The 118,311-nt window shown below is 42.8% G+C and overlaps 7 protein-coding genes across 19 annotated transcripts; 1 reads left to right on the top strand and 6 right to left on the bottom strand.

The window, feature by feature from the left end:
- Positions 1-6,520: 6,520 nt before the first annotated feature.
- LOC139537100 (potassium channel subfamily K member 4-like) lies at positions 6,521-13,089 on the bottom strand. 5 transcript variants are annotated; one of them, XM_071337998.1, is made up of 8 exons: positions 12,850-13,089; positions 10,401-10,495; positions 9,797-10,061; positions 9,565-9,682; positions 9,308-9,468; positions 8,998-9,184; positions 8,181-8,323; positions 6,521-7,969 (listed from the first exon to the last, which is right to left on the bottom strand). In XM_071337998.1, exons 3-8 carry the CDS (start codon positions 9,983-9,985, stop codon positions 7,337-7,339), a joined length of 1,431 nt encoding a protein of 476 aa, XP_071194099.1. In that variant the 5' UTR covers positions 9,986-10,061; positions 10,401-10,495; positions 12,850-13,089; the 3' UTR covers positions 6,521-7,336. The 5 variants fall into 5 exon arrangements, with proteins under 5 accessions (XP_071194099.1, XP_071194098.1, XP_071194097.1 ...); XM_071337997.1 differs by lacking the exon at positions 12,850-13,089 and adding an exon at positions 12,452-12,716 and having other exon boundaries at positions 10,271-10,495; XM_071337996.1 differs by lacking the exon at positions 12,850-13,089 and adding an exon at positions 12,452-12,716.
- A 13,772-nt stretch (positions 13,090-26,861) lies between these two features.
- On the bottom strand, positions 26,862-50,896 carry LOC139537098 (putative syntaxin-5). 8 transcript variants are annotated; one of them, XR_011667463.1, is made up of 9 exons: positions 50,028-50,378; positions 41,483-41,717; positions 39,331-39,401; positions 37,520-37,636; positions 35,574-35,655; positions 35,285-35,406; positions 30,435-30,557; positions 28,959-29,133; positions 26,862-27,754 (listed from the first exon to the last, which is right to left on the bottom strand). XR_011667463.1 is itself a non-coding variant. In XM_071337995.1 (9 exons), exons 7-9 carry the CDS (start codon positions 35,374-35,376, stop codon positions 27,979-27,981), a joined length of 345 nt encoding a protein of 114 aa, XP_071194096.1. In that variant the 5' UTR covers positions 35,377-35,406; positions 35,574-35,655; positions 37,378-37,420; positions 37,520-37,636; positions 39,331-39,401; positions 41,483-41,717; positions 50,028-50,378; the 3' UTR covers positions 26,862-27,978. The 8 variants fall into 8 exon arrangements, 6 of the variants coding, with proteins under 6 accessions (XP_071194096.1, XP_071194092.1, XP_071194091.1 ...); XM_071337995.1 differs by lacking the exon at positions 28,959-29,133 and adding an exon at positions 37,378-37,420 and having other exon boundaries at positions 26,862-28,108; XR_011667462.1 differs by lacking the exon at positions 26,862-27,754 and adding an exon at positions 27,969-28,108.
- A 3,988-nt stretch (positions 50,897-54,884) lies between these two features.
- On the bottom strand, positions 54,885-60,654 carry LOC139537097 (adenylosuccinate synthetase isozyme 2-like). Its single transcript, XM_071337989.1, has 13 exons — positions 60,328-60,654; positions 59,611-59,713; positions 59,445-59,513; positions 59,290-59,340; positions 59,126-59,192; positions 57,760-57,867; positions 57,573-57,654; positions 57,172-57,298; positions 56,917-57,071; positions 56,633-56,757; positions 56,375-56,472; positions 56,099-56,248; positions 54,885-55,996 (listed from the first exon to the last, which is right to left on the bottom strand). The coding sequence occupies exons 1-13, from the start codon at positions 60,616-60,618 to the stop codon at positions 55,944-55,946; spliced, it is 1,479 nt and encodes a 492-aa protein (XP_071194090.1). The 5' UTR covers positions 60,619-60,654; the 3' UTR covers positions 54,885-55,943.
- A 61-nt stretch (positions 60,655-60,715) lies between these two features.
- Positions 60,716-80,165, bottom strand: LOC139537096 (EH domain-containing protein 1-like). Its single transcript, XM_071337988.1, has 5 exons — positions 79,486-80,165; positions 69,476-69,573; positions 63,227-63,639; positions 62,930-63,094; positions 60,716-62,540 (listed from the first exon to the last, which is right to left on the bottom strand). Exons 1-5 carry the CDS (start codon positions 79,872-79,874, stop codon positions 62,019-62,021), a joined length of 1,587 nt encoding a protein of 528 aa, XP_071194089.1. The 5' UTR covers positions 79,875-80,165; the 3' UTR covers positions 60,716-62,018.
- Positions 80,166-96,355: 16,190 nt separating this feature from the next.
- Positions 96,356-99,248, bottom strand: LOC139537095 (prothymosin alpha-like). The gene is made up of 2 exons (XM_071337987.1): positions 98,283-99,248; positions 96,356-98,217 (listed from the first exon to the last, which is right to left on the bottom strand). Exons 1-2 carry the CDS (start codon positions 98,526-98,528, stop codon positions 98,110-98,112), a joined length of 354 nt encoding a protein of 117 aa, XP_071194088.1. The 5' UTR covers positions 98,529-99,248; the 3' UTR covers positions 96,356-98,109.
- A 2,594-nt stretch (positions 99,249-101,842) lies between these two features.
- LOC139537094 (WD repeat-containing protein 74-like) lies at positions 101,843-104,881 on the bottom strand. 2 transcript variants are annotated; one of them, XM_071337986.1, is made up of 6 exons: positions 104,728-104,874; positions 104,400-104,506; positions 104,176-104,241; positions 103,359-103,502; positions 103,153-103,254; positions 101,843-101,980 (listed from the first exon to the last, which is right to left on the bottom strand). In XM_071337986.1, the coding sequence occupies exons 1-6, from the start codon at positions 104,786-104,788 to the stop codon at positions 101,975-101,977; spliced, it is 486 nt and encodes a 161-aa protein (XP_071194087.1). In that variant the 5' UTR covers positions 104,789-104,874; the 3' UTR covers positions 101,843-101,974. The 2 variants fall into 2 exon arrangements, with proteins under 2 accessions (XP_071194087.1, XP_071194086.1); XM_071337985.1 differs by lacking the exon at positions 101,843-101,980 and having other exon boundaries at positions 102,070-103,254; positions 104,728-104,881.
- Positions 104,882-105,539: 658 nt separating this feature from the next.
- Positions 105,540-116,120, top strand: LOC139537093 (protein cornichon homolog 2). Its single transcript, XM_071337984.1, has 7 exons — positions 105,540-106,437; positions 106,919-107,544; positions 110,139-110,207; positions 110,587-110,634; positions 113,658-113,770; positions 113,854-113,997; positions 114,187-116,120. The coding sequence occupies exons 2-7, from the start codon at positions 107,494-107,496 to the stop codon at positions 114,212-114,214; spliced, it is 453 nt and encodes a 150-aa protein (XP_071194085.1). The 5' UTR covers positions 105,540-106,437; positions 106,919-107,493; the 3' UTR covers positions 114,215-116,120.
- The last annotated feature ends 2,191 nt before the right edge of the window (positions 116,121-118,311 follow it).

Below are 118,311 nucleotides of genomic sequence, written 5' to 3'. Positions count from 1 at the left end.
TCATGTGTTAGAAGCACTACGGTAGCCTATATGGTATGTTTAGACGAGATTTTGTTAACCAACCTATAGACACTGCAGAAAGATTTAGGATGATAGCAACAGTGTTCCCATGTCATTGAAAAAACCACTGACCTTGGATTCAAGGTCATACATGGACTCCTCATGTGCTACATTGGAAAAGGGCTGCATGATGTTTAAGTCAACCTCATGTATCTTATTACTGTAGCCCAGTCATCCAATTGTTTTAAATACTTTTAATCCCCCCCACCCCCTACACTTGTAGAAAAAAAGGTGCTATCTAGAACCTAATAGAATAACATGTAGGACCCTTACCACAGAGGATTCTACATGGAACCCAAAATGATTATATGTGGAACTAAAAAGGGTTCTCCCAGGAACCAAACAGTGTTCTCCTATGGCGACAGCCGAAGAAGCCTTTTGGAACCCTTTTTTCTAAGAGTGTATAGCCACGGGAGAAGTTTGTGGGACAGTGTTGGGGGTCTGCTGCTAAATGGTTATAGGCCAGTGCAGAGATATAAAGGAGTTTCATTATTTACTGATTTAATTGTCCGTCTAAGATTAAATAACCAAGAGTGAACTGAACAAATGGGGAAACGGGTCATAGTTTAAATGGGGAAACGGGTGAAAGAGAGAGACCCTCAAAGTGATCGAGTTGTTTTGAAAAAGGCCTTGTCGCCTGAGGAAATGTTCAATTGGAAAGCAGAACATTACAATCCTAGGATTCCCATTCTTCCATGCCATTGCGTCTCTGAAGACAGAAAACCTCTCTATAGGAGACAACCCTGTCCTGTCGGGATGGAGAAAGAATCATCTTCATTTTACTCGTCCAATAGCCAAACACACATAACTGTTACATGGCATGTCACATGACATGTCTTAGTTATTATTGGATCATTGTGGAATAAGACACCTGCTGTCACCTGTCACCATTGCACAATTTACAGTCAGCATTGATTTTGAGTGCCAACAATTTTAACTACATCAATAGTATATATTTAGAAAGAAGACCGACATATTTGATCATTTATTTTTAGATTTTCAATGTCAGGGGAATCTGAATTTCCGCATTTATTAGTTGTAGTATTTATTAGTTGTAGTCACTTTAATAACTCTACCTACATGTACATATTACCTCGACTGATCGATGCCCCCGCAGATTGACTCTGTACCAGTACCCCCCTGTAAATAGTCTCGCTATTGTTATTTTACTGCTGCTCCTTAATTACTTGTTACTTTTAGTTCTTATTCGTATTATTATATTTTTTTTTACTGCATTGTTGGTTAGGGGCTCATAAGTAAGCATTTCACTGTAAGGTCTATTCGGCGCATGTGGCTAATACAATTTGATTTGATTTGATTCGATTTGATTAATATTGTAGCGCTCTCTGGTGGTATCTTGATTACATTGCCAGTATATGTGCCAGCCTGTCTGAGGTGACGTCTACGTTCGTGTTGTCGAGCGCAAGGTCACAGACTTTACTGCGCATGCAGGCTCAACCGTTTATCAGAGCCACCACGAAGTCCGAGAGTTCATCAGTCATTTTAGTGTAGCCTAATATCCCACACGTCGGCAACCTTTAGACCATAATAGCGAATAGATTCGGATAGCAGCTAATTCATTCTGGTGCAGGTCAGGGCAAAGTTTTAATTTAGCTCATTAGCCTATAAAATAAGGTTGGTTCAACATTTCTAAAGGGACTTTTGATATGATAAAAACAAAGGCCATTTACTATATTAGTAAATGGCCTTTGTAAATGGTAAATGGCCTTTGTAAATGGCCTTTGTTTTTATCATATCAAAAGTCCCTTTAGAAATGTTGAACCAACCTTATTTTATAGGCTAATGAGCTAAATTAAAACTTTGCCCTGACCTGCACCAGAATGAATTAGCTGCTATCCGAATCTATTCGCTATTATGGTCTAAAGGTTGCCGACGTGTGGGATATTAGGCTACACTAAAATGACTGATGAACTCTCGGACTTCGTGGTGGCTCTGATAAACGGTTGAGCCTGCATGCGCAGTAAAGTCTGTGACCTTGCGCTCGACAACACGAACGTAGACGTTCGTGTTGATATTAGGACATTATTTACGAAACAGTGGGGCTTGTGCTTTTTATCATCACTTTGGGTCTACAGTACACCCAGTGTGTCAGATGCATGATAAGGCTATAGAAATGGGATTTTCAACACATTATTTACAACTCTTTTCTATACGAAGACTGTAGGTTGTGGCTAAATCTCTTACAATAAACGGGTTGTTAACTATAATAAACTAGATATTATCTATAGTTTATTATTTTACATTTACATTTAAGTCATTTAGCAGACGCTCTTATCCAGAGCGACTTACAAATTGGTGCATTCACCTTATGACATCCAGTGGAACAACCACTTTACAATAGTGCATCTAAATCGTTTAAGGGGGGGGGGGGGTCAGAAGGATTACTTTATCCAGCTATTATCTATAAACTAATAATGTAATATTCATAAACAACTTTATATACTCTTTATAACCGGTACCATAAATGTAAAGTGGTACTGTTAAAAGAAGGAATTGTTTATTTAGGGAGGGTGTTACAGTACATCCACAATGTACTCCCTTGCTGAAAACTGAACCGTTTGGACCATTAACCCATTACAGTCTAAGCCCTATCTAAGACAGGAGGTTCTACTAAGCTGTATGGAATTGTTTTAAGAAAGTCATACAAAGGATCATTTTGCTATTTGATTTGTAATTTTAGACCCCTTGAAGTAGCCTATCAAAAATATATAAAACAATTATTTGTCTCATGCTCTGACAAACACCCTCTAGCTCTGTTATCTTTCACCACAGATGTGAAAGTGCTCCATCGGCAGATGCGGTGGATTGAGACACATCCAATGCAAATGAACAGATATCTCTAGCGTAAATTGACGGATTCTTATGGGGATTTGTATTATTATGCTAATGCAGTGAAAGGTGACAGAGCTAGAGCTGTGTTTGTCAGACCATGAGACATCCTGAAAATCAGTCTTCTCACAAAATCGTCTGTAGAACGGTTTGGCCTACAAATAATTATTACAAACAAATATCACCCCTCTATGGAAAGATGACTCTCACCAACACTAACATTACAATCCTAGACTCTAGGGTGTTTTAATCAGTAAAGTGCTGCTTTACAGTTCAGATTTATGGTAATGTGTTAAATGCGCGTAATTCTGGTAAAATATTCAGCACTTAATTCATTTACTAATGGATTCTACACATTAGCTGTGTCTTCTTTAAGTAATATTTTAATGTCTGAATGAAAGCTTAGCCAACACCCTACTCCTAAATGTCCAACTTTACTTAGAAATTGTAGTTCCCCGGTGTTTGTAATCTGATGAATTACATCTAAGACTATTCAAGAAAAACATAGCTATCACAACTCTACAACCTGTCCTTGTAGAACTATATATCCTAAAGCAGTGTTTCCCAAGTTGGTGTCCTTGAGTACCCCCAACAGCAGCAGCCCTGGACAGGCACACCTGATTCAACTTGTCAACTAATCATCAGGCACTCAATGAGTTGAATCAGGTGTGCTTGTCCGGGGCTACAACAAAAATGTGTGATGTTAGGGGTACACGAGGACTGGAGTTGGGAAACACTGTCCTACAGTATCCTGAGTCAGTGACTGAATGGATAAGTGAGGTTACTGCAGTTATCCCTCTACTGAAAGGCTTGTTTTAGGCCCAAAGTGTTGACATAAGGCCTAGGCCCACACCCTGTGTGTTTGTATAAAATCCATCGTCTATCTCACACACCTGCTTACACCTGATCCTCTCTGAGCATCTCCACACACTGAGGGAACATGGACCAGAGCCTCGTCTTCACCATCTCGACCCTGCTGCTGCTGGGCCTCTCCCAGACACACTCTCCCCTGGTAAGAGCTGTAACCTTCATCACTGCTGAGCTCCTATCTTAACTCTCAACTCACTCTTGTGTTCAGAATCCCTCACTCACTTTGAGATTGTCTCCTCTCCAGGAATGGCACGTTGAGGAAGTCTTCACTTCCTAAATGTACCATACTGTTCGGTGCTATATAACAATCAAGTCTACTGTATGTTGAACATTTACATATGATTGGTCCAAATTACAAACACTAGACGCAATGCTGAACTAGCACGAAAGATTGAAATACTGCAGTGAGACAGCTGCCATATATAACCATATACTCCTGTTCAGATGTCACGACTGAAAAATGAAACACATTAGTCATCACTACAAAGATCCTTGAGGCAAACGAATATGATTTACTCAGAAGCTAACAAGTCAGTATCTGATTAAGATAGCATCTACAACCCATATCTTCGTTATGTCATCTTCTCAACTCTTTGCACCAAGGGATGAGCCACATGCTAATAGGGGGATGGACCAGAAACGTGATGAAGTTTTGGGACAACGGCAACTACTTCTGATGGAGCAAATCCTCATCTGGACTGGAGGAGGTGCCATATATCATAGACTAGAGATAGGAAACCCTGTTCCTGGAGTGCTGCAGGTACTACAGGATTTTGTTCCAACTAGGCACCACACCTGACTAACTGAGCTAACTGATCAGTTCAGTGAATGCCTAAATTCAACACACCTCTTCCAGGTCGGTTAAAGCAAAAAAAATGAATCCCCTGCGGCATTCCAGGACCAGGGTTGCCTACCCCTGTCATAGACTATTACTTCTGTAAGGGAAAATCATTATTTAATTGTTTTTATAAAGTGTGTTATTAAGCCATGAACACATATAACCTGAAGTGATGAGGTAATAACATAAGTGAGACAGATGTTCTTCATCGCACATGACTCTGAAAAGGCTATTATTGATGGCCATGAAATCATTTCACACTAGAACCTGCATTCGCTGCGTTCCCTGGAGTGGCCAGTCAGGCTACATCGACATTCAAAGTAAAACTGGGTGAGTTGCGAGCCACTTGTGCAGGTCAAAACCCAGCTGTGCACTGATGTAAAAACCCTTCAGTCTAAGGCTCGACTGCAGCATGCTATTGAGCTCCAAAGTGGATCTCGCTCCCCTTGTAGACGCTGGTCTCTGCTGGGGAGAAATGGAGCATAACAGGAGCTTTGTCTGGATGTGTACCGCTGTGTCTACCACGGCATCATTCCGCATGAGCTCCTCCATGCACTGGGCTTCTACCACGAACACGCCAGGAGCGACAGAGACCAGTTTATCAAGATCAATTGGGAATATATTCCTCAAGGTGACAAGTTTATTGCCACACCACACAGGACAGACACACACAACAGTGCAAGAAGGAAATTGAAGGTGAATAGTGGTTTTATGGTCAGTGATGCACTAACACCAGTTGGGAAGTCCAGAGTGGTGGACAGAAGGGTCCATGGGTGAGAGGTCCGGTTGTGAGTTGTAGTGGAGAACAGGAGTTTACAGAGACCCCAACCTGCCCTCTTGTGAACAACTAAAGCACAGTCAAAGTGGGGGTTCTGCTGCTCGCTGGTAGAGCCTTTAATTAGCTGATCAAGGTCAGATGACCCAGGCCTGGAGAGAGTTCCAGAAAGACCCCTAGCACAGAGGTGGGAACTGTCCTCTATCCCTGGACAGTAAGGTCAGGCTGAGGTCGGGGGTTACCTCAGCTGTAAGTCTGAGCCAGGGAGAGGATTTGAATGGTTAATGTCTGAAGGTTTTTTTCAACTTTGTCTCTCTTCTATTTTAGGACTGCCTTCTCAATTGAGAAAGGGGGGGAAAAAACACCCTTCCCATTCCTGACTCCTCTGTGAACATAGGACAGAGGCAGGATATGTCTGACATCCAGAGGATCAACAACCTACAGTATATCAGTGAGTATGAACTACATGGAGTAATAAATGATGTATATCTTCTTTACAATTTACTTCTCAATTTGAATTTCCTGTTGCATACATTTTTGGACATAGAAATTAATGATATGTACCCATTGATTCTTGAAGAATATACTTATAAATGCCTCATGACCCTCATTCAACTGTCATACCACATCATAATCCGAAATATAAGCTTAAACATAGTATAGCCTCAAAACATGCTGAAAACTAGAATTTTTATATTTCGGATGGTCAGTCCTTGCATTCTTAGCTCTGTCTATACATTTGAGAGTGCTCACATTTCTCCAGGCCCATCCCTCAGCTTTTTGCCAAAAACAGGCGGGAAGGTCCCCTTGGCTATTGTTTCAACTACAGATTGCCCCTTTAAGTGTTCATGAGTGCAAATGGTTGCTAAGACATAATATATGTGTTTCTCATTTCACGTATGTAGCTAGTTAATTGAGGAACTAAGAGAAGATGGATGTCTGCAATATCATTCTCAATGACTGTTGTTATTCCTGCTCATTGTGTCCCTGCGTATACATTGTTCTTAATTTACTGACAGTCATGTTTATGAATGTATTAAACTTGATAAAACCTTCCCAATAAAACAAATCACTCTGAAGTTTGTTTTTCATCTTCCCCTGTATGCATACACAAAATAGTATTAGGATTTTGTTTTTAAAGGTTTATTTTACATGACAGTTTTGTGCAATACATTTGAAGAATAATACTCAGAACAATTTATACAATGGCATATGCTGTACACAGTGCACACATGAATAAAGTCAGTACTGTAATACTTAGGCTAGGTCATGCAAGACCTGATGTGGTTATTGGCAGAGACAGGAATTACTCCTGCCTTGAATTTTCCTATTATAGACCAAAAGCTTTGTTTACTAAAGTTTGGTCTCCAGACATTTGGGGCAAATTCATCATGGTAGAGTTATTGTCGTAAGGCCTTTTTTCCCGTAAAGACAAAAGCAATAGGGATTGATTCAGAGTTAGAAACCCTTTGTGTTGGTGTGCTTCACTGCTGATTCTATCCAGAGGAAACAGGGCTGTGCAATTCCATGATTGCCCAGTAGGGAGCGCTCAAACAAACATGGGTGAGAGGGGCACGTTAAAACATTATTAAAACCCTACCAAGGCAACCTCAGGTCAGTGCAGTGACGGTGATTAAGTTTTGTTAGGATTATTTGAATAAGTCACTCTACTATTACATCAAGGCCCACTCCATATTAGAATCAGGCATATTACGACATACACGCACTCAAACTATGTTTAGAAAACATGAACAGTGCAGTGAATAAAACATCGATTAGGTTCAGTTCTTCTTTTTCTTCCCTTCCATCCACTTTCAACATGCTCTGGAAACAACCCCCCGTTTAGTCAGGTCGTTAAGCTCTCCCAAGGGGAGAATTTGGCTGCTACCAGTAGAGTTCCTGTTCATTTACCTGACATACAAACTCACCCTTGAGCATTTGGTTCATCCATCCTTTGGTGGAGGGGGCGGGGGATTTTCAGGGGGTATGTCTCCATTTGGCTCTTTCTTCTCAGGTTTGGTAGGGCTGATTTTGGGGATCTTCTCTGGGGGTGGTCTTCTGGGCCGTCTCCTCTTGGGCTTCCGTGAGCGTGCAGAGACGGGCTGTGCTGGATCCAATAGGGGATCCAAATGTAATTTCCCACTCACTGCGTCTGAGGACTCATCAATGTATGCCAGGTTCTCTCCAAAGTAGTCCAGAGGCTGGGAATACAGGGCTTCTGGGAAGGCGTTCTCCTTATCGACATCCTTCTCTTTACCCTCTACTACCCGCTCCGACTGCGTGGCCTCTGACCCTGTCTCAGACCCTGACCCCGACTCGGAATCGTTGGAGGAGTAAGAGTATGAGGACGATCCCGTTTCTGATTGGCTGTTCAGCTGGCCATTACCAGTCACCCTGTCCCCCTCCCCAGGGGCCCTGGTCCCAGACACATGACCCGCCCCATGGCCCCGGCTGCGAGGACCATGGCGATGCTTTCGCCTGCGTCGTTTGAAGGGGTCGTCTGGCATGCGGAAGTCCACGGACATGTTCTGGATATTCTGACCCCAGTCAGTGGTACGGGCTCTGAGCTCCTCCATCTGGGAAGAGAGAGAGGAAAGAGATCAAATCAAGTCACAATTTATTTAAAGTGCATTTAATAAAAGTCACAACAGAAAAAAAGAGAGTTGATGAGAGAGGAGGATCATAGAAGGGAGGATCATAGAAGAAAACAGGTGGCTGTAGGTGACATCAAATGTATGGTGCAGCCCATTTGCTTTAAGGTTGCACTCTCCCATTCCGGCCCCCCACCTCAGCCCTGGTCTTCTTGGACAGGACCCGAAGCCAGTTTGCAATCATGGACAGGATAGAGGCAAAGTAGGCCAGACCCAGCAGGATCCAGAACCACACCAGAGGCTTGTACCAGTGGTCTTTACCACCATCTCCGCTATCACCTGACAGAGATAAGCAAGAGGATAGGGATAGATAGGGATTTATAAGTGTAGACATTGGAGAATCAGCAACTTTACACGTCTACAGGTTAGTTTACATGTGAAAGACGTGCTGTTAATCTCACAAGAATGAACATTACAGACTGCGCTGCCTGAAAACTCTAGGGGCAATGAAACCACACACATGAGCCAATTAATAATTCAACTGTCGTAGGACGATTGTGAATAATTTAATAAAGGAAGTGGCCAGTTTGATGACTGACTGTATTTTATCACTCCTGACTGGACTGTTTAGTGCTCTAACACTGACTTGCCTAGTTAAATAAAGGTTAAATAAAAATAAAAACACAGTGGGAACTACATCTGGAGAAGCAGACATGTATGTGTCTGTGAAATGAAAAGAGTTTCAACAATGAAAAGAGAGTTTCAACAATGAAAGATAGTTTCAACAATGAAAGAGAGTTTCAACAATGAAAAGAGAGTTTCAACAATGAAAAGAGAGTTTCAACAATGAAAGAGAGTTTCAACAATGAAAAGAGAGTTTCAACAATGATAGAGAGTTTCAACAATGAAAAGAGAGTTTCAACTATGAAAGAAAGTTTCAACAATGAAAAGAGAGTTTTGACCTTTTGAGACAGATTCCTTGACCCAATCCCAAAATGCAGTGGTGAAAGTACCTGCAACATAGTCTCCAAAGCCCACTGTAGTCAGGGTGATGACAACAAAGTAGGAAGCCTCCAGGAGAGTCCATTTCTCCACCTCCTGAAACACCAGCGTTGGCACAGCAACAAAAATGGCTACCCCCAACAGGATGGAGAGGACAGCTGAGATGACACGAACAATAGTAGGACTCACCTTCCATTTCTGAGGGAGAGAGAGGAAAACATGAAAAAGAAGAATGAAAGAAATGAAGAGACTGAAATACTGATAGACTGAAAAAGACAGAGGAAACACGTTCAGCCAAACAGCTACTGTTGAGTGTCTCACCGCTAAGATGAACTCTATTTTGAGGATGGCCTTCCTCAGCCCAGTCCCCAGATGGTCTCCAACTCCAGCCAGCAGGATACCAAACAGAGGGATCCCCACCAGGGCATAGAAGATACAGAACAGCTGCCCCCATTCCGTCTTCGGGGAGATGTTCCCAAAACCTGAGGATGATGGGTTGTAGAGCTTTAGGATTTGGATAGGTAGAGTCAGTGTGTCACAATTGAGTAAACATAGGGGAGATCAGGCTGCTGACCTACCGATGGTGGTGATGATGGTCCCAGAGAAGAAGAAGGCACTAGCCAAGTCCCATTGGCTGGTGAAAGTAGAGGAGTTGCTGCTAGGATCCACCCCCGCTCCCACGGCATCTGCCACTTCCTGGGATGGGAGACATAGTCAGGTCAGGAAGTGAGTTAAAGTGAGAGGGAATGACAACCTAAAAGCCTGATATCCCCGTCATATGTATCTGTTTGTTCTCTTAATGTAGTGTACCTCTATGAGAGCCTGCAGGATGTCTGGGCTGACGCAGGTGTAGTTCTCCAGGAACGATCTGCGTGTGTCCTGCAGCTGCGTGTGCTGGTCCTGCTCGCGAGGAGCCTCCAGAGCCTGGAACACCACGGCCCCCAGCACTAGGTACAGCAGCACCCCTGCCAGGATACACAGGAGGGTAGAGCAGCGCATGCTCGCACCTTCATTCAGCCCCAGAGAAGAACGCTTCTTCCCCCCGTTGCCAGTGCTGGTGTGCTCTGGAGCCCAGCTGCAGAACAAACAGACAACACAGCGACCTCATGGAAACAGATCCACATTAGCTTAACTGCAAGGTAATTAACCGGGAAACGAAACATAATGCAGACTGATTCCCCTAACATATTACTGACCGGAAACCTATAAACATGTTGCTAATGGTTACACTACATGTATAGGCTACTGTATACTGTCTGATAAGCAGGAAGGAACCTGACAAACCTAGTGTTGTTCTGGTGGCGTCAGGGTTGTAGTATACATTCAAACCAGGAATGGACATGAACTCTACCAGAGATGTGTCTGCGTAAATGATCATTACTATCCACCCCATTCCTCTTCACCAGTCGGTTACCTCTCTCTCTATTTGTCTTTCTCCCTCTTCCAGCTGCGCCTGATGATGGAGTCTTTGAACCCGTAGCTGCTGGGGGTGGCCGTCAAACTCAGAGCCTGGTGTCGAACAAAATAAACATGATGTAACTGGACTGACAGGCACCGAAGAGATTCCTAATTCATCCATGACAACATTACAAAGATCATATTAAAGGTTAGATCATCTAACTGCAAACACAACAATTGCCTGTTCAGAATAGTTCATTGTATGTTCTCCATTGATGAAAGAGATTCCCTACATGACTGTTTGCCAATGAAAACATGGGCTTCCACTGGTACATTGTGCTCTTCGCTGTGAACATAATGTTACCGACGACAGACAATGAGCTGCAACAAGACACCCGTGTAGGTGCTTGCTGTCAACCAAAACCCTGTATGAAAGATGCATCTGTTGTATGCTCTATCTCTAATGGATCACATTGAGGAGAGAAAGGAACATCAAGACGATATAAGGGTGGATGGGGAAGATACACAAATGTACAAAATGCACATTCAATAAACATTAAAAAGACAAATAGAGGTGTGCGTCAGCAGGGTGGGGTAGAGCATGAAGTAGGTGTGTGTGTGTGTGTGGGAGCTATGTCTGTCCATTAACACAGGGGAGAAATATTGTTCTCTACCAGGCATGCCACACTATTAGCAGACTGTGTGAAGAAGGAATACCCCATGACTCTTAGGACCCTGACGTGACAGAGCTGATTTAGTGTAATGTCCTTCCCAAGAGCACATTGGTATTTATTGTCATGAATCCTGCCCTGGAGGCGGCTCTGCAGAGTGGTCACTAGCTGGCACAGCCACAAAGTCATAAAATCTGATTTTAAACAGAACCCTAACCCTGACCTAAATTAAGATCAAAAAGCACATTTTTGTTTTCATTCATTTTTACAATATAGCTGATTTTGAATTTGTAGCTGAGCCATCTGGCGGAAAACACTCAGTTCTGTTTCCAGGGCAAGATTCATGACAATAAACGTCAACCTGATTCCCAAGCCGCCTCTAATGCTGAATGGTTGAGTCAATTAGTCGTTGAAATTAGTCATTTAGATTTCTAGTCAGCACAGGTTAAAGACCCCAGGGGCACACGAATACTGTACAGTTAGTTCCATGTAGGTGTCATTTAGTCCCAATATTTTTCTTCTGTCTGATTTTCTTTACTGAAATTGTGCAGTAGTAGGCCTTTACTACAGTACGTATTGTATTTGTGTGTTTGTAATATATTACATCTGTGCTGTCTCTCCTTCTCATTTTAGATGTAACATTGCTTTTGCAGTCAGCAGCTCCTCTGGTCCTGATTCAACCTGAGACCAATAGGCTGTCACCCACACAATGAAATGTACACTACCCAGCCAAACAAATTCAGCAGCTGCTCAGGATACACAAACAAATGCACAGACAGACAAGCCTGCATCCTTACGTGCAGCTATTTTGCACGTGTACACAGATCAAAATAACTGCCCTTCAACCCTTTGGCCATGTGCATTAGCTGACATCTTCCTTATTAGGGTGACAGTCACATTTTTGACACTATTACCAAAGTTGTCGAAAGGCCTTTTCAGTGCCACCAAACAATAATTTGAAACTTTTAACAAGGTTTACTTTGAATTGTTCTTAATTACAATCTCTCCATTTTAACATAACCGTAAATGAACATATGTAGTACCTTACTCTCGTGTGAACATGTCATCCTTGAGATACGGAAGTTAAGTGGCTTTAATGCTCAACGTGATACCAAGCCATGGCCCTTGTAAGGTATAGATACTTCACACACAATACAGTCAGAATGCCTGAGAATACATTCTTAAATCACACAGATTGCAGTTAAAATGGGGTAAATTATCTGTTCCAATGAAACAATTGCAACCAATAGCAATTACAATGCTTAACACATATAGACAGCAAGTCCCCATCGGCCCACAAGATCTATCAAACAATAAAACATTAATTATCTCACCCAATGAACGCAGGATTCTGGGGTCTCTAACAAACGGGGTGAAGCCTGTGGTCATCTCTTACCTCAAAATGAACGATCTTAAAAATCCAGGGTATCAGCAGCTATAGGCAGGGTCTCTTTCACACACTCACACTAGACACAAAACACAAAACACTAGACACTAGACACTAGGATAGTAAGTGTGCATAAGCGTGTGGGATAGGCTGTTGCTGAGAACCAAAGAAATGAAAAGATACTCCATCAAACTGACGCCAAGAAAAGAGAGGGAGAGAGGTGAATTAAGAGGGAGAAGTGGAATGAGTGGGAGAAAGGGAGTGAGAGAGATGAAGGGAGGGGTCAATGCAGATACACTGAGCTAGAATGGGAAAATTTTGTGTTTTGTTTCCTCCACCCTGATCTCCAAGGTAATAAGCATAGAGTAAAAAAAGGATATAGAATATGCTAAGCAGCACCCACTAACCTGATTACCACATTGTGGTCCACATCATGTGAGTGTGGTAGTAAGCATTTCCACTACTCAGACTTACAGTGTAACACTTATTCCTACTTGTGCAATATACTGTAGTAGTGTAGCTCTGTGACTCCATGTGCATGAGCAGTTATCAGTATCAGTGTCTCAGTCTGACAGTGCCAGGATGAATTCCTCTCGTGGAGTTTACAAGAGGTCTGCTAGCGGTACACTGCCGACTCTGCAATGGGCAGCAAGCTCCCCCTCTGCTACCCTCAGCAGACCCCCTCCAAAGAATCCAGCCACTCCCTGGAACTGCTGCTGCTGTGTTTGATATATGCGGTGTGCGTGCGTGTGTTTGTGTGTGTGTGTGGGTTTGTGTGTGTGTGTGGTGTGTGTGCAGCAGCAGGGTTGTGGTTATGCTTCCCAGGGGTATCCCGCTGATGGGACTGAGCTCCCAGAATTCCCCAATCAAATATTTCATTCTTACCCCTCTCCTATCTTTCCTGTATATCTTTCTTCCTCCATACCACTGCTTTCCCCCTCCCTGTCCTGCCCCTCCTCTTTATCTTCCTCTGAAGCCCAATTGGAGGAGTGCCAGTCTATTTCTGCATCCACACCATTAATGAAACCTTTGAAATACGTTTATGAGGTATGCATTTTGTACTACAGTTGGACTATCTACATACGCAGGTGCCAGGTGGCACATTAAGTAGACTAGATTACCTTTTTATAGTTGTCTTATTTTTTTCTCAGTGCTCTATCAAATAGATTTTATTGGCATTGCACTACCACACAGAATGCTGAGCAAAAATAATGGGTGAAATTTAATGGAATTTTCCAAACACAAGGAGGGGTGAAGCATCAGGAATGGGACTGACACAATTTACCAAACCTACGCTTGATCAACATTAAACACCAAATATGTGATTACTATGCATCAATGCTGTTTCATTATTCATGAGAAAATCAGACTGCGGTGATAGAAAACACATCAACAATGACAAGCACTATAATCACCAGTAGCTCTCTCTCTCTCTCTCTCTCTCTCTCTCTCTCTCTCTCTCTCTCTCTCTCTCTCTCTCTCTCTCTCTCTCTCTCTCTCTCTCTCTCTCTCTCTCTCTCTCTCTCTCTCTCTCTGTCCCTCTCTCTCTCTCTCTCTCTCTCTCTCTCTCTCTCTCTCTCTCTCTCTCTCTCTCTCTCTCTCTCTCTCTCTCTCTCTCTCTCTCTCTCTCTCTCTCTTTCTGTCTCTCTCGCTCTCTCTCTCTTTCTGTCTCTCTCTCTGTCTCTCTCTCTCTCTCTCTCTCTCTCTCTCTCTCTCTCTCTCTCTCTCTTTCTCTGTCTCTCTCTCTCTCTCTTTCTCTGTCTCTCAATTAAATTCTCTCTCTCTGTCTCTGTCTCTCTCTCTCTCTCTCTCTCTTTCTCTCTCTCTTATTGTACGTCTCTCTCTCTTTCTATTATCTTTCTCTCTCTTTCTCTTTTGTCTCTCTCTCTTTCTCTCATGTCTCCCTCTCTCTCTCGCTCTCTCTCTTTCTCTTATGTCTCTCAATTCAATTCAATTCAAGGGGCCTTATTGGCATGTGAAACATATGTTAACATTACCAATGCAATTGTAGATAATATACAAAAGTAGATAACAATAAAAATGAACAGTAAACATCACACTCACAGATGTTCCAAAATACAGTTTTTCTCAGTCGCTTTGGTGCATTTTTCACATCATCCCTAACATGTGCAAAATAATAAGTGCATTTCTCAGAACAATTTGTACAAACTGCAATATACAATAGATATGTTTCTAAAGCTAGTCAGTCACTAAAAATCCTTAGTACATCTCTCAAAAGTAAATATTCATGCCAATGATCATGTCAGTGTCATCAGAATGATAAGTCATTGAGTCATTGTTCACGAACAAGGTCGTCAAAATGTTTAGGCATGTTGTCAATGTAACTGTGTACTTTGACAGTATTACCTGATGTAAACTTAGGCTACAGTTTGGATGAAAGTTACTGTATTGAAAATGCACAAGGCTGCACTTCTATGGCATCTATCAATTTCAACAGTACTATTTACATATTACTGTATGTGGGTTATTGATTGAAAGAGACTGGACAACCCAAGGGGCACAAAGGAAAAAAAACGAAATTAGAAAGAAACACAGGAAACCACCCGTAAGGCACAACTTTGCCCGCAGCACTGTTGTGCTGTCTCTACACATCCAGACGTTCCTGTCTGTCGGCCCACATATTCTCATCCACATCACACCGGATATTTTCCCTTCCAATGCAACGTGGAAAGAATCTTTTGGAATGCCTTATCCATCCTCTGCAGGCGTCTACTGTGATGTCCTCACATGCTGCATCCATTGCAGCCAGCAGGGTCATCTGTGTGTGGCTGACGATCGTACACCTTCCACCTCCATGCTGAAAAGAACTCCTCAATTGGGTTAAGGCATGGTGAATAAGGTGGGAGGAATTCTATGAGCATCCTCGGGTGGGTCACAAACCATTGCCTTATGATGTTTGATCGATGGAAACTCACATTATCACAAATGACCACATACTTTGGCAAATCCTCTCTAAACAGACCCCTCTCATCATCAGGGATGAGAGCCCTGTAGAGAGTCTCTAAAAAGTTGAGTAGATGCTGGGTGTTGTATGGCCCTATAAGGGGGATATGGGTTAGGACACCATGCTCCGAAATAGCAGCACACCTGCTGATATTTCTTCCCCGTTGTCCACAGTAGCTCTGTGACCGATGATATTCCGACCCCCCGCCTTCTGCATTTGGTCAGGTTGAAGCCAGCCTCATCCACATATACAAAGTTGTGAGAGGGTTCACTTGATTCCAACTCCATTATACGCTATATCCCAGAACACACAGTTGAATTTGTTTTGGTAAGGAAGGGTGACATAAAATGTACATATATTGCATGTTCCTTCCACAGCAATGGAAATGTGTGCAGTTTATGCTTACTGTACTATGTATCACTATAAAATGTTGCTGTAAAGTAGTTACATAGATATATGTTTTACCTGTACATACTGGTACCGTAGCTCCTTAACTCTGTCCTCATTCCTTTGGAATGGTACACGGTACAGCTGTTTCATACTCATCTGGTTTCTATGCAGCACCCTGTCGATGGTTGAGATGCTAACCGTATGGATGTGTTGTGGTCTGTCTATATATGCTTGCCAATTGATTCTTCATGAGATGTACCTTTGAGCAATTTAGACAACTGGTTGATTGTTGGTTGAACTAACACTTTACATTCCTTCATGAGTGAGGGTCAATTTCACCTGTACGATTCATCAATTCACATTTTTGTACAAAAGGTCTAATAGAAATGTGTAAAACTATGCTTGACAGTTTATGACAAATAGTTCAACAATTTTGCATGTAATGGCTTATGCAAGGAACTAATGCCTAGATGTTTTGAGGGGTAAGACTATTCAACAGAGAACCATCTACTATATTTTGATCAACATGGCATGAGCAATTGATAATGTGGAAAAAAGCTGACAGTTGTACATTACCAATTGCAATTTGTTCAAAGGAATAAGAAATTGCTTTAATGATGTGCACAAGTGACTAGATGATTTGGAATTTGTACAAGTAGTATCAAGAATTGCACCTTTGATCTAAGAAATGCACCAAAGCGACTGAGAAAAACTGTAATAAAGACATTGCAAATGTCATATTATGTATATATACAGTGTTGTAACGATGTACAAATGGTTAAAGTACAAAAGGGAAAATAAATAAGCATAAATATGGATTGTATTTACAATGGTATTTGTGCTTCACTGGTTGTGACCTTTTCTTGCGGCAACAGGTCACAAATCTTGCTGCTGTGATGGCACACTGTGGTATTTCACCCAGTAGATATGGGAGTTTATCAAAATCGGGTTTGTTTTCAAATTCTTTGTGGATCTGTGTAATCTGAGGGAAATACGTGTCTCTAATATGGTCATACATTGGGCAGGAGGTTAGGAAGTGCAGCTTAGTTTCCACCTAATTTTGTGTGCACATAGCCTCTCTTCTCTTGAGAGCCAGGTCTGCCTACGGCGGCCTTTCTCAATAGCAAGGCTATGCTCACTGAGTCTGTACATAGTCAAAGCTTTCCTTAAGTTTGGGTCAGTCACAGTGGTGAGGTATTCTACCACTGTGTACTCTCTGTTTAGGGTCAAATAGCATTCTAATTTGCTCAGTTTATTTGTAAATTCTTTCCAATGTGTCAAGTAATTATCTTTTTGTTTTCTCATAATTTTGTTGGGTCTAATTGTGTTGCTGTCCTGGGGCTTTGTAGGGTGTGTTTGTGAACAGATCCCCAGGACCAGCTTGCTTAGGGTACTCTTCTCCAGGTTAATCTCCCTGTAGCTGATAGCTTTGTTATGGAAGGTTTGGGAATCGCTTCCTTTTAGGTGGTTGTAGAATTTAACAGCTCTTTTCTGGATTTTGATAATTAGCGGATATCGGCCTAATTCTGCTCTGCATGCATTATTTGGTGTTCTACGTTGTACACTGAGGATATTTTCGCAGAATTCTGCATGCAGAGTCTCAATTTGGTGTTTGTCCCATTTTGTGAATTCTTGGTTGGTGAGCGGACCCCAGACCTCACAACCATAAAGGGCAATGGGTTCTATCACTGATTCAAGTATTTTTAGCCAGATCCTAATTGGTATTTCGAATTTTATGTTCCTTTTGATGACATAGAATGCCTTTCTTGCCTTGTCTCTCAGATCGTTCATAGCTTTGTGGAAGTTACCTGTGGCGCTGATGTTAAGGCCAAAGTATGTATAGTTTTTTGTGTGCTCTAGGGCAACGGTGTCTAGATGGAATTTGTATTTGTGGTCCTGGCAACTGGACCTTTTTTGGAACACCATTATTTTGGTCTTACTGAGATTTACTGTCATGGCCCAGGTCTGGCAGAATCTGTGCAGAAGATCTAGGTGCTGCTGTAGGCCCTTCTTGGTTGGTGACAGAAGCACCAGATCATCAGCAAACATTAGACATTTGACTTTAGATGCTAGTAGGGTGAGGCCGAGTGCTGCAGACTTTTCTGGTGCCCTCGCCAATTTGTTGATATATATGTTGAAGAGGATGGGGCTAAAGCTGCATCCCTGTCTCACCCCATGGCCCTGTGGGAAGAAATGTGTGTGTTTTCTGCCTATTTTAACCGCACACTTGTTGCTTGTGTTTTAATGTCGTATGTTTTTCCCCCAACACCACTTTCCATCAATTTGTATAGCAGACCCTCATGCCAAATTGAGTCAAAGGCTTTTTTTTAAATCAAAAAAGCATGAGAAGACTTTGCCTTTGTTTTGGTTTGTTTGTTTGTCAATTAGGGTGTGCATGGTGAATATGTGGTCTGTCGTACGATAATTTGTTAAAAAGCCAATTTGACATTTGCTCAGTACATTGTTTCCACTGAGGAAATGTACAAGTCTGCTGTTAATGATCATGCAGAGGATTTTCCCAAGGTTGCTGTTGACGCATATCCCACAGGTGTTATTGGGGTCAAATTTGTCTCCACTTTTGTGGATTGGGGTGATCAGTCCTTGGTTCCAAATATTGGGGAAGATGCCAGAGCTAAGGATGATGTTAAAGAGTTTTAGTATAGCCAATTGGAATTTGTCGTCTGTATATTTGATAATTTCATTGAGGATACCATCAATACCACAGGCCTTTTTGGGTTGGAGGGTTTTTATTTTGTCCTGTAGTTCATTCAAGGTAATTGGAGAATCCAGTGGGTTCTGGTAGTCTTCAATAGTTGATTCTAAGATTTGTATTTGATCATGCATATGTTTTTGCTGTTTGTTCTTTGTTATAAAGCCAAAAAGATTGGAGAAGTGGTTTACCCATACATCTCAATTTTGGATAGATAATTCTACATGTTGTTGTTTGTTTAGTGTTTTCCAATTTTTCTAGAAGTGGTTAGTCTATGGATTCTTCAATTACATTGAAATGATTTCTGACGTGCTGTTCCTTCTTTTTTCGTAGTGTATTTCTGTATTGTTTTAGTGATTCACCATAGTGAAGGCGTAGACTCAGGTTTTCTGGGTCTCTATGTTTTTGGTTGGACAGGTTTCTCAATTTCTTTCTTAGATTTTTGCATTCTCCATCAAACCATTTGTCATTGTTGTTCATTTTCTTCGGTTTACTATTTGAGATTTTTAGATTTGATAGGGAAGCTGAGAGGTCAAATATTCTGTTAAGATTTTCTACTGCCAAGTTTACACCTTCACAATTACAGTGGAACATTTTGTCCAGGAAGTTAAAAGGGATTGAATTTGGGCCTCCCGGGTGGCGCAGTGGTCTAGAGCACTGCATCGCAGTGCTAGCTGCACCACCAGAGTCTCTGGGTTCGCGCCCAGGCTCTGTCGCAGCCGGCCGCGACCGGGAGGTCCGTGGGGCGACGCACAATTGGCATAGCGTCGTCCGGGTTAGGGAGGGTTTGGCCGGTAGGGATATCCTTGTCTCATCGCGCTCCAGCGACTCCTGTGGCGGGCCGGGTGCAGTGCGCGCTAACCGAGGGGGCGAGTGCACAGTGTTTCCTCCGACACATTGGTGCGGCTGGCTTCCGGGTTGGAGGCGCGCTGTGTTAAGAAGCAGTGCGGCTTGGTTGGGTTGTGCTTCGGAGGACGCATGGCTTTCGACCTTCGTCTCTCCCGAGCCCGTACGGGAGTTGTAGCGATGAGACAAGATAGTAATTACTAGCGATTGGATACCATGAAAATTGGGGAGAAAAGGGGATAAAATTAAAGGTTGATGTCCTCAGTGGATTTTATTTTATTTATTTCACCTTTCTTTAACCAGGTAGGCCAATTGAGAACAAGTTCTCATTTACAACTGCGACCTGGCCTAGATAAAGCAAAGCAGTGCGACACAAACAACACAGAGTTACACATGGAATAAACAAACGTACAGTCAATAACACGATAGAAAAAAATCTATATACAGTGTGTGTAAATGAGATAAGATTAGGGAAGTAAGGCAATAAATAGGCCGTAGTGGTGAAGTGGTAATTACAGTGGTAATTACAATTTAGCAATTAAACACTGGAGTGATAGATGTCCAGAAGATGAATGTGTAGAGATGAATGTGTAAAGTAGAGATACTGGGTGCAAAGGAGCAAAAAAAACAAAAACAATATGGGAATGAGGTAGTTGGATGGGCTATTTACAGATGTGCTATGTACAGGTGCAATGATCGGTAAGCTGCTCTGACAGCTGATGCTTATAGTTAGTGAGGGAGATATGAGTCTCCAGCTTCAGTGATTTTTGCAATTCGTTCCAGTCATTGGCAGTAGAGAACTGGAAGGAAAGGTGGCCAAAGGAGGAAGGCTTTGGGGGTGACCAGAGAAATATACCTGCTGGAGCGCATGCTACAAGTGGGTGCTGCTTTGGTGACCAGTGAGCTAAGATAAGGCGGGGCTTTACCTAGCAAAGACTTATAGATGACCTGGAGCCAGTGGGTTTGGCGACTAATATGAAGCGAGGGCTAGCCCACGAAAGCATACAGGTCGCAGTGGTGGGTAGTATATGGGGCTTTGGTGACAAAACGGATGGCACTGTGAAAGACTGAATCCAATTTGCTGAGTAGAGTGTTGGAGGCTATTTGGGAAATGACATCGCCAAAGTCAAGGATCGGTAGGATAGTCAGTTTTACGAGGGTATGTTTGACAGCATGAGTTTTATTTTACCTTTATTTAACTAGGCAAGTCAGTTAAGAACAAATTCTTATTTTCAATGACGTCCTAGGAACAGTGGGTTAACTGCCTTGTTCAGGGGCAGAGCAACAGATTTTTACCTTGTCAGCTCGGGGATTCAATCTTGCAAGCTTTCGGTTACTAGTCCAACGCTCTAACCACTAGGCTACCTGCCGCCCCTAACTTAATGTGAGTCTGGAAGTAGAGTTTACAGTCTAACCAGACACCTAGGTATTTGTAATTGTCCACATATTCTAAGTCAGAACGGCGAGCAGTTGCGGGCAGCGATCGGTTGAAGAGCATGCATTTAGTTTTACTTGGAGGCAGTTGGAGGCCACGGAAGGAGAGTTGTATGGCATTGAAGCTCGTCTGGAGTTTAATTAACATAGGGTCCAAAGAAGGGCCAGAAGTATACAGAATGGTGTCATCTGCGTAGAGTTGGATCAGAGAATCACCAGCAGCAAGAACAACATCATTGATGTATACAGAGAAAAGAGTCGGCCCGAGAATTGAACCCTGTGGCACCCCCATAGAGACTACCAGAGGTCCGGACAACAGGCCCTCCGATTTGACACACTGAACTCTGTCTAAGAAGTAGTTGGTGAACTAGGCGAGGCAGTCATTTGAGAAACCAAGGCTGTTGAGTCTGCCGATAAGAATGTGGTGATTGACAGAGTCGAAAGCCTTTGCCAGGTCGATGAATACGGCTGCACAGTATTGTCTTTTATCGATGGTGGTTATGATATTGTTTAGGACCTTGAGCGTGACTGAGGTGCACCAATGACCAGCTTGGAAACCAGATTGCATAGCGGAGAAGGTACGGTGGGATTCGAAATGGTCGGTGATCTCTTTGTTAACTTGGCTTTTGAAGACCATAGAAAGGCAGGGTAGGATAGATATAGGTCTGTAGCAGTTTGGGTCTAGAGTGTCTCCCCCTTTGAAGAGGGGGATGACCGCGGCAGATTTCCAATCTTTGGGGATCTCAGACGATACAAAAGAGAGGTTGAACAGGCTAGTAATAGGGGTTGCAACAATTGCGGCGGATAATTTTAGAAAGAGAGGGTTCAGATTGTCTAGCCCAGCTGATTTTTAGGGTTCCAGATTTTGCAACTCTTTCAGAACATCAGCTATCTGGATTTGGGTGAAGGAGAAATGGGGGAGGTTTGGGCAAGTTGCTGTGTAGGGCTGTTGACCGGGGTAGGGGTAGCCAGGTGGAAAGCATGGCCAGCCGTAGAAAAATGCTTATTGAAATTCTCAATTATCGTGGATTTATCGGTGGTGACAGTGTTTCCTAGCCTCAGTGCAGTGGGCAGCTGGGAGGAGGTGCTCTTATTCTCCATGGACTTTACAGTGTCCCAGAACTTTTTGGAGTTTGTGCTACAGGATGCAAATTTCTGTTTGAAAAAGCTAGCCTTTGCTTTCCTAACTGCCTGTGTATATTCGTTCCTAACTTTCCTGAAAAGTTGCATATCGCGGGGGCTGTTCGATGCTAATGCAGTACGCCACAGGATGTTTTTGTGCTGGTCAAGGGGAGCCAGGTCTGGAGTGAACCAAGGGCTATATCCGTTCCTGGTTCTACATTTTTTGAATGGGGAATGCTTATTTAAGATGTGAGGAAAGCACTTTTAAAGAATAACCAGGCATCCTCTACTGACGGAATGAGGTCAATATCCTTCCAGGATACCCGGGCCAGGTCGATTAGAAAGGCCTGCTCGCTGAAGTGTTTTAGGGAGCGTTTGAAAGTGATGAGGGGTGGTCGTTTGACCGCAGACCCATTACGGACGCAGGCAATGAGGCAGTGATTCCTGAGATCCTGGTTGAAGACAGCATAGGTGTATTTAGAGGGCAGGTTGGTGATTATGATATCTATGAGGGTTCCCGTGTTTACGGATTTGTGGTTGTACCTGGTAAATTCATTGATAATTTGTGAGAGATTGAGGGAATCTAGCATAGATTGTAGGACGGCCGGGGTGTTAAGCATGTCCCAGTTTAGGTCACCTAGCAGTACGAGCTCTGAAGATAGATGGGGGGCAATCAATTCACATATGGTGTCCAGGGCACAGCTGGGGGCTGAAGGTGGTCTATAACAAGCGGCAACGGTGGGAGACTTGTTTCTGGTGTTCGGTTCTTATTTTTCAGAGTAAATAACCCACGGACACTAGAGAAGCTTTAACCAAGTTTATTCTTCCCAAGGATTCTGTACAGCTGAAATCAGACAGCAAAAACATTTCAGACATCACAGTTTATATGCATCCTACTTAAGACACTCCTCCTCCTTACAGTTTATGGCTCCACAGGAAATAAGGTAACCAGATACCAACCCTGATTACTCCCTGAAGGGGAACTGACCTCACCCCTCACCTCCTAATCCACAGATATTCATCTGTCTTCCTTATATCAACACATCGCTCTCCTCTCCTCCATCAAACACATTCCAAAGCCTTCTGGCTTTTTACAAACTCTTTCTTTTCAAGGCCTTGTCTCTATCATTTATTTAATATCTCAATGTTCAAAGTAAAGCTGATTCCAACACTGGAAAGGTGGATTTTTAGAAGTAGAAGCTCGAATTATTTGGGCACAGACCTGGATAGTATGACAGAACTCTGCAGGCTATCTCTGCGGTAGATTGCAACTCCGCCTCCTTTGGCAGTTCTATCTTGTCAGAAAATGTTTTAGGTAGGGATGGAAATTTCAGGATTTTTGGTGGCCTTCTTAAGCCATGATTCAGACACGGCTAGGACATCTGGGTTGGCAGAGTGTGCTAAAGCGGTGAGTAAAACAAACTTAGGGAGGAGGCTTTTAATAATAACATGCATGAAACCAAGGCTTTTACGGTTACAGAAGTCAACAAATGAGAGCGCCTGGACAGTGGGAGTGGAGCTAGGTGCTGCAGGGCCTGGATAAACCTCTACATCACCAGAGGAACAGAGGAGGAGTAGGATAAGTGTACGGCTAAAGGCTATAAGAACTGGTCACCTAGTGCATTCGGAACAGAGAGTAAAAGGAGCAGGTTTCTGGGCGCGGAAGAATAAATTCAAGGCATAATGTGCAGACAAGGGTATGGTAGGATGTGAATACAGTGGAGACTAACCTAGGCATTGAGTGACGATGAGAGAGGTTTTGTCTCTAGAGACATCATCGAGACCAGGTGAGGTCATCGCATGTGTGGGAGGTGAAACAAAAGGGCTAGCTAAGGCATGTTGAGCAGGGCTGGAGGCTCTACAGTGAAATAAGACAGTAATCAGTAACCAAAACAGCAATGGACAAGACATATTGACATTAGGGAGAGGCATGAGTAGCCGAGTGATCATAGGGACCAGTGGATAGCTAGGCGAGCTGGAGACACGGCGATTCAGACAGCTAGCGGGCCTGGGCTAGCAGGATAGCAGAAGGGCCTTGGGGGATGTCGCGACGGAAGAAGTCTGTTGTAGCCCCCTCGGACGGTTATGTCGGCAGACCAGTCGTGTTGGATCGGCAGGGCTCCGTGTAGGCAGTAAAAGGGTCCAGGCCAATTGGCAAAATAGTATTGTAGCCCAAGAAATTGGCTGATGGTCCTCTTCAGCTAACAGTCCGATATGCTCTAGACAGCTAGCGGGCCGCGGCCAGCAGGCTAGCGGATGGGCCTTCAGGGGACGTCGCGACGGAGAAGGCTGTTGAAACCCCTCAGGCAGATTACGTTGGTAGACCAGTTGTGATGGATTCGGCGGGGCTCCGTGTCGGCAGCAAAAGGGCTCCAGGCCATTTGGCAAATATGTATTGTAGCCCAAGGAGTGGCTGATGGACCTCTTCAGCTAACCAGGAGATGGGCAGTTCCAGGCTCACTGGTGCTTGCTTCGGGACAGAGACGTTAGCCAGGGCGTAGCCACTCGGATAGCAGCTAGCTAGCTGTGATGATCCAGGTGAAAAGGTTCAGAGCTTATGGTAGGAAACTAGACATGTGGAGAAAAAGCAGTCCGGTATGTGCTGAGTTGAATCGTGCTTTGCAGACTGGCAGGAGTTGACCGGGCTGAGGTTAGCTGATGACCGCTAGCAGTGGCTAACTGACTAGTAGCTAGTTAGCTGGCTAGCTTCTGTTGGGGGTTCCGGTTCTAAAGTATAGAAAATAGCAGATCCATACCACATTGGGAGAGGCGGGTTGCAGGAGAGTATGTTGAAACTGAGGTAAAAAATATAAAAAATATATACGAAGGAAAAAAAAGATATATACACGGGACACGACAAGACAAAGGCAAAGACGTCTGAACTGCTACGCCATCTTGGATTAGAAAAAGATGTGTGGGTGGTTGTCAAGAGGGCTATCGGGGGAGCTGACATGAGGACTGTTAGGAGGGGGTGGGGTCTGTTTGGTTGGTGGGTCCTATGTTGTCTGTCCCATTGTAGTGTTGAGGTTGTGGACTGGGTCTGGGTCTGGATCTGAGGTGGGCTGTTCTGCTGGCTTGTCTCGGGGAGTGTCCTGCTCTCTGTCACACAGCTTTCTGACCTCGTCCTTCAGTGCCACGTGTGCCTCTCTAAGTTCTCTCCCCTCAGTCCGTAGAGCAGCCAGCTCTCTCAGACAGCCGTCCATCTCCACCTTCTGCCCATCTCCACCTTCTGCCCTTTGGGTCTTGTTGGGGGGGTGTTGTTGTGCTGGTCTGTTTTGTGTGGACTAGCTCTCTGAGCTCCACCATGTCTCTCTCCAGCTCTGTGAATGTATCCCTCTCAATGATGGAGGAGCTGTGCAGTTGTTGGACCTGGGTGTGTTCAGTGCTGGGGGGGGGGTGACTATCCTCGTCTGCAGGACAGTTTGAAGAGTTGTGATCAGACTCACTCAGGATGGGGGAGTCATCACAGAGAGAGAGCTTTTCCTGCTGTGCTCTCTCTTTGATCCTGTAAAAGTCCCGCTGGAACTGCATGCACCATTACTGTCCCAGACTTGTAGAGGTTGACAGAGGTTGTTTCAATTTCCTCAATGTCTATTATTCTGAGTTTCCACCCTATGCCAATACCCTCTCTATTGGCATAGGGGTAGTATGCTCTTATAGCACTGGGATGGTCTGTGTGGAAAATTAAGTTGTTGGTGTCTCTGGATTGTCCTTGATGAGCTTGTTTTTGTACTTATTCCTTGCAGGGTTATTTTTAATCAACTGTATTGTAATGGACTCTGGACAGCGATACGCCATTGGGGCTTCAAAGACCTCTGCATTTGGGTGGGGGTGGGGGCTGTGAAACTCTCCTGCCATTGTTGGGCTCAAGAGTTTTCACACATCAGTGCTAATTGAAGGTGCCACCAGGTCTGTTCTGTCCTAGCAGCTTGGTAGCTAGTATACTTATAGTATAGTATATACTTATAGTATACTTATTTACTTGGCTTTATATAACAAAATTACCTACAGATTGTCTTTTAATTTTGGGCTTCAGAAGTAGCTTCAGAATATTACTCACTCAGTTTTGTGTTGGATGGTATTTACAGGTTCCTCTGAGTTGCTTCTGCAGGTTTTGGCTTGTTAGAAATCTTTCCTTGATAGTCCTTGGTTGAATAGTCTATTCAGGTAAATTTTGTCCCAAATCAAGGTTTTAGGTATGGAATTTTGATTTTGGATTAAAGGTTTTAATGTTGAGGTTAGTATCCTGTATAAGTTTTTGCAGAAAATAAATTGAGTTTATCTACATTTATCCAGCTCTAATTCTATATTTTTTGCAGAAGAACTCAGGAGCCATGTCTCTCTCTCTCTCTCTCTCAATGTCAGTGACCTGATGATTGAATAAACTAAATAAATGTTAGTAATGATATGTATAAGCATTGAATTTGTATAAATCTTTTGAGGGGAGGAGAATTCTGTACTGTGTTCTCATAGGATTCAAATCCTCCATTCTCTAATAGACTCTTAGCTAGGTCTCACTAACCAAAAACACCACTTTGTTGAACCCTGGATAAAGCATGAGACACCTTCAGAGACTGTGGACCGTGTCCCCCAGAGTGGCCCTGGTTGTCGGAGGAGTCTCTAAGATTAAAAAGTCAAATTTGCAATTAACTGATGTACCTCCATGTTGTTAACTCTGGGCCCATTGCCATCAATGTCAGTGAGTATGAAATATATTAGTCGCTTACTCAGTTAAACAAGGCTTTGACAGCAAAACACAAACTTTCTCCCTCTATCTCTCACTGGCCAGATCATCTTCCCAGGGCGGTCTCTCCCTTTGTCACTGCATATACTGTAGTCATCAATGTACGCTATGTTAAAATGCAACCCAGTTTTAAGCAGAATAAGCACAAATATAATGCTTGCATGCAAATGGTAAGACTTTTTATCAAGAAAATGCTTGGAAGTTATACCAATCTTGAGAAGCACTTTATTCTATACTGTACTGCTGGTATGGTACACTGGCAGACAATGAGAATTTGATTAATTACAGTACAAATACCCACCAAAGTAACTTTAATGCACATTTAGCTTCGTCAATTCAATCTGTGAGAGCTTGCAGATCCCCTTTGCTCACCAAAAAAACTGAACTGAGTCCAACTGCTATGAAACAGGAGTCTTATTACTCAGAGGGCTGGGAGCCTGTAAATCAGGGCCAAGCACAGACAGAGGCATAGAGGAGATATACTGCATATACTGACAATCTTGAAGTAAACATAAAAGAGAAACTGATTATTCAGAGAAAGAACAGGAATATACAATAATCCATATACCGCTGACAAGAATCAGACTATCTGGTCTGAGTGGAGACTGGACATTTGAATATAAAAGTACAGAAGAGGGAAGGAGGGAAATAAAAGTGCAGTGGTATGCCTTGAGCCAATCAGGGACCAGTTGACCACCCAATCAAAACACCCTACCCTGTATTAAACTCTAGATATTTGATGGGGTAAAATAGTGATGTATTTCTGACAGAATATCAAGGGTCAAAGATTTCAGTTCAATCTGTTGGATTTGGAACAGCCCCTGATTAATTTCAAGAGATCAGCATGACAATCAGAACTGAATTGGAAGAGAAAACCATTTTATTAAAAGAAACTGAAATATCATGTCAATACTGTCAAACACGGTTGTTGTAATGTCATCAAGACCATCGCAACGTATCTTATCATTTTTACAAGGACAATATAAGAACATGTAAGAGTCCTTCCTTCTGTTCCCTCAGAGATGACTGCAGTACTCAGATTCCCAGTTACTCTTCTCCTAGTTGGTATCTTAGTATTCTCTGTCTCTGCAAGATGTTTACCTAAACAAAGAGAAGCGAGACAAAGCAGAGAGAGTTGAAGAGAGAGAGGGGCAGATTTACAAGGGATGGGCAATAGATGGAGTGAAAAACTTGACCAGCAATTACATGTGAAAAGGAGAGAGTGGGTGGTGGTGATGGGAGAAAAGGAGGAAAGGGAGGGGGTATAAGAGAAGTAAAGAAGAGGTGGGTGATGACTTGACTTCCATCATGAGCACTGTTTTCAATTAGGGCCTTTTTGCATCTAAGCCTCCTTTATCCCATTTCTGATGATGCATGGACTTCTGGGTCTGGAAATGGATTTGTTTGCAAACGTCTGCAATTTTGTCCCATTTGGTCGAAGATGAGCTTGCCACACTGAAAACCAGAAGTGAAATATAACCACAGATAGAACAATGAGACAGATATTTCACCCGGATGTATAAATGTGAAGCATCCCCTTGGTGTTTCCGCTCACTACCAAATATGGTACTGAGAGGAAGTCCAGTGGCCGGCAGTGATAAGGGAATGAGAAGGAGGGAGAGAGAAGATGGAATGAGATGTATTTTGGCCAACTTTCTGATAATTTAGTCATCGATTAAACATTTCATCTCAATATAAATTTATGTTCCCAAAACTACAATCTGTTACGAATAGAGTGGACAAAGTTTTGTAAGACTTTACCCTTTGCCAAAGTTTTAAAAAATTGCCTTGTTTAGAAGGCATGCAAAGGCGAATTGAGTTTTTGCACATATCACAGAGCAGGTGTTCCCCAACAGAAATATGCAAATTAATTCTAGAACGCACCAATAGGATCTCGCTAGCTCCTGCTTGGCTCTGCCCACTATGGATCATGTGTTCCTATTTTAAGCTACAGGCTGTGGTCTCTCTTGGTTTAGTTATAAAAATCGTTCATATTATTTAAAGGCAGCTTAGTAAAAAAGGAACAGAGTAACTGTAACGTTGGTTGGTAGCCTCTTTGTTAATGAAGTAGCCTGTGATAATGTGGTTACAATTATAAACTCAGACTTCATTTCACCATTTCTATCAAATGAAGCTTGCCAAATGGCAAACATTTATTCAGTATCAACTACATTTCAGAATGTTTTTTCTCAAACTACTCCAATCTGTCAAGTGTTCAGTGCATGGCCTAATGAAATTGTGGCTGAACTGAGTTCTGTTGTTATCAGTGCACATTTACCATTTAATCAGGTTAAAGGTTTTTTACCAGGTTTCGTGGGGTCCAGCATGCCAGTCAACCTGCTGTCTGGCAATCAAAGGAATGTCTGGTGTGATTGGTGGAGACGCGGGGGGCTAGGCACAGTAGCTTCTGTAATATGACCATGCTGTTTATTGTTCTGCCTCTTTACATCCTGAAAAAGTGAGCGTCGGAATACAGTAGCCTGTGTGAGAATAAACAGTTTAATTTCGAGAACTCAATCCTCTGTTCTGGACATCCTTTCATGTATTACTTACTTAGGTAATTACAATACTAACCATTTTTATTCACAGTAATTATTTCTGTAAAACCGTAATTGGATTAAAGTAGTCACAGAAAGAGGTGCATCCCCATATGAGAGATGTAGTACTCAGGAGGATATATTGTTTGGTAGTGACAGCAGTCAGAGCCTATGTAGTAACCATCTGGCTTTAACCATATGCACCTACTGTTTTGGCTACTTTAACATTCATTCTTTCTACTCTAAAATCCCCCTAATAAATAGACTGGAGATGGCGACCGTGATTCTGCTCAGATGACGGCAGTTATTTCCAATCTAAATCAAGGCATGTTAACCTGTCACTGGCTGGGGAAATGCTGGTCCAATCAATAAGGGTCTCACACAGACTTGTATTAATAGCAGATTAGAATTTAGACATCCGCCTTTCTACTCACTTGGCACAGAAGCTATTACAGGGAAAAATAATGTACATTGTTTCGCATTGGATCTTTCATTGTAATTACTAGATTCCTAATTATTCATGATGTATTATGTTCATTGGATATTTTTAAGATAAGAACTCTCCCTTTAATTGACACTGTAGTGGTTTTCCAACAGCAAGGCTCAGATAAACATGGCAGTTGCGATTGTTTATAAAAGTTTTTCTTTATAAATGTCGAAATAAACTGTTTATACCCCCATATGATACACTTCCAAACTGAAAACATAATGTGTGTAAAATTAATTGGTTAATAGAGAGCGGTCCTAAATATCACCTTCATTTGTATCCCCTGTAGCTTTAGAATCACAGCAAAGTTGGTTCCTGTTTCAAATGTCTTTGTCCATGTTTGCGTGGGCTAAAACCCCCACTAATGATTGGTTGACGTACAGTGCCTCCCACAATGCAGGTGATGGCTGCATGGTGCAGTTGGTGAGAAGTAACTGCAGCATGACTTTTGATCACATGATTTTTGTAAAGTTCATGCAGTCGACATGCAGTCTCAAGTCGGACAAATGTTCTACCCATAACGCAACACACTGAAAGGCGATGGTCACCAATGATGGTCACCGACTTGACAATACTGATCCGCTCGAACGCGCCCATACACTCTCACCCCTGGGGAACTAATGGAGCTCCAGGACGTTTGTGCCAAAATCCCTTCCTACAAGTGTGGCCCTGTCATACTGAGGTAGCAGGAGGTTCTAAACAGTCCTGACAGACAATGTCAGTTCAAGTCATCACAGCCATGAACTATAAAACTCACCATTCTCTCTCTCTTTCTCCATACATAATCTTTGTCATGTCTAGGACAAGGAAGCTGGTGACAGAGTTGGAGCCGAAGGTGGGCGAGGTGTCTCGTATCTTCCGCTCAGTGCTGTGTGACTGCCTGGACAAGGTAGAGGGAGACAAGGACATGAGAGTTAGGGGCCGCCCGCTGGAGTCTGAAACGCAGCAGGTCCTCTCCTCCATCACCTTCCAGACCTGCATCAACCCCAAGTGGAGCAGGACAGCAGGCCAGGGGAACACAGGACAGGAAGGGTGGTCCAGAGATGAGAGAGAAGAGGCAGCCATAGAGGTCAAGAGGAGGTCTAGGAGCATGCCTGAGAAACCTGGACTCAGGGGTAGACATAACATAGTAAAGGTAAATCTGGTTCCCTCCAATTAGTTTGATATGTTATGTTTCGTATTGGTATGTATTAATTTGTGGATGTCCATCATCTATTTTGTATGATATGTTACAAATTACAATTTGTTACAAATTACAAAATGTTGCACATTTTCAGATTGTATGATATCTTCCGAATTCCAATTTGTTGTGGTTAACATTAGCTGGGTGGCTAAAGTTAGCTAGGCTAGGGGTTAGGGTTTAAGGTTAGGAGTATGGTAAAAGGGTTAATGTTATGGGAAGGGTTAGCTAACATGCTATGTACTGTAGTTGCAAAGTAGCTATAAAAAAAAAGGTAAGTTGCAAAATTGGTAATGAACTAAAATGCTAAAGTTGTCCGTGATGGGATTCGAACATGAACCTTTCAGTTGCTAGATGTTCGCGTTATATGCCCTACCAAACACATTACTTAATTTTTTCCCCCTTAACCCTTAAGTAACCTTCTATCTTTTGTAACCATACCAAACGTAACATATCATACTAATTTGAGTGTCCCGAGGTTTACATTTACTATGTTACGTCTAGTTTATGAGACCAGGCTGGCATGAGATATGTCCTGTGGAGATGGGCGAAAGCTAGGGAGGGACAGATGGAGAAATAACATGAAAGAAGAAAATAAGTCAAACTGGGAGCAAACCTCATTATCAGAGCTACAAGACACATTTCACTCAACTTATAATAGTGCCAATATACAACAGTTACATATTCTGTTTCCTAATGGTATATTTCATTATTCTGAAATAGATGCCTATGCAAATAAATCAGAAATGTAAATAAACTATTCAGCTTTCAACTTTATTGGAGAGATGTGACACCATTTTTCCACGAGAAATTCCATAATTTTGTGTTTTGTTGATGGTGTCAGAAAACGCTGTCTCAGGCACCACTCCAGAATCTCCATAAGTGTTCAATTGGGGTGAGATCTGGTGACTTAGATGGCCATGGCATATGGCTTACATAGTTTTTATGCTCATCAAACCATTCAGTGACCACTTGTGCCCTGTGGATGGAGGTATTGTCATCCTATTGGTCATAGCCATAGTAGCCAGAATAATGGCCTGCCCAGCATTCTTATACATGAACCTAAGCATGATGGGATGTTCATTGCTTAATTAACTCAGGAACCAAACCTGTCTGGAAGCACCTGCTTTCAAAATACTTTGTATCCATCATTTAATCAAGTGTTTCCATTATTTTGGCAGTTACCATTGACAATGAAAAAAAAATAACTTTAAAATAGTTACTTTTTATTTGCACTTTTACATTACTCATTATTTGCAACAAAAGCATCAGACAAAATACAGAAATGAGGGGTATCAATAACATTTGCTATGACCTACAATACTTCCTCCAAGATGTCCAAAGACAGAGCAAATGGGTAAAACAGTAACTGAAATGTGGTACAATGAGTGCAGGCTAAATACATTGGGTGGGAAAAATCCAGAAAATTTCCATTCCAACATTTCTTGGCTCCAGAATTTGAGCTAAGCAGATGAGTTTGTATATTAGAATATTTTTTTTCATTGTCTTTCTGAGTCATTGCCTTGAACAAAAAGGACTCTAGAGCAGTGGAGGCTGGTGGGAGGCTATAGGAGGACGGGCTCATTGTAATGTCTGGAATGGAATGTGACTTCCATATGTTTGATACTGTTCCATTTTTTCCTATTCCATTACAATGAGCCGGTCCTCCTATAGCTCCTCCCACCAGCATCCTCTGCTCTGGAAACATAACAAATCAGAATTTTTTCAAGCGTTTCAACAATTAATTTCATTTTACAGATACCTCAGGGGCACAGATACAACCAAGATTTAAAAACGTTCATGTGAAAGTTTGTTTACTGAACATCTATAAATAATGGATATATTTTTTCTCTTTAAGAGATGTGCGGGAGGGGTAGAAAATGGAGAACATGGTCTGTAAAATATCCCTCATCAGGTGTTATGTGCAGACCATGATTTAACATCATTTAAATAACCGGTAGAGCTGCAACGGTCATGGAATTTTGGATGACGTTATTGGTCAGCCAAATGACCGAGGTCACCGTTCAAACCGTTTTATTTTTTATTTTTTAAAAGACACATTTTCTCCTCTCCTAACTGCATGTTCTGCACATACAGAATCTGACTAGAGAAAATAAAAGCATCGTCAGAAATACTGGCAATGCTTCAATTACACAGTACATTCATTTATCTCAGGTCAACCACGTCAAGATGACTGTCATGATGGATGTCCTTTTATGTGCATGATAGCATTGTGCAACACAACGCATGTACAGTTTAAGTTATGTGTTGCCAAAACATTTCCCATCAGCTTTTCTAACCATCAAAGAAAAGGGCATTCACATGGCCTTGCCAATCAGCCCTAAACTCCTAGAGTAGGTATTACTGTCCGGACCACTGGCAGTCTCTATGGGGGTGCCACAGGGTTCAATTCTTGGGCCGACTCTTTTCCCTGTATATATCAATGATATCACTCTTGCTGCTGGTGATTCTCTGATCCACCTCGATGCAGATGACACCATCCTGTATACATCTGGCCCTTCTGGACACCTTGCTAATAAACCTCCAAACGAGCTTCAATGCCATACAACACTCCTTCCGAGGCCTCCAACTGCAAGTAAAACTAAGTGCATGCTCTTCAACCGATTGCTGCCCCGCACCCTTCCGCCCGACTAGCATCCCTACTCTGGACGATTCTGACTTAGAATATGTGGACAACTACAAATACCTAGGTGTCTGGTTAGACTGTAATCTCTCCTTCCAGACTCACATTAAGCATCTCCAATCCAAAATTAAATCTAGAATCGGCTTCCTATTTCTCAACAAAGCCTCCTTCACTCATGCTGCCAAACATATCCTCGTAAAACTGACTATCCTACCAATCCTTGACTTTGGCAATGTCATTTACAAAATAGCCTCCAACACTCTACTCAGCCAACTGGATGCAGTCTATAACATTTGTTTTGTCACCAAAGCCCCTTATACTACCCACCACTGCGACCTGTATGCTGTTGTTTGCTGGCCCTCACTACATATTTGTCGCCAAACCCACTGGCTCCAGGTCATCTACAAGTCTATCTTAGGTAAAGCCCCGCCTTACCTCAGCTCACTGGTCACCATAGCAACACCCACCCGTAGCACACGCTCCAGCAAGTATATTTCACTGGTCACCACCAAAGCCAACACTTCCTTTGGCCACCTTTCCTTCCAGTTCTCTACTGCCAATGACTGGAACGAATTGCAAAAATCACTGAAGCTGGAGTCTTAGATCTCCCTCTCTAACTTTAAGCATCAGCTGTCAGAGCAGCTTACCGATCACTGTACCTGTACACAGCCAATCTGTAAATAGCACACCCAACTACCTCATCCCCATATTGTTATTTATCTTCTTGCTCTTTTGCACCCCAGTATCTCTACTTGCACATCTATCACTCCAGAGTTAATGCTAAATTGTAATTATTTTGCCTCTATGGCCTATTTATTGCCTTACCTCCCTACTCTTCTACATTTGCACACACTGTACATAGATTTTTCTATTGTAATATTGACTGTAAGTTTGTTTATGTGTAACTCTGTGTTGTTTTTTTTGTCGCATTGCTTTGCTTTATCTTGGCCAGGTTGCAGTTGTAAATGAGAACTTGTTCTCAACGGGCCTACCTGGTTAAATAAATGGTGAAATAAAAATAAAATACATTTTGGATTTTGATTTGAAAACAAAAAGAGTTTTAATCCAACTGCAATAGTCTTCTTTCCTCCCATCATCATCATCATCTTCATCTATTTACTCCATACAATGGAGGATAATAATAATATTTTCATCTCCTTTCTACCTACCATACAGCTATTATTAATATAACTGCATCCTGACACACATATAATTGTTTGTTAGTAGTGGTCTTTTCTTTAAACCACAAGAAGAGGAAGTCTGAAAAACAAAGAGGGAACACACCACCCATCCAGCTACTCCTCTGTTCCCAACACATCCTCTCTATTTAATCTCTTTCCTCCCCACTCTACTCTCCTCCAGCACAATTCCTCCCTTTCTCATCCTCCTTCCTATCATTCTTAGCCAAGTGCCTCCTGGTCCTCAGGCAAAGAAGACCACAAAGATGATGAAGAATACTATGGAGGATGAGGAAGATTTTGACCATGAGCCAGCGGTTGGATGAGACAGACTGAAAGTACATGAGGATCTCTGAATGTGCCATATCTACGTTGAGCTGGCTGTCCCCCACGTGGGCATCAATTCTGCAGGAAATAGGATGGCAAAAGGGGAGGACAATGAGTGTCAGAGGTTCCACTAGCCTGCTTACCACTGCACGCCCCGTCTGATCACAGTTAAGATATGTAATCTCAACAAAACACTGGAACAACTATGTCATACCAGGGACAAAGCATCTCTACCAGCAGCTTGATAATCTCTGTCTATCTTTCCATTTCTCCCTCACCTCTGCACAGTCTCTTCCTGCTCCTTCACCATGTGGGCCAGCTGCTGGAAGATAGAGCCCAGCTCTACGATGGTGCTCTCTATGTTCTGCATGGTGTCCGCGCGGCTCTGGATGTACGACTCCTGTACAACACACGCCACAAGAGTTAGACCACTTAGCATGAATGCCAATTATTTAGAAACAACCAGTAGTATTGATTCACACATGAATCCAGAAACAAGTCAAAAGCGTTTGTATTTAAAGAGGACAGTGTGTCAAGCTTCAAATGTAATTGTTATTTTTTCCTCACTGAAGTTGCTGGCGTGGAGATGGGAGGAGGAAGCTGGAGCTTGAGAAAACTGATCTCTTCTAGTTTTCTGCTCTTTGAGGTTCTACAAAGGGAAGAGTGTGGGGGCGAGAAGAAAATCAATGTTTAAACCGTTTATGAACCAACAAATATACTGTGGGGTCCAAAAGTATTGACATCCTTGATAAAACAAGCTGTTTAACAACTAATGTGTTTTCTCAAAAAGGTAGGGGTTTTCATTTCAATGTCAAATCCACCGCTGGTGTACGTGGCCAAACAGCTCTATTTTCATGTCATCTGACCAAAGCACCAGTTCCAATCCATGTGCCGTTTAAGGAATACCTAGGATAGGATAAAGTAATCCTTCTAACCCCCCCCCCCCCCTTAAAAGAGTTAGATGCACTATTGTAAAGTGGTTGTTCCACTGGATATCATAAGGTGAATGCACCAATTTGTAAGTCGCTCTGGATAAGAGCGTCTGCTAAATGACTTAAATGTAAATGTTTAGAAAACTCCAGACATTTACATTTGTTGGATGACATGAAAATAGAGCTGTTTGGCGTGGGGTTATTATTCTCCATTTTCTGCTCATGCATTCTCATTTAAACGCCAAATAACCCCATATCTACTGTGAGATATGGTGGGGGAGCTTTGATGTTATGGGGCTATTTTATTTCCACTGGTCCTGGGGCCTTTGTTAAGGTCAACGGCATCATGAACTTTACCCAGTACCAGGACATTTTAGTCAGAAACCTGGTTGCCTCTGTTAGGAGGCTGAAACTTGGCTGCAAGTGGATCTTCCAGCAAGACAATGACCCCAAGCACACATCAAAATCTACATTTTGCAATGGCCATCTCAGTCGCCGAACTTGAACCCCATTGAAAACCTGTGGATTGAATTGATGAGGGTAGTCCATATGAGCAGACGAAGGAGATCAAGGATCTGGAAAGAATCTGTATGGAGGAACGGTCTAAAATCCCTCCCAATGTGATCTCCAATCTCATAAAACATTTAAGAAAAAGTGTCAGTGCCATTATCCTCGCAAGGTGAGGTATTGAAAGGTATTGAAAACAGGGGTGTCAATCATTTTGACCCCTTCCTTTTTGAGATAAAAATTCTTACTTCTTTCTCTGAGCAATTGTATTAGTTTACAATAATATAATTCCCCCTTTTTTTTTTTGCTTACAAAATACAGGTAACTGCGAAAACTAAAGTAAACTCCAACATTGTGTCTTAATAGGGCGTTGGGCCACCACGAGCCAGAACAGCTTCAATGCACCCAGGCATAAATTCTACAAGTGTCTGGAACTCTATAGGAGGGAGGCGCCATAAATTCCATCATTTGGTGTTTTGTGATGGTGTTGTAAAATGCTGTCTCAGGCATTTCACCAGAATCTCCCATAAGTGTTTAATTGGGTTGAAACCTGGCTACTGAGATGACTACAGAATATGGTGTACATTGTTTTCATGCTCAGCAAACCATTCAGTGACCACTCATGCCCTGTGGATGGGTCATTGTCATCCTATGGGGGCATAGCCATAGTAGTCAAAATAATGGCCTGCCCAGCATTATTATACACGACCCTAAGCATGATGGCATGTTAATTGCTTAATTAACTTAACACCTGTGTGTTTCCTTTATTTTGGCAGTTACCTGTAGCTCAGTATTTTATACAGTCATTTTCACTGATCTTTCTCAAGGGTATAAATCATTTCGTACCCCACTGTAAATGGAACAAAAAAATCGAAACTAGTCTGGTCAAAAGATTTACTGTGAAAAGAGGTGTGTGTGTCAGCATGCCTTACCTCAGTCGGACTTAAAGTCGTTTGACATTGATGTCAGTTTTGACTAGAACAGAAAAAGGCTGTTATAAAATGAACGCAACATGTAAATGTCTACATTGGATAAAACTAGTGGCCTATCAGAATGCCAGAGCATGGAAGTTACCTGGAGGGAGACAACGATGGTGTTGGAATGTGTCTGTAGATGTTTGCCATTCTGACTTTGTCTGGAGCGCACAAGGCCCTGCAGCTGTGCTATCTGTTTATTCAAACTGTGTATGTCCTGCACAAAGAAAACAAAAAAAGACAGTTTACTTTTACATCTCAAAAGGCATCTAATAAAGTGTGCCTGAAGTGTGCGTGAATAGCATTCTGTAAATACAGTGCCTTCGGGAAGTATTCAGACCCCTTGATTTTTCCACATTTTGTTACATTACAGCCTTATACTAAAATGGATTAAATGAAAAAAAATCCTCATCAATCTACACACAATACCCAATAATGACAAAGCGAAAATAGGTTTTTAGAAATGTAACCAAATGTATTGAACATAAAAACAGAAACACCTTATTTACATAAGTATTCAGTACCTTTGCTATGAGACTCGAAATTGAGCTCAGGTGCATCCTGTTTCCATCCTTGAGATGTTTATACAACTTGATTGGAGTCCACATGTGGTAAATTCAATTGATTAGACAAGAATTGGAAAGGCAAAAACCTGTCTATATAAGGTCCCACAGTTTACAGTGCATGTCAGAGCAAAAACCAAGACGTGAGGTCGAAGGAATTGTCCATAGAGCTTCGAGACAGGATTGTGTCGAAGCACAGATCTGGGGAAGAGTACCAAAAAATGTCTGCAGCATTGAAGGTCCCCAAGAACACAGTGGCCTCCATCATTATTAAATTGAAGAAGTTTGGAACCACCAAGACTCTTCCTATAGCCCGGCGAAACTGAACAATCGGGGGGAGAAGGGCCTTGGTCAGAGAGGTGACCAAGAACCCGATGGTCACTGACAGAGCTCCAGAGTTCCTCTGTGGAGATGGGAGAGCCAGAAGGACAACCATCTCTGCAGCTCTCCACCAATCAGGCCTTTATGGTAGAGTGGCCTGACAGAAGCCACTCCTCAGTAAAACATGACAGCCAGCTTGGAGTGTGCCAAAAGACACCTAAAGGACTCTCAGACCATGAGAAACAAGATTCTCTGGTCTGATGAAACCAAGACTAAACTCTTTGGCACCATCCCTACCGTGAAGCATGGTGGTGGCAGCATCATGCTGTGGGGATGTTTTTCAGCAGCAGGAACTGGCAGACTAGTCAGGATTGATGGGAAAGATGAACGGAGCAAAGTACAGAAAGATCCTTGATGAAAACCAGCTCCAAAGCACTCATGACCTCAGACTGGGGCGAAGTTTCACCTCGCAACAGGATGACGACCCTAAGCACACACCCCAGACAACACAGGAGTGGCTTCGGGACAAGTCTCTGAATGTCCTTGAGTGGTGCAGCCAGAGCCCGGACTTGAACCCGATCGAACATCTCTGGAGAGACCTGAAAATAGCTGTGCAGCGACACTCTCCATCAAACCTGACAGACATGAGAGGATCTGCAGAGAAGAATGGGAGAAACTCTCCAAATACAGGTGTGCCAAGCTTGTAGCGTCATACCCAAGAAGACTCGAGGCTGTAATCACTGTCAAAGGTGCTTCGACAAAGTACTGAGTAAAGGGTCTTAATACTTATGATAAAGTTTTTTATTTATAATACATTTTCAAAAATGTCAATCTGTTTTTGCTTTGTCATTATGGGGTATCGTGTGTAGATTGATGAGGGGAAAAAAACAATTAAATACATTTTAGAATAAGGCTGTAACGTAACAAAATGTGGAAAAAGTGAAGGGGTCTGAATACTTTCTGAATGCACTGTATAAACACTGTAGCATAACGACGGAATCTAATACAGGCCTATGTCTCCCCTCACCTGTTTAACGATGTAGGTTAACTCCTCAATCTCCACAGCTTTGTCATCAAAGAGGGATTTCCTTTTGGCAACTAGGAAAGATAAGAATCAGCAAGTTACATATCCATTACCATATTGTGGACACTAATTACATTCAACAACAAAAAAAATCCCTTCAAAAAGATTGATTCCTTATGTATTGTGAGTTTTTCTAGTTTGGCAAAAGTGTTACTCAAGTCCTTCCCAATCCTCCTGTTAAATATAAATAAAGAAACAGTTGAGTAGGCTATATGGATTCTGATAGAGGGGCTATATATAAAAAGATGTATCTGTTCTCATAATTAATGAGTGTTTATAACACAGTGTAATGCTACTAGCTTTGCCATGAGGGTAAAGTCACTGTGTTGTCTGATTGCCCTGAGGGCAGGCTTACTGGAATAGACCCCATCCTGGAGAAAAAGGAACCTCAATCAACATTGATCAGTGAAATTAAACTGGGTGGTATGCAATTGTAAAGTACATCCCCACCCATTGTAGGGAAGCTAGAGAATATTTTGATTCTCGACATTTGATAGTAGTTCCGAACGACATACAGTCGTGGCCAAAAGTTTTGAGAATGACACATGTTAATTTTCACAAAGTCTGCTGCCTCAGTTTGTTTGATGGCAATTTGCATATACTCGAGAATGTTATGAAGAGTGATAAGATGAATTGCATTTAATTGCAAAGTCCCTCTTTGCCATGCAAATGAACTGAATCCCCAAAAAACATTTCCACTGCATTTCAGCCCTGCCACAAAAGGACCAGCTGACATGTCAATGATTCTCTCGTTGACACAGGTGTGTGTTCACGAGGACAAGGCTGGAGATCACTCTGTCATTCTGATCGAATTCGAATAACAGACTGGAAGCTTCAAAAGGAGAGTGGTGCTTGGAATCATTGTTCTTCCACGGTCAACCATGGTTACCTGCGAGGAAACACGTGCCGTCATCATTGCTTTGCACAAAAAGGGCTTCACAGGCAAGGATATTGCTGCCAGTAAGATTGCACCTAAATCAACCATTTATCGGATCATAAAGAACTTCAAGAAGAGCGGTTCAATTGTTGTGAAGAAGGCTTCAGGGCGCCCAAGAAAGTCCAGCAAGCGCCAGGACATCTCCTAAAGTTGATTCAGCTGCGGGATCGGGGCACCACCAGTACAGAGCTTGCTCAGGAATGGAAGGAGGCAGGTGTGAGTGCATCTGCACGCACAGTGAGGCGAAGACTTTTGGAGGATGGCCTAGTGTCAAGGGCAGCAAAGAAGCCACTTCTCTCCAGGAAAAACATCAGGGACAGACTGATATTCTGCAAAAGGTACAGGGATTGGACTGCTGAGGACTGGGGTAAAGTCATTTTCTCTGATGAATCCCCTTTCCGATTGTTTGGGGCATCCTGAAAAAAGCTTGTCCGGAGAAGACAAGGTGAGCGCTACCATCAGTCCCGTGTCATGCCAACAGTAAAGCATCCTGAGACCATTCATGTGTGGGTTTGCTTCTCAGCCAAGGGAGTGGGCTCACTCACAATTTTGCCTAAGAACACAGCCATGAATAAAGGATGGTACCAACACATCCTCTGAGAGTAACTTTTCCCAACCATCCAGGAACAGTTTGGTGACGAACAATGCCTTTTCCAGCATGATGGAGCACCTTGCCATAAGGCAAAGGTGATAACTAAGTGGCTAGGGGAACAAAACATTGATATTTTGGGTCCATGGCCAGGAAACTCCCCAGACCTTAATCCCATTGAGAACTTGTGGTCAATCCTCAAGAGGCGGATGGACAAACAAAACCCCACAAATTCTGACAAACTCCAAGCATTGATTATGCAAGAATGGGCTGCCATAAGTCAGGATGTGGCCCAGAAGTTAATTGACAGCATGCCAGGGCGGATTGCAGAGGTCTTGAAAAAGAAGGGTCAACACTGCAAATATTGACTCTTTGCATCAACTTCATGTAATTGTCAATAAAAGCCTTTGACACTTATGAAATGCTTGTAATTATACTTCAGTATTCCATAGTAACATCTGACAAAAATATCTAAAGACACTGAAGCAGCAAACTCTGTGAAAATTAATATTCTCAAAACTTTTGGCCATGACTGTACATGGCCTTTCTATGTTGCTCATTTGACTCACCTGTCTCCCCTGTAGTGACCTGCAGACTAACTGGAACTCATTGGTGCGGTCCCTGCCAGACATGTTGCTTATGTCCACCATGGGTCAGGTGGAGGTGGACTGGGCGCTGTGAGTTGTGGGTCCTGTGGCTGGATCAGCAGTGACTGGGTCTGGGCAAGCCCTAGGTATACCTCTTCCTGGCTGTTCCTAGGATCGTGGCAACGACGCGTGTTCATGGATGCTCAGATACAATCACCTTTTGGAGAAAACACAGAGTCCCACTTTGACATCAGTACATCACCCGGGCCGAACTCCCTGCCATCCAGAACCTCTATATCAGATGGGGTCAGAGAAAGGCCCTAAAAATTGTCAATGACTCCAGCCACCCAAGTCATAGACTTTTCTATCTGCTACCTCACAACAAGCGGTACCGGAGCGCCAAGTCTGTGACCAAAAGGCTCCTGAACAGTTAATCAAATGGCTACCCGGACTATTTACATTGACCACCTTTATTATTTATTTATTTTAATGGTTTTGCACTGACTCTCTTGCAATGGGTCTATACACACCCACTAGACTCTACCCAAACCCTCACACATACTAAACTGACTCCAACACACACACACACCGCTGGTGCCACTCTATTTATTATATATCCTGACTGCCTACTCACTTTTACCCCTAGCCATAGGTACATACTGTATTACCTCAACTTCCTTGTACCCATGAACATCGACTCTGTACTGGTACTCTTTGTATATAGCCTCATTGTTTTGTGTTACCATTTCCTTTTTTATTTAGCAAATATGTCTTCATTTTTAACTCTACACTGTTATAAATGGGCCTGTGAGTAAGCATTTCAGTGTACTTCAAGTCAACATCTGTTGTATTTGACGCACGTGATCGATACAATTTTATTTTGGTTTGATTCACCTGACTCCAGTAAGAATTGTGTTAAACGTTTCCATCAAAAAGACTTGTAGAACCAAGATGACAAGTACATCAAACTGTCCCAGGAAGCACTGCATCTGAAATGAGACAGTAGCTGCTAGCTAGGCTATCAACAAGTCACTTGTCAACTAATCACCAAGCCCTCAATGAGTTGAATGAGGTGTGTTTGTCAAGGGCTACTAAGATACTGTGTACTGTTGGGTGTACTCAAGGACCAGGGTTGGGCAACACTGGTCTGTCTACAAGACTATTCTCAAAGAGTGACTTATTTCCCCTTGCTTACTAAAAGATAAAAGAACAGAGTAGTCAATGGAAAAGTGAGAACCAATGTGTGAGGTAAGTGACCGTTAGGTAAAATAGTTTTCCAGGCCCCCACCAAATCCTGATTTCCAGAATAAGGATACAGTTCTGTTACATAATGTGCCTGACATGCAAATAGCTTGAATGTCCCATAGCTTTATATAATCATTAGGGTCAGGGTTATTAACCAAGTCAACCAAGAATGGAAACCACATACAGTGGGGAGAACAAGTATTTGATACACTGCCGATTTTGCAGGTTTTCCTACTTACAAAGCATGTAGAGGTCTGTAATTTTTATCATAGGTACACTTCAACTGTGAGAGACGGAATCTAAAACAAAAATCCAGAAAATCACATTGTATGATTTTTAAGTAATTCATTTGCATTTTATTGCATGACATAAGTATTTGATCACCTACCAACCAGTAAGAATTCCGGCTCTCACAGACCTGTTAGTTTTTCTTTAAGAAGCCCTCCTGTTCTCCACTCATTACCTGTATTAACTGCACCTGTTTGAACTCGTTACCTGTATAAAAGACACCTGTCCACACACTCAATCAAACAGACTCCAACCTCTCCACAATGGCCAAGACCAGAGAGCTGTGTAAGGACATCAGGGATAAAATTGTAGACCTGCACAAGGCTGGGATGGGCTACAGGACAATAGGCAAGCAGCTTGGTGAGAAGGCAACAACTGTTGGCGCAATTATTAGAAAATAGAAGAAAATAGAAGAAGTTCAAGATGATGGTCAATCACCCTCGGTCTGGGGCTCCATGCAAGATCTCACCTCGTGGGGCATCAATGATCATGAGGAAGGTGAGGGATCAGCCCAGAACTACACGGCAGGACCTGGTCAATGACCTGAAGAGAGCTGGGACCACAGTCTCAAAGAAAACCATTAGTAACACACTACGCCGTCATGGATTAAAATCCTGCAGCGCACACAAGGTCCCCCTGCTCAAGCAGGCGCATGTCCAGGCCCGTCTGAAGTTTGCCAATGACCATCTGGATGATCCAGAGGAGGAATGGGAGAAGGTCATGTGGTCTGATGATTCAAAAATAGAGCTTTTTGGTCTAAACTCCACTCGCCGTGTTTGGAGGAAGAAGAAGGATGAGTACAACCCCAAGAACACCATCCCAACCGTGAAGCATGGAGGTGGAAACATCATTCTTTGGGGATGCTTTTCTGCAAAGGGGACAGGACAACTGCACCGTATTGAGGGGAGGATGGATGGGGCCATGTATTGCGAGATCTTAGCCAACAACCTCCTTCCCTCAGTAAGAGCATTGATGATGGGTCGTGGCTGGGTCTTCCAGCATGACAACGACCCGAAACACACAGCCAGGGCAACTAAGGAGTGGCTCCGTAAGAAGTATCTCAAGGTCCTGGAGTGGCCTAGCCAGTCTCCAGACCTGAACCCAATAGAAAATCTTTGGAGGGAGCTGAAAGTCCGTATTGCCCAGCGACAGCCCCGAAACCTGAAGGATCTGGAGAAGGTCTGTATGGAGGAGTGGGCCAAAATCCCTGCTGCAGTGTGTGCAAACCTGGTCAAGAACTACAGGAAACGTATGATCTCTGTAATTGCAAACAAAGGATTCTGTACCAAATATTAAGTTCTGCTTTTCTGATGTATCAAATACTTATGTCATGCAATAAAATGCTAATTAATTACTTAAAAATCATACAATGTGATTTTCGGGATTTTTGTTTTAGACTCCGTCTCTCACAGTTGAAGTGTACCTATGATAAAAATTACAGACCTCTACATGCTTTTTAAGTAGGAAAATCGGCAAAATCGGCAGTGTATCAAATACTTGTTCTCCCCACTGTATCCTGAGGCTGCATTCATTGTAGCTGGGGATTTTAACAAGGCCAATCTGAAAACAAGACTCCCTAAATTCTATCAGCATATCGATTGTGCAACCAGGGCTGGTAAAACCCTAGATCATTGTTATTCTAACTTCCGCGACGCATATAAGGCCCTCCCTTCGGAAAAGTTGACCACGACTCCATTTAGTTGCTTCCAGCCTATAGACAGAAACTAAAACAGGAAGCTCCCGCGCTCAGGTCTGTTCAACGCTGGTCCGACCAATCTAATTCCACGCTTCAAGATTGCTTCGATCACGTGGACTGGGATATGCTCCGCATTGCGTCAAACAACAACATTGACGAATACGCTGATTCGGTGAGCGAGTTTATTAGCAAGTGCATCGGCGATGTCGTATCCACAGCAACTATTAAAACATTCCCAAACCAGAAACCGTGGATTGATGGCAGCATTCGCGCGAACCACTGCTTTTAATCAGGGCAAGGTGACCGGAAACATGACCGAATACAAACAGTGTAGCTATTCCCTCCGCAAGGCAATCAAACAAGCTAAGCGTCAGTATAGAGACAAAGTAGAGTCGCAATTCAAGATGTATGTGGCAGGGTCTACAGTCAATCACAGATTACAAAAAGAAAACCAGCCCCGTCGTGGACCAGGATGTCTTGCTTCCAGACAGACTAAACAACTTCTTTGCCCGCTTTGAGGACCACTGACACAGCCCGCTACCAAAACCTGCGGACTCTCCTTCACTGCAGCCAACGTGAGTAAAACATTTAAACGTGTTAACCCTCGCAAGGCTGCAGGCCCAGACGGCATCCCCAGCCGCGTCCTCAGAGCATGCGCAGACCAGCTGGCTGGTGTGTTTACGGACATATTCTTTTATTTTATTTTCCCCAAAAATTTTACCCCCTTTTCTCCCCAATTTTCGTGGTATCCAATCGCTAGTAATTACTATCTTGTCTCATCGCTACAACTCCCGTACGGGCTCGGGAGAGACGAAGGTCGAAAGCCATGCGTCCTCCGAAGCACAACCCAACCAAGCCGCACTGCTTCTTAACACAGCGCGCCTCCAACCCGGAAGCCAGCCGCACCAATGTGTCGGAGGAAACACCGTGCACCTGGCCCCCTCGGTTAGCGCGCACTGTGCCCGGCCCGCCACAGGAGTCGCTGGAGCGCAATGAGACAAGGATATCCCTACCGGCCAAACCCTCCCTAACCCGGACGACGCTAGGCCAATTGTGCGTCGCCCCACGGACCTCCCGGTCGCGGCCGGCTGCGACAGAGCCTGGGCGTGAACCCAGAGTTTACGGACATATTTAATCAATCCTTATCCCAGTCTGCTGTCCCCACATGCTTCAAGAGGGCCACCATTGTTCCTGTTCCCAAGAAAGTTAAGGTAACTTAGCTAAACGACTACCGCCCCGTAGCACTCACTTCCGTCATCATGAAGTGTTTTGAGAGACTAGTCAAGGACCATATCACCTCCACCCTACCTGACACCCTAGACCCACTCCAATTTGCTTACCGCCCCAATAGGTCCACAGACGACGCAATCGCAACCACACTGCACACTGCACACTGCCCTAACCCATCTAGACTTGAGGAATACCTATGAGAGAATCCTGTTCATTGACTACAGCTCAGCATTTAACACCATAGTACCCTCCAAACTCATCATCAAGCGGGAGACCCTGGGTCTCGACCCCGCGCTGTGCAACTGGGTACTGGACTTCCCGACGGGCCGCCCTCAGGTGGTGAGGGTAGGTAACAACATCTCCACTCCACTGATCCTCAACACTGGGGCCCCACAAGGGTGCGTTCTGAGCCCTCTCCTGTACTCCCTGTTCACCCATGACTGCGTGGCCATGCACGCCTCCAACTGAATCATCAAGTTTGCAGATGACACTACAGTGGTAGGCTTGATTACCAACAACGACGAAATGGCCTACAGGGAGGAGGTGAGGGCCCTCGGAGTGTGGTGTCAGGAAAATAACCTCACACTCAACGTCAACAAAACAAAGGAGATGATCGTGGACTTCAGGAAACAGCAGAGGGAGCTCCCACCTATCCACATCGACAGTAGTGGAGAGGGTAGTAAGTTAAGTTCCTCGGCATACACATCACGGACAAACTGAAATGGTCCACCCACATAGACAGCATGGTGAAGAAGGCGCAACAGTGCCTCTCAACAGTGCCTCAGGAGGCTGAAGAAATTTGGCTTGTCACCAAAAGCACTCACAAACTTTTACAGATGCACAATCGAGAGCATCCTGTCGGGCTGTATCACCGCCTGGTACGGCAACTGCTCCGCCCACAACTGTAAGGCTCTCCAGAGGGTAGTGAGGTCTGCACAACGCATCACCGGGGGCGAACTACCTGCCCTCCAGGACACCTACACCACCCGATGTCACAGGAAGGCCATAAAGATCATCAAGGACAACAACCACCCGAGCCACTGCCTTTTCACCCCGCTATCATCCAGAAGGCGAGGTCAGTACAGGTGCATCAAAGCAGGGACCGAGAGACTGAAAAACAGCTTCTATCTCAAGGCCATCAGACTGTTAAACAGCCACCACTAACATTGAGTGGCTGCTGCCAACATACTGACTCAACTCCAGCCACTTTAACAATGTAAAAATGTATGAAAAAAATGTATCACTAGTCACTTTAAACAATGCCACTTCATATAATTTTTACATGCCTTACATTACTCATCTCATATGTACAGTGGGGAGAAGAAGTATTTGATACACTGCCGATTTTGCAGGTTTTCCTACTTACAAAGCATGTAGAGGTCTGTAATTTTTATCATAGGTACACTTCAACTGTGAGAGACGGAATCTAAAAAAAAAAAATCCAGAAAATCACATTGTATGATTTTTAAGTAATTAATTAGCATGACATAAGTATTTGATACATCAGAAAAGCAAAACTTAATATTTGGTACAGAAACCTTTGTTTGCAATTACAGAGATCATACGTTTCCTGTAGTTCTTGACCAGGTTTGCACACACTGCAGCAGGGATTTTGGCCCACTCCTCCATACAGACCATCTCCAGATCCTTCAGGTTTCGGGGCTGTCGCTGGGCAATACGGACTTTCAGCTCCCTCCAAAGATTTTCTATTGGGTTCAGGTCTGGAGACTGGCTAGGCCACTCCAGGACCTTGAGATGCTTCTTACGGAGCCACTCCTTAGTTGCCCTGGCTGTGTGTTTCGGGTCGTTGTCATGCTGGAAGACCCAGCCACGACCCATCTTCAATGCTCTTACTGAGGGAAGGAGGTTGTTGGCCAAGATCTCTCGATACATGGCACCATCCATCCTCCCCTCAATACGGTGCAGTCGTCCTGTCCCCTTTGCAGAAAAGCATCCCCAAAGAATGATGTTTCCACCTCCATGCTTCACGGTTGGGATGGTGTTCTTGGGGTTGTACTCATCCTTCTTCTTCCTCCAAACACGGCGAGTGGAGTTTAGACCAAAAAGCTATATTTTTGTCTCATCAGACCACATGACCTTCTCCCATTCCTCCTCTGGATCATCCAGATGGTCATTGGCAAACTTCAGACAGGCCTGGACATGCGCTGGCTTGAGCAGGGGGACCTTGCGTGCGCTGCAGGACTTTAATCCATGACGGTGTAGTGTGTTACTAATGGTTTTCTTTGAGACTGTGGTCCCAGCTCTCTTCAGGTCATTGACCAGGTCCTGCCGTGTAGTTCTGCCGTGTAGTTCTGAGGTGAGATCTTGCATGGAGCCCCAGACCGAGGGTGATTGACCGTCATTTTGAACTTCTTCAATTTTCTAATAATTGCGCCAACAGTTGTTGCCTTCTCACCAAGCTGCTTGCCTATTGTCCTGTAGCCCATCCCAGCCTTGTGCAGGTCTACAATTTTATCCCTGATGTCCTTACACAGCTCTCTGGTCTTGGCCATTGTGGAGAGGTTGGAGTCTGTTTGATTGAGTGTGTGGACAGGTGTCTTTTATACAGGTAACGAGTTCAAACAGGTGCAGTTAATACAGGTAATGAGTGGAGAACAGGAGGGCCTCTTAAAGAAAAACTAACAGGTCTGTGAGAGCCGGAATTCTTACTGGTTGGTAGGTGATCAAATACTTATGTCATGCAATAAAATGCAAATTAATTACTTAAAAATCATACAATGTGATTTTCTGGATTTTTGTTTTAGATTCCGTCTCTCACAGTTGAAGTGTACCTATGATAAAAATTACAGACCTCTACATGCTTTGTAAGTAGGAAAACCTGCAAAATCGGCAGTGTATCAAATACTTGTTCTCCCCTCTGTATATACTGTACTCTATACCATCTACTGCATCTTGCCATAATACCTGTATCACTAGCCACTTTAAACAATGCCACTTTTATATGTTTACATACCCTACATTACTCATCTCATATGTATATACTGTACTCGATACCATCTACTGCATCTTGCCTATGACGTTCTGTACCATCACTCATTCATATATTTTTATGTACACATTCTTCATTCCTTTACACTTGTGTGTATAAGGTAAGTTGTTGTGAAATTGTTAGGTTAGATTACTCGTTGGTTATTACTGCATTGTCGGAACTAGAAGCACAAGCATTTCGCTACACTCGCATTAACATCTGCTAACCATGTGTATGTGACAAATACAATTTGATTTGAATCTGCTGTTAAAAATATGTCTAAAAATATCTACAAAGCACAGTAATGAAAAACAGAACAATCCAATGATGTAAAATCCAGATTACAATTTGTTGATTGACCTAATATTAGTTGAGGTACTAGCGGTCTATCCATTGAAGGCAGAGCACATGCTTGTTAGTTCATATAATGATTGGGGGCGTCAAGTAACCAAGAGCGTTGGACTAGTACCCGAAAAGTTGCTAGATCGAATCCCCGAGCTGACAAGGTACAAATCTGTCATTCTGCCCCTGAACAAGGCTGTTAACCCACTGTTCCTAGGCCGTCATTGTAAATAAGATGACCTAGTTAAATAAAAAATTAATTGGCCTAACAGTAAAATTATGGTCAGAACAGCAAACAAGTATTAAGAAGCTACTTTGTTCGTTAACTTTAGCTGGCTAGCTAGGTACTTCATTACACACAGCCGGGCGGCTAATATTAACTCTCAGAATCGACAAAGTATAATCTAGGACCAACGGCATCAATATTCATAAATGTTATATTCTCCTAGATGTATCTAGCTAACAGAAGATGGAATGACTGTGTGTGGTGAGTGAATGGCAATATTCTCAAAACAAGCCTGCTGCTAGTTAGCATTCTGGTTACCAAAACTGAATTAGCCTAGCTAGCTGGCTAGCTACTACTAGGTTAGGTAACAATTTAACGTTAGCTACTGTAGTAGGTAGCGTTACAGTAAAAACATTGGCACAACAAAAACAGTCTGGATACATAACTAAGCATGTGTTATAAGGGTATCTTTTCGACCCATAGTGAGGTTTCAATACCAACAATATCTTACCGGTAAGTATATGGCTCGCTACTTATTTATCATTTTTATTTGATCACTCCACCAAATACAGTATAATACGAAGATAGGCTAAAACTGCTTCTCCAATATAATACCACGTTCAAAACAAATGGGAACTCGGAAATCTCCGACTTCAGTGCGTTCAAAACAACTGGAAACTGCGAAAAGAAACTATCTCCGACTGGGAAAATCGATTTGAACCGTCATCCAACTCGGAATCCCAACTCAGGAACTCTATCTAGAGCTCCGACCTGAAGATCACTGATGTCATGATTTTACCTCGTATCTTTCCGAGTACCCAGTTGTTTTGAAGGCGGCATTTTACCACAGATGGCACAACGAGACAGATATTTCACCGGATGTATAAATGTGAAGCATCCGCTTGGCGTTGCAACTCACAATCAAATATGGCAGTGAGAGGAAGCCCAGTGGGAGAAGATGGAACGAGATGGATTTTGGCCGACATTCTGCACATTTTCTCATCGATGAAACATTTGCTCTCAATACAGTTCTGTTCTTAAAACTAAAATATGTTATTAACAGAGTGGATTAGGTTTTGTAAACTTTACTCTTTGCCAAAGTTGTAAAAAATCGCGTAGTTTAGAAGGATTGCAAAGGCGAAGTTAGGTAATGCATACGCGCACTTGAGTAGGCGTTCCTTAACGGAAACATGCAAATACTTGCTAGAATATGCCAATCTTAGATCTTGCTAGCTCGTGTTTGGCTCTGCCCACTGTGACTAATTTGTTCCCATTGGAAACGACAGGCTAAAATTTGTCTTGGATTAGTTATAAAAATATTTGTCATTACTAAGGCTATGGGTTCTTCATCTATACCCCGAGTTCAGCGTCACGTCGACTTTATTACATTACGGGGTACGGAAACCCAGTAGGACCAATTCCGACCTGTCCATTCATGCATGGTTTCTGTAGAGCCCAAACACAGTGCAGAGAATAGTCATGTGAATTCAGCCTAAATATATACAAGGGATCAAATAATCTGTTCTGGATATTTTTTCACATTGTCAAATGGTGGATCTAACCAGGACAGTGCAAGCAAAAACAATTCTAAGACTGTCAAAGACTGCACATGGTGCACATGTAAAGTGTTGGTCCCATGTTTTATGAGCTGAAATCAAAGATCCCAGTAATGTTCCATATGCAGAAGCTTATTTCTCTCAAATGTTGTGCACAAATGTGTTTACATCCCTGTTTGTGAGCATTTCTCCATTGCCAAGATAATGCATATCTAGAAGCTGATTAAACAGCATGATCTTTACACAGGTGCACCTTGTGCTGGGGACAATAAAAGGCCACTAAAATATGCAGTTTTGTCACACAACAATGCCACAGATGTCAAGTTGAGGGAGCATGGAATTGGCATGCTGACTGCAGGAATGTCCACCAGAATCGTTGCCAGAGAATTGAATGTTAATTTCTCTACCATAAGCCGCCTCCAACGTTATTTTAGAGGCGTGCATATTCACCAGACATGTCCTCCATTGAGCATGTTTGGGATGCTCTGGATTGACGTGTACGACAGCGTGATCCAGTTCCCTACCTTTACACAGCCATTGAAGAGTGGGAAAACATTCCACAGGCCACAATCAACAGCCTGTTCAACTCTGTGAAGGAGATGTGTCACGATGCATGAGGCAAACGGTCACACCAGATACTGACTGTTTTTCTGATCCACGCCACTACTTATTTTTCCCAAGGTATCTGTGACCAACAATTACATATCTGTATTCCCAGTCATGTGAAATCCATAGATTAGGGCCTAATGAATTCATTTCAGTGAACTGATTTTCTTATATGAACTGTAGCTCAGTTAAATCTTTGAAGTTGTTGCATGTTCCGTTTATAGTTTTGTTCAGTGTAGTTAACCAAATAGCTACCCGAACTATCTGCATTGATCCTTTTTGCACAAACTCTAACTTTAACACATATGCTGCTGCTAGTTTATTAGCGTTCCTGTTGACTAGTCACATGTACAGTGGGGAGAACAAGTATTTGATACACTGCCGATTTTGCAGGTTTTCCTACTTACAAAGCATGTAGAGGTCTGTAATTTTTATCATAGGTACACTTCAACTATGAGAGACGGAATCTAAAACCAAAATCCAGAAAATCACATTGTATGATTTTTAAGTAATTAATTTGCATTTTATTGCATGACATAAGTATTTGATACATCAGAAAAGCAGAACTTAATATTTGGTACAGAAACCTTTGTTTGCAATTACAGAGATCATACGTTTCCTGTAGTTCTTGACTAGGTTTGCACACACTGCAGCAGGGATTTTGGCCCACTCCTCCCTACAGATCTTCTCCAGATCCTTCAGGTTTCGGGGCTGTCGCTGGGCAATACGGACTTTCAGCTCCCTCCAAAGATTTTCTATTGGGTTCAGGTCTGGAGACTGGCTAGGCCACTCCAGGACCTTGAGATGCTTCTTACGGAGCCACTCCTTAGTTGCCATGGCTGTGTGTTTCGTGTCGTTGTCATGCTGGAAGACCCAGCCACGACCCATCTTCAATGCTCTTACTGAGGGAAGGAGGTTGTTGGCCAAGATCTCGCGATACATGGCCCCATCCATCCTCCCCTCAATACGGTGCAGTCGTCCTGTCCCCTTTGCAGAAAAGCATCCCCAAAGAATGATGTTTCCACCTCCATGCTTCACGGTTGGGATGGTGTTCTTGGGGTTGTACTCATCCTTCTTCTTCCTCCAAACACGGCGAGTGGAGTTTAGACCAAAAAGCTCTATTTTTGAATCATCAGACCACATGACCTTCTCCCATTCCTCCTCTGGATCATCCAGATGGTCATTGGCAAACTTCAGACGGGCCTGGACATGCGCTGGCTTGAGCAGGGGGACCTTGCGTGCGCTGCAGGATTTTAATCCATGACGGCGTAGTCTGTTACTAATGGTTTTCTTTGAGACTGTGGTCCCAGCTCTCTTCAGGTCATTGACCAGGTCCTGCCGTGTAGTTCTGGGCTGATCCCTCACCTTCCTCATGATCATTGATGCCCCACGAGGTGAAATCTTGCATGGAGCCCCAGACCGAGGGTGATTGACCGTCATCTTGAACTTCTTCCATTTTCTAATAATTGCGCCAACAGTTGTTTCCTTCTCACCAAGCTGCTTGCCTATTGTCCTGTAGCCCATCCCAGCCTTGTGCAGGTCTACAATTTTATCCCTGATGTCCTTACACAGCTCTCTGGTCTTGGCCATTGTGGAGAGGTTGGAATCTGTTTGAATGAGTGTGTGGACAGGTGTCTTTTATACAAGTAACGAGTTCAAACAGGTGCAGTTAATACAGGTAATGAGTGGAGAACAGGAGGGCTTCTTAAAGAAAAACTAACAGGTCTGTGAGAGCCGGAATTCTTACTGGTTGGTAGGTGATCAAATACTTATGTCATGCAATAAAATGCAAATTAATTATTTAAAAATCATACAATGTGATTTTCTGGATTTTTTTCGATTCCGTCTCTCACAGTTGAAGTGTACCTATGATAAAAATTACAGACCTCTACATGCTTTGTAAGTAGGAAAACCTGCAAAATCGGCAGTGTATCAAATACTTGTTCTCCCCACTGTACATATCTACCTCAATTACCCGTACCCATGCACATTGACTCAGTATTGGTACCCCATGAATATAGCCAAGTTATTGTTACTCATTGTGTATTTATTATTACTTTTATTATTATTCCATTTTCTTTCTCTGCATTGTTGGTAAGTAAGCGTTTCACTGTTAATCTACACCTGTTGTTTACGAAGCAAGTGACAAATAAAATGACATTTGAAGCTTGAATGGCTCAGCTTAGTAGTGCGATATGTCAGTGTATGGACTGGTCACGGATCGTAGTGGTGTTTACCACCAGAGAAAAGGTATAGAAATAGTGCTTGTTCAACATTGCAGCCGACTGACTGATCTACAATTCACCTTGCATCATAATGAACTACTCATTATTATTTGTAGTCAGTCACCATTAATTCAAAGTGCATCATGGATTTAATGTTGAACAAGCCCTATTTCTGTACCTTTTCTCTGGTGGTAATCACCTCTACGATCCGTGACCAGTTAGGCATGGGTCCTCAGATCCTCAAAAGGGTTTACAGCTGCACCATCGAGAGTATCCTGGACGGGTTGCATCACTGCCTGGTATGGCAACTGCTCGGCCTCCGACCGCAAGGCACTACGGAGGGTAGTGCGTATGGCCCAGTACATCACCAGGGCCAAGCTTCCTGCCATCCAGGACCTCTATACCAGGTGGTGTCAGAGGAAGGCCCTAAAAATGGTCAGACTCCAGCCACCCTAGTCATAGACTGTTCTCTCTGCTACCGCACAGCACCAAGTCTAGGTCCAAGAGGCTTCTAAACAGCTTCTACCCCCAAGCCATAAGACTCCTGAACAGGTAATCAAATGGCTACCCAGACTATTTACATTCCCCCCTCTACGCTGCTGCTACTCTTATTATCTATGCATAGTCACTTTAACTCTACCTACATGTGCATATTACCTCAACACCAATACCCCCTGTATATAGCCCCGCTATTGTTATTTACTGCTGCTCTTTAATTATTTGTTATTCTTATAACTGCATTGTTGGTTAAGGGCTTGTAAGTGTTTCACTGTAAGGTCTACACCCGTTGTATTCAACGCATGTGACAAATAAAATGTGATTTGAATGCTATGGAACACAGCCATAGTCTTGAAAATGTACTTATTTATAAAGATAGAAGCATATCATTGACTTGGATAGCAGACCAATTACTCCACATACATTGAAAAGTAAACAAATACACATGATAGATACTATCAATAACAAAAAACTCAAACAGAATAGCAATGACACTTATTTTATTGATAATTTTAGGGTTGTAACAGGTGAGAAGAAGCATACCGTTTCCTTTTTGAATTATACTGAATGAAATGTTATGGAAAATATTTGTAGTTTGTATATACATTATTAATGTGGAGTTCCATGGTTTTCTACATTTTCTAAATACCAACCAGTGTGTTCGAGTGCAATCCCAAGTTCTTGATCTTAATGATTAATATGAAACTAAGGCTTTCAGACAGCATCTCTTTTGCATCTCAAATCATGTCTATAATTAATTTATACAACATGCCAGCTCATGGAAAGACCTAATTACGAGGCCTCTAAACATTGGTCTAGTATCAAGACCCTTAAAAGGGATACTTAGGGATTTTGGCAATGAGGCCCGTTATCTACTTCCCCAGAGTCAAATGAAGCAGATACCCATAGACGTCCTGTCATTGCGCTAATGCTAGTTAGCATTGGCTCGTGAAACTACCTCTAACTTCCTTCATACCGGACACAGAGACATACAAATGGTATCCACTAGTTCATCGGACTCTGGGAAACTAGATAAAGGAGTATAACTTCAGAAGTATAACTTTAAGCAAAGATTGTGCAAAACATTTACTACAAGGTGGGGTCATTTTAAAATTGAAAAGAAACTGAAAAATATATATTACGAACCCCTACAGGGTTGTAAAAATGTGTATTACTACAATAGTTCAATGAAATGGAATGAAAAGGTTGATGGAAGCCTGGGATGGTTACTAGCTACGGAGGATAAACACCATAATACACCAATAATGTCTTTCATATCAGAACTAAAGAAAGCTATGGAATGCAAGTTATGTATTACTGTTCAGAAGTGTCGATGTGAAAGTGAACCTCAAAAGGTTACTTCAAGTTTCACTAACAACGTTGCTGGTGATGTTTTTATTTTCTGCAGAACAGACTTTGGGACTTTAACCCAAGGTTTATAGTCATCTAAGTATTCATCAACAAAACATCATTATGGTCCAAAGCAGCTATTGTGCTGGCGAGAAACCCAAATGGACCATCAGTTACCAAACCCCCAACTGATCAGAACAGCTTGATCATACTCTCTCTGGATTTCCCAACTCCAACCCATTTCACTGAAAAGTGAAACAAAATTCACAGTGAATATATTATCAATTATGAAAATAAGACTGTTTTAGTAAGGCTGCTTAATCCCCATACTTGTTTTCTTGACTAACCTGGCACTTGCAAGAAGTCCTCGATGAAGCGGATGTAGCTTTGTGCCTGAGGGGGCAGCTCCTCAAAGCACCTCACATCCTCAGTGCTGCAGCACCATCCAGGTAACGTCTCATACTTCACGGACACCCGTGTCAGCACGTCCATATTGGCTACAGAGGGAGAGAGAGAATGAGATGGGAGTCTACCCAGCACAGGTCAAGCCAAATCAAGTGTATCTAATGGTAAAGTGAAAGGAACAAGATAAGATTAGTCCTCCCAGACAGGGAGAAATTTACCAGGAAAACTGGGAAGAGGCTCATCATCAACAGAGTAGGCTACACCGACTTTGATCTCTGGCAGCGTGTCCAGGATGTCAAGCTTGGTCAGAGCGATGCTGTGGGAGAGGAACAGTCGTGTCAAACATGATTATGGAATATGTGGACAGCAAATGAACATAGTGGAGGGTGAACACTGTGCTCCAATAATTACAATGCATACAGTATGGAACACATCCAGAAAGAAGAACACAAGCAGGAGGCGAGACTGAGCCTTACGCAGTGAAGCCGTTGACCATGTGGGCGTATCGGACCAGAATCAGGTCCAGCCAGCCACAGCGGCGCTGCCGGTCCGTCGTCACACCAAACTCCCTCCCTCTGGACTGCAACAAGTTGCCAACCTCCTGGACCACAACAACAGCAGTCAGATCTGGGATTCACTATAAAAAACTGAATGCAAATATGAAGTACTGGAAGAGACAGTATGTTTATGCAACAACAAATTCATACTGCAAGACTTAGCACACAACATTGATTCTGCACAACAAATTCTATCCACTCACATTGTCCTGCTCAGTGGGGAAAGCTCCTACGCCTACCCGGGTGGTATAGGCCTTGACCACACCATACACCCGCCCCACATAGGACGGGGGCACACCCAGGCCAGTGCACACTCCCCCAACAGTGCAGTTAGAGGACGTCACAAATGGGTAGGTACCTGACAAATACAAATTATTCCACTTCCTTCAAATTATATTCCAATGGCAAACAGCAGAGTAGCATAATAATTTTACCCTCTCAACCCCTTCTGTTCTCACCAAAGTCAATATCCAGGAGGGCTGCATTGGCTCCCTCCACCAGGATCTTCTTACTGGGCCCAGTGAGGGCCTTGTGCATGAAGTACACCCCATCTGTTACAAGTGGACGCAACCTCTCAGCATACTCCTGGAAAAGAAAGAAAATCAGTGACTAAACACATAATGGAGCACAGAGAAGCCTCTCAGCATCTTTTGACATTTTCTGTTCACTCCTGGAAGACTAACAAGAGCTGTGCTGCAAGGAATCAGCTCAATTGAGACGGTACCAACCTGCATAAAGAGACCCCTCAAAAACAAGACATAACTGGACTAGCATCCCTGACTGCATCCTGGGCAGGTGATGGATAAGTCCAACGTTTTATTTAAGTAAAGATATGTCATTCAAGCAATATTCTTTTTACCTTCAGTTGCTGCAGCTCATTGTCAATGTCAACATTGAGGTTGGGGTACATAGTCAGGAAATGCTCTGCCAACACACGGAACCTGTGGAAGAAAAGGACATCCACTACCAATCAACATCAATGACTTAAATACAGTTAAGGCTTGAAAGTATCACCATGCATTCTTAAAAACAATTTTTGTACTGACTTCTCCTCAAAGACGGTAAAATCAGACACAAGGTCACAGACTCTCAGTCCATTACGAGCAGCTTTGGAAGAATAGGCAGGTCCAATGCCCTTCTTGGTGGTTCCCAAACTGGAAAACAAACAAAAACAGACAGTGGACGTTCAGGAGTGCCACAGAAGGAATATACAACACTGCCTTGGCAGTAGCCCAGAAAGGCTACCATGACTTCATTTTTTAATAGCTGCAATCACGGACCATATTTATTTATTTGACATTTTGTAGGATCTCGTTTTCAAGTGTCCAAATGAAAAATAAACAATACTTTGTAACAAGAAAAACATACATTAACAGCATAAAACATTTGCTGGACATCTACTAATAGGCCTACAACTAATAAAAATGACCTACTTCTACAACTAATAAAGTACGCACCTTCAAACGAGTGGATTTGGCTATTTCAGTCACACCCGTTGCTGACAGGTGTATAAATCGAGCACACAGCCATGCAATCTCCATAGACAAACATTGGCAGTAGAATGGCCTTACTGAAGAGCTCAGTGACTTTCAACATGGCACCATCATAGGATGCCACATTTCCAAGTCAGTTTGAGATACCCCAGTCAACTGTAAGTGCTGTTATTGTGAAGTGGAAACATCTAGGAGCAAAAATGGCTCAGCCGTGAAGTGGTAGACCACACAAGCTCAATGAACAGGACCACAGAGTACTGAAGCCGAGCAGCCGCACACAAGCCTAAGATCACCATGCGCAATGCCAAGCGTCAGCTGGAGTGGTGTAAAGCTTGACGCCATTGGTCTCTGGAAACGCGTTCACTGGAGTGATGAATCACGCTTCACCATTTGGCAGTGCGACAGACAAATCAGGGTTTGGCGGATTCCAGGAGAACGCTACCTGCCCCAATGCATAGTGCTGACTGTAAAGTTTGGTGGAGGAGAAATAATGGTTTGGGCTAGGCCCCTTAGTTCCAGTGAAGGGAAATCTTAACACTACAGCATATGACATTCTAGATGATTCTGTGCTTCCAACTTTGTGACAACAGTTTGGGGAATGTCCTTTCCTGTTTCAGCCCAACAATGCCGCGTGCACAAAGCGAGGTCCATGGAGGCTGTTATAGCAGCAAAGGAGGGAGGGGGGCAGCTCCATATTAATGCCCATGATTTTGGAATGAGATGTTTGATGAGCGGGTGTTTTGGTTATGTAGTGTATTTAAAAATCTCTCCACATGGTGATGTTTTTAATAGTATAGTAAAATTAAGAGGGCTCGTCTTCACAAAAAGTCTCATAGATCAGCACTCATACTCGGACATGCTTTATTAATATGAGCCCAGATACTCATTATCACTTTCTCATACAGTAAAACCCACGCACTTCTTTCCCGCCTGTAGCTGTCTCTGTTGTTCCTGGATCCCATCAACAGCTTGGTGGAAGTTGAACACTATGAACAGATGAGGCAAAGAAAGAATAAATTAATGGAATTGCAAAACACTAAACCATAGGTTTGCAAAACATACAACCGAGTCATACAGACTTACCAATGTGTGCACGGTCAGAAATCTTTAACCGCTCCTCCCATCCTTCCAGTCCTGGACAAAGACAACAAATTGCAGGTCTTGTTCCACTTCATTCATCCATCACCCTTTCAACCCTCTCATCGTTCCTGCAAGCCTCTTATTTTGCAAATACTTACCTTTGCCTTTCTGCAGGTTATTTTCAGCCTCCTCAAAGAGCCCAGGCAGGTGTATCACAACCCCGTTCCCTGTGAATAACCAGTTCAGTTAGGGATGACTTGAATAGCAATCCAAATAAGTGAAAGCAGCTTGGAGGCTGAAGTGCCAGTGAGAGGGTCAACCCACCAATAAATGAGACAGCCGTCTTGTTGAGCACTCCACTGGGCAGCAGGTGAAAGTCATACTCCACAGAGTCCACCACCACTGTGTGGCCTGCGTTGTTGCCTCCCTGGACGAGACAATATTTACATGAAAACGAAGAGACGAAAAGCAGTTCTGTTGATAATTAGCAGCCAACTGGTAGGGCATTATTTGAACGGCAACTAAACGGAAATGTAGTACAACATATGGACACGTTGCACACTAGCACGGGACATCCAACACATTCTAATGCCTTGGGCTTCTCTGTGTTGCAGCAGCCAGTGCCATTATCTATCTTGACTGCAAATAGGGCACTGATCACAAGGTCAAAGTTAGTCAAATGAAACAAATGTAGGTAGTGTTTTAACACGGAAACCGAGAAGGATATCTCGATAACTCCAGTTCGTAACTACTATAGCTAGTAATCTCTAGATAACACATTTGTTGGGGGTCGTTATCAGCTACCACACTAGATAGCAAGTTTAGCTATAGCGATCCACGGTACGGTTAGTTTGTAGACTTGCATGATAATAGTGGCTAATAAGTAGATTACTAAATATTGTTATACACTAGTTCGTATTGGTTTTGTTTAGGCCTTGCTAACGCAGCCTAACGACTTCCGTATTTTTGCGACGTTCAAATGCCTTGTGTTTGCTGGGTTAGCGAACATTAGGTTGCTAGTCAGAATAGCTAGCTACGTACCTGACACCTGCATACTAGGTCTGCGTCCATTGCTAGCAGGTCAACCACTTTCCCCTTTCCCTCGTCTCCCCATTGCGCACCGAGGACCACGGTTACTTTATTCCGAGGTTCCTTCGGAGTCCGCAGGGACTCGACCTGTCCATTCTCCCGAGGTCGCTTGAAAGCAGGCTCTCCGTTCAAGGAGGCCGTTTCTTGGCCATTAGGCATTGTGCTGTCTGCTGCCATGCTGCTCTGTGCGTTCCCGGAAGATGAAATTAGCGGGTTTCTCCTAAAGGAAGTGTGCTTTTTCATACTGATCTTACTTCAGTTGAAGCAGAAAGCTACTGAACTACGAATTTGGGCTTTTACTCGGGAATGTTTGATCCAGTCTTATCAGAGCAGACAAATGTATTTGAATAAACATTTTATTTCGAAAGAGACAAAAAACAAAATGTACATATTAACATTTGAGGGCTAGAGCCACTTCTACATACAATACTTAAGCGACTTTGGCATTGAAGGCTAGATGTGACTGCCAGGGATCAAACAGGATTTTTAAACTGGTACTGTCCCCCAAATCGTTAATTGATTTTCCATAAATACATTTGATCAGATATCTTGACAACGCATACTGTATGCCCAGCCCACCACATTCCCTGGTACCAGTGAGTGGAAAGACAATATTTTGTTGTTGCAATCAAAAGCCCTATACTGGAAAGCCTCTGCGTATGGGCTGGAAAACTGAGGTAAAAAAAAAAAAAAATGCACAAAGTTTAGCTTAAGCTAGATCACATGCATGTCATTTTTTTTTTTTTTTTACATAATGCATGGTTTACTGGAGCGTTTTCAGACAGATGTTCAAAAAGACACCAGGTAGTAGCTAGTCAAGGTCGTCCAAGACACTAGTTTGTCAGTGTTAAATCCGTGACAATATGATTGCATCTATATTCCCCCTTCAAAAACTCTTGTTTTCAGACTAAGAATACTTTGCTTTACAATGGCGTTAGGAAAATATAAAGATACAAATGGTTGATTAGAAATTATATCATGATTATAAATCTGTAAGTAGAATAAACAATTGACTACACTGACACAAATCGAACTTAATGGAAGACTAGGTTTAAATAGAATATTTATGAGTTACCCTTATTTCTTTGTAATCGTTTGATTTGTTGAGTGACCTGTGACATGAGAAAAAAATGAAAAGGAATGGCCAGACAATAAATTGAAGCACAATAAATTCAGCAGGTCCCAAAGTGGAGATTGAACTTGATAACTACAACAAAGGCCTTTTGATAAAGATAATGGTAAGACAAATAAGTACTAAGGAAGATAAGTGATTCAGGTGAAGAAGTTAGAGAATTTTTTAAATATTTTTTACTTTGAATGGACTATGCTAACTATCATATAGTCAGTCTAACATTAATTTCACCCCAACACCATTCTCATAGCCCTACCTAGATCTCCACCCCCTCCTTCATTGTCTCACATCAGATGAAATCATTGTAACACGACATGCAGTTATGCAGACGGCTGTTGCGCCATTTGACGTAAGACAACACCCTAACCAGAATGATTCTTCTCAACACTCACCAACTGTCACATTTACTTTGGCCAAAAATACTACACCTTTCCCTTTTAACTCATCCCACTCACTCCGAAAAACCTCTATTTATTCAGGCCCATCCCATATATATGAAAGATTTACAATTCTACAGTCCCCTTTTGGAGGGAGGGATAAGGTGTTCTGGCAGATCAGTGGGAAGCTCGTGCCCCTCAAGCTTCACCTTGATCAAGTGATTGGCAAGGGCAAACTCTTCATCGTCCAGGTATCCGTCCTTGTCTACATCGGCTAGCTTCCAGATCTTTCCCAGCACTGTGTTGGGCAGCTTGGATTTTACCATTTCCTTCTTGGCCAAGGCGCCTGACACTTTGCCGTTGACAGGAGACAGGGAGTAGAAGATCTCGTCGTAGGTGGGTTTGTCTCGTGCCACCACCCACTCCAGCTCATCAATGCCCTCGCCTGCACCCTCGCCATAGCCATGGCCGAAAGGCCCGTTCATGGTGCCCTCAAAGGCGCCACCCTGGACTGACTGGCTGGGTATGGCTGCCTCCTCCTGGCGGACGAGGGTCATGAGTTTGGCGATGTCATTGGCTAGCATGTCCTCAACAGCCTCCAGCAGCTTGGGCTTCACCGCCTGGAACTTACTGAAGTCCTGGTTAGCCAAGATATCCTGTGTGTTTATAAAGGTGAAATGAGGTCAGGGGAGTTCTAGTCAAGGAAAGGTATCTGCAATGCTCATCACCACAACTACTGATATCACTACTTCGATGGCTACTTTGGTTAAAGGGATACTTCGAGATTGAACTCATGGACATTTTTATGCCTCTGCATCCAATATGAAGGAAGTTAGAGGAAGTTTTGCAAGCCAAAGCTAACTAGCATTGGTGCAATGACTAAGTCTACGGTATCTACTAGCAGTTACCATAGACTTCCAGTCATTGCACTAACACTAGTAAGCAACTTCTTTCAAACTGCACGCAGAGACATGAAAAAAAAAAAGGTATCCACGAGTTCAGCTTCCGCTGAAGTTCTCCTTTAACATAATTACTATTTGTGTACCTGCATCTTAGCTAGTTTGGGGAAGTCTCCGGGTGAGATCTGGTGCTCTTTCTCAATCCTCGTGTAGATCTCCCCCAGGTTAGCAATCAGCTCTTTCTTCTTATTCTCCTTCCCAAACATGTTGGGCATCTCCTTCTTTAGAGAACTGATAATGTAGGCGTGGACCTGGAGGGAGGAAGACTAAATTAATCATATCTGGACCTAAACACATTTTTGGCACAATGAGGGTTATACAATACAGTAATTGTTTCCAGAGATAAATATTAATAAACCCAACATTTAAGACCCAGGTCTCACCTTGGCGAGGCGAGCCCGCTTGATGAGGTCATTGAGCTTCCTCAGAGCAGCATTCCGAGGTAGCCCCTGGATGTCCTTGAAAAGGTCCTGTTCCTCTGCCTCAAAAAGCTTACGGTTGTCTGCGACCAGGAGTGGCTCAGCCCAAAAAGAACCAATGTACACCCGGATCACCTCTGGCGTACCGACAATTTTACCAAGAGACCACATGAGGGCGCCATAGACCCTCATCAGTTGCTGTGTGCCAATCTGATCAGCCTTGTTCAGAACCACACGCATCTTGTCCTCATGGTTCTTCAGGGAGCGGATCACCTCAGAGAACTCATCCGAGATGTCTAGCTTGTGGGCGTCGAAGAGCAGAATGATGCGGTCAACACGCTCTGCAAACCACTCCAGCACTGCAGCAAAGTCATAGCCTGACGAGAAGAGGAAAATGGTTTGTTTGTTTTGTCATAAGGGGTATGAAATCTTCAAAATATCCATAGGAATTAAACCCTTTTATCAGAAGTTTAACATTTAAATCAAATGAAAATGGTACGAGATGTGGTCAACAAATTACAGTCCAACAAGTTTATTGGATCTGTGATTATGTAAGGAGTGAAAACATGCAGATAAATCCACACCAACTTGATTTAGAATGTGTGAGTCGCTCCTAGTAAGAGTATGTTTGTTTCTCTATGCATATCAATCAGCTCAGAATCCAGTGCCACTCCAGCTTATCCGGTCTCTATGGTCCCGCTCCACACAGCAACAGACACACAGACCCAGCTAGATACCAAAACAGGTATATTTCACAATGAGAGACAAAATGTGTTATTCCTCTGCCAGGAAAACCTTGACTTCCTTCTCCTCACAGTGTGTCACCAACAATGCCCAGAGCAGAGCTTTGCTCTTTACCAATGACCGACAGAACATAGAAATGGATAAAGTGGAGTCCATTTCATGTCACCTGACACGCCTAGTAAAGCCTTATGAAATGGATGTGATGATGCAAGCAAGTTTAGGCCTCAAATTTCATCCTCATGTTCTAAAAAGATAAGCGTCGGGACTGATTCATAGTTGTTTTCTGGAGCACAATTTGCTGAATTACACAATTAGCTTATATTTCAGTTCAGAATAGTACAGGATTCATGTTTTCAAGCATGCAAAAGAAAATCAAGACTGAATGAGATCAAATGCTTTATGCATGACATTTGTCCCATCAAACAAGACATTCAGTAATGTTTTAAATGTATTAGGCTGGGTCCATTCTAGCCATTCTATTTCTAGAGGATGTCTTCTACCCACCTCCACATGTGGACATATCCCCCCTGAATGACAAACAGGAAGGAGCCTTTCGAGCATAAATTGTGCAGTGGAGACACTGGGACCACAAAGAGACCTCTTCCTCACCTTAGAACAGTGATTTGTTCATTCTGAATTGTACTAGAGGGCAGCAGGGCACCACTCTGCCTTGGCAAGTTGTGCTGGAGGTGGAGACAAAACACTGATACTAGTCATACTGAAGTAGTTGTGGCCAATCCCTTTATTAGAAACTACAACGGCCAGTTAAAAAAATAAAAAAAATAAATGGGATGTACAAGGCAGAGAAGAGTCTGACTCAGCATTTTATTTAAACAGCGAGAAACAAAAATGTCCATCTCACCGGCTCTTCCCCTCTCACACATACATTAGAGCTCCATTGGGAATATTGCAGAGCTATTCCTTTATATGCAATACCTAAGTTAGGTGTACCAACTCATTGATTTATGATCTAACTTCTGCTGATTAAACCAGAAGAGAAGCCCTATAAAGCCATCCACCTGTGTGTGTAAAACCTGACCTTCCTCCTTTTTCCTGTCTGTCCCAGGATTAGTGCTCAACTAATCATTAGCAACTGGGGAAAGTCCAGAGACAAGATTCAACAATGAGTGTCAATTAAACAGTACAGTAGTTGGTTAGAATCATGTTATTCACAAGGATAATAAGCACAGAGTGTCCTAATATGTTGGCTGTAGTTTAGTTTATTAGGATCCCCATTAGCTACTGCAAATGCAGCAGCTGCTCTAACTGGGGTCCACATAAAACGTACAAATACGTGACAAAGCACAGAACAGTTATAGACAAGAACTAGTAGTGAATCTAATCCCAGTGAAAGACTGAAAAGGTATTCTTCCATCAGTCTGGTTTTTGTGTCGATGTTGGCAGGATGTGTGATCTCTGCACCGATCCAATGAGGGCGTGACCTGGCAAAGTCAAGAGTCCACGAGAACAGCTCCTCATTATCTCTACTCACTTTAAAAGAGGTATATGCTGGTAATAAAGAGGTAATAAAAGACCGGGATATCAAATCTACATGGAGGCGAGAAAAAACAGCACTGCCTGTCACAATTCCTCCCATTTCATCTGAAGGTTAATTGTTACCACACCATATTTTAACCTAGTAACCAATCTCTGGTGAAATAAAGGGTAACTTGACTTAAAAAGGTGAGCGCAATCACAAGGGGGATGAAGGGACATACCACCCAATCAACTGTGTCAGGCTTGTCAGGCCTACCCAAAACAAAAAAGGCATTATCTATCATCTTAGTCAGTGATCCACCTGATACAGACAAGGTCAAGGGTCAATGCTGTTTCAAGTCAAAGGGATTCATAAAATGTATTCTCTTCTACTCCACTTCTCTCTCACAGCTTCCATGAACTAAAGAGTGGAATTGCCCCCAACCCTGATGGAAGCTAATTGGTTGAGGTGAAAGTGCATCTAAATGGAAGGTATTTTTCAGTTTCTCGGCACAGCATACCTTCTTCCTTCACTTTTCCAAAAAGAAAATATCCGCTATGAACGCACGCATGGAATTGACAATGGACACCAAACCTACAAAGATGATTTCTAATTTCAATGTAATGATAGAAAAATGGGGAAGTACCTAGGGTGAGAATGAACACTGCATGCTGATCTGGCAGAGAATGTCAGTGTTATACTCAGGCGCCTATGAAGCATACAGCAGAATATGAATTTGAGACCATCCTTGCAGGGCTCAGAAATAAGACATGCTTGGCTGCCTGTCCGAAAGCAACAGGCCTGTTTGTATGCATCTGTGCACGTACACGGTAAGACATCAGGCACTGTTTTCAAAGACTGACAGTGAGGGGGTGGTTCACTGTCATCACCTCCTACAATGTGGTCCTCTTCCTGATTTATACTAGTTGGTCAGAGGTCATGAACCCTACTGCCTGGCCTTGTTTCATGAGAGTTACATTACTGGTTCTTTTGGTACATGGTAGTGCCACAAACTCAACTCTTTCCCCCCTGCCACTAGGGAGAAACATTTGTAATGTCCTGGTTGATCGAACTGGAGCCTGGGCAGTATGACACACGTCTCAAAACTATCTCCTCTGTATCACTATGGGAAATAGTCAGCTTTCCACACGGTATCCCCTCTCCAGTTAATGGAAAGGCTTAGAACAGAGGAAGGATCTAGGAATATGTTCACGGAATGGGCATTTGAATTCCACAATTCAATGGTTAATGACCTATTTGTTTGCAAAGGGCCTGCTTTTGCAACATTTTGGAATCCTATATGGCCTCAGGTTAAACGGTTCATTGTGTGTATGTACGTACGTGTAAACTAAACTTTATACGTTTCTGAAATAAAAACAGGCATAAAGCGCCAATGACATGACCACTCCTTCTCCTTTAAGGTTAAGGAACCAGCCACGTTGCATAAGCTGTCTTTTATCACCGGTTAACCACATGGGTTCAAATCTCTTCCAGCTCACTTGCTGACAGCAGACACAGCAACCCCTTTAATTACCAGCCTTAAATTTGCCAAGAATTGTCTGAGTGTGAGGGAATGCTATTGACACCCGACACCCGGGAGAAAGCTTGGAGTCACCGAGGACCTTCAGCATGTATACAGTAAATAATGAACGATCTGTCTAACTGAACCTTGCAAGATACGCTAGAGTGACAAGGACATCGCCTCATTCACCTGCCTTCCCTTCACAGATGAAGTAGTAGCCTCGATTCACTGCTGTAAATCCCTGGGGGAAAACAGCAGTGTCCTTATAAGGAAAAGTCCAACAAACACCCCAAAAGTAAGGCAGCTAAATAGCGTACTTTCCCCCCCATATTGTGAAACAGGCCACAGTATTATGATTAACAGAAATGTAAAGCAACCGTGGAGCAGACAGATAGAGTCAGAAGACTTGACATTATTAACCACCCTTGCAAGGTCTGAGCCAGGGCAAATGGAGACAAGTATCACTTTGAGGCTGATAAAACACTACGATGGCCAACAAAGACATTCTGTTGACAGACACTATTAGATTAATTCATAAATGAAAAAAAAAATAGTGGGAAATGAAGGGGAAGTTTGGAGTGGGATGAGAGAATTTGTGATCCAGTCACAGGGACAATGGGGAAGTATATTGCAGTGACCCTACATTGACTCTGGTGTGGGTTTCCTGTGTGTGAGTGTGTGTGCACTCCCTCGTGTGTGTGTGTGTGCGCGCACGTGTCTTTGTGTGTAGTAGTGGTAGTACGTGTGTTCTAGAGAGATAACTCAGTTTGGGTTAACGACAACCAACCACCTCATTTTCCATCATTGAGTAACGACTGTAGCAGGGCTTCCCCTTTGTAATAAACGGCACTGAATTCTGACCACAATAAGTACTCTACAAAATGTTGTAACCTCAGTACTGCATCTGTATCATGGTTCAATATACTGTGTAGGAATGTCAATTCAAATCTTCCCCATTTCAGTGGTCATGTGAGCATGCATGTGATTTACTATAGCCCACAGTGGGTTATGAGAAGTGTTCAATCCTCTCCAGTAAGTGCATGAAAGCCCAGCGTAACGTCCCAGTCCCTGACTCCCATCTACAGTTAAGTGCTTTGTAAGTACGGTACAGCACACCATCTTTCGATTCTCATTAATTCCCCTGGACTTCAAACACTAATTTGATATCCTGCCTTCAGCACTCAAACATCAAAGAGTTCTAAACATGCCAAGTCTACTTTCATTTCGCCACGGTTGTAGTAAAAAAAAAAACTAAAAAAAACACTAAGTTCTCACTTTCTCCCTACCATCATCTCTCTTATGTTCCCAGGAAGTGTTTTTTCACCCTGAGGTGACCCAGTGGCAGTTGGGCGAGCCTAACCATTCACCCAGGACGCTCGCACCAGGGTAAAACAAATGAAGCGTAAACGCCTATGATTATTGTAAATAACAACCCCTGTTTTGTTCTTCAGCTAACGCCATTGTCTGGCTTGCTGTGGCTCATCTTTATAGACACTGCGCAGCTGATGGTCAGAGGCACACACACATCCCATCACGCTCTCTCTCATTCACAACCACACTGGGGTGAAGGGTAGAGGGCAAAGAGTAAGACTCTCACTGACTTCAAAAAGTTTTTCAAACCTTGCCCTAGAGCTCAATGTATGCTTCAGATGAATTCAAAGGTTCCAGGCTCAACATTGAGTTGAACTAGCAACCCTTCCCTAATGGGCAGCCACACTGCTGCACAGGAGTCAGCGGTTTTTTTCTTACCCTCCATCTTCCACCCCTGTCCCTCTCCGAGGCCCCCACCGTTTCCTGGCGGCCTTCCTCTCTGTCAGGTCATTTCTCTCAGAGTGGGACGGCACTCACACCCATTCTGTCGTTATGGTGTATGGCAGGGGGAGGTTCTGACATTCTCTCTTCACAGTACTCGCCAATACACTTGCTCTAGAACCATGCATGAGAGGCAGTGGTCTGACGCAGATCACGCAGGAATTCAGAATGTCAGAGGCAGTTCAGCAGTAATATAAAACAGGACGGCTATAAACACAGGCCTTGTAATGCAGATCATTCACTGCCATTCCCCTGCTTCACTAGGATGTGTCAAACACAGGCCTTGTAATGCAGATCATTCACTGCCATTCCCCTGCTTCACTAGGATATGTCAAACACAGGCCTTGTAATGCAGATCATTCACTGCTTCACTAGGATGTACCAAATGTCTACAGCATTTATCTGCATTCTCAGGGACACAAAAACGTGCTAAATGAAATTGACCACATTACATGATCATTGGATCGGCCAACCTTAAAGTAGAACTGTAGTCCTTTTTTCAGTAAAAAATAATAATCATGAGACAGAATCAAGGATCAAGATGGAGGAAGAGGGCAAAAGAGGGGAGGGGAAAGAAGGATGCAGAAAGAGAAGAAAGAGATGGGGAAGTCAATAGAACCTTAAATGGTACGATGAATATAGGCTGTTAACTACCAACCTCTGCTGATCCTCTGCTTCTCTCCAGACAGGATTCCTGGGGTGTCAATGATACTGATGCTCTCCAATACAGCGTTGGGCATCTGAGCACACACAAACCTGGGAGAAAGATACAGTGATGATGATGATGCCCAACTACACAATTACCACAGTAATTAACCACAAAAGTGCCTTCAGAAAGTATTCATACCCCTTGACTTATTCCACATTGTTACAGCCTGAATTCAAAAGTTGGATAAGGGAAAGTCGATTTTAATACATCTACACACAATTCCCCATAATGACAAAGTGAAAACCTGTTTAGATATTTTTGTAAATTCACACCCCTGAGTCAATACATGTTAGAATCACATTTGGCAGTGATTACAGCTGTGAATCTTTCTTGGTAGGTCTCGAAGAGCTTTAAAAACCTGGATTGTACAATATTTGCACATAATTCTTATTCAAATTCTTCAAGCGCTATTAAGTTGGTTGTTGATCATTGCTAGACAGCCATTTAAGTCTTGCCATAGATTTTAAAGTCGATTTAAGTCAAAACTAACTAGGCCACTCAGGAACATTCAATGTCGTCTTGGTAAGCAACTCCAGTGTATATTTGGCCTTGTGTTTTCGGTTATTGTCCTGCTGAAAGGTGAATGTCTCCCAGCTGTCTGTTGGAAAGCAGACTGCCAGGTTTTCCTCTAGGATTTTGCCGGTGCTTAGCTTAGTTTGTATCCTAAAAAACTCCCTAGTCCTTGCAGATGATAAGCATACCCATAACATGATGCAGCCACCACCGTGCTTGAGAATATGAAGTGGTACTCTGTGATATAATGGATTTGGCCCTAACATAACACTTTGTATTCAGGGCTAAAGTTAATTTCTTTGCCACATTTTCTGCAGTTTAACTTCAGTGCCTTATTGCAAACAGGATGCATGTTTTGGAATATTTTTATTCTGTACAAGCTTCCTTTTCACTCAGTTATTCTGCACTCTGGCACACAGATGAGAGTGCTCTGAAATTGGAATCGATAGCCAGAGTGAATTTATGAACGCACCCCTAATGACTGCAATGTGTGACTGCGGCCCGCATCGAGGCATTCCTGCATATGGGTATTCCTGCATCTGCATGAAAGCTCCATCCCCACTCTCTACCTGACAGCTGATAGGAAAATATATGTTTCTTATCAAGTACACTGAAACTCCTTTGACTGGTAATATCACAGATTCTTGCATTCACATTTACTACAACCTTGAGCGAATGAAATGGAAGCAGTATGGCCTAAAATATGGAAGGTATATAATGACAAACGGTGAATTAATTCATGAAACGTTTCCTCCCCCCCAAAAATGTTGGGAATTATTTAGGCTAATTTGAAGTGTTTCCAAAGATAATGTGTATGTGTTCTTATTATCCACCCACCACTTAGTTTAGTTATTGTGTGCCTCACATAGTATACTTCATGAAGAAAGGTGACTGACTGAGGTCCAAATATTGACATTGTTGACAGAGTGAAACTATACGTTTGATGTGGAAAATATATTTATTATCAAGTACACTGAAACTCTGACTGGTAATATCACTGATATTCCTGCAATGAAAAGGAGGGGGCTGATTCATGAAGGTGACTCCCGTGGTCCCGTGTGGCTCAGTTGGTAGAGCATGGCGCTTGCAACGCCAGGGTTGTGGGTTCATTCCCCACGGGGTACCAGGATGAATATGTATGAACTTTCCAATTTGTAAGTCGCTCTGGATAAGAGCGTCTGCTAAATGACTTAAATGTAATGTAAATGACTCATCCAGGGACTGGATTGTGAAAATGAAAGTAAGTTCATTGAGTTCTTGGGTGTTTTCCTGGTACACCAGGAATTTCTTATAAACCGTAGGAAAATTAGTGGAACTAAGACATTGGATAAGAGTGGGTAAAGGGGTGTGTGAGGGGGAGAGTCTAAGTAAATCTGGGACTCTTTTTGCATTCACATTTTAATAGCCCCTCCCTGGCAGGTTTATGTTGAAACACCTCCACCCTGTGGTAGCACTCAATAAATACTAAGCTTTTACCAGACTAGACACCCTGTCTGTAAAATTCTTGAATTTATGGTTGATTTTCTCACTAACAGTCATCATTATTTCAATAGATTTTTCCCCTTACCCATCTACACACAATTCCCCAAATTGACAAAGTGAAAACCTGTTCAGATAGTTTTGCTAATTTATTGAAAATGAAATACAGGAATATCACATTTACATATGTAGTGACACCCCTGAGTCAATATACACTACCGGTCAAAAGTTTGGGGTTACTTAGAAATTCCCTTGTTTTTGAAAGAAAAGCACATTTGTCCATTAAAATATCATAAAATTGATCAGTAATACAGCGTAGACATGGTTAATGTTGTAAAGGACTATTGTAGCTGGAAACGGCTGATTTTTAATGGAATATCTATATAGGCCCGTTATCAGCAATCACTCCTGTGTTCCAATGGCACGTTGTGTTAGAATCCAAGTTTATCATTTTAAAAAGGCTAATTGATCATTAGAGAACCCTTCTGCAATTATGTTAGCATAGCTGAAAACAGCTGTGCTGATTTAAAGAAGCAATAAAACTGGACTTCTTTAGACTAGTTGAGTATCTGGAGCATCAGCATTTGTGGGTTCGATTACAGACTAAAAATGTCCAGAAACAAATACCTTTCTTCTGAAACTCGTCAGTTTATTATTTTTCTGAGAAATGAAGGCTATTCCATGCGAGTAATTGCCAAAAGACTGAAGATCTAGTACAACGCTGTGTACTACTCCCTTCACAGAACAGCACAAACTGGCTATAACCAGAATAGAAAGAGGAGTGGGAGGCCCCGGTGCACAACTGAGCAAGAGGACAAGTACATTAGTGTGTAGTTTGAGAAACAGACACCTCACAAGTCCTCAACTGGCAGCTTAATTAAATAGTACCCGCAAAACACCAGCCTCAACGTCAACAGTGAAGAGGCGACTCCGAGATGCTGGCCTTCTAGGCAGAATTGCAAAGAAAAAGCCCTCAGACTGGCCAATAAAAAGGAAAAAAAAAAGATAAAGAGGGGCAAAAGAACAGACACTGGACAGAGGAACTCTGCCTAGAAGGCCAGCATCCCGGAGTCGCCTCTTCACTGTTGATGTTGAGACTAGATGTCGACCGATTAATCAGGGCCGATTTCAAGTTTATTACAATCGGAAATTTGTATATATTTTTTTTTTACACTTTTATTTAATCTTTATTTAACTAGGCAAGTCAGTTAAGAACACATTCTTATTTTCAATGACGGCCTAGGAACGGTGGGTTAACTGCCTCGTTCAGAGGCAGAACGACAGATTTTTACCTTGTCAGCTCGGGGGATTCAATCTTGCAACCTTACAGTTAACTAGTCCAACGCTCTAACCACCTGATTACATTGCACTCCACGAGGAGCCTGCCTGTTACGCGAATGCAGTAAGCCAAGGTAAGTTGCTAGCTAGCATTAAACTTATCTTATAAAAAACAATCAATCATAATCACTAGTTAACTACACATGGTTGATGATATTACTAGTTTATCTAGCGTGTCCTGCATTGCGTATAATCGATGCGGTGCGTATCGTTGCTCCAATGTGTACCTAACCATAAACATCAATGCCTTTCTTAAAATCAATACACAGAAGTATATATTTTTAAACCTGCATATTTGCCCTCCAGGACACCTACACCACCCGATGTCACAGGAAGGCCATAAAGATCATCAAGGACAACAACCACCCGAGCCACTGCCTGTTCACCCCGCTATCATCCAGAAGGCGAGGTCAGTACAGGTGCATCAAAGCAGGGACCGAGAGACTGAAAAACAGCTTCTATCTCAAGGCCATCAGACTGTTAAACAGCCACCACTAACATTTAGTGGCCGCTGCCAACATACTGACTCAACTCCAGCCACTTTAATAATGGGAATTGATGGAAATTATGTAAAAATGTACCACTAGCCACTTTAAACAATGCCACTTAATATAATGTTTACATACCCTACATTCCTTAAAGAGGTGGGGTTTCAGGTGTCTCCGGAAGGTGGTGATTGACTCCGCTGACCTGGCGTCGTGAGGGAGTTTGTTCCACCATTGGGGTGCCAGAGCAGCGAACAGTTTTGACTGGGCTGAGCGGGAACTGTACTTCCTCAGAGGTAGGGAGGCGAGCAGGCCAGAGGTGGATGAACGCAGTGCCCTTGTTTGGGTGTAGGGCCTAAACAAGGGCACTGCGTTCATCCACCTCTGGCCTGCTCGCCTCCCTACCTCTGAGGAAGTACAGTATTCCCAGTCATGTGAAATCCATAGATCAGGGTCTAATGAATTTATTTAAATTGACTGATTTCCTCATAATTATTATTATATTTTTTAAATCTATGAAATGGTTGCACGTTGCATTTATATCTTTGTTCAGTATAGAATTGTTTATATATATTTTCGGTTTGGAAGACAAGTAATTACTGGAAGCTTTGACGCAAACCTACATTCTCCAACACCATACGTCTTGCAAGAATAAGTAGTAAGTATGTGATCTTTCCAGCTCCTCTAGAAATAGACTGTTTTTGGAGACCCTCCAATCGAGGAACAAAACCATATGCTACACTCAAGACAACGAGCATACCCAAATCATTTCTGTCCACTCTGTAAGCTAGAAAACAATTTAGAGAGCTCAAAATCACATGTAGAAATGTTGGGCAGTTAACTAGTCCTTAACACCAGACGCTGAACACATGATTCCTCTATGAACACCAGCATGTACTTGAACATGCTTTCATTTTCCCCTCCACCCTCAGTACACTTGGTAGAGACATTGGTCGAGACCGACTTACAGATCTGCTGTCAGGCAATGAAAACGTAGCTGTCTTGTGTGAAGGGCCTTCAGTGGAGTGATATAATACAACTGTACATGATCTCACCACTCCGTTTTTCTTAGATTCAAATTAAGCGAATGGAAAAAGGCAGAGCATGATGGGAATCTCTTTTTTCCTTTCCTCTGTTCAATTTGTTTTTCCTTCCCTCTCCCCTCAATGTGACTGAGGGGCAGGAATGTCCTTATTTTTTGGCAGAGCTCTTATCTTTCTAAATCCTTAACTCACCTTTCCCATGATCTGATTCCCTCAGCGTATCTGGATGCATGTGCATAACTCATGACTAAACCACTCCGTGTCACTCACACAGCTATCATTCCCCAATCCTGAAACATACTTGCCAGTTGCAGTCATACAAAAACACATTAACACCGCAATTTCAAACCGCCACATATCACACAGCCAGAGGCACACCCTGCTTGGATGTTTCCCTCCGATTCTCCCCAGCCCCATCTATGTTTAGTCTCATCTGAGTCTACACTCTTTTTACCACATTTACTCTCACCCAGAATTCCTGGCATTCCCTTGGTCCGATTGCCAATGTGTTCTGTTTGTCAACGCGTTCTGATTGTGTGAGCTGCAAACTCAAAACTGAGAAATGGCCTCGAGTAGGCACAGACATACAGTAGCATACACCACCCTGAAAGGTTCATCATGCATCTGGAGTAATGTTAGGAGGTTAAAGGTTAGAGAGATGCAGAGCGGGGCTGGATAAAATGGCAAGGTTATGGATGACAAGTGCATGATTGCCAAGAGTGAAAGGAAACACGTTATGGTCACAATGAGCTGCCTGCTGTTTGAAGGAAAAAGGGAGAAACAGCTGAGTCAGTATGAGTTCTTTCTGCCAAGGCAGAGTTGGAGTAAAGAACTGACTCAGGTCTTTCCGCTCTGAAAGCCTGACCAGTCGACCCACCTCACACAAAAATGGCAGGGATTTTTATGCCTTTGTAATCTTTGGGTAAATATATTTTCATGATGGAAAAATGCTTTAGGTGTAGATTTAAAACAACTGAAACCAGATAAAAAGTGTGTAGAAAAGATAATGGACCTTCATTTTTAAATATAATCTGAGAATTAAACATCAGCCAAATAATAGCTAGACATTCAGGAAGAATTTAAAATTCCAAAAACCATGAATTTAGCATTATTGACTTCATGTTTGAGCAAAAGATCATTAGCCATGGCAAAAGGCATAGAATTGCAGGAAATTCGTTTTAAAATTGCAATATTTTCTCTCAGCTGCATGCCAATCTGTAGAATTACAAGACATTTGCTTTAAAAACTGCAAAAATGTCTCAGCTCAATGGAGAAATTTGTAGAATTTCAGGAAATTGGATTTTAAAAAAGCAACAAAAAAAAGTCTCTACACTGCCAAGATTCGGGACTCAAATTCTCTAAAATGTAGCCGTGCCAACAGGCTGACCGCGTCAATTTTTATTTAACTAGGTAAGTCAGTTAAGAAAAAAGTTATTATTTACAATGACGACCTATCCCATCCAAACCCTAACCCAGACAACGCTGGGCTAATTGTGTGCCGCCCTATGGGACTCCCGATCACGGCCAGTTGTGATAGAGTCTGGAAACTAACCAAGGTCTGTAGTGACGCCTCTAGCCCTAAGGCAGTGCCTTAGACCGCTGCGCCACTCGGGAGCCAACTTGCCACGACCTCTGCAACGCCCCCTACCACACCCTTTTGATCCAGGAAAAAACCCTGAAACACTATTGGTTAACCAGTCAGCACAATCTACCACAAACACACATTTATACATTACAACTTACTGTGTATTGGCAAGACAATATTTACTGGGTATTGTCCTAACTTTTCATTTTCATGATTTAGAAAACAAATCTGGACAGCCCAAAAGCAGCGAGTTAGCCTATACACTGAAATTGTGAATTAATCGGGTGAAATGTTTCAGGCAGGATGGTAACAGCCTCACACAGCCAAGTATAAACACAGCTGGTCAGAACTATTGTAGCCTTTCATCATTGCTTCCCCAGGAGAGCATTACCACTCCCTCCACACTAAGTCAGTCATGATGGATGACATTCAATACAGAGGATCCCATTCCTGGAGTGGCTGTCAAATTGACCCCTTCAAAAAGGCAGGCTAGTGTCAGCTTAGTTCACACCAAAGGGAAACGCACAACTGATTGAAAATAGGTGTGCAGAACAGTGCTACAAATGCGGGTGTGACACACCCACAATTTTGAGCAGAAAAGTCATACTATTTCACACAAGATCAGCATTATAACATATACAGCATCTGCTTTTCATCTGACACCCAAACACTTTATTTTCCATATGCACTACTGGAATGCAGGATAAAGTGATTGCACACAGTCTGAGTAGTCACAAAATGTAGCTACAATAGCACAGCTCAATGTTTAACTAGTTTTACTTGTTCAAAGTGTAGGAAATAAATCCTGAACGGTTACTATAAAACAGCTTGGTGTGGTGTTTGTCAGAGCAGTGGAGAAGGCTGGAATTTAATACTGAACATTGCACTGTCAAACTGTAGATTGCTGCAAGTAAAATGATTCAGCAGAGCAATGGTTATGATCAAGCATAGTTTTGGTGAAGCAAAGGTTCACACCACAGACAACCACTACATATTTATGAGTGTATGTTTCTGGCATCAGTTAAACATGATATAAACCCCAATAGTTGGTCAGGAAACACTGTAGAATCGCTGTCCAGGTATTCTCCATTAATGTGGGAATCAATGTAGCTATGAGAGCAATGTCAGTTAATAATTGATTGAACCAGACAGCCGCTTCTGCAGTTTGTACCAGGAGAGAGGATGCACTGCTCCTTCGTTTCTATGGGACCTCTGAGGGGAGGTGACATTCTACAATAAAAGTACTTACATACAGTGTAATGAATAGATTACATATTTTCTGAGGGTCAGCGCAAGGTTCAGGCTAGACTGTTCTTTCATACATAGGTCTGTATGGGAGCATTATAAAAGCATAGGCGATAGAAGTGTGTTTGTTCATGCAGTAAACTTGTTAGCTTGACCAGTCTCAGTCAAAGAACATGGGCAGACCAAAGTTCAACACAAAATGAAAGCCACTCCCCTCCCATACTGTCACACACTGAACATCTGATCCAAAGACAAACAATTAATAAAAAAGACAAATATGAATATACTGAGAAAAAAACAACAAGAGTTGATGGATCACTGATGATCCTCCGACAAATAAGATATGATTATCCTTGGACTAGGGATGTGCACAATTGTTCTTAACGTTTAAACTGCCATTTGTTATCTTTTAGCGATAAAAATTAAATGACATGAATTCACAGTTCAGATATGTTCTGGCGTATAACCGCTAGGGGGCAGTGCAGTTCAATTTACCAAAGTCCTGGCTACTTTTCAGTCAGCGCTCACCTTACTGCTGTCCCCCACCCACTCAGCAACGATGGTAGTTAATGCCATTTTAGGTTCTCTGCGGTGTCCCTCTCCATGTTCTCAGTACATGGGACATCATGTCCCACCTCTCATCAATGTGATGGCTTAGTGCAGTGATGCATGACAGCGTGTTGATACATTCAACAATCTGTTAACGCGTTGTACTCGCAAAACAATCATTGTACAATTTCTCCATCCAGGCGTCACGTTTGAATTTTTTTTCCGACATGGCATCTTGTAGTCTGGTTCTAGATATGCCATCAGGGCAGTGAAGACATCAGGGTTGGAAATTAACGCCGGCCAAATGCGGGTAGATTTTGTCATTGGCGGGTCAGAATGTATATACTGTTTTTTAAATAATTTTTTTAATCCAAAGTCCACATGTAGAAGTTGGTTGAATTGACAAGAAAGGCTAACAGTGTGACTGTCCTCATATTTCTTGGCCAGTTACATCGTTTTGTTCACATGCTAGGTTGTGCTTCAATGTTTGGTTGCAGAAAACTCAACTTCTGCTGCTAGGAAGACATCCACAATCAGAGATGGTTTTCATCACAGAAAAGGGAGTGCCCAGTTACCCCGGTAACAGCCCATTCTTTAAAGGGCCAGCTGAAAATGTGTGACTCTCCTAGGGTGTGTTCATTCACTGTGGGTGAGGGCTCTGGGCGTTAGTAAATTCTGAACGTTGTCAGATTGTCTTTTCATAAATTTAGAGCGTTTCACTCTTGGAGCATTCAGAGAGCACACTGGGAGCTCTGGCCAGGTGTAGGGTTGATCCAAGTGTTCTGACCTCACAACAGCAGTCAAGCACCCAAGCTAACTGGCTAAAGTTGGCTAACTTGTTGGCTACTTCCAGACATAAATGAGAGAATACCTCACTGACTGTTTAACTTGACCTAGCAGAGCTGGTTAGGCTGTTTACGTTATCTAACGCGTTGCTGACTAACTGTGCTGATGGCAACAATTTACTTACTTTTTTTTTTTGCAGATGTTTACTGACACCGGTCATATTCAACGGGAGTTGCCCGTTCGTAAATTCATCAGTTATTTCAGCACTCTGGCACACTCAGACGAGAGTGCTCTGAAAATCGGAATAGATAGCCAGAATGAATTTATATACACCCCCCTAATGATTGCAATAATGTGTGATTGCGGCTCGCAATTCGGGGCGTTCCTGCATGTGGGTATTCCTACATCTGCATGAGCAAACCTCCTTGAGCATCCCATTGATTCCTGCATGGACGCCCCACCCGCACTACCATTTTTCCAACTGTAAACAAGGATGACGTGCGGAGCGCTTTATATCCGTGGAAAATCATTTGAAAGATGCAGATCTCCTCATACTAACGTTAAAACATTGTTGCATTAGGTACTTGTTTAACTTTATTTTTCCTTTTATGATGACCAGTTAGTGGTAGTTGTGATAAAATGACAGTGCAGTTAATTTTGTTAAAATATTATTAATTTAATTGATTATTAATTAATTAAATATTGTTTTTAACAGAGTTATTGATTCCAATGTTGTTCACACCTCTACTTGACCTTCATTACAGAGGAGCTTGCTAACTAAGATAGCTAGCTATCCTCTAACAGTGCTAGCTCAGTAGCGACAATGAATGGTTAACAGCCCATCCTTTTAATTCCCTGGGGGATTCATTAAAACATTCCCAGTTATCCTAGTTAGATAGCTTGCCATCTAGCTGGTTACACGGGACTGGGACTCACCTGTTAAGAAAGGCGTTGCCAAAAGCGTTGAGTTTTCTGAAGGGTTTCTTGGGGTCAACTACTAGAGCGTTGCCTGGGATCTGCCCCTCCTGCTCTCCATGCATGACCGCTATGAAGGAGTCGGTGGTCGGTTCGGGCCCTATCCGCATGCCGGGAAAATCTTGCTCCATAAGATGCCGGATAAATGTGGTTTTACCCGTGGAGTATTGGCCAACCAAGAGCACCATAGGCTTGTTGTCGAAGTCGGCATCTTCCAAAGCCGGTGAATGGAAATCGTGGAAGTGGTAGGTATCTTCCAAGGGAAAGAGTTTGGTCTTATACAGTTTTTTCAGCCCCTCCGACACATTTTGGATTAGTTCTGGGTCCTTCTTGCCATTCCGTTTGAACATGGTGCACGAATTCACAACTATTGTAGATTTACTTGTCGTTTCAATGTAGTTGTTCAATGTAGTAAAGTTGATGATATCGCTGGCTAACGACTCCGTGGCTGTCCCGGGTGCGGTAATAAGTTTGAATGAGTAAATTTGTTAGCCAGGCAAGTTAGCGTTCTACCCTTGTTTAGCTAACTAACACTCGAACTGAAACTTCAAGGCTGGCTAGCAGCAGACCAAGAAACTCCCTTGTCAGACACCCTCTCCTCTGTGCTTCTACAATCACAAATTCGGTGTCGAGCATTCCTAGTGGAACGTCAGAAGGCTAGTAAATTTATGGGGGAAATGCAAAAGGGGGTGGTTTCAAATTAAAAGCCCCCTCTCTACAAGTCTGATGAGCACATGCTTTATGAATTCGAAAGGGAAACCCCAACCATTCTGGTCTGACCTGTTAGTGACAGTTGATAAACTGTTATCGTTCACATTTATTACACCCTTGATTTTGAGTAAATTACAATTACATTGAAGCAATGTATTCCCGAAAAAAAATTTTCCTGATGGGAAAAACGGCTATGGATTTTTTTTGTGTTACATCTTCACAAGGAGAATGTGTATTTTTTGCATTACCCACTTATGTTCTTGTGTGTATCCATTCTCAGTCAGTCATCTTTCTTCATGAAGTTTACTGTTGAGGTCAAAATATTGACATTGTTCACACACACACACACACACACACACACACACACACACACACACACACACACACACACACACACACACACACACACACACACACACTAGCAGACAGTGATAAACTATTAAGTTTGAGGTGGAAAATCTGACAGCTGATATGAAAATATATGTTGCTTATCAAGTACACTGTGAAACTCCTCTGACTGGTAATATCACTGATATTCCTGCAATGAAAAGGAGGGGGCTGATTCATGAAGGTGACTCATCCAGGGACTGGATTGACTCATCAGGGACTGGATTGTGAAAATGAAAGTAAGTTAATTGAGTTCTTGGGTGTTTTCCTGGTACACCAGGAATTTCTTATAAACCGTAGGAAAATTAGTGGAACTAAGACATTGGATAAGAGTGGGTAAAGGGGTGTGTGAGGGGGAGAGTCTAATGATAGTAAATCTGGGACTCTTTTTGCATTCACATCTTAATAGCGCCTCCCAGGCAGGTTTATGTTGAAACACCTCCACCCTGTGGTAGCACTCAAAATACTAAGCTTTTACCAGACTAGACACCCTGTCTAAAATCCTTGAATTTATAGTTGATTTTTCCCCACTAACAGTCATGCACTTATAACAGGTATCATATTATTTCAATAATTAGATAGTGATGTTTTCAATATTTATTTCCAAGGTTTGCAACAAACAAAAACGTATTGGCTTCAAATAACTTACACATGTATTCTATACAGGATATTATCAGTGGTCTCATAAATACATAATAGTTTTCTGATAATTTATCAAACATATCAATGAGCAAATTTTCTCTATCTTAACCTGTGTGTGCTCAGTAGGACAGACACGGCAGTGGCCTACATAACTGACAGGCAGTCGTGTTGCAAACACTGGCTGTCAATTCATAGGTCATCACCATGCGTCCCATTCTTCTCTTAGCCTGACTCTGCATTCTAACCAACGTTTGGAGTGCATAAATACCTTCACCTGATGTTGTTATAGAGAACAAGGAGCTGATATCTGTCGAATGATCTAGAGACTGTTCTTAACAATAAATCTCATTACAAAATGCATCACAATGTGGGTAGAGTAAATGTAAATTAGTTCAACCAAAAGAGGAGAAACATCATAACGGGAATGAAATGGCCATTAACAAGGACAGTGATATTCTTCACATTGATTTTATGTCAGAGCTGGATGGGGGTAACTCTCTGCAGGCAACAGCATCTCCACTGGAACACAGGCAACTTCCACATGGAGTTGCTGTTACAGCCAGCAAGCACCAGTTTTGTCCACAAGCTGTCCGTAGCACACTGCCTCCTACAGGATAGAGATAATACTTCATTGCTACAAAGATAATGTAGCTAGGCCCATAGATTGAGGTCGCACCTTCAGTTGTTTCTGGTTTGTGTATGATGACTCACTTGGAAACACCTGAAACAGAAGTACATATAAGGTAAATGACAGGGAATGGTGTGGTTAAGTTACATGTGAGGAGTCTTCGATAGCAACTGACTTTAACCCCCCCATGTTTATGACCGGCTATACACGCCATCATAGCACACAATGCTCTAATAGACCTTGGCCCTTTGGCCATTCTGTCTAGATAACAGGGTTTTTATGGTGGCTCTCAATATAAGGGTGGATTGTGGATTGTGAACACAAGCTGAGCATAACGGGTGTCTGCCTTCTCAACTATGTTCTCTTTTTCTCATATTATTTCACCATAAAATGTATCTAGTGTTTGGTATACTGGTAATTTATCCCCGATGAAAGATTGTTACTCATTTCTTTATTTTATTTCTGACCCCTATCATGCTTAGCAGTCCCTCTCCTCCTTTGATATCTCTGTAGACTTTGCCTCGCAGTAAACCTCTATCTTGGGAAAAACAAAACAATAAAGCAATTAAAAATGGGTGGCACTGACCCTGTTGCCCCGTGTCTGACACAGTTGCCCTTGTTGTCAGGCACACTCTCAAACACTGCCTTTTTCATATTTTCTATCTGATCAATTTAATTGTTTTGTGTTGGCTGTGTGACTCAGTTGGTAGAACATGGTGCTTACAATGCCAAAGGTCATGGGTTTGATTCTCTCTGAGGACACTCACGTAAAATGTATGCACGCATGACCCTGGGTCACTTTGGATAAAAGTGTCTGATAAACGGTGTATTATTATTTCATATTAACAACTTTGGCAGGTAGTCTTCATGTTTTAACTCTGGCCACTATGAAACAGCAGACTGTATAAACAGTGACAAACACAATGGGCCTGTTCTTGTTATGCTAAATAATACAAGTTTCCCTAATAATGAATTATTTAAATGATATGTGAAGGTTTGCAAAGTACCCAAGCACGCTTATTTGAATTCAAACACTGCTCATCTACTTTTTTTCACCTTGGTTAACAAAAACTCTGAGCAAAAGCCAAACATGCTTGAGTTAGGGTTAGTTCAAATTCTTTGAAATACATCATTTAGAATGTATTGCATGCCATTCTCCTGCCCTCTGTCACACACACACATACAGACATTGAATGATGGAAATGTAATTAAATCTGTTAAATATTTGTCTCAAAATACTATCTTTGTATGGAGCGGATTTTAAGCCGTATGTGTTCCCTAAAACGCTGATCTACTCCAGCTGTCACTGCATATAACAGTGGAATGTCAAATCATTTTGATTATGTTTGTAGGCTTATGTGGCGAAACTTGTCCCCTTATTTAAACAGCCTCTTGTTAGGACAGCAGTTGAAACATGCCTTTGAAATTGGAACCAGAAAAGTCAAGTACTGAGGTTTGTAAGATAATGTTATGTTTTCCCTTTTAAAGCAAAGCGATAGTCTTCCCCACTGATGCTCAGAGTTTATCTCAGGAACAATGGTTGACATGGCATGGGACTAATGGATCGCCACCTTACATGCTTTTGTGCATGGAAACGTGAGATTCTCAGTTTCATGTTTTTAAGATTATTCTCCCTAAATAACAGGTCTTATGAATGTACAGCGTAGGAAGTTTGTCTTGAATATGCGCTAACACATTCAGACAGACAAACATACCACAGAGCAGTAGAGGAGAGTGAGTAAATTGAGCCAAAGGGGTAAGTTGAGGCAACCTTGTTTCTATGAAACACAAAATGTATAATTTCAGTAAATATTTAGGAAGAAGTCATCATAAGTTGAGCCAATGGCAAGTTGAGCAAATGTTTTCTTCCCAAGGCATTACCGCTGGAATATGAGGTAACAACAGGGCCTGGCCTATGTTAAAAGTGTTGTTTTTTTTAAGTACAAATTGTTTGTTAGGTGTTAAGCTTGTGTTAAAAGATGCTTCAAATGATTAAAATACAAAAAAGTGTTTGGGGAATAAAGATAGAAATGGTTTTAATAAGGTAGTGGTTGTATTTCATTCAGTACAGACATTTGTAGGCGGGTTAACTTACCCTGTCCCGGGCTCTACTTACCGCATACCGTATTGTTTACATGAAATCTGATTATTTCCAGGGCTACACCTGAAATATATGTAGATATCTTTGATAGAGAGAATACTATATTTCCCTTGACATAGTGATGCTGAATGTAATAAAGTTCTCAACTTACCCCATTCTCGCCTACTCACCTGCAGCCAACCCAGTGGCCTTCACAGGACAAGGCCGAAGGTTTGGGAGCGGAAGGTTTTGGGGGGTGCGAGGATAGAAAGACAGAAATAATGGAAGACCAGTCAGATGTAGCAGAAAAGTCTGAAAAGTTAGAAGACAGAACAGCGATGAGCGAAGACAAAGGCAGACTCACTCAGTGAGAGGAGACTAACAAAGGAGAAGGAGTTTTTAAGGGTGCATTTGTCAGCAATGCAATGGCAGAGAGAGTGCCCAGTTTAATAAAGATCAGGAGTTGGAGCCAGGTTAATTATTACACTCCCAGTCAATATTTAACAGGCTTGACGTCCTGCCCCTCAATCCAACATCCTGATTCCACAGACTCACACTCAAGGTAGGGCTATAGTGAAACACGCTCTTAATTCTCCTTTGTTCCACTCACAAACACACAGTCAACACACACCAACAGCTGAAAGTGACAATGGCAGCATAGCACACATTGTAAAATGCATTTGTAAATCCACCACTCCATTTTTCATCACCACTAATTGTATGATGATTTTACCTCAACATGACTTCCCATGAATGCACTTGACCTCATTGGCTCATCAGTGTGATCTCCATGTTATGTGGCAGCACTGATGTAGGTCATACTAGCAAATATAGTGAGTAGGTGCTGCACCTTTATCCATATCAGATTTCTCTACCAACTGAAACATTGCTCTAAGTGAAAGTATTCATGTTTAAATGAAAACCACTGGTATAGTTGGCTAACGTTGGCGGGGATTGTGTGGTTGGATTGGGCACATAGACTGGATAAAAATATACATTTTTCTTTCGTTTTTTAACATGGAATCACTAGACTGGAGTACAAAAAACATCACAAACTACATAGTGGGTGACAGCCGGTGGCCTTTTTGACAGATAATTGATGCATACTGTGAAAGAAAGGCAAAGGGGGTGAAACAAATTCATACACACACACATGTTCGTTTTACTATCCTTGTGGGGACCACCAACTGATTCCCATTGAAAATCATATTTTCCCTAACCCTTAACCTCAAAGCCTAATCCTAACCTTTAAGCCTAAAGTAGCCTTTTTCCGTGTGGTGAGCTGAGAAATATCCTCACTTGTCCGAATTTTCCTTGTTTTAATATCCTTGTGAGGACTTCATGTCCCCACAAAGATAGTAAAACCAAACAAACACACACACACACATGCATTTGAGTCATTTAGCAGACGCTCTTATCCATAACAACTTACAGTTAGTGCATTCATCTGAAGATAGCTAGTTGAGACAATCACATCTCAATCATAGTAAGTACATTTCCTCAATAAAGTAGATATCAGCAAAGTCAGTGCTAGTAGTAAAAAAATACACACACACACACACACACTATCAGTCACTGGCTCTTGATTACTGGAAAAGGAAAGATGAAACTCAATGAGATTATGAGGTGCAGGAGCAAGCACAAGACTCTGGACTCTAAACACTGACCTAGGGAAACAGAATAATAAAAAAAAGGCATGATACAAATGCCTTTGAAGAGTGTGTTAATGATTGATTAAAAACAGGGTTAAAGGGTACATGTTTTAATCAGTGTGGCGATATAAAACATATCTCAAGTGAAGAATATATATAATTTCCTTTCTAAGAGCATAGAAAATGTCAGGAAAACAATGCACTCACTTCAGTAGGTCAGAAGTCCTTGTGTTGTGATTCTGGATGGTCAAATAGCTAGCAACAATGACAAGAAGCTACCATGTGGGGAATGGTATGTGGCTCAACTGTAACAATGTATTTGAGACACAACAAGTGCTCATTGTGCAAATGTATTTATGTTTTCAATAACATTGGAGACGAAATATACAGTGCCTTCAGAAAGTATTCACAACCCTTGACTTTTTCCACATTCTGTAGTGTTACAGCCTGAATTTAAAATGGATTCAATTAAGATGTCGTGTCACTGGCCTACACACAATACCCCATGATGTCAGAGTGGAATTATGTTTTTAGAAATGTTTACAAATTAATCAAATAATAAAAAGCTGAAATGTCTTGAGAGTCAATTAGTATTCAACCCCTTTGTTATGGCAAGCCTAACAAGTCACATAATAAGATGCATGGACTAAATAAGTCCAATGGTGTCACGATCGTCTTCGTGAGAGAGAGAGGACCAAGGCGCAGCGCGTGAAAAATACATATTCTTTAATGAAGGAAAAAACAACCAATTACAAAATGAACAAAATAAACGATCGTGAAGCTAAACAGAACTAAGTGCATACATGCAACATAGAACATAGACATAGACAACACCCCACAAAAGCCTACTGCCTATGGCTGCCTTAAATATGGCTCCCAATCAGAGACAAATGAATGACAGCTGTCTCTGATTGAGAACCAATCCAGGCAGCCATAGACATAACTAGACAACATCACTCTTCTCTACCCCATACACATACAACACCCCTAGACTAGACCAAACACACAAAGACAACCCACCCCAACTCACGCCCTGACCAACTAAATAAATAAAAGAAAAAGGAACAATAGGTCAGGAACGTGACGAACTCCGGGCGCACCAGCATAAAGTCTAGGGGAGGGTCTGGGTGGGCGTCTGTCCACGGTGGCGGCTCTGGCGCTGGTCGTGGTCCCCACCCCACCATAGTCAATCCCCGCTTTCGTATCCCCCTCTCAATGACCACCCTCCAAATAAACCCACCTAAATTAAGGGGCATCACCAGGATAAGGGGCATCACCAGGATAAGGGGCATCACCAGGATAAGGGGCAGCTCCGGACTGATGGACGGCAGCTCCGGACTGATGGACGGCAGCTCCGGACTGATGGACGGCAGCTCCGGACTGATGGACGGCAGCTCCGGACTGATGGACGGCAGCTCCGGACTGAGGGACGGCAGCTCCGGACTGAGGGGCGGCAGCTCCGGACTGAGGGGCGGCAGCTCCGGACTGAGGGGCGGCAGCTCCGGACTGAGGGGCGGCAGCTCCGGACTGAGGGGCGGCAGCTCCGGACTGAGGGGCGGCAGCTCCGGACTGAGGGACGACAGCTCCGTACTGAGGGACGACAGCTCCGGACTGAGGGACGACAGCTCCGGACTGGCTGACGGCTCTGGCTGGTCATGGCTCGCTGACGGCTCTGGCTGGTCATGGCTCGCTGACGGCTCTGGCTGGTCATGGCTCGCTGACGGCTCTGGCTGGTCATGGCTCGCGGACGGCTCTAGCGGCTCCTGTCTGGCGGACGGCTCTGTAGGCTCATGGCAGACGGGCGGCTTTGAAGGCTCAATACAGACGGGCAGTTCATGCAGCGCTTGGCAGACGGACAGTTCAGACGGCGTTGGGCAGACGGGCAGTTCAGGCGCCGCTTGGCAGACGGGCAGTTCAGGCGCCGCTTGGCAGACGGGCAGTTCAGGCGCCGTTGGGCAGACGGGCAGTTCAGGCGCCGTTGGGCAGACGGCAGACTCTGGCCGGCTGAGACGCACTGTAGGCCTGGTGCGTGGTGCCGGAACTGGAGGTACCGGGCTAAGGACACGCACCTTCAGGCTAGTGCGGGGAACAACAACAGGGCACACTGGACTCTCAAAGCGTACTATAGGCCTGGTGCGTGGTACCGGCACTGGTGGTAGCGGGCTGAGGGCACGCACATCAGGGCGAGTACGGGGAGAAGGAACAGTGCGTACAGGGCTCTGGAGACGCACAGGTGGCTTAGTGCGTGGTGCCGGGACTGGAGGCACTGGGCTGGATCCACGCACCACAGGGAGAGTGCGTGGAGGAGGAACAGGGCTCTGGAGACGCACTGGAAGCCTGGTGCGTGGTGTAGGCACTGGTGGTACTGGGCTGGAGCGGGGAGGTGGCGCCGGAAATACCGGACCGTGCAGGCGTACTGGCTCCCTTGAGCACTGAGCCTGCCCAACCTTACCTGGTTGTATATTCCCCGTCGCCAGACCAGTGCGGGGAGGTGGAATAACCCGCACCGGGCTATGTAGGCGAACCGGGGACACCATGCGTAAGGCTGGTGCCATGTAAGCCTGCCCGAGGAGACGCACTGGTGGCCAGATGCGTTGGGCCGGCTTCATGACATCCGGCTCAACGCTCAATCTAGCCCGGCCGATACGAGGAGCTGGTATGTACCGCACCGGGCTATGCACACGTACAGGAGACACCCTGCGCTCTACTGCGTAACACGGTGTCTGCCCGTACTCTCGCTCTCCACGGTAAGTACAGGGAGTAGGCGCAGGTCTCCTACCTGACTTCGCCACTCTCCCTTCTAGCCTCCCCCCAAGAAATTTTTGGGGTTTACTCACAGGCTTCCTTGCTAGTCGCGTACCCTCATAACTCCGGTTCCTCTCTCCGGTTGCCTCTGCTCTCCTAATCGCCTCCAGCTGTTCCCATGGGAGGCGATCTCTTCCAGCTCGGATCTCCTCCCATGTGTAGCAACCCTTGCCGTCCAATACATCCTCCCATGTCCACGAGTCCTGGTTACTTTGCCGCTGTTGTTGGTTCCGCTCACGCTGCTTGATCCATGGTTGGTGGGGTGTTCTGTCACGATCGTCTTCGTGAGAGAGAGAGGACCAAGGCGCAGCGCGTGAAAAATACATATTCTTTAATGAAGGAAAAAACAACCAATTACAAAATGAACAAAATAAACGATCGTGAAGCTAAACAGAACTAAGTGCATACATGCAACATAGAACATAGACATAGACAACACCCCACAAAAGCCTACTGCCTATGGCTGCCTTAAATATGGCTCCCAATCAGAGACAAATGAATGACAGCTGTCTCTGATTGAGAACCAATCCAGGCAGCCATAGACATAACTAGACAACATCACTCTTCTCTACCCCATACACATACAACACCCCTAGACTAGACCAAACACACAAAGACAACCCACCCCAACTCACGCCCTGACCAACTAAATAAATAAAAGAAAAAGGAACAATAGGTCAGGAACGTGACAAATGGTGACTTTAAAACAGTTACCGAGTTTATTAATGGCTTTGATAGAAGAAACTGAGTATGGATCAACATTGTAGTTACTCCGTAATACTAACCTAAATGACAGAGTGAAAAGAAGGAAGCCTGTACAGAATACAAATATTCCGAAACATGCATCTTGTTTGCAATAAGGCACTAAAGTACAGCTGCAAAAAATGTGGCAAAGAAATTAACTTTACGTCCTGAATACAAAAGTGTTAATGTTTGGCGCAAATCCAACCCATCGCTGAGTACAACTCTTCATATGAGACCCCCTCCAATAGGTTTTGCCAAACTAAAACATTCCTTCCTCCACCCTATGAGGTCTCATAGTCAAGTACTGTACATCAGTTGGAACAATGTTTTCCCTTTTGTGCCCTTTGCGCCTAAACTCTTTACCCTTTCTTATTTTTCCTCATTGCCGTCTATCAACAATCAGGTGACAAACGTCGTCATTCACGTTTTATTAGACACTTGACATGTTACAAAAGCCTGTGTTATTTCACTGGGCTTTATCCCTGAATGTAGTTTTTGAGCTAAAAGTAAACACTGAGCAGCAATGGGACTTTCAGTTTGCAACTCACAAATAAAGAGAACTCATCTTTCTTTAAAGTTTTTTTCCCGACTTGTCTTATCTTATCTAGAGCTCAAGGAATGGGTGTGTCTGTGTGGAGAGTCCAGTCTCAGAAGGAACCGAGCACAGGTATATCTATGACACACACTGCTCTCCATGAAACTAAACTTGGAGCTGTCTTCAATACAACCACAATGCTTAAATATCAGAAGGTCAATTTGATGACATAAAACAGCATTAAACACACCAAGGAAATTTGCAGTGAAATAAATGTACATTGTCAACCACAGTGAAAGGTGCACATGTGATTGTGCAATCATGGTGATTCCTGCAATTCTACACATTTTGCCATGGTGCGTAGAGAAAATGTTGCCGTTTTAAAGGCAGTTTTGTGGTGGAGAGAATATTTAGCAATTTTATAAATAACTTCATGCTATTCTAGTAATTTTGCCATGGGGTGGAAAGAGAAAGAATAGCAATTTTACTGCAAATTACCTGCAATTTTACACGTTTTGCCATGACTCATGCCATGTTAATATGATATCTGAGTGAGTGACTAACGGTTTGTAATTTGGCCAGGATTACTACAAGGTTTAGATAGCTGGCTAGACCAATTTACCAATCTAAATTTTTTTATCTGACATGGGCTAATTGAGTGACTGTCAGTGACTGACATAACAAGAAACAAACTGCTGCTGCAAATTTTGAAAATGCACCTAGTGTATTCTATTTGACTAACTCTCAAGTGTAAGTTCAGATCCCCACTCCGCGAATTACAACAATGAAATTATATATATATATATCTATACAGTACCAGTCAAAAGTTTGGACACACCTATTCATTCCAGGGATTTTCTTTATGTTTACTATTTTCTACATTGTAGTGAAGACATCTAAACTATGAAATAACACATTTGGAATCTTGTAGTATCCAAAAAAGTGTTAAACAAATAAAAATATATTTTATATTTATATCTTCAAAGTAGCCTTTGCCTTGATGACAGCTTTGCACACTCTTGGCATTCTCTCAAACAGCATCACCTGGAATGCTTTTCCAACAGTCTGGAAGGAGTTCCCACATATGCTCAGCACTTGTTGGCTGCTTTTCCTTCAATCTGCGGTGCAACTCATCCCAAACCATCTCAATTGGGTTGAGGTCGGGTGATTGTGGAGGCCAGGTCATCCGATGCAGCTCTCCATCACTCTCCTTCTTGGTCAAATAGCCCTTACACAGCCTAGATGTGTGTTGGGTCATTGTCCTGTTGAAAAACAAATGATAGTCCCACTAAGTGCAAACCACATTGGATGGCATATCGCTGCAGAATGCTGTGGTAGCCATGCTGGTTAAGTGTGCCTTGAATTCTAAATAAATCACTAACAGTGTCACCAGCAAAGCAGCCCCACACCATCACACCTCTTCCTCCGTGCTTCACAGTGGGAAGCACACATGCAGAGATCATCCGTTCACCTACTCTGCGTCTCACATAGACACGGCGGTTGGAACCAGAAATCTCAAATTTGGACTCGTCAAACGAAAGGACAGATTTCCACCTGTCTAATGTCCATTACAGTGTTTCTTGGCCCACGCAAGTCTCTTCTTATTATTGGTGTCCTTTAGAAGTAGTTTCTTTGTAGAAATTCGACCAAGTAGACTTGATTCACGCAGTCTCCTCTGAACAGTTGATGTTGAGATGTGTCTGTTACTTGAACTCTGAAGCATTTATTTGGGCTGCAATTTCTGAGGCTGGTAACTCTAATGAACTTATCCTCTGCAGCAGAGGAAACTCTGGGTCTACCTTTCCTGTGGCGGTCCTCATGAGAGCCAGTTTCATCATAGCGCTTGATGGTTTTTGCGACTGCACTTTCAAAGTTCTTGAAACTTTCCGGATTGACTGACCTTCATCTCTTAAAGTAATGATGTTGTTTCTCTTTGCTTATTTGAGCTGTTCTTGCCATAATATGGACTTGGTCTTTTACCAAATAGGGCTATCTTCTGTATACCACCCCTACCTTGTCACAAACAACTGATTGGCTCAAACGCATTAAGGAAAGAAATTCCACAAATTAACTTTTAACAAGGCACAACTGTTAATTGAAATGCATTCTAGGTGACTACCGCATGAAGCTGGTTGAGAGAATGCCAAGAGTGTTCAAAGCTGTCATCAAGGCAAAGGGTCTACTTAGAAGAATCTGAAATATAAAATACATTTGGTTACTACATGATTCCATATGTGTTATTTCATAGTTTTGATGTCTTCACTATTATTCTACAATGTAGAAAATAGTACAAATAAAGAAAAACCCTGGAATGAGTAGGTGTGTCCAAACTTTTGACTGGTACTGTACACTAAACATAAATATAAACACAACATGCAACAATTTCAAAGATTTTACTGAGTAACAGTTTATATAAGAAAATCTGTAAATTTAAATAAATAAATTAGGCCCTAATCTATGGATTTCACATGACTGGGAATATAGATATGCATCTGTTGGTCACAGATACCTTAAAAAAAAGAAGGTATGGGCGTGGGTCAGAAAACCAGTCAGTATCTGGTGTGACCACCATTTCCCTCATGCTGCACGACACATAGAGTTGATCAGGCTGTTGATTGTGGCCTGTGGAATGTTGTCCCACTCTTCTTCAATGGCTGTGCAAAGTTGCTGGATATTGGCTTGAACTGTAACACGCTGTCGTACACATCGATACAGAGCATCCCAAACATACTCAATGGGTGACATGTCTGGTGAGTATTCAGGCCATGGAAGAACTGGGACATTTTCAGCTTCCAGGAATTGTGTACAGATCCTTGCGACATGGGGCTGTGTATTATCATGCTGAAACATGAGGTGATGGTGGCGGATGAATGGCACGACAATGGGCCTCAGGATCTCGTTACAATATCTCTGTGCATTCAAATTGCCATCGATAAAATGCATTTGTGTTCGTTGTCCATAGCTAATGCCTGCCCATTCCATAACCCCACCGCCACCATGAGGCACTCTGTTCACAACGTTGACATCAGCAAACCGCTCACTCACACAACGCCATACACGCTGTCTGCCACCTGCCCGGTACAGTTGAAACCGGGATTCATCCGTGAAGTGCACACTCCAGCGTGCCAGTGGCCTATCGAAGGTGAGCATTTGCCCACTGAAGTCGGTTACGAACTGCAGAAAGATCAAGACCCTGGTGAGGACAATGAGCAGGCAGATGAGCTTCCCTGAGATGGTTTCTGACCATTTGTGGAGAAATTCTTCAGTTGTGCAAACACAGTTTCATCAGCTGTCTGGTGGCTGGTCTCAGATGATCCTACAGGTGAAGAACCCGGATATGGAGGTCCTGGGCTGGTGTGGTCACACGGGGTCTGCGGTTGTGAGGCTACCGCTAAATTCTCTAAAATGACTTTGGAGGCGGCTTATGGTAGAGAAATTAACATTAATTTATCTGGCAACAACTCTGGTGGACAGTCCTGCAGTCAGAATGCCAATTGCATGCTCCCTCAAAACTTGAGAAATCTGTGGCATTGTGTTGTGTGACACAACTGCACATTTTAGTGTCATTTTATTGTCCCCAGCACAAGGTGCACCTGTGTAATGATCAAGCTGTTTAATCAGCTTCTTGATATGCCACACCTGTCAGGTGAATGGATTATCTTGGCAAAGGAGAAATGCTCACTAACAGTGATGTAAACACATTTGTGATTTTTTGGGGGGAGAAATAATGTCTAGGATCTTTTATTTCAGCTCATGAAACATAGGACCAGCACTTTACATGTTGCACTTATATTTTTGGTTAGTGTATATTATTTGTTTTTCGGCCGTGGCTGCGGATCTATCGGTAACCGCCCCGTTTCTTTACACACGCATTGTTGTGGTCACCCTCCCTTCCCATCCTCTTTGTTATGTACAGTGTTTTGAATTATGCAGGTTAGAGTGAGCAAATGTTTGAGCTGTGTTTTGTTTCAATCAAAGCACATATTTTCCCCAGTGGCGTGCTGTTGAGTTGTGGAAGTATGCACAATCATCCTAAAATCTCATAAGATATTGTGTTTGACTTACAGTAACGTTATGCTATTATATTGGGTTCTGTTATGTACAATACTATCATTATGTGATCTTGCAGACATTGATTCAGCTTTGATCTAACTTTATTAGACGAGCAGCATTCACCAGAGTAGCCTGTTCTCTATGAGTAGAGCACAGACTCTCACAGACTGTGCGTAAGTAGAGAATCCCACACATGCACAAAAGATTTGGGACCTTAAGACCCCAGGAAGAAAGGTCCAGAAAAGTCAGATCCGCAGCCATTCTGTTTTTTTGGGGTCGGGTGCCCCCTAGCAGCCCTAAACCGGCCACTTATGCCCAGGGCCAGCCCCGCCCTAGGCTTACAAACATAAATTTCCACAAAACACACCACTGTTACTGAATTCACAATAATGAACAGAGACATTTACTCAAACTGACAAACACAAATCACAAAACAAGTCCATGCTAAGTACACAACTTGAAAGTCATCCATCATGTTGAGTGATTTTCATAATCAGTACCCTCTAGTCCCTTACAGCAGAGGACACAAAAACACAAGTAAGCCAACCAATGGTGCCAGATGCCACCTGTCTGTTTATTAGGGACGTTGCATTCTTTCTCTCTCTCTCTCTCTCACACACACACACACACGTTCAGAGTTCATATGAGAAATTGTTATAGCCCTGGGATATTGTACATTTAATATATATTTTATAGTTGTTGCCAAAATTTCAATTTGTACATGTTTAATGTTGGCTACATTTCAATGAAGTTGATACAGCAAGGCATGCACACAACACCAGTGGTTATGGTTTTAATGGGAGACTTTGGCTAATGCATTTCCAGTACAGACTCAATGGGAAAACAATCAGTACAACCACAACACAGGCTTTGGCAGACCTCTAGACCTGCTGCGTTCCTCATAAAGAGAACAGTCTTTTCCTTAAGCTCTCCACTACATTTTTGTTTTTAAGACAAGACTGATTTATTTAATCATCAAGAACCAGAATATACAAAGCAGTGGTTGAAGCAGCCAAATAGCAATCATGAAATATAACTGCACAAGAAGAGACTAAGAACACCAGGGTGGGAATGTTGATAAAGACCATTGTCGACACAATTTCTGAGTCACCCAGACATAACATAACCTAAAATAAAAACTAAAAAACAAACAGTATCTTGGGTACAAATGGTACAAACTTGTGTGAAATGCATACGGAACATTACCAAAGCCTTAAGATTTAAGAGGGGGTAATTAACATTGCAGAAGCCAGCCCCCCAAATGGGGTCAAGCGTCTTTAATCATGGAGGCGTTGGAGGCGTTTTATCATGAAGGCCATCTGTTGTGTATGGTAGCAAAATGACAAAATTATGTTATAATACTGTTTATGCACCCGAATGGTTGTTTTATGCAATAGAGTAAGGTTCTTCGAACTCTCTCTCCCTTTCTGAGTGAACTGAGAGGAGTCTTTGAAGCTTGGGCTGGCATCTGATTAAGTGATGGCTATAAAACCAACAGCCACATTCCATTCTGATTAGTGGTGCAGGAGAGGGAGATGTCTCCGGCCTGACTGAGCCTGCATTCCAAAGATAAGATGTGGTGGTTGTCTTGCGATAGAGATAGCCTGGAGGAGTAGAGCAAACATTTTATTGTGTTAACAGTTCAGCCTGGCAAAGGATTAACTACTAGCAGCAGTAAACAAAAAGGATTTAAAAAAGACCAAATTAATAATGCTAACAATAGTCCATTAGCCCTGCTTAAAACTTATCTTTGGTCTTCATTGAGTCTGAGATGTCACCCTGAACATGTGGAGAAGGGTAGATCTGTCTGCCTCTGAATCAGCTGGTCAGCAGTTAACTATGTAGAGAATGTGCTCAACTCATACGGATACAAAATAACAAAACTGATCAAAATAGCACAGATTCTATTTGCAAAGGTTTACATTTTTTATTTTGCGTAAGAAACCAATAAATAACAGTTTATAAAAAGAGAGGACAGGCCTCTATGTTTTAGGACTCTGGTTCAATGTAATATCTTGGGGACAAACAAAATCAAATCAAATTTTATTTGAGCGATGGTAGGCACCAGCACACTCGTAAGCATTCATTCAAACAGCACTTTCGTGCATTTTGCCAGCAGCTCTTCGCTGTGCTTCAAGCCTTCAGCTGTTTATGACTTCAAGCCTATCAACTCCCGAGATTAGGCTGGTGTAACGGATGTGAAATGGCTAGGTAGATAGCGGGGTGCGCGCTAATAGCGTTTCAAACGTCACTCGCTCTGAGACTTGGGGTAGTTGTTCCCCTTGCTCTGCAGGGGTAACGCTGCTTCGAGGGTGGTTGTCGTCGATGTGTTCCTGGTTCGAGCCCAGGTAGGGGCGAGGAGAGGGACGGAAGCTATACTGTTACACTGGCAATACTAAAGTGCCTAGAAGAACATAGGCAAAGGTATATGACATACAAATCGTAGAGATAAATAGTCCTATAATTCCTATAATAACTACAACCTAAAACTTCTTACCTGGGAATATTGAAGACTCATGTTAAAAGGAACCACCAGCTTTCATATGTTCTCATGTTCTGAGCAAGGAACTTAAACGTTAGCTTTTTTACATGGCACATGGCACATGGCACTTCTCCAACACTTTGTTTTTGCATTATTTAAACCAAATTTAACATGTTTCATTATTTTTTGAGGCTAAATTGATTTTATTGATGTATTATATTAAATTAAAATAAGTGTTCATTCAGTATTGTTGTAATTGTCATTATTACAAATAAAAAAAAATATTTATTTATTTAATTTAAAATCGGCATCGGCTTTTTTTGGTCCTCCAATAATCGGTATCGGCGTTGAAAAATCATAATCAGTCGACCTCTAGTTGTGTCATCAGCAAACTTAAATGAGGGTGTTGGAGTCGTGTTTGGCCACGCAGTCGTGGGTGAACAGGGAGTACAGGAGGGAACGAAGCACGCACCCCGAGGGGCCCCAGTGTTGAGGATCAGCAGTCTTGCTCACATGTGCTACCGAGAGTGTGATCACACAGTCGTCCGGAATGGCTGGCGATCTAATGCATGCTACAGTGTTGCTTGCCTCGAAGTGAGTATTAAAAGGCATTTAGCTCGTCTGGTAGGCTCGCGTCACTGGGCAGCTCGTGGCTGGGTTTCCTTTTGTAGTTTGTAATAGTTTTCAAGCCCTGTCACATCCGACGAGCATCAGAGCCGGTGTAGTAGGATTCAATCTTAGTCCTGTATTGACACTGCCTGTTTGATGGTTCTTCTGAGGGCGTAGCGGGATTTCTTATAAGCGTCCGGATTAGTGTCCCGATCCTTGAAAGCGGCAGCTCTAGCCTTTAGCTATCCATGGCTTCTGGTTGGGACATGTACGTACGGTCACTGTGGGGACGATGTCATCGATGCACTTATTGATGAAGCGGTATACTCCTCAATGCCATTGGATGAATCCCGGAACATGTTCCAGTCTGTGCTAGCAAAACAGTCCTGTAGTGTAGCATCCGTGTCATCTGACCACTTCCATATTGAGCGAGTCACTGGTACTTCTTGCTTTAGTTTTTGCTTGTAAGCAGAAATCAGGAGGATAGAATTATGGTCAGATTTGCAAAATCGACGGTGAGGGAGAGCTTTGTATGTATCCCTCTGGTTGCACATGTGACATGCTGGTCAAAATGAGGTCAAACAGATTTAAGTTTGCCTGCATTTAAAGTCCCCGGCCACTACGAGCGGCGCTTCTGGATGAGCATTTTTTTCTTTACTTATGGCCTTATATAGATATTTGAGTGCGGTCTTAGTGCCAGCATCGGTTTTGGGTGGTAAATAGATATAGATGAGAACTCTCTTGGTAGATAGAATACCTCATGATAAGCTGTAAACCACACTATCTCAGGCGAGCAGTACCTCGAAGACTTCTTTAATATTAGAAATTGTGCACCAGATGGTAGTGGAAGTTTACTCACTCGCCTACGAATTCTCAGAAGGAAGCCCGACCTCCACCCCCTTTATCTCCGTCTTTTCTTCTCGCAAATGACAGGGTTTGGGCCTGGTCTCGAGAATGCAGTATATCCTCTGCGTCGGATTCGTTAAAGAAAAAAATCTTTGTCCAGTTCGAGGTGAGTAATTACTGTTCTGATGTCCAGAAGCTGTTTTCGGTCATAAAAGACAGTAGCAGCAACAATATGTACAAAATAAGTTAGAAACAACAAAATAGCCCAGTTGGTTAGGAGCCCGTAAAATGGCAGCCACCCCCCCGGTGCCATTATTTAAAGCATACATAAAGCACAAGCTCTTCAAGGTGAAGTTGAACACGCCATGTAGACAGCGTTGCGGAGGAGTACATACTCCGCACATTATGTCTTCACTTCAGCTTCCTTTGATTCACCGTTTCCTGTTTTTTTGTTTCCACTTGTTCCTCCTCATCAGCTGGGCGCTTCACAGGGTGGTCAACCTCCTCATCAGCTGGGTGCTTCACAGGGTGGTCAACCTCCTCATCAGCTGGACGCTTCACAGGGTGGTCAACCTCCTCATCACAGCTTCTTCTGCATCCTTAGCTGCATCCAGTCCCTCTCCATCCTCCTCTTCCTTCTCACCCTCAGGGGTTTCTTCAGAATCATCTGCACAATTGGTCTTCTTCTCTGCACCATTTGTGTGTGTTCCATTGCTGTTGGCTGGTGCGTCCCGACTGCCATTCTCCTTCTCCTCCACCTCCTCCCTCTCTTTGAGCTCCTTTTCTGAAATCTCGGTGGTTGTGGTCGTGTCTACTGCGGTATCAGCCATATTTAGTTTAATATAAGGGTATAATATGTTTCAGAAATAAATAGTGTTCTATAGTCTTCTTCTCTGCTTCTTCAACAACATCTTCCTCTTCTCTGCTTCTTCAACAACAGCTTCCTCTTCTCTGCTTCTTCAACAACATCTTCCTCTTCTCTGCTTCTTCAACAACAGCTTCCTCTTCTCTGCTTCTTCAACAACATCTTCCTCTTCTCTGCTTCTTCAACAACAGCTTCCTCTTCTCTGCTTCTTCAACAACAGCTTCCTCTTCTTTGCTTCTTCAACAACAGCTTCCTCTTCTCTGCTTCTTCAACAACAGCTTCCACTTCTCTGCTTCTTCAACAACAGCTTCCTCTTCTCTGCTTCTTCAACAACAGCTTCCTCTTCTTTGCTTCTTCAACAACAGCTTCCTCTTCTCTGCTTCTTCAACAACAGCTTCCACTTCTCTGCTTCTTCAACAACAGCTTCCTCTTCTCTGCTTCTTCTCCTCAACAACAGCTTCCTCTTCTCTGCTTCTTCAACAACAGCTTCCTCTTCTCTGCTTCTTCAACAAGAGCTTCCTCTTCTCTGCTTCTTCAACAACAGCTTCCTCTTCTCTGCTTCTTCAACAACAGCTTCCTCAACAACAGCTTCCTCTTCTCTGCTTCTTCAACAACAGCTTCCTATTCTTCTGTTGCTCTTTTCTTCACCTTCGCTTTTATCATCCCCATTGTGTTCCACACCTCATCCAGTTCTCCTCCATCTTCTTTTACTTCCTCCACATCTCCGTTCACTCCTGTACTGCCCAGCTGAAATAGAGGAGAGACTGTAAACATACTACAGCATCATTCTGCAGCATAATGCAGGAAAATCACATTTAAAAAAAAATATTAACAGCAAATGACAGTTAACATTGTTGTTTGACATTATTGTTATGTCAATTTAAACGAACTACTCTATCATAGTGTATAATAGTGTAATAAATAAGTAAATATATGCATGTCAGAAGTTATGAAAACCCTCTAACAGCTCTGTAATATCACAACATTAAAAACTAGCAAGTCTCAATTTGAAAGTCAAACAGATGACAAAGTATTGCACTTCACAAAGTCTAAAACATAGGCTGATTCATTGCACTTAATTCTCCTACCTCGAGATCTCTGTTGGACAGAAGCACACAGTTGAGTCATGACTTCAGATACACCTGAAAGGGAGACGAAGAGAAAGAACCTCAAACTTTTACTGAACACAATTATTCAAAACTGTGTAGGAGGCTTCACTAATGATGGATTATGTAGCTGGCTTCAAGTGTGCGGAGAGTATAAGTGTGTGTGTGTGTGTGTGTGTACCTTGTTCCGTAGAGAGCGGTCCTCCAGGCTGTGTACCCTCAAAGTGATCCAAACCACAAGAAGCCACCAGAGGGAGAGAAGGGTGGGACTGAAGCACCCACACCCCTCCTGCCAGCCCCTTTAAAACACCCACTAGGCCTGCAGCGAATGGAGAGGAGAAGAGGAGGAGGAGGGTTTAGAGAAAAAAGAGACTGTAGTCAAGGGGAGAGGATCTCACAGAACACAAAGGCATGCAACATGCACTCACATACACAAAAAGCTTAATCGGACTATCAGAAGATAATTATTGCTGCTAAAGGCAAAACAATTCAGTTAAACAGAAGCTTCAAAGAGCACATATAGCAAATGCATCTCTAATGTAGCACAATGGCAAATACAGTTGAAGTCAGAAGTTTACATACACTTAGGTTGGAGTCATTAAAACTCGTTTTTCAACCACTCCACAAATGTCTTGTTAACAAACTATAGTTTTGGCAAGTCGGTTAGGACATCTACTTTGTGCATGACACAAGTAATGCTTCTGATAGGCTTATTGACATAATTTGAGTCAATTAGAGATGTACCTGTGGATGTATTTCAAGGCCTACCTTCAAACTCAGTGCCTCTTTGCTTGACATCATGGGAAAATCAAAAGATATCAGCCAAGACCTCAGAAAAAAACATTGTAGACCTCCACAAGTCTGGTTCATCCTTGGGAGCAATTTCCAAAAATCCTGAAGGTACCACGTTCAGCTGTACAAACAATAGTACGCAAGTATTAACACCATGAGATCCCGCAGCCGTCATACCGCTCAGGAAGGAGACGAGATTAACGTACTTTGGTGCGAAAAGTGCAAAATCAATCCCAGAACAACAGCAAAGGACCTTGTGAAGATGCTGGAGGAAACCGGTACAAAAGTATCTATATCCACAGTAAAACGAGTCCTTTATCAACATAACCTGAAAAGCCGCTCAGCAAGGAAGAAGCCACTGCTCCAAAACCGCCAGAAAAAAGCCAGACTACAGTTTGCAACTGCACATGGGGACAAAGATTGTACTTTTCGGAGAAATGTCCTCTGGTCTGATGAAACAAATATAGAACTGTTTGGCCATAATGACCATCGTTATGATTGGAGGAAAAAGGGGGATGCTTGCAAGCCAAAGAACACCATCCCAACCGTGAAGCACGGGGGTGGCAGCATCATGTTGTGGGGGTGCTTTGCTGCAGGAGGGACTGGTGCACTTCACAAAATAGATGGCATCACGAGGGAGGAAAATTATGTAGATATATTGAAGCAACATCTCAAGACATCAGTCAGGAAGTTAAAGCTTGGTCGCAAATGGGTCTTCCAAATGGACAATGACCCCAAGCATACTTCCAAAGTTGTGGCAAAATGGCTTAAGGACAACAAAGTCAAGGTATTGGAGTGGCCATCACAAAGCCCTGATGTTAATCCTATAAAAAATTTGTGGGCAGAACTGAAAAAGCGTGTGCGAGCAAGGAGGCCTACAAACCTGACTCAGTTACACCAGCTCTGTCAGGAGGAATGGGCCAAATTTCACCCAACAATATTGTGGGAAGCTTGTGGAAGGCTACCCGAAACGTTTGACCCAAGTTAAACAATTTAAAGGCAATGCTACCAAATACTAATTGAGTGTTTGTAAACTTGGGTCACTGGGAATGTGATGAAATAAATAAAACCTTAAATAAATAATTCACTCTACTATTATTCTGACATTTCACATTCTTAAAATAAAGTGGTGATCCTAACTGACCTAAGACAGGACATTCTTACTAGGATTGAATGTCAGGAATTGTGAAAAACTGAGTTTAAATGTATTTGGCTGAGGTGTATGTAAACTTCCGACTTCAACTGTACATACATGGAGAAAAATATAAAGAAGCTGACATGGAAAAGTACTGAAGCAGATCACTAAGCAACTGCACAATCATTACAACAAGCGGAAAGAGACATCGACTCCCACATTCCCCTTTCCGCAGACCTGCGGAAGATGGCGAGTTGGTCATGTGTGTTGCCCACTGTAACACTGTCTTGGTTGGCAGGGAGGGAGAGGGCTGTGGGGGGGTACTCCCCAAACTGCCTCTAGAACAGGACGCCTCTGGGGAGAGGCTGGATCATACACTCACACCTAACAGCGGGGGAAAACGATTAAATCAGTAAAAAATAGGTTGCTTTTGTTACGTTGTTAGATAGATGAATAAGGCAAAGAGACGCGAGTCAAGTTAAGATGTTTAATGGTTTGCTTATGTAGCAATGATACAAACCATATATCAGGGTACTTGAACGTGACCAATTAAGTGATAATGCCCGAGAAGACGGTGTTTGGAGGATATATTGGCACGGGTGTTGTTAAGCTCAAGACGAAGTCCTGGGCATTATCACTTTTATACAATGGTTTACCAACATACTCAAATTATGACTGACATATTTTCATTAAAAACATTATTTTTATGAATTTATTCATACTATTTCATCCTTCCACAAGACAGAGTCCCGGGTTGCTACCCAAGCCGGCTGGTCGTTCGTTCTGTCGGTTGCTAGAGACTAGAACCAGTCGTTCAGCCTTTTTGTTCTGTATCTATGGATGTGACCCTGTCGTTCGTTCCATTTCCATACATGGCTGGCAACGTTCTTATCCCTTGCTTGCTAGCTAGCCAACTACGGCTAACTTAGTCACGTCAAACAGTGAAGCCAGAATAATAACAGTAGCTGCATTTGCATAAGCTGTTTTCTAGTAACATTTATTTGGATACATCCATAACAATGAGCTAATGAGGCGCAATTTCGCCTGGCATAGAAAATGTGCTCTCTCCTCAGGACACTGTTGTTCAGAGGAGCTAGTCAACAACACAGCTAACACAATCACTTCAAAAAGGAGATGCTTTTTATAGTGGAGATCAAGTTTATAAGTTGCTTGGCTGGGCTGATGAGACAGTGGATTGCGCAGTCAGATGGAACAGAGTAAATAGACTTCATAGATTTAGCTGGTGGTAACTTGTGGAATAGACACCGTCTGGAATGCGGTTTTAACCAAATCAACATTCAGGATTAGAACCACCATCTGTATAATATGTATTAAGCTTTAAAAGGACAGTTTCATCCCCAAAAAATGTACTGAGCTGAGCAAAACCCAGTGTGCCAAAATGTACTGCGCTGGCCTGGTTGCGTATCTAACAAAATGCGTCGAACTCCTGACGAATGTATCGTTTGAGTACAGGGAAAGACTCCAAGGCTGGCTGAGAAGACCAGCAGACCCAGTCTAAGAACAGGGCTTGTACAGGGAAAGACAGACAGACAGACCTGGTGTTGACCTGTGCAGGTGTCTATCTTGTCTGAGTCTGCGATGAAGGCCATGTCTCGAACCCACTCTGGCACCCGCAGGTCCAGCCAGTCATTACGCACCTGCAGCATAAAGAAGCTGTGTCAACGCACCCAACACCGAAACATAACATACTATGTAGACATTCCCACTGTAATTCCTTGAAATGTAGTTGTTAGACTCTTACATTCTTGGAGGTGAAGACCGGTGTTCCAGGTCTCTCCGGATCCCAGGCCTTCAGGCCGTTCTCTTTCCCTCCTGCAGCCACTTGGTTGCATTGCGAGGGATTCTGTCGCATCCGACAAACATTCTTCCCAACATTTATTCCAACCTAGATATAGGGACAGGGGTTATGTTCAAGAAAATGTCAGTCAACGTCAATCATTCATAAGTATATGTAACAACCTCTAGGAAGCCTGAGTGGTATTCTGGCAAAAATCTATCAAATGTTATTTATAAAGCCTTTTTTACACCAACAGATGTCACAAAGTGCTTATACAGAAACCCAGCCTAAAACCCCAAACAGCAAGCAATGCAGATGTAGAAGCACAGTACAGGAGTTGTTGTTCATTCACTGTGTCTGTATTGCCCTCCTGCCAGACCCTCAGCAGTCCTGTCTCCACACACGTGATCAGAGCACTGCAGAGACACAGGGAGAGTCGTCCAGTGTCTACATCAGTATCCTCAACACATGACCACAGAGCTGCTGGTGTGTAATGACAGTGTGCATGAACAACAGCTCCTGTACCGTGTTATGACCAGTGTCTTTATCTACACAACTATACCGGTCTGTGACGGAGAGTCCTGTGAACCTGCCCTGGTTGCTCTCCCCACACTGTCTGGTCTCAGTAATTACATTTACATTTTACATTTTAGTCATTTAGCAGACGCTCTTATCCAGAGCGACTTACAGTAGAGTGCATACATTTTATTACATTTTTACATACTGAGACAAGGATATCCCTACCGGCCAAGAGCAGACGCTCTTATCCAGAGCGACTTACAGTAGTAATGATGCCCTTCTCTGTCCTGAACCACTTCACTGTGCCATTCACAGACCCCACCAGCACCTAGAACAGACAAGACAGGTAAGTAACACAATGGCCCAACCACAATGCAAACATTCAGACCTATGTGCACTCTAAACACATCAATGACCAACAGATCAGACATCATCAAGGGCTCCATTACTCTCTATAGCCCCCCCCCACCCCCCCCCCACACACACCTCAGTCTCCTGTGGATCGCCCCAGCCCAGGACACACACTTCCTGCTCCCGACTGAGGCAGTTCATCTCACAGAAGTTGAATGCCTGTTTTTTGGATAGGCTCACACCTAATGAAACAAACACACAGTGTAAATGATAGCCATTTAAATATCCTGATAGTGTACATGGCCATCATTCCTAAAACAATCTGTGATGCATTAGGGAAAAGTATTGTCAAACTAGGGAAGTTAGCTAGCAAACATGTGGGTTGCTAGATAGCTAGCTCTAACAAATTGCACACACAACAAAATGACAGCATGGCTAATTTACTGAGTTACATAATTTTTACCTTTCAATATCCCTGTTTCTGATCCAACCCATACTGAACAAACTTGACTTATGTCTTCCATGAACAAGAAAGATTGTCAAGAAAACAACAACAAATGTTCTAACACGTTATGACGTGTCCAAAATGTCCTCCGTAGGGATACACTACTCACCGGAATTCTGTTACGACCTACATTTTCATATATAAAATATGCAGCAGATGGTGCTCTTGAGCTTTACATTTTATATCAGTCCAAGCTATCCAAAATCCACAGGCATTAATGCACACAAATAATATTAGTCAGACTGATATTTAAGAGCCATACAGTACATACCGTGCACAGAAAAACCCCACAAGACACCAACAAAGAACAAATTCATTTTGTTGTTGTTTCTACATTATGTAAGATTCCATTACTTCATTTTCAAAATGTGTTTTAGTTTAATTTCCTTGTTGTATGATTTTTTTCTCACATTTTCACATTTGTAATCATTGAGGTAGAGTAGGGGACAGGCAGAGGAGAAGGTGGCTAATCAATCAGAGGAGAGTTTATGAGTCTTCAGGTCACCCTGGGGGATTTACCAGAGATTAGCTGTTGGGACAGATTTAGTGGGTGACAAAAGACGGGCCAGGGATGGGGATTACGGGGAAACAGCATGGGCACTTTAAAATCAAAAGCCAAAGATTTGTGGGAATTAAAAAAGTGTGGAAATCCTCTCAAGAGAAGCGTGCCAGAGAGACTGACAATGTCAGGGTAGAAAGGGATGAGAGTGAAAACAGCAGGACCACAGAACGAGAGAGGTAGCTTGGAGAGAACAGAGAAGGGAGGGAAAGAAAGTAACAGAAATAATCCCATAATTACAAGAAAAGAGTGAAAGCCTTTTCATCTTTCTCAAAATGACTGAAGAATAGGACACCAGTGTCATGACAAAGGGGAAGAAGGAGTGAGAGTGAGAGAGAGCAAGAGATGAAGAGAGAGAAGGAGACATAAAGAGAGAGCGAGCGAGAAAGAGAGAGAGAGAGAGGAGACAAAGGGAGAGCGAGCGAGAAAGGGAGCAGAGGGAGGGATAGATAGAGACAAACAAGGGAAGCTGACAAAAAAAGATTCAAAGCTTTCCCTGCCCCCTCGTCCATATCTGGGGAACAAGGGAATACGGCAACAGATAAAAGCCAGGGAGAGAGGGACCTAGAGAGAGAGAGACTGTTGAATGAACTTGGCCATTATATTCTAGGGAGATACAAACATTTCTTTATATCAGACAGTCAGAAAGAGAAGAAGAAGAAACTGAGGAGAACAGAAGATGAGGGAGATTCTTTCTTCAAAATCGTTCCATTCTTTTTTTAGAGGAAGAAAAGAGAAAGCATAAGGGGGAGTTTTGGAGAGAGAGAAGCAAAAGAGGAGGGGGGGGGGACGAGATAAATAATGAATTAACTTCGACTTCAAGGGCTGTGGAGATGTTTTTCCTTTCTTGAGAAAAATAATCGTACCAAAATAACAAAAAACGTCTTAATAACATCTGACATTGTTGATTCTCTAAATGTAGTTTTTTCACCCTGCAAGTGAGCACTGGAAAGCATATGCGTGAAGAAATATCATGGACGCGACTGAGATGGATAGAGAAAGGCAAGACAGAAAATTCTGACATGGTGTCAACCCATATTGACAGAGACAAAGTGTGGAGAGGAAGAAGTGGGATATTCAGTGACAGACGCATCTACCCCCAGACACAGGTACACTCTGATCAATATTAAGATCAATCGAAATATCCATTGTTATCATCACAGATGATATTTATCCTGATACATCATTCATCAGTCTTTATTTCTTCTAGACTTCAGCATGGAGTGCCTAACAATGATATCGTATTTCAGTTTGTTTATATTCTACTCTACACATTACAACACCATTTATCAAATCATTTCAAGCTGTTATTGTTAAAGTGATCATTTGATTGTAAGCTAATAATCTTTGCTCATTTTGTTATTATAAATTATCACTAATAGCTATCATTGTACGAATATTTGTTTAATTGTACATGTATGAATTGCTGTTATTGGATGAAAAGCAAAATCCTTCCTCTTTACATGAGTGGAAAATTATTATATGACTCTAAAAGTATAAACAGTCATCGCTTGAAATATCAGAATAGAATAAAAAACATCTCTTTTGAATAATATCTAATACCATTTACCACCATTTTTCCTATTACAGATGTTTAATAACAGTTACATTGTTCTTGAAATATGTGCCATCTTCAGTGGCAAAGTGGACATTATAAAAGGGAGTGGGGACAGACACGTTAAGTGCACAAAAATCCCTGTCTGTCAGAATCAGAGGAGGCTGGGACCAGAGGAGAGAGCATTGCTCAACTGTAGCTGTTCTCCCTGAACAAATGTGCCTGTCGACCGCTTTACAAAGTCTATGTGTGAAAAGCCTTTGCACAGACACATGAAAAGGGAAGAGGAACTCAAGAAGAAGGACCAACTATGTAACCTAGATAAGCTGAAATAGAAAGACCACAGCAGACTGGAGAGCGGAGTAGGATTTCTTTCTTCCAGAACTTCTGCTCCTCACTTGGACAATAAGGGCTCTCAATACAACTTTAGAGGGAGGGCAGTCAGAGAGTCAGGGGTAGGGAGAGAGGAAGAACAGACAATAACCTCCTGAGAGAAAGGAGGGATAGTGCGCAATAGAGAGAGGAGGGGAAAGTTCCCCCTCTCTCGACCCATCTCATCGTCAGGCTGGCTGGTGCAGCCACGGCGTTCACCTTCGCGGCCTTCTGCTACATGCTCACCTTAGTGCTGTGTGCTGCACTCATCTTCTTCGTCATCTGGCAGGTGAGTTGAGCTCACACACACACTCACCTAAACCATGTTTTTAGACTCTGGGTGATCGTGATTCTCACCTAAAGCATGTTTTTAGACTGGGTGTTGGTGATTCTCACCTAAACCATGTTTTTAGACTGGGTGATGGTGATTCTCACCTAAACCATGTTTTTAGACTGGGTGATGGTGATTCTCACCTAAACCATGTTTTTAAACTGGGGGATGGTGGTTCGGCAACATTCTCTTGTGTGCATTGTGACTCATACCTTAAATAAAGAATTGGTTGGTCTGTAACCAAGGTGAAATATTCTAAGAAATATATATAATTCCAGGTGATGACTAATAGTAGAATGAGACAATACAATAAGTGTAGCGTAGCCATTGGTTGGTGTGAATGTGTGTCCATGTGCCCATGTGTGACTCATTATTTTTGTTATTTATATCAGTACTGTAAGTCTGTGTGTGTGTGTGTGTGTGTGTGTGTGTGTGTGTGTGTGTGTGTGTGTGTGTGTGTGTGTGTGTGTGTGTGTGTGTGTGTGTGTGTGTGTGTGTGTGTGTGTGTGTGTGTGACACCCCAAACCGGAAGTCTATTATTAATATGAGCTAGTCTCCCGAGTGGCGCAGCGGTCTAAGGCACTACACCTCAGTGCTAGAGGAGTCACTACAGACCCTGGTTCCATTCCTGGCTGTATCACAACTGGCCATGATTGGGAGTACCATAGGGCGGTGCACAATTGGCCCAGCGTTGTCTGGGTTTGGCCGGGACAGGCAGTCATTGTTAATTTAAAAAAATTCTTAACTGGCTTGACTAGTTAAATAAAAGGTTAAATAAATAAACAAATATAAAATAAAATAGTCAAAGCTAGTCATAAAGTGTCTCAGTAGAGCATTGGGCCACCAGAACAGCTTCAATGCGCCTTGTCATAGATTCTAGAACACTACTGGAAGGATGCAACACCATTCTTCCACAAGAAATTCCATAATTTTGTGTTGATGGTGGTGGAAAACGCTGTCTCAGGCTCCGCTCCAGAAACTCCCGTAAGTGTTGGGTTGAGATCTGGTGACACACACACACACACACACACACACACACACACACACACACACACACACACACACACACACACACACACACGTTCCTGTGAGTCCCCTCTTTTAAAGTCACTGAGATCTCTTTTTCTAGCCATGGTATCCAAAATAATGGGCAATTGGGCATCTTTATACACCGGGCATTTAAAAAGAAAGCAGGAACCACACCTGTGTGGAAGCACCTGTTTTCACTATACTTTGTATCCCTAATTAACTCAAGTGTTTCCTTTATTTTGGCAGTTACCTGTATATTTGTGTACCAGCTTACTGACTGCAGAATTGATTAATGGAATTTGTACAGGCGTCACTGGAGACCTCTGCACAATCAGTATTCTACATGTCTAAAGAATCAGACACAGACTGCACAATAGCCAGAGCTCATCTATCTCAGCTGTAGCCTTCTGTCTAGGGCAGGGATAGGCAACCCTGTACCTGGAGAGCCGCAGGTACTACAGGATTTTGTTCCAACTAGGCACCACACCTGACCAACTGAGCTAACTGATCAGTTCAGTGATTGCCTAAATTCAACACACCTGGTTTTCCAGGTTGGTTAAATAAAACAAACATGAAGTGCCTGCGTCTCTCCAGGACTAGGTTTGCCTACCTCCCTAGACGGAGACATTGTTCATTTGAAATTCAACACAGCATTATCAGATCAATACAAAAGACTGGCTTGAAATAACTAAAGTATTGACTAATGAATTGACTAGTGGGTGAGAATGCACTACATATGAGTCAGTCAATGTGTGAGTCTGTGTTTGTGAGAGAGATGGGGGAGGGAAAGAGTATGTCTGTGTGTGTGTGTGTGTGTGTGTGTGTGTGTGTGTGTGTGTGTGTGTGTGTGTGTGTGTGTGTGTGTGTGTGTGTGTGTGTGTGTGTGAAGAGAAGGTGAAAAGGGGGAGAGAGAGTGTGTGTATGTGTCAGCAACAAACCATGTTATTGAGAATGCTTATCAAATTATAATTTTGTTCCACCCCTTCCCCCCATCTGCCTCCATCCATGGTCCCCCCTCCCCCCCCCCCCATCTCTGTGTGGCTCTCAACCAATGACACGGCTTGTTCACTTTTATAGTAACCATGGTGCCCGCTAAGGGATCATCGGATCACCATGGAAACTGCATCTGTTTACAACAGAGAAGAGCATGAAACAGAGAAGGGGGGGGGTGACATAGATCGATAAAGGTATTGTTGAGAGTAAAAGACAGATGTGGAGATGGAGATTGGTCTCTGAAAGGGAAAGATGGATGTCACAGGGAGAGAAGAATGTTGAGAGGTGGAAAGGGATGCTTAGATGGAGATCTCAGAGAGCGAGAAAGAGAGAGTCAGAGTATGCGAAAGGTGCAAAAGGATGATTGGAGGTATGGGGATGGAAAACTGAAGATGATAAGAAATATTGAGAAAAAAAATAAGCTAAAAGGTATGTGATTGGATTGAATGAGAATAACACAGTGAAAGAACACATTTAGATATATCCAATGGCAGAAAGTTTACCCATATACACTGTACATGTCTTTTTAGATTATTGCGTTTGACGAGCTGCGCACAGACTTCAAGAACCCAATCGATCAGAGCAACCCTACCAGAGCGGTAAGGCCCCATGGCTTATGAGAGGGATTGGAGTTCTGTGAAGTGTGACCCAGTTCTGTCCGTGTCCACCTACAGTCACTTCCACTCAGCTGTGAAGAGCAGAGCACCGTAGACAGACAGGCACACATGGACCATGGACACTTATTCAAATAGAACATTTTTGTTTATTTTGATTGTTTTTTTAATCATTTTTGATCTAAAGCATTTACTCAATGTAACGTACCTTCTATTTTGCCAAGTATATTCTTGCTATACTGTACACAAGAACATTCTCAAACAGAGCCAACAGTAGGGAAATGTGATTATTACTTTTGTGAGGGTGTTTGGCAAAACTATTAGCTAGATATCTGACTCTCCTTTCTCTCTGTTCACTTTTCAGAGGGAAAGAATTCTGAATATTGAAAGAATCTGCAACTTGCTGAGGAAGGTGAGTGGCTCCCAGCCCACGTATACACACACACACACACGCACGCACGCACGCACGCACGCACGCACACACACACACACACTGCTCACCTAGTGGTGGAGTGGAGGATGAGAGTGACAGAGAACCTTGAAAAAATATATATGCATCTATTTTGAGGACTGAGATCGATTGATTCACATCTCCCCTCCTTCCTGTAGCCCACCTCAATCTCGCTCACTCTCTCAAACTCACAACAATCACACACACACACCACACACCAGCCTGGTCTCATAGACTAGATGTAACATAATAATGTAAATCCGGGACACTCAAATTAGTATGATATGTTGTGTTTGGTATGGTAAGTGATGGAAAAGTACCCAATTGTCATACTTGAGAAAGTATAGATACCTCAATAGAAAGTTGCTCAAGTAAAAGTCAGCTGGTAAAATACTACTTCAGTAAATGTCTAAAAGTATTTTGTTTTAAATATACTTAAGTATCAAAAGTAAATGTAATTGCTAAAATATACTATAAATCATTTAAAATTCCGTATATTAAGCAAAGCAGATGGCACCATTTTCTTGTTTTTAAAATGTATGGACAGCCAGGGGCACACTCCCACACTCAGACATTATTTACAAAATACGCATTTGTGTTTAGTGAGTCCACCAGGCCAGAGGCAGTAGGGATGACCACGTGTTTCTTGATATGTGCTTGAATTTGACAATTTTCCTGTCCTGCTAAGCATTCAAAATGTAACTTTTGGTTTTCAGGGAAAATGTATGAAGTAAAAAGTACAATATTTTCTTCAGGAATGTAGTGAAGTAAAAGCAGTGGCGTGCCGTGGGCCTGGGGCCTGGGCCTTCAGTGAGGTACTACACAGTCCCACCCGAATTAATCCACCTCTTATTACCATCATTATGATGCCATGGCTCTAGACACTATACATTTAGACAGAAACGCAGTATAACCAGGCGTTGCGTCACCTTGAAATTGACAAATTGACATTTTTGGGTAAACAGTGTTTACCCAAAAACATGACACAATCAATGAGTCTTTTCAATATTTCCCTTCACCTTTTCATTGTGCAGCTCCGTTGCACTGCGCGCTTGTTTTTTGAGCTGTAGATCCACTCCGGTGTCCCCAAAAGTTTTCAAAAGCACAATTGCTTGTAAGTGCCCAGCCGTACTTTGGCGTCTCGTTGCTGCCTTGGTTAGACAACTCAAGTTTGCAAAGCCAGTGTGGCTCCAAACACCAAATCGATCACTTGCAAATAATAGGCATTCCCAGCAGTACAGTTTGCAGTGCTTCTCGGAGCCTGTGAGCCATTGACAGCGCTCGTAGTTGAAACTTTGAAAGTGGCTTTCCCGCCTGTGACAGGCTTTGTGGCGTCGGGCGACCTCTCCTTACAATGTCTAACTTTTCTTGAAAAGTTCGTCTTGAGAATGGCGTTATAATTATATCCTCGACCAAATCGATATCTTCTCCTCCTTCCGCCATTGTGGGTTGAAAAAACAGCTTAGTAGTACGCGAATTAATTTGTTTATCAAATTCAGTTTCCTAGATCTGCATAGACCTGCCCATAGGACCTGCCTCTCAATATTGGTAATCCAATCAAAAGACGTGCACGCACTACGCCTGCTAGCTGGCTCCTGTGTAACACTGGAGCCAGCTAGCAGGCGTACAATAGCCAACTCTAAAGCTGATTGGTTGACACTAAATTTTCATTTCCATTCACTATAAGCTACAAGCGCCCGCACTGTTGATTCTGAAGGCCTGAGGGCAGATTTTAGACCCCTGGTAACACATGATGGCTGAATATGATTGGATAAAAGATCTAACATAAAGACCAGCCCTCCAAATCTCAACCTGGGGCTGGAAGCAGTGCAACCAAGAGGAAAGCTATGAAATGAAGAGTATAACTCTTACTCTGGGGAATAATTTAATACATATTTGTGTGAAAATATATTTTTAAAAACAATTATATTCTGATGATGTTTAGGCCAGCAGAGAAGGCCTTGCAGGCCCTGACGGCCCACCACTGAGTAAAAGTAAAGATATAAATAGTAAAAAAAAAAAGTAAAGTACAGATACCCCAAACATCAACTTAAGTAAAAATACTTTATAGTACTAAAGTATTTTACACCATTAGGTATGGTTACATAAGACAGATGGGAACTTGTAACGTGAACATATAACGCAAACGTCTAGCACTAGGGAACCCGAATGTCTAGCAACCCAAAGATTGCGAGTTCGAATCTCATCACGGCAGTTGAGGCTGCTGAGGGGAACACGGCTCATAATAATAGCTGGAACAGAGCGAATGGAATGGCATCAAACACATGTATTTGATATCATTCCACCGATTTAGCAACTTTAACTACTTAATACTTTTGAGCTACTTTGCAATTACTTAGCATTTTATCTAACCCTTCACCTAAGCATAACCATAACCTTTTTAGCTAACCCATCCCCTAGCCTTAACCCTTTAACCTAACTCCCAACCTTAACCTTAACCCTAACACCTAGCCTAGCTAACATTAGCCAGCTAGCTAATGTTAGCCACTTAGCCACCTAGCTAGAATTAGTAACATATCATACATTTTGCAAATTCGTAACGTACTGCACGAAATGGGTGATGGAAATCCACAAATGAATACATACCATACGAAACGTAACATATCATAGTAAAGGTAGTGTCTCAGATTTACATACAGAATAATACGAAATGCTCTGAGACCAGGTTGCACACACACTATAATTAACTGGCTTTCCATACTGCCACCCCACCCTCATTTCCTCTGTCAGTGTTAATGGGCAAGCTATAGAGCCAATGAGGGGAGATTGAAGGAGGGAACACCTGGAGGTCTGCAGGCCTGCAGGCCTGCATTCTTTTAAGAAAATCATAACTAAACTCTATCACTCTCATTCATATGAAAATTGCAGCTTTTTCAAAGCATTTTGTCGTGAAGTGTTTATGATAATGACAGAGTTTGCATTTGTGTGGCCATGTGCACCCTAACGGTCTGTATTATTCCTAGCTGGTGGTGCCAGAATACTCCATCCATGGGCTGTTCTGCCTGATGTTCATGTGTGCTGGAGAGTGGGTCACCCTGGGCCTAAACATCCCCCTGCTCTTCTACCATCTTTGGAGGTACACAACACAACCAACTTCCAGCATTCTATCTCAAGGCTTTTTAGTTGTATCTGTTGTAAGAACGCTCTCTCTCTCGTCAGGTTTTTCCATCGGCCAGCAGATGGGTCAGAGGTCATGTATGATCCTGTCAGTGTGATGAATGCTGACATCCTGAACTACTGTCAGAAGGAGTCTTGGTGTAAGCTGGGCTTCTACCTGCTCTCCTTCTTCTACTACCTGTACAGGTGAGGTCCTATTAATAAAGCCATCTCTCATCAGTCCAGCCGGTTCATTGGTGAACGTTGATCTGTATGAATGGGAGCCTCCTCTTCTTGCTGCACAATAACCGCTGTCAGTTGTTATTGCTTGGCAATGTCACATTAACACTGGTGTCCTCCTGTTCTCTTTTCTGCCTCTCTCTCTGTCTTTGACAGTATGGTCTATGCCTTGGTGAGTTTCTAAAACACAGAATAGAAGACCAAGAGGAGATTGAAAGACAGAAAAAGAGAACGAGCAGGACCAAGACCGGGTGATGTCACTCACCCCTCTTTCTCACCACCCATTACGCCATCATCACAGACCATGATTTGCTCTCCTCAAATCTTTGGATGGAGGGACGAACCTTGGAGGACATTGTGAGGAAATAAGGCAAAGAGACGTTGTTGAGCTCAAGACTGCAATCCATCTAGAAGAGGAGCAGACATGGAAGAGCCACAAAGGAGGAGGAATGAAATAAAGAAGGGAAAGCGAGAACACATCTCAACTAGTATACGTGTTGCCTTGATCTGACCACATCACTTCTTAGGGCCTGCAGGTCACCTCTGCTATTCTTAGTGATAGTCACTCAACTGTGAATTTATAAACTTTGTGTTGCCTAAATCCTAACGTAGATGTTGCAGATTCATATCCTTCCATTCCAATAAACCATTTTAGAAAAGAAAATACAAAATGCACAAAACGTATTTAGTTCTTCTACCGATTTGGTATTTCGATAATTCAGTAGTTGTGGTAGATCATTTTCTGAGGATAGGAAAAGTTGTTTCATCAGATAAATACACCATTCACTGCTACTATTTCAAACCAGAGTGATAGTAATTGTGTTATTCACAAATATAAAATGTATGAACTCATAAATTACATGCGATGGGCATAAGCTTCTGTAAAGGATCGTGGACACCCTGGAGCAGTGTTTGAGTCTAGGTCCATCCCAGTCAAGGCACTATCTCCCAGACCCCAGTCCCCACCCAGGGAAAACAGGCATTCCAACACATAATTATTCAGGATTGAAGGGGATGTTTTGGCTCTGGGTGACTTGGTACTTGGGTGTTTAAGTATTCTGTGTTTGTCTGTTTTGTTCTAGGCAGGAAGGGCTGATTTCACCTAGACTTTCCAAAGAGCTCTGCGCTCCATGATTCTAGATCATGGAAACCTCATTCAAGAAAAGCCATTTTAAATTCACAACAACAGCAATGTGCTCATAGCCTAGGAGAGATGACTGTACATGGGATCGTATTTCCTCTGTGGAATAATACTGTGTGACACAAGTAGCAGACAAGGCTGCTGAAGATGACGTTGATAGATCGGTTTGCTGTGATGACTATGTCAAGCGCAGTAAACCGTCTCACATAGAACACTATGGTTGGACTTACATAACTGTTCTCACTCAAGTGTTACAGTGAATGTTGGCAGACACTTGACTCTTGGTTCATTTCAAAGCCGTGACTTAGCTGGTGCTGCGCTCATCATCATGTAACCATAGCTCTGTGTGTAGCTCATTGATAATGATCACACTGTGTGATTTTAAAATCATTAGAGAAATGGGTAATACTGGAACTTGAAAAATACTGTGTGATCATGTGTTAACCATAAACTGACCATAATTGTAGTAATTAATTGTTTACAACAAGTCCGATAGGTTTCATGTTGGCATCTGAAAACAGCGCCCTGCATTATAGTGGAGCCACTCACATTTGAGTAATGTGTCAATGTTGTTCAGCTAGGTTTCTTGTGCCAAGACATACAGTGTGTTCTGTTCATCATGACAGTTCCCTCCAAAACAGGACTTCAACCCTGACAACAATGTGAGTAAATCACAGACAATCGCTAAAGCACAAAACGGGGGGTCACAAAGGAGAGGAAATATAGCTAGGTTGACCATTAATGAATGTCATAATGCAATTTATCAGAATGAATTAATTAATATACAGTATATTGAAGAATAACTATTTGATACTGTCTTTTACACATCTCTCATCACTGTATGCTATATTTGTTGGTGTGCTAGTTTGTATTCATTATAATACAATATGATATACAGTACACAAACAGCAATTCACATATTCTAATAAAATAGCAATGTGTTGCAATATTATGTGGTACAACTATTATGTTACTATATACAGTACCAGTCAAAAGTTTGGACACACCTACTCATTCAAGGGTTTTTATTTTGACTATTTTCTACATTGTGGAATAATAGTGAAGACATCAAAACTATGAAATAACACATTTAATCATGTAGTAACCAAAACAGTGTTATACAAATCAAAATAGATTTTATATTTGAGATTCTTCAAAATAGCCACCTTTTGCCTTGATGACAGTTTTGCACACTCTTGGTATTCTCTCAACCAGCTTCATGAGGTAGTCACCAGGAATGCATTTCAATTAACAGGTGTGCATTGTTAAAAGTTAATTTGTGGAATTTCTTTCCTTCTTAATGCATTTGAGCTAATCAGTTGTCTTGTGACAAGGTAGGGGTGGTATACAGAAGATAGCCCTATTTGGTAAAAGACCAAGTCCATATTATGGCAAGAACAGCTCGAATAAGAAAAGAGAAACGACAGTCCATCATGACTTTGCGACATGAAGGTCAGTCAATACTGAAAGTTTCAAGAACTTTGAAAGTTTCTTCAAGTGCAGTCGCAAAAACCATCAAGCGCTATGATGAAACTGGCTCTCATGAGGACCCGCCACAGGAAAGGATGACCCAGAGTTACCTCTGCTGCAGAGGATAAGTTCATTAGAGTTACCAGCCTCAGAAATTGCAGCCCAAATAACTGCTTCACAGAGTTTAAGTAACAGACACATCTCAACATCAACTGTTCAGAGGAGACTGCGTGAATCAGGCCTTCATCAAATCAAATCAAAGTTTATTTGTCACGTGCTCCGAATACAACAGGTGTAGACCTTACAGTGAAATGATTACTTACTGGCTCTAACCAATAGTGCCTAAAAGGTATTAGGTGAATAATAGGTAAGTAAAGAAATAAAACAACAGTAAAAAGACAGGCTAGAAAACAGTAGCGAGGCTATAAAAGTAGTGAGGCTACATACAGACACCGGTTAGTCAGGCTGATTGATGTAATATGTACATGTAGATATGGTTAAAGTGACTATGCAAATATGATGAACAGAGAGTAGCAGTAGCGTAAAAGAGGGGGTGGTGGGTGGTGGGTGGCGGGACACAATGCAGATAGCCCAGTTAGCCAATGTGCGGAACCACTGGTTGGTCGGCCTAATTGAGGTAGTATGTACATGAATGTATAGTTAAAGTGACTATGCATATATGATAAACAGAGAGTAGCAGCAGTGTAGAAAGAGGGGTTGGGGGGGACACACAATGCAAATAGTCCGGGTAGCCATGTGATTACCTGTTCAGGAGTCTTATGGCTTGGGGGTAAAAACTGTTGAGAAGCCTTTTTGTCCTAGACTTGGCACTCCGGTACCGCTTGCCATGCGGTAGTAGAGAGAACAGTCTATGACTGGGGTGGCTGGGGTCTTTGACAATTTTTATGGCCTTCCTGACACCGCCTGGTGTAGAGGTCCTGGATGGCAGGCAGCTTAGCCCCAGTGATGTACTGGGCCGTACGCACTACCCTCTGTAGTGCCTTCATGGTCAAATTTCTGCAAAGAAACCACTACTAAAAGGACACCAATAATAAGAAGAGACTTGCTTGGGCCAAGAAACACGAGTAATGGACATTAGACCGGTGGAAATCTGTCCTTTGATCTGATGAGTCCACATTTTAGATTTTTGGTTCCAACCGGCATATCTTTGTGAGACACAGAGTAGGTGAACGGATGATTTCTGCATGTGTAGTTCTCACTGTGAAGCATGGAGGAGGAGGTGTGGTGGTATGGAGGTGCTTTGCTGGTGAGACTGTCAGTGATTTATTTAGAATTCAAGGCACACTTAACCAACATGGCTACCACAGCATTTTGCAGTGATATGCCATCCCATCTGGTTTGCGCTTAGTGGGACAATCATTTGTTTTTCAACAGGACAATGACCCAACACACCTCCAGGCTGTGTAAGGGCTATTTGACCAAGAAGGAGAGTGATGGAGTGCTGCATCAGATGACCTGTCCTCCACAATCACCCGACCTCAACCCAATTGAGATGGTTTGGGATGAGTTGGACCGCAGAGTGAAGGAAAAGCAGCCAACAAGTGCTCAGCATATGTGGGACATCTTCAAGACTGTTGGGAAAGCATTCCAGATGAAGCTGGTTGAGAGAATGCCAAGAGTGTGCTAAGCTGTCATCAAGGCAAAGGGTG

Source organism: Salvelinus alpinus, chromosome 13, assembly GCF_045679555.1.
Source record: "Salvelinus alpinus chromosome 13, SLU_Salpinus.1, whole genome shotgun sequence".
In the NCBI taxonomy this organism is placed as follows: Eukaryota; Metazoa; Chordata; class Actinopteri; order Salmoniformes; family Salmonidae; genus Salvelinus; species Salvelinus alpinus.
Note: the sequence above shows the minus strand (reverse complement) of the source record. Positions and strands in the feature narration are given on the sequence as shown.

Excerpts from the sequence above, each read along its gene's own strand:
- LOC139537100 (XM_071337998.1), bottom strand. The coding sequence starts at position 9,985 with ATGCGCTGCTCTACCCTCCTGTGTATCCTGGCAGGGGTGCTGCTGTAC. Across the intron at positions 9,683-9,796 it reads TCCTGCAGGCTCTCATAGAG|GAAGTGGCAGATGCCGTGGG; the intron begins GTACACTACATT and ends CTCCCATCCCAG. Across the intron at positions 9,185-9,307 it reads AAATAGAGTTCATCTTAGCG|AAATGGAAGGTGAGTCCTAC; the intron begins GTGAGACACTCA and ends TCTCTCCCTCAG.
- LOC139537098 (XM_071337991.1), bottom strand. The coding sequence starts at position 37,569 with ATGGCAAACATCTACAGACACATTCCAACACCATCGTTGTCTCCCTCC. Across the intron at positions 35,407-35,573 it reads TCTCCACGCCAGCAACTTCA|GAGTCGTACATCCAGAGCCG; the intron begins GTGAGGAAAAAA and ends TGTGTTGTACAG. Across the intron at positions 30,558-35,284 it reads CAGGAAGAGACTGTGCAGAG|GCAGTCACACAGCACTGAGC; the intron begins GTGAGGGAGAAA and ends TACCTTGTCCAG.
- LOC139537097 (XM_071337989.1), bottom strand. The coding sequence starts at position 60,618 with ATGAAAAAGCACACTTCCTTTAGGAGAAACCCGCTAATTTCATCTTCC. Across the intron at positions 56,473-56,632 it reads ATGGTCAACGGCTTCACTGC|CATCGCTCTGACCAAGCTTG; the intron begins GTAAGGCTCAGT and ends CCTCTCCCACAG. Across the intron at positions 55,997-56,098 it reads GGACTTCTTGCAAGTGCCAG|TGAAATGGGTTGGAGTTGGG; the intron begins GTTAGTCAAGAA and ends TTCACTTTTCAG.
- LOC139537096 (XM_071337988.1), bottom strand. The coding sequence starts at position 79,874 with ATGTTCAAACGGAATGGCAAGAAGGACCCAGAACTAATCCAAAATGTG. Across the intron at positions 63,640-69,475 it reads GAAGCAGAGGATCAGCAGAG|GCTATGACTTTGCTGCAGTG; the intron begins GTTGGTAGTTAA and ends TCTTCTCGTCAG. Across the intron at positions 63,095-63,226 it reads AGCGGGCTCGCCTCGCCAAG|GTCCACGCCTACATTATCAG; the intron begins GTGAGACCTGGG and ends TCCTCCCTCCAG.
- LOC139537095 (XM_071337987.1), bottom strand. The coding sequence starts at position 98,528 with ATGGCTGATACCGCAGTAGACACGACCACAACCACCGAGATTTCAGAA. Across the intron at positions 98,218-98,282 it reads CTAAGGATGCAGAAGAAGCT|CACCCAGCTGATGAGGAGGT; the intron begins GTGATGAGGAGG and ends CACCCTGTGAAG.
- LOC139537094 (XM_071337985.1), bottom strand. The coding sequence starts at position 104,788 with ATGGAAGACATAAGTCAAGTTTGTTCAGTATGGGTTGGATCAGAAACA. Across the intron at positions 104,242-104,399 it reads GCGATCCACAGGAGACTGAG|GTGCTGGTGGGGTCTGTGAA; the intron begins GTGTGTGTGGGG and ends TGTCTGTTCTAG. Across the intron at positions 103,255-103,358 it reads CGGTCTTCACCTCCAAGAAT|GTGCGTAATGACTGGCTGGA; the intron begins GTAAGAGTCTAA and ends TTTATGCTGCAG.
- LOC139537093 (XM_071337984.1), top strand. The coding sequence starts at position 107,494 with ATGCTCACCTTAGTGCTGTGTGCTGCACTCATCTTCTTCGTCATCTGG. Across the intron at positions 107,545-110,138 it reads TCTTCTTCGTCATCTGGCAG|ATTATTGCGTTTGACGAGCT; the intron begins GTGAGTTGAGCT and ends ATGTCTTTTTAG. Across the intron at positions 113,771-113,853 it reads CTCTTCTACCATCTTTGGAG|GTTTTTCCATCGGCCAGCAG; the intron begins GTACACAACACA and ends CTCTCTCGTCAG.